Genomic DNA, 144,179 nt, shown 5'->3' on the forward strand with positions numbered 1-144,179 from the left:
GTATGTGTGGGACCCGTACCCCAGTGAGAGTCAGTGTGTGTGGGACCCGTACCCCAGTGAGAGTCAGTGTGTGTGGGACCCATACCCAGTGAGAGTCAGTGTGTGGGACCCGTACCTCCAGTGAGAGTCAGTGTGTGTGGGACCCGTACCCCAGTGAGAGTCAGTGCCTGTGGGACCCGTACCCCAGTGAGAGTCAGTGTGTGTGGGACCTGTACCCCAGTGAGAGTCAGTGTGTGTGGGACCTGTACCCCAGTGAGAGTCAGAGTGTGTGGGACCCATACCCCAGTGAGAGTCAGTGTGTGTGGTACCTGTACCCCAGTGAGAGTCAGTGTGTGTGGGACCCGTACCCCAGTGAGAGTCAGTGTGTGTGGGACCTGTATCCCAGTGAGAGTCAGTGTGTGTGGGACCCGTACCCCAGTGTGCGCTACAAGATAAACTGTATCCGAGATAGAATGAGCTCCTTCCAGTGTGGAGGAAAGGTTATTTCCAGCAAAAAAATCTCAAGTAAAGCCACACAGGTCCTGCAAATACAGAAAACATTTATTGCATATATAAAAAGATAATTTAGAACGCATTCAAGATATACAAAAACGCTTCCCGTACCATAGCTACACCAATATAGTGCTCATTGGAAATGCAGTCCTGAAACACAGCAGGAATTTCTGGCTGTATCTACATATTGGCATACAGTGTTAGAGTTTTATTTCACCCCATTTAACCCGCGTGAGTAAGGATTGCAACCAGGAGGAGAAATCAAAGGCAAATTTGACCACTGTAGTGTGACTAACTGTACGTTGATCAACATACAGAAATTAGTACAATTGCATCATAGAACACAAACTATTCACATTTGTTCAATTTTTGTTGCAAAATTAACATTCAGTTTTGTGCCCAGAAGGCACTAGCAGTAATTTCACAGAGTCTTGTGTAGTATATAGGTACAAAATAACATAAATGGCCTGTAACCCCATCGCTGTACGATTCGCTTGGAGTGAGACTCGTGCCCTCCAGCCCCTCATGCTGCTCCCAATCGCAAGTGTAACCCCCCCCTCTCCGAGGGTTAAACAGCTCCCCTCAGACCCCACCCGTGTTCAGAACAGGCTGCCATCTGTAACTGGTGCTTGTGGGGGGAGGGGGGGGGCAGGGAGATAATTCCTCCCCCAACACACAGGGCAAATTTACATTTTTACTGAGACGGAGACAGGAGATGATGTGGATACACTGGGCAAACCAGGTCAGAGAGAGAGAGGGGCAGAGAGAGGGAGGGGCAGAGAGAGAGAGAGGGGCAGAGAGAGACAGAGAGAGGGAGGGGCAGAGAGAGACAGAGAGAGGGAGGGGCAGAGAGAGACAGAGAGAGGGAGGGGCAGAGAGAGAGAGAGAGAGAGAGAGAGAGGCAGAGAGAGAGAGAGAGAGAGAGAGGGACAGAGAGAGACAGAGAGAGGGGCAGGGAGAGACAGAGAGAGGGAGGGGCAGGGAGAGACAGAGAGAGGGAGGGGCAGGGAGAGACAGAGAGAGGGAGGGGCAGAGAGAGAGAGAGAGAGAGAGAAAGAGAGGGGCAGAGAGAGGGAAAGAGAGAGGCAGTGTTTGATTAATAGCCCCCGTGAAGCGCTGTGGGACGTTGGAGGCGCTATATAAAGGCGGAGTTGCTGAGCATTAAATTCAGGGACCAAGGCGGCTTGTTGTTTACAGGAGCAACCAGCAGATGGCGACCTCACTCTACCCGAGTCAATGAGTGATTTCAAAGTTACTGAAAAGCTCGCACAATTGCAAGGATACTTGTATATACACTTGAAATGTGCCAATTAGTGAGTGTTCGGACAGGTTATTTTTCTGCTAAAGTGAACCTTAAGGGCCAAACATATTGCATTTTCTGCATTAGCTTGAGAAGTTATTCCTAACTGAGTGAGGGGGCATTACAATTTTGATAAACTCCCCATGGCATTTTCTGTCAATAGCAAGTCTGGGTGTCAGCCGTGGCTCCCTCACCTCAGAGTCAGAAGGTCGTAGGTTCAAGGCCCACTCCAGAGACTCGAGCCCCATAATCTAGGCTGACGCTCCCAGAACTGAGGGAGAGCCGCACTGTCGGAGGGGCAGTACTGAGGGAGAGCCGCACTGTCGGAGGGGCAGTACTGAGGGAGCGCCGCACTGTCGAAGGGGCAGTACTGAGGGAGCCCCGCAGTGTCGGAGGGGCAGTACTGAGGGAGCGCCGCACTGTCGGAGGGGCAGTACTGAGGGAGAGCCGCACTGTCGGAGGGGCAGTACTGAGGGAGCCCCGCACTGTCGGAGGGGCAGTACTGAGGGAGCGCCGCACTGTCGGAGGGGCAGTACTGAGGGAGCCCCGCACTGTCGGAGGGGCAGCACTGAGGGAGAGCCGCACTGTCGGAGGGGCAGTACTGAGGGAGCCCCGCACTGTCGGAGGGGCAGCACTGAGGGAGCGCCGCACTGTCGGAGGGGCAGCACTGAGGGAGAGCCGCACTGTCGGAGGGGCAGTACTGAGGGAGCCCCGCACTGTCGGAGGGGCAGCACTGAGGGAGCGCCGCACTGTCGGAGGGGCAGCACTGAGGGAGCACCGCACTGTCGGAGGGGCAGGTCTTTCAGACGAGACATTAAACCGAGGCCCCGTCTGCCCTCTCGAGTGGATGCAAAAGATCCCATGGACACTATTTGGAAGAAGAGCAGGGGGAGTTCTCCCTGGTGTCCTGGGGCCAATATTTATCCCTTTTCCAACATCACTTTAAAAAAAAAATACCTGATGATCTGGTCATTATCACATTTGTGGGAGCTTGCTGTGCACAAATTGGCTGCTGCATTTCCCACATAACAAGAGACTACACCCCAAAATGGTTATTCACTGGATGTAAAGCGCTTTGGGACGTCCCGCGGTTGTGAAAGGTGCTATATAAATGCAAGTCTTGCATCCTCCACCAACTCAACCAGCTGGAATGTTGAAAACAGTTTGGTTTTAAACCCCGCGGGGGACACAGTGTAAACCCAGGCTGCACTCCTGGCTTGTTGGCATCTTGACAGACTCGGTCACTGATTTCCACCATAGACACGGGCTTTCTGTTTTTTTTTTCATTTTAATCATTACTCTTCCGCTCGAGAGATCTTTGAATGTTTATCAATGGAACAATGACATCCCTGCAGGAGCAGGCAGGGGGAGGGGAGAGCCAATCGTGTGGTTACAGGGAAATCTGCCGTCACCCCGGGCAACCACTCGGGAGTTGTGTTCAACTCGTACACAGACACTAAGATGACAGCGTTTAAATCCGGTCTACTATCACGTGACGAGAATACATAAGGAGAAACTGTTCCCACTGGAGAGAGGGGTCGGTAACAAGAGGGCACAGATTCAAGGCAGGAACATTCGAGAGGAAGTCACGATCTTGGAGAGGGTGTGGAGATTGACCAGAATGGTTCCGGGGATACATAAGAAATGGGAGCCGGCCATTCGGTCCCTCGAGCCTGCCCCGCCATTCAATAAGATCATGGCTGATCCGATCATGGACTCAGGTCCACTTCCCCGCCCGCTCCCCATAACCCCTTATTCCCTTATCGCTGAGAGCATGCAGAAATCAAGTGCAGGCAAGGAAGGAAGGAAGGAACGTGCGGCAAACCAGTCCCACCCTCCCTTACCCTCAACTGGAGCTGAAGGTGTTCCCCTTAGAACAGAGACGGTTGAGGAGGAGATTGATCAGAACGGTCCCGGGATGAGGGACTTCAGTGACGTGTTCAAAACCATGAGGGGTCGAGACAGAAGAGAGAGAGAGAGAGAGAGAGAGAGAGAGAAAGAAACTGTTCCCCGGGGCAGGAGGGGGGGGTAACCAGAGGGACACAGATTGACGATAATCGGTAAAGAACCCGAGGGGGAGATGAGGAGAATGTTTGTACGCAGCGAGTTGTTGTGATCGGGAACGCGCTGCCTGAAAGCTCGGTCGGAGCAGGTTCAATAGTGACATTCAAACGGGGGAATTGGGTAAATACTGGAAGGGGGAAATGTGCCGGGGCTGTGGGGTAAGAGCAGGGGGGGAGTGGGACTGATTGGATCGCTCTGTCACAGAGCCGGCACAGCACGGGCTCGAGGGGCCCAGTGGGATCCTCCTGTGCTGTAAGATTTTATAAGAAGCTTTGTAGGTGGGAATATTAAAAATATTAAGACAATTCTGAATAAAAATTTAGCTGATGACTGATTTCCTATCGGTCCTATTTTTTTATAATTCTGGTCTACACATTCTAAACCGTGTACTGTTTTAAACAGAAGCTCGAAATCTTTTAATTCTGCTCCTTTTCGCAGAGAGCAAAGGGGGAAAACTTGGTTTTTATAATTAATAACCGGCTGACTGAATGGAAAGATTGGTGGGTTAATCTGGTGACAGCCACTGCAGTGAGCAAGTTGCCAAGCGTCAATCGAAGGGTTAAAGGACGCACAGGGGTGTAGCAGTTACCCAGCATGCACCAGAGACGCCCTCCCCCCCCCACACCACCCTCCCTCGCGGAGCTCGTCCTTTCAGTCCAGCCAATTCCCCCGGCTGTTTAAAGGCATCGAGCACAAAATAAAACCCCTCAGAAAATGAAATTCTGAAAAAAAAAATCAAATCCAATCAGATCTGAAAAAGCTGCAGTCAAACAGTAATGAAAATTAAATAGGATTATCCTCTCAGTTCCAGATCAGGAGATGGGCGATTCCACTGCTTTCATCCCAAGTGCTTTTTGAACTCGAGAATCCGCGTTATTACGCTCCCAGTTATTTTAGCGCTTTGCGCGACATAAAGGATTCATTTACTGCAATTTCCTGCAAGATGGGGGCTCCTCCCAGCTGCCCCGTGGTGCTGACAGGACCCGTACACAGGCTGCCTTGCTCAGACTCTGTGCCGTTAGCTGGGCCCAGCCCGAGAGCTGGCCGGGGAACCAGCCTCAGAGCCCGCGCGCGTCGGAAGGCGAGAAAATGAGGGACCGTGCACAGAACTCTAATGGGAATCGTGTGGGTGTGCGTGTGTGTGTTTTGTGTGTGTGTGTGTGTGTGTGTGTGTGTGTGTGTGTGTGTGTGTGTGTGTGTGTGTGTGTGTGTGTGTGTCTGTAGCTATGGGGACAGGACGGCATGGGGCTTGGTTGTGATGCACCCCATGGCCGGTCAGCCTATTGGCACCGGTGATTAATGGGTGCTGGAGGACGGCTTGTGCCCATCGCATATCCCACCCCCCCCCCCCCCCAGCAATGCCCCTCTCCCCCAATACCCCACTCCCCATCCAATGGCCCCTCCCACTCGTGTACCACAGCCGAGTGAATCAGCCTGGGCAGGAAGCCGTTTGTTGTCAGTGGACTGTGAGCAAATCTCCACAACCCTTCCCGACCCCCCCACCCCACCAGTAACCCCCCTCTATCCTTCCCCATTACATGGCCCAGCAGGAGTCAGGACCCCTGTGACTGAGTGTCATCCCCCCACCCTTTCTCCCCACGCCCTCCTTCTCTCCCCTCCCCCCAGCAGCCCCTCTCTCCCCCCCTCTTTCTGCCAATCCCTCGTTCCTGTCCAATTGGACCCAACCATCCGCACGCAGTGAGTGGCAATGGACACCCCCCCACTGGCATCTCACTCAGTGCCCTGGTCCAACACTGGGCGATGGTGGGGGGGGGGGGGGGGGAAAATCGGGAGAGGGAGCTAGGGAGGTAGTGTGACCCAGCGACCCCCTCTCCACCCCGCAGTGTGACCCACAACCCCCCTCCACCCCGCAGTGTGACCCCACGACCCCCTCTCCACCCCGCAGTGTGACCCCACGACCCCCTCTCCACCCCGCAGTGTGACCCCACGACCCCCTCTCCACCCCGCAGTGTGACCCAGCGACCCCCTCTCCACCCCGTAGTGTGACCCAGCGACCCCCTCTCCACCCCGTAGTGTGACCCCACGACCCCCTCTCCACCCCGTAGTGTGACCCAGCGACCCCCTCTCCACCCCGCAGTGTGACCCCACGACCCCCTCTCCACCCCGCAGTGTGACCCCACGACCCCCTCTCCACCCCGCAGTGTGACCCACGACCCCCTCTCCACCCCGTAGTGTGACCCCGCGACCCCCTCTCCACCCTGCAGTGTGACCCCACGACCCCCTCTCCACCCCGCAGTGACCCACAACCCCCTCTCCACCCCGTAGTGTGACCCCGCGACCCCCTCTCCACCCTGCAGTGTGACCCCACGACCCCCTCTCCACCCCGCAGTGACCCACAACCCCCTCTCCACCCCGCAGTGTGACCCACGACCCCCTCTCCACCCCGCAGTGTGACCCAGCGACCCCCTCTCCACCCCGCAGTGTGACCCCACGACCCCCTCTCCACCCCGCAGTGACCCACAACCCCCTCTCCACCCTGCAGTGTGACCCAGCGACCCCCTCTCCACCCCGTAGTGTGACCCCGCGACCCCCTCTCCACCCCGTAGTGTGACCCCGCGACCCCCTCTCCACCCCGCAGTGTGACCCACAACCCCCTCTCCACCCCGCAGTGTGACCCAGCAACCCCCTCTCCACCCCGCAGTGTGACCCCACGACCCCCTCTCCACCCCGCAGTGTGACCCCGCGACCCCCTCTCCACCCCGTATGACCCCGCGACCTCCTCTCCACTCCGTAGTGTGACCCCACGACCCCCTCTCCACCCCGCAGTGTGACCCACGACCCCCTCTCCACCCCGCAGTGTGACCCACGACCCCCTCTCCACCCCGCAGTGTGACCCACGACCCCCTCTCCACCCCGCAGTGTGACCCCACGACCCCCTCTCCACCCCGTAGTGTGACCCACGACCCCCTCTCCACCCCGTAGTGTGACCCCACGACCCCCTCTCCACCCCGTAGTGTGACCCCACGACCCCTTCTCCACCCCATAGTGTGATCCCACGACCCCCTCCCCTCCCCGCCCTGCAGTGTACAGTTCAGGACTAGGCCCCAGTCAGACTCTGTGGCCTAGTTTCTGCCAGTCGAGAGCCTCAAACTCAAGTGAGGTCGCAGGGCAATCGTGCTCCGCGGGAAGTTGGGGAAAGTGGGGGGGAGGCAGTGGTTCTGGTGCTTCTACCCCCCAAACCCCACCCCTGCACCTCACTACCCAAAGGGCCCATCGCGAGTTCCCACAGTGCCGAGAATATCCTGCGGCCACGTTGTGCGGGAAGAGGGGGCCAACACAGCGGTCAGTTAGTGTTAAGAGGAGTAAAGGTGTTTAGGGGAGCGGTGATGTGGCAGGGCTGGGGGAGCGGGGAGGCCCAAATCCTACACGTACATTCCCTTCGACACAAACTCCTGGCTCTGCCGGTGTTGGTCCTCCGGGGCGGAGAAGTCATTGTAAATGGGGTTCTCCTGCTCCAAGTACTCTCCGGGGGCGCTGTCGTTGGGGGACTTGAGGTCGGAGCCCGCCCCGGGCTCGTCGTAATACTGGGTGAGGGTCTGCGGAGAAAGGGAGAGAGAGATAAAGCAGAGCATCAATTGTGAGCAGTCCCACCTCTTCCCCACCGCATCCCCCCTCCCCCAAACTGACCACAACCTCTGAACCCCATCCCCACCCCCACTGACCGTGACCTCTGAACCCCTGACCCCAACCCGCCCCACTGACTGTGACCTCTGAACCCCCCCCACTGACCGTGACCTCTGAAGCCCCTCCCCACCCACACTGACTGTGACCTCTGAAGCCCCTCCCCTCCACCAACACCCCCACGACACAAGCCTAGATGGTGAGCACCCGCCTGATATTCAACCACACGCATCTCCCAACCTCCAATTGAACAATTCTCATCTTTGTGTTGAAATCCCTCCATGGCCTCCTCATACCCCTCTATCTCTGTAACCTCCTCCAGCCCCTACACTCCTCCCTATCTCTGTAACCTCCTCCAGCCCCTACACCCCTCCCTATCTCTGTAACCTCCTCCAGCCCCTACACCCCTCCCTATCTCTGTAACCTCCTCCAGCCCCTACACCCCTCCCTATCTCTGTAACCTCCTCCAGCCCCTACACCCCTCCCTATCTCTGTAACCTCCTCCAATTCTGGCCTCTTGCTCATATCCCCCCATTTCCATCACTCCACCAATGGCGGCTGTGCCTTCAGCTGCCTGGGCCCTGATTTCTGGAATTCCCTCCCTAAACCTCTCCGCCTCTCGCTCTCTTCTCCTTTAAGACGCTGCTTAAAACCCACCTCTTTGACCGAGCTTTTGGTCACCTGCTTGCCCCAAATCTCTCCTTCTGTGGCTCGGTGTCAAATTTTGTCTGAAAAAACGCTCCTGTTAAGCGCCTCGGGATGTTTTGCTATGTACAAGGTGCTATATGAATACAAGTTATTGCATTCAAATATGCTCCAAATCAGAGGCGTCTAAACAGTTGCCCGTGTGAACCTGCTCCGACCGACCTTTCAAGCAGCGCGTTCCAGATCACAACAACTCGCTGCGTACAAACATTCTCCTCATCTCCCCCTCGGGTTCTTGACCGATTATCGTCAATCTGTGTCCCTCTGGTTACCCACCCTCCTGCCCCGGGGAACAGTTCCTCCTGATTTACTCCGTCAAAACCCCCCTCGTGATTCTGAACACCTCGATCAAATCTCCTCTCGACCTTCTCTGCTCCGAGGAGAACAACCCCGGCTTCTCCAGTCTCTCCCCGTCACTGAAGTCCCACATCCCCCGGGACCATTCTGGTCAATCTCCCTCCGTACCCTCTCTCAGGCCTTCACATCCTTCCTAAAGTGTGGTGCCCAGATGGGGGCCTAACCAGTGCTGTGTAAAGGTTCAGCATAACTTCCTTATTTTTGTTCTCTATAAATAGAGGCAGAGAGACCAGAATCCTGTGTGCTGTTTTTAAAAGACAGCGTTCCCAACCTGCCCTGCCACCTTCAGCGATTTGTCCACACATCCCCCCCCCCCCCCCGCCAGATCTCTCTGTTCATGCACCCCCTTTAGTTTATATTGCCTCTCCTCGTTCTACCCACCAAAATTTATCACCGCGCATTTTTCTGCGTTAAATCCCTCGACAGAATGACTGTCCCAGCCTCTCTGACACTCACCATCCCATTATCATCCTCACCACTGGTTTCGAAGTAGGTCGTGTTGAGAGGAACGCTCTCCATTTTGTCGACTTCCGTTTTCTCAATCTAAGGAAGTGCAAAGTAAGCTTTAACCTTGCAGGTGATGACATCGGAACATTCTTTGCATCCAAGAAACTGCGGTGGTGGGCCATCATAACCAGGTGCCAGCCGTGGTTCAGTGGGTACACCTCTCGGCCCAGAGTCAGAGGGCCGTGGGTTCAAGCCCCACTCCAGGGACTTCCGCACAAAATCCAGGCCGACATTCCCAGGGCGGTACTGAGGGAGCGCCGCACTGTCGGAGGGGCGGTACTGAGGGAGCGCCGCACTGTCGGAGGGGCGGTACTGAGGGAGCGCCGCACTGTCGGAGGGGCGGTACTGAGGGAGCGCCGCACTGTCGGAGGGGCGGTACTGAGGGAGCGCCGCACTGTCGGAGGGGCAGTACTGAGGGAGCGCCGCACTGTCGGAGGGGCAGTACTGAGGGAGCACCGCACTGTCGGAGGGGCGGTACTGAGGGAGCGCCGCACTGTCGGAGGGGCAGTACTGAGGGAGCGCCGCACTGTCGGAGGGGCGGTACTGAGGGAGCGCCGCACTGTCGGAGGGGCGGTACTGAGGGAGCGCCGCACTGTCGGAGGGGCGGTACTTTCGGATGAGATGTTAAACCGAGGCCCCATCTGCTCCCTCAGGTGGATGTAAAAGATCCCACGGCCACCAGTGAAAGAAGAGCAGGGGGTGTTATTCCTGGGGCCAATATTTAACTCTTAACCAACATCACTAAAACAGATGATCTGGTCATTACCACATTGCTGTGTGTGGGAGCTTGCTGTGCGCAAGTTAACTGCCGCATTTCCCACAATACAACAGTGACTACACTCCAAAAGTACTTCATTGGCTGTGAGGCGCTTTGAGATGTCCTGAGGTGGTGAAAGGTGCTTTATAAATGCAAGTCTTTCTTTCTAAATAACTGGAGCACAAAATACCTTTGAGAGTTCGGTCGAGGTGGGTTTTGGAGGCGGAGGTTTGTAGTTTGGAGGCTCAAACCTGCAATAAAAACATATCGGTAGATATAAATAATGGGATCATTGTAAATGTTACATTTCTTCCCGAATATCTTTCAAAGACTTTTTTTTTTAAATAAAGAGGTATACTGTAATACAAGTGTAACAGGCCGGGGGTCTGTGTCTGAGATTCCTTCACCAGCTCAACCATGCACACTGAGCTCCCGATTCCAGCCACACATTAATATCCGCTTGCCACCTTCTTCAAGCACTGGTCGCTGGGGAGATACAACAGAGGGGTTTGCTCAGAGCGTAGTTAAAATCAACCACAGTGGTGTGTAGGACTGGAGTCACCTATAGGCCCAGACCGGGTAAGGACGCAGATTTCCTTCCCTAAAGCGCATCGGTGAACCAGTTGGGTCGATCAGACAGCTTCACGGGTCACTTTTGCCCAGACCGGCTTTTGAGAAACGGATTTCGAATAGTTGTGGTGGGGTTTGAACGCGTGTCCCGGGATTACTAGTCCTGGTAACATAACCAATGCACTGCCGCAGCCACGTTACAGTGCATGGCAGTATCGAGAGACAAGTTCAGGACTGGCCCTTTGGATGGGCAGCAAGCAGGGACAATTGTCCGACGCTGGATTCTCACATCCGGGGATTCCCAACTTGGGGTTTTCGCAGAACGGCACTGGAGTCGGGAACGCTGGATCGAGCACTCCTCCGGCAGATAGACCCTGCTGCAACCCTGTGTCTTAGTACAGCGTAGCACGGCTGCACTTCTGGCACTTCCTGACTTCCTGTCACCCCAATGGCGGCACTTCCCGTCACCCCAATGGCGGCACTTCCCGTCACCCCAATGGCGGCACTTCCCGTCACCCCAATGGCGGCACTTCCCGTCACCCCAATGGCGGCACTTCCCGTCACCCCAATGGCGGCACTTCCCGTCACCCCAATGGCGGCACTTCCCGTCACCCCAATGGCGGCACTTCCCGTCACCCCAATGGCGGCACTTCCCGTCACCCCAATGGCGGCACTTCCCGTCACCCCAATGGCGGCACTTCCCGTCACCCCAATGGCGGCACTTCCCGTCACCCCAATGGCGGCACTTCCCGTCACCCCAATGGCGGCACTTCCCGTCACCCCAATGGCGGCACTTCCCGTCACCCCAATGGCGGCACTTCCCGTCACCCCAATGGCGGCACTTCCCGTCACCCCAATGGCGGCACTTCCCGTCACCCCAATGGCGGCACTTCCCGTCACCCCAATGGCGGCACTTCCCGTCACCCCAATGGCGGCACTTCCCGTCACCCCAATGGCGGCACTTCCCGTCACCCCAATGGCGGCACTTCCCGTCACCCCAATGGCGGCACTTCCCGTCACCCCAATGGCGGCACTTCCCGTCACCCCAATGGCGGCACTTCCCGTCACCCCAATGGCGGCACTTCCCGTCACCCCAATGGCGGCACTTCCCGTCACCCCAATGGCGGCACTTCCCGTCACCCCAATGGCGGCACTTCCCGTCACCCCAATGGCGGCACTTCCCGTCACCCCAATGGCGGCACTTCCCGTCACCCCAATGGCGGCACTTCCCGTCACCCCAATGGCGGCACTTCCCGTCACCCCAATGGCGGCACTTCCCGTCACCCCAATGGCGGCACTTCCCGTCACCCCAATGGCGGCACTTCCCGTCACCCCAATGGCGGCACTTCCCGTCACCCCAATGGCAGCACTTCCCGTCACCCCAATGGCAGCACTTCCCGTCACCCCAATGGCGGCACTTCCCGTCACCCCAATGGCGGCACTTCCCGTCACCCCAATGGCGGCACTTCCCGTCACCCCAATGGCGGCAGCACTTCCTGTTACACACCGCCCCCCCCACCCCAATGGTGAGTAGGCCTGGTGGATATCCATCCCATCCCCCCAGGGCTGTGACTGAGCCTGGGGACTGAGGGGTGAAAGGTCGGAGGCCAAGCCACTGTGCCCCCACCTCTCCCCTCGTGACTGAAGTATCTGTCTGGTGAAGTGGGGAAAAGAAGTCAGTAAACTTTGAACACAGGCTCAGTAACTCACTCGTCATCCTCGGCGGTTACATTCTTCCGCTGATTCTTAAATATCAACACCGCCGTCACCAGCACAGTCAGGATGACAATGGCCGCAATGATCCCGCCCACAATGGCTCCAGTCGTTGAACCCGATTCCATTGGACTCTCTGAGATACGGAGAGCAAAGGAGAAACAGAATAAGTCATCGTACTGCCTCGACAGTGTCCCATCAAACACTCCCAGGGCAGGTACAGGTACAGCACAGGGTTAGATACAGAGTAAAGCTCCCTCTACACTGTCCCATCAAACACTCCCAGGACAGGTACAGGTACAGCATGGGGTTAGATACAGAGTAAAGCTCCCTCTACACTGTCCCATCAAACACTCCCAGGGCAGGTACAGGTACAGCATGGGGTTAGATACAGAGTAAAGCTCCCTCTACACTGTCCCATCAAACACTCCCAGGGCAGGTACAGGTACAGCACGGGGTTAGATACAGAGTAAAGCTCCCTCTACACTGTCCCATCAAACACCCCCAGGGCAGGTACAGGGGGTTAGATACAGAGTAAAGCCCCCTCTACATTGTCCCATCACACACTCCCAGGGCAGGTAACAGGGGGTTAGATACAGAGTAAAGCTCCCTCTACACTGTCCCATCAAACATTCCCAGGACAAGGTACTTTCAGAGGTGACATCTTTCGGATGAGACGTTAAACCGAGGCCCCGTCTGCCCCCTCAGGTGGATGTAAAAGATCACATGACACTATTGGAGGAAGAGCAGGGAGAGTTCTCCCCGGTGTCGGTGTCCTTGGGCCAATATTTATCCCTCAACCAAAATCACAAACAGATTATCTGGGTCATCATCACATTGCTGAGTGTGGGAGCTTGTTCTGCACAAATTGGTTGTCGCGTTGCTAACATTACAAGTGACCACACTTCAAAAAAATACTTACTTGGCTGTAAAGCGCTTTGGGACGTCCTGAGGTTGTGCAAGGTGCTATATAAATGCACGTTCCTTCTTTCACACCCTATCTCTCAATCCTCCTTTTCAGAAACACATCCATTTTTCGTGCCCCATTCAATCCCCATCCCTGGTGCCTTTTTTCTCAACTCGGCGGCCCATTGAGCCTCCAAACTCGCGGGCTCCGAACTCTTCCTCAAGTGGACAATGCTCCACCCTTCTGTCAGATTTTCAGTCACTTTCCTTAACCATTCAGTACAGCTGAAATTCAGAACACCTGGTACACTCACTCCTGCGTCCCCCAAACAGCCAATGTACCTTCCCAGCCTGCCTCCCATCTTCCACAATCTTGAGCTCACCCTGAACTCTGCTGTCCCGCTCACCCATCACCCCGTGTTCACTGACCTACATTAGTTGCTGGTCCGCAACACCTCCATTTTAAGATTCTCATCCTCCCTATCTCTAACCTCCTCCAGCCCCTACACCCCTCCCTATCTCTGTAACCTCCTCCAGCCCCAACACCTCTCCCTATCTCTGTAACCTCCTCCAGCCCCTACACCTCTCCCTATCTCTGTAACCTCCTCCAGCCCCTACACCCCTCCCTATCTCTGTAACCTCCTCCAGCCCCTACACCTCTCCCTATCTCTGTAACCTCCTCCAGCCCCAACACCTCTCCCTATCTCTGTAACCTCCTCCAGCCCCTACACCTCTCCCTATCTCTGTAACCTCCTCCAGCCCCTACACCCCTCCCTATCTCTGTAACCTCCTCCAGCCCCTACACCTCTCCCTATCTCTGTAACCTCCGCCAGCCCCTACACCCCTCCCTATCTCTGTAACCTCCTCCAGCCGCTACACCCCTCCCTATCTCTGTAACCTCCTCCAGCCCCTACACCCCTCCCTATCTCTGTAACCTCCTCCAGCCCCTACACCTCTCCCTATCGCTGTAACCTCCTCCAGCCCCAGAACTCTGCGCTCCTCCAATTCTGCCCTCTTGCAAATCCCGATTTCCATCGCTCCACCATCGGTGGCCGTGCCTTCAAGTGCCTGGGCCCCAAGCTCTGGAATTCCCTCCCTAAACCTCTCCGCCTTTTTAAGATGCTCCTTAAAACCGACATCTTTGACCAAACTGTTGGTCACCCGTCCCCTGATATCTCCCTATGTGGCTCAGTGTCAGATTTTGTCCGATAGGCGTTCCTGTGAAGCGCCTTCGGGGACCTTTTACTATGTTAAAGGCGCTATATAAATGCAAGTTCTCGCGGCTGTTCCAAGGGACCACGGTTGGTCAGCGACCTGTGTGGCCTCTGGAGATAATGCGGACACAGGTTCCTGGTTTAGCCACGCCGCCACACACACAGCGGATAAATGTATCAGCCCAATGTAACGTGACGTGTCGGGGCGTGGGGCACATTCCAACACACACACCGGATTCCTCGCCCTCGATACATTCGGATACAACATCACAACACGAGCACATCATGGACCCAATGCTATCTGAACTGGAACAGATAGCCTCAACTCAGCACCGTATTTTACCTAAAGATCGGGCACTGGAGGAAGTTACAGAGATACGGAGGGGTGTAGGGGCTGGAGGAGGTTAGAGAGATAGGGAGGGGTGTAGGGGCTGGAGGAGGTTAGAGAGATACGGAGGGGTGTAGGGGCTGGAGGAGGTTAGAGAGATAGGGAGGAGTGTAGGGGCTGGAGGAGGTTACAGAGATAGGGAGGGGTGTAGGGGCTGGAGGAGGTTACAGAGATAGGGAGGGGTGTAGGGGCTGGAGGAGGTTACAGAGATAGGGAGGGGTGTAGGGGCTGGAGGAGGTTACAGAGATAGGGATGGCTTCAGGGGCTGGAGGGGGTTACAGAGATAGGGAGGGGTGCAGGGACTGGAGGGGATTACAGAGATAGGGAGGGGTGCAGGGGCTGGAGGGGGTTACAGAGATAGGGAGGGGGCGAGGAAGGATTTGAAAACAAGGATGAGAATTTTGAAATAGAGGCGTTGCTTAACCAGGAGCCAATGTAGGTCAGCGAGCACAGGGGGTGATGGGTGAGTGGGACTGGGTGCGAGTTAGGACACGGGGCAGTGAGCACAGGGGGTGATGGGTGAGTGGGACTCAGTGCGAGTTAGGACACGGGGACAGTGAGCACAGGGGGTGATGAGTGAGCGGGACTGGGTGCGAGTTAGGATACGGGGACAGTGAGCACAGGGGGTGATGGGTGAGCGGGACTCAGTGCGAGTTAGGACACGGGGCAGTGAGCACAGGGGGTGATGGGTGAGTGGGACTCGGTGCGAGTTAGGACACAGGGCAGTGTGCACACGGGGTGATGAGTGAACGGGACTGGGTGCGAGTTAGGACACGGGGGCAGCTGAGTTTTGGATCACCTCTAGTTTACGTAGCGCAGAATGTGGGAGGCCAGCCAGGAGTGCATTGGAATAGTCGTCAATTTTCACATGTACGGCGACGACACCCAGTTCTACATCACTAACACTTCTCTCGACCCTTCCACGGTCCGACATCCAGTTCAGGATGAGCAGAAATTTTCCCCAATTGAATATTGGGAAGACCGAAGCATTGTTTTCGGTCCCCACCACAAACTGCGTTCCCTAGACACTGACTCCATCCCTCTCCCCAACTCCTGTCTGAGGCTGAACCAGACTGTTCGCAACCTCGGGGTCACATTTGACCCTGAAATGGGCTTCCGGCCACATATGCACAGCATAACTAAACCCGCCTGTTTCCACCTCTGCAACATCGCCCGTCTCCACCCCCTGCCTCAGCTCATCCGCTGCTGAAACCCTCATCCCTGCCTCCGTTACCTCCAGACTTGACTATTCCAACACATTCATAAGAACATAAGAATTAGGAACAGGAGTAGGCCATCTAGCCCCTCGAGCCTGCTCCGCCATTCAACAAGATCATGGCTGATCTGGTCGTGGACTCAGCTCCACTTACCCGCCCTCTCCCCGTAACCCTTAATTCCCTTATTGGTTAAAAATCTATCTATCTTTGACTTGAAAACTTTCAATGAGCTAGCCTCAACTGCTTCCTTGGGCAGAGAATTCCACAGATTCCCAACCCTCTGGGAGAAGAAATTCCTTCTCAACTCGGTTTTAAATTGGCTCCTCCGTATTTTGAGGCTGTGCCCCCTAGTTCTAGTCTCCCCGAACAGTGGAAACAACCTCCCCGCCTCTATCTTGTCTATCCCCTTCATAATCTTAAATGTTTCTATAAGATCATCCCCTCATTCTTCCGAACTCCAACGAGTAAAGACCCAGTCTACTCAATCTATCATCATAAGGTAACCCCCTCATCTCCGGAATCAGCCTAGTGAATCGTCTCTGTACCCCCTCCAAAGCCAGTATATCCTTCCTCAAGTAAGGCGACCAAAACTGCACGCAGTACTCCAGGTGCGGCCTCACCAATACCCTGTACAGTTGCAGCAGGACCTCCCTGCTTTTGTACTCCATCCCTCTCGCAATGAAGGCCAACATTCCATTCACCTTCCTGATTACCTGCTGCACCTGCAAACTAACTTTTTGGGATTCATGTACAAGGACCCCAGGTCCCTCTGCACCACAGCATGTTGTAATTTCTCCCCATTCAAATAATATTCCCTTTTACTGTTTTTTTTCCCCCAAGGTGGATGACCTCACACTTTCCGACATTGAATTCCATCTGCCAAACCTTAGCCCATTCGCTTAACCTATCCAAATCTCCTTGCAGCCTCTCTGAGTCCTCTACACAACCCGCTTTCCCACTAATAGTGTCATCTGCAAATTTTGTTGCACTACACTCTGTCCCCTCTTCCAGGTCATCTATATATATTGTAAACAGTTGTGGTCCCAGCACTGATCCCTGTGGCACACCACTAACCATTGATTTCCAACCGGAAAAGGACCCATTTATCCCGACTCTCTGCTTTCTGTTAGCCAGCCAATTCTCTATCCATGCTAATACATTTCCACTGACCCCGCGTACCTCTATCTTCTGCAGTAACCTTTTGTGTGGCACCTTATCGAATGCCTTTTGGAAATCTAAATACACCACATCCATCGGTACACCTCTATCCACCATGCTCGTTATATCCTCAAAGAATTACAGTAAGTTAGTTAAACATGATTTCCCCTTCATGAATCCATGCTGCATCTGCTTGATTGCACTATTCCTATCTAGATGTCCCGCTATTTCTTCCTTAAATGATAGTTTCAAGCATTTTCCCCACTACAGATGTTAAACTAACCGGCCTATAGTTACCTGCCTTTTGCCTGCCCCCTTTTTTAAACAGAGGCGTTACATTAGCTGCTTTCCAATCCGCTGGTACCTCCCCAGAGTCCAGAGAATTTTGGTAAATTATAACGAATGCATCTGCTATAACTTCCGCCATCTCTTTTAATACCCTGGGATGCATTTCATCAGGACCAGGGGACTTGTCTACCTTCAGTCCCATTAGCCTGTCCAGCACTACCCACCTAGTGATAGTGATTGTCTCAAGGTCCTCCATTCCCACATTCCTGTGGCCTGCAAATTTTGGCATGGTTTTTGTGTCTTCCACTGTGAAGACGGAAGCAAAATAATTGTTTACGGTCTCAGCCATTTCCACATTTCCCATTATTAAATCCCCCTTTTCATCTTCTAAAGGAACCAACATTTACTTTAGTCACTCTTTTCCATTTCATATATCTGTAAAAGCTTTTACTATCTGTTTTTGTTTTGCGCAAGTTTACCTTCGTAATCTATCTTCCCTTTCTTTATTGCCTTTTTAGTCATTCTTTGCTGTTGCTTAAAATTCCTGGCTGGCCTCCCACATTCTACCCGATGTAAACTAGAGGTGATCCAAAACTCGGCTGCCCCGTGTCCTAACCCGCACAGAGTCCCACTCACCCATCACCCCCTGTGCTCACTGACCCCGTGTCCTAACCCGCACCGAGTCCCACTCACCCATCACCCCCTGTGCTCACTGACCCCGTGTCCTAACCCGCACCGAGTCCCACTCACCCATCACCCCCTGTGCTCACTGCCCAGTGTCCTAACTCGCACCGAGTCCCACTCACCCATCACCCCGTGTCCTAACTCACACCGAGTCTCGCTCACCCATCACCCCCTTTGCTCACTGCCCAGTGTCCTAACTCGCACAGAGTCCCACTCACCCATCACCCCCTGTGCTCACTTCCCTGTGTCCTAACTTGCACCAAGTCCCAATCACCCGTAACATTAAAATTAGAGCCAGGCCGTTCAGGGGTGATGTCACCAAGCACTTCTTCACACAATGGGGTGTGGGAATCTGGAACTCTCTCCCCCAAAAGCTGTTGACTTGTAGTCAATTGAAAATGTCAAAACTGAGATAAATACAATTTTTGGGGGTTAAGGGTATCAAGGGAAACGGAACCAAGGCAGGTAAATGGGGTTAAGACACAGTTCAGCGACGATCTAATTGAATGGCGGAACAGGCTCGAGGGGCTGAATGGACCTCCTCCTGTTCCTGTGTAACAGGCTCGAGGGGCTGAATGGGCCTCCTCCTGTTCCTGTGTAACAGGCTCGAGGGGCTGAATGGGCCTCCTCCTGTTCCAATCAGAGAGGAGCCTACAAGCAGGCCAAGGCCCGCAAACCAGGAGTGAACCCGAGCAGGGGTGTCAAATAGAATTTGTAAAACTTTTGACGGCGTTGGCAATTTTTTTTACATCTGCGGCCGAGTTTATTCTGGGCAGTGTTGGTGGGAAGGGATGGGTTTCAATTCCGGTTATCTGCAGACATGTGCACAATATAAAAGAGCAGTTTCAAGAATAGAACACGAGTCATTCGTAAACAAGAAGGGCAGAGAGTAAACGCTACTGACGTGATACAACTTGCTAAATAAATGTGTCTGGTGGAGGGTGGAATCGTGCCAAGTAAGGCTTAAGGTTCCAGAAAGTCTGCCGGGTGTCTGGAGGCCAAGTATACAGGTGAGGGAGGTAACTCCAGTGTGTGTACAGGGGAGGCCGGGAGGGTAAAGTAGATCAAGTCGAAATGTCAGCAGTCTTTGACACAGTTGACCACTCTATCCTCCTCCAACTAGAGCTGATCCAAAACTCGGCTGTCTCATGTCCTAACTCGCACCAAGTCCCGCTCACCCATCACCCCCTGAGCTCATTGCCCCGTGTCCTAACTCACACCGAGTCCCGCTCACCCATCACCCACTGCCCCGTGTCCTAACTCGCACCGAGTCCCGCTCACCCATCACCCCCTGTGCTCACTGCCCCGTGTCCTAACTCACACCGAGTCCCACTCACCCATCACCCCCTGTGCTCACTGCCCCGTGTCCTAACTCACACCGAGTCCCACTCACCCATCACCCCCTGCGCTCACTGCCCCATGTCCTAACTCGCACCAAGTCCCGCTCACCCATCACCCGCTGTGCTCACTGACCTACAATGGCTCCCGGTTAAGCAACATCTCAATTTCAAAATTCTCATCCTTGTTTACAAATCCCTCCAGCCCTACAACCCCACAGATGTCTGCGCTCATCCAATTCTGGCCTCTTGCATGCCCCACCCGCGATTTCTATCGCTCCACCATCGGCGGCCGTGCATTCAGCTGCCTGGGTCCCAAGCTCTGGAACTCCCTTCCTAAACCTCTCCGCCTCTCTCCTCCTTTAAGATGCTCCTTAAAACTGACCTCTCTGACCCAGCTTTTGGTCACCTGCCCCAAATATCTCCTTCCTCAGTGACAAATTTTGTTTCGCTCCTGCGAAGCGCTGTGGCACTGTTTAAATGCAAATTGTTGTGTGTGTACAATGGTGAGGGGTCGGTCAGTCCGGTGTTTACGAGAAGTGTTATCCCAGCAGTACTGAGATAGCCGACAGGCTCACCCATGGTAGCTGGAGTTTCCCTGGGCAAACCGGTTCTGTTTGTTTTCAGCGCAATCGCAGACATGGAAACAATAACGAGGAAACACGAACAATAAGTTAGCTAGAAGCACCGAGAGTAGAGTTATTACTGCCAAGGCCCCGTCTGCCCTCTCGGGTGAATGTAAAATACCTCGCGGCCACTATTGCAAGAACCGCAGGGTTGGGAGAGCTCTCCAATGTCCTGGGACCCAGTATTTAGCCCTTAACCAACGTCACTAAAAGAGACGCGCGATCTGGTCGTTCACATTTGTGGGAGCTTGCTGTGCGCAAATTGGCTGCCGCGTTTCCCACACTGCAACAGTGAGCACATTTCAACAAACTGCTTCGTTGGCTGTAAAGCGCTTTGGGACGTCCGGAGATGAAAGGCGCTATATAAATGCAAGTCGAGTTTTCCTGAATTCTTCCAGCTACTTCCTGGTGATTCTGGAGGTGGAGGTGTGCGGGGCCGGGCTTATCAGACGAGTCACATACTAGGTAATCAGGAGAGTCATTCCAGAGACTGCCACACCCCAAAAAACACACAGACTGCAATCAGACACCACAGGCCGAAACTCTGACACAAACCCGGACTATCGGGAACAGTCAGCCGGAGTGTTTACAGGAAGCACAGCTCCATCGAGAGAAATCTGATCAGTAGCTTTCGGAATCGGATAACACAAGTAGACAGGCAGGCACCTCAACAACTTGCAGTTGCACAGCACCTTCAACATTGTAAAACATCCCAAGGCGCTTGACAGGAGCGATTATCAGAACAAAATTTGACACCGAGCCACTTAAGGAGATATTAGGGCAGGTGACCAAAAGCTGGGTCAAAGTGGTCGGTTTTAAAGAGCGTCTTAAAGGAGGAGAGAGAAGGGCAGACAGGTTTAGGGAGGGAGTTCCAGAGCTCGGGACCCAGACGGCTGAACGCACGGCCCCCAATGGTGGAGCGATTAAAATTAGGGATGCTCAAGAGGGCAGAATTAGAGGAGCGCAGAGATCGTCGAGGTTTGTGGGGCTGGAGGAGGTTACAGAGATAGGGAGGGGTGTAGGGGCTGGAGGAGGTTACAGAGATAGGGAGGGGTGTAAGGGCTGGAGGAGGTTACAGAGGCTCAATTGAGGAACAGTGGAGGACTTTTAAGGAGCTCTTTCATAGTGCTCAACAAAAATATATTCCAGTGAAAAAGAAGGGCGGTAAGAGAAGGGATAACCAGCCGTGGATAACCAAGGAAATAAAGGAGAGTATCAAATTAAAAACCAATGCGTATAAGGTGACCAAGGTTAGTGGGAAACTAGAAGATTGGGAAAATTTTAAACAACAGCAAAGAATGACTAAGAAAGCAATAAAGAAAGGAAAGATAGATTATGAAAGTAAACTTGCGCAAAACATAAAAACAGATCGTAAAAGCTTTTACAGATATATATAAAACGGAAAAGAGTGACTAAAGTAAATGTTGGTCCCTTACAAGATGAGAAGGGGGATTTAATAATGGGAAATGTGGAAATGGCTGAGACCGTAAACAATTATTTTGCTTCGGTCTTCACAGTGGAAGACACAAAAACCATGCCAAAAATTGCTGGTCACGGGAATGTGGGAAGGGAGGACCTTGAGACAATCACTAACACTAGTGGGGTAGTGCTGGACAGGCTAATGGGACTCAAGGTAGATAAGTCCCCTGGTCCTGATGAAATGCATCCCAGGGTATTAAAAGAGATGGCGGAAGTTATAGCAGATGCATTCGTTATAATCTACCAAAATTCTCTGGACTCTGGGGAGGTACCAGCGGATTGGAAAGCAGCTAATGTAACGCCTCGGTTTAAAAAAGGGGGCAGACAAAAGGCAGGTACCTATAGGCCGGTTAGTTTAACATCTGTAGTGGGGAAAATGCTTGAAGCTATCATTAAGGAAGAAATAGCAGGACATCTAGATAGGAATAGTGCAATCAAGCAGACGCAACATGAATTCATGAAGGGGAAATCATGTTTAACTAATTTACTGTAATTCTTTGAGGATATAACGAGCATGGTGGATAGAGGTGTACCGATGGATGTGGTGTATTTAGATTTCCAAAAGGCATTCGATAAGGTGCCACACAAAAGGTTACTGCAGAAGATAAAGGTACACGGAGTCAGAGGAAATGTATTAGCATGGATTGAGAATTGGCTGGCTAACAGAAAGCAGAGAGTCGGGATAAATGGGTCCTTTTCGGGTTGGAAATCGGTGGTTAGTGGTGTGCCACAGGGATCAGTGCTGGGACCACAACTGTTTACAATATACATAGATGACCTGGAAGAGGGGACAGAGTGTAGTGTAACAAAATTTGCAGATGACACAAAGATTAGTGGGAAATCGGGTTGTGTAGAGGACACAGAGAGTTTGCAAAGAGATTTAGAAAGGTTAAGCGAATGGGCTAAGGTTTGGCAGATGTAATACAATGTCGGAAAATGTGAGGTCATCCACCTTGGGGAAAAAAAAAACAGTAAAAGGGAATATTATTTGAATGGGGAGAAATTACAACACGCTGTGGTGCAGAGGGACCTGGGGGTCCTTGTGCATGAATCCCAAAAAGTTAGTTGGTGCAGCAGGTAATCAGGAAGGCGAATGGAATGTTGGCCTTCATTGCGAGAGGGATGGAGTACAAAAGCAGGGAGGTCCTGCTGCAACTGTACAGGATATTGGTGAGGCCGCACCTGGAGTACTGCGTGCAGTTTTGGTCACCTTACTCAAAGAAGGAAATACTCGTTTTGGAGGGGGTACAGAGACGATTCACTCGGCTGATTCCGGAGATGGGGGGGGGGGGGGTTACCTTATGATGATAGAATGAGTAGACTGGGTCTTTACTCGTTGGAGTTCAGAAGGATGAGGGGTGATCTTATAGAAACATTTAAAATAATGAAAGGGATAGACAAGATAGAGGCAGAGAGGTTGTTTCTACTGGTCGGGGAGACTAGAACTAGGGGGCACAGCCTCAAAATAAGGGGGAGCCAATTTAAAACCGAGTTGAGAAGGAATTTCTTCTCCCAGAGGGTTGTGAATCTGGAATTCTCTGCCCAAGGAAGCAGTTGAGGCTAGCTCATTGAATGTATTCAAATCACAGATAGATAGATTTTTAACCAATAAGGGAATTAAGGGTTATGGAGAGCGGGCGGGTAAGTGGAGCTGAGTCCACGGCCAGATCATCCATGATCTTGTTGAATGGCGGAGCAGGCTCGAGGGGCTAGATGGCCTACTCCTGTTCCTAATTCTTATGTTCTTATGTTCCGAGATAGGGAGGGGTGTAGGGGCTGGAGGGGGTTACAGAGATAGGGAGGGGCGAGGAGGCTAAGGAGAGATTTCAATACGAGGGTGAGAATATATATTTTTTTCTTAAATCGAGGCATTGTTGGGACTGGGAGCCAATGTAGGTCAGTGAGCACAGGGGGTGATGGGTGAGCGGGACTTGGTGCGAGTTAGGACACGGGGCAGTGAGCACAGGGGGTGATGGGCGAGCGGGACTCGGTGCGAGTTAGGACACGGGGCAGTGAGCACAGGGGGTGATGGGTGAGCGGGACTCGGTGCGAGTTAGGACACGGGGCAGTGAGCACAGGGGGTGATGGGTGAGCGGGACTCGGTGCGAGTTAGGACACGGGGCAGTGAGCACAGGGGGTGATGGGTGAGCGGGATAGTGTGAGTTAGGACACTGGGGCAGCCGAGTTTTGGATGAGCTGATAGTTACGGAGCGTGGAAGATGGGAGGCCGGACTGGGGGAGTGCTGGAATAGTCGAATCTTTTCTCTCCTTTTGGGAACGAGAACGTTCCAGATCTCCACCACCCTCTTTGTGGAAAAAATGCTTCCCGATTTCAATCCCGAACAGCTTAGCACAAATCTTAAGATTGTGAATTCGCCTCACCAAAGGATATAGTTTCTCTATCTACCCGATCGAATACCTTTATAAATGTAAACTCTTCGATCAGATCACCCCTCAACCTTCTTGACCGTGTCAGCTGTGGCTCAGTGGGCAGCACTCTCGCCTCTGAGTCAGAAGTTCGTGGGTTCAAGACCCGCTCCAGGGACTTGAGCACAAAAATCTAGCCTGAAACTCCCAGTACAGTGCCGAGGGAGCGCCGCACTGTCGGAGGGGCAGTACTGAGGGAGCGCCGCACTATCGGAGGGGCAGTACTGAGGGAGCGCCGCACAGTCGGAGGGGCAGTACTGAGGGAGCGCCGCACTATCGGAGGGGCAGTACTGAGGGAGCGCCGCACAGTCGGAGGGGCAGTACTGAGGGAGCGCCGCACAGTCGGAGGGGCAGTACTGAGTGTGTGCTGCACTGTCGGAGGGGCAGAGCTGAGGGAGCACCGCACTGTTAGAGATGCTGTCTTTTGGATGAGACATTAGACCAAGGCCGCAACTGCCCTCTCAGGTGGATGTAAAAGATCCCACGGCCACTATTTCGAAGAAGAGCAGGGTAATTATCCCCGATGTCGGGTCCAATATTTATCCCTCGATCAACATCAACAAAAACAGATGATCTGGGTCATTATCACATCGCTGTTTGTGGGAGCTTGCTGTGCGTAAATTGGCTGCTGCGTTTCCTACATTACAACAGTGACCGTACTCCAAAAAGGACTTCATTGGCTGTAAAGTGCTTTGAGATGTCTGGTGGTCGCGAAAGGCGCTATATAAATGCAAGTATTTCTTTAAACCTCAAACGGATACAGGCCAAGACTACGCAACCTGTCCATATAATTTCACCTTTATAGCCCCAGGTGTCATTCCAGATGGGGTCTGACCAGAGCTTTATACAGCTGTGACATACCATCCACCACTTAGTAGTCCAGCCCGAACACAAAGGCCAACGTTCCCTTCGACTTTGATTATTTTGTTGTACCTGTCCGCTAGATTTAGTGATGAGCGTACCTGGGCTTCTCAAATCTCTCTGCTCATTATTAAGGAAATAAATACAGCAGTACCACTAAAAATAAAACACAAACCATTGAGTCTAAAACCCGTGGTATTCCCCCGATTACACAAACCCTGAGATAGCGTGGGCAGATCGAGTGAAACTCTATCTCATCCTGCTGTGCGCCGCAATGTATCAGACTCAAGAAGTTATTTACTGTCAACTGCGAGGATTTATCCAAGGTGACGAGGGAAAAATTGCAGCAAATGTTTCTGTTTCATTCATTCCATTGATGTGGCAGTCGCTGGCATTTATTGCCCGAAGCCTCACTGTCCTGGTAAGCAATGGTGGGTTTATTCATAACAATTGGAAACGATGGAGTGGTTAACTGAACCCATTTCAGACTTAACTGTTACCCAGTGTGTGACAGACCTGTACCCACCAGTACTGTACCCTAGTGTTATACAGTGACAGACCTGTACCCACCAGTACTGTACCCCAGTGTTATACAGTGACAGACCTGTACCCCAGTGTTATACAGTGAGAGACCTGTACCCACCAGTACTGTACCCCAGTGTTATACAGTGACAGACCTGTACCCCAGTGTTATACAGTGAGAGACCTGTACCCACCAGTACTGTACCCCAGTGTTATATAGTGACAGACCTGTACCCACCAGTATTGTACCCCAGTGTTAGTGACAGACCTGTGCCCACCAGTACTGTACCCGTGTTATAGTGACAGACCTGTACCCACCAGTACTGTACCCCTATGTTATACAGTGACAGACCTGTACCCAGCAGTACTGTACCCCAGTGTTAGTGACAGACCTGTACCCACCAGTACTGCACCAGTGTTATACAGTGACAGACCTGTACCCATCAGTACTGTACCCCTATGTTATACAGTGACAGACCTGTACCCACCAGTACTGTACCCCAGTGTTATACAGTGACAGACCTGTACCCACCAGTACTGTACCCCAGTGTTAGTGACAGACCTGTACCCACCAGTACTGTACCCCAGTGTTATACAGTGACAGACCTGTACCCACCAGTACTGTACCCCAGTGTTATACAGTGACAGACCTGTACCCACCAGTACTCCTTCACATCTGGTCTCTGACAGTTCTTATCCTTGGCTCATGCCTAATTCTTATCTACCTTCCATAATTCACAGGCATGGAGTCAGCTTTCACCTGCACACTGATGGTACTCAACTCGACCTCTGCACCCTCCTCCCAAACCCCTCAACTGCCTCCATGCTTTTAGACTGCTAGGCCGATGACCACTCCCTCGAGCTGGACATCGAGAAGAGCAGAGGCTTTGGCCTGGAGTTTCCACTGGGCTTCAGTGCATTTTGCCAGAAAATCTGCCAACCCAGCACAAACGATCGAGGGATTAAGTGCAAATGGAGTTTCTACGATCGATTGCACTGGTTTACAAAACATTACACTGGAAGCCAGCTCCGCCCACAAAACTGGCCCTGCCCCAGGATGAAATTATCAACCTTGGAGCCTTTCCACTAATTGTGGGCCTTTGAGGAAGCTCTTAAAAATTAAGTATTTTTAAAGTTGTTCTCAGTTATTTAAAAATCAGGTTACTCACAAATGCGTGTTATTTTAGCGATTAAAACCATTTTCAGCTGTATTAATAAAACTGCACCAGGTTACCACTCTTCAATATATGGAGCAATATTTTTAAATGCAAAAAAAAAAATCAACCTCAACTCCTCCTTCGCCCAATCACCCAAGTCTCCAAAAATTTACCAACCTCAGCCTTGAATATACTCAACGACAGCCTCCACAGGCCTCTGGGGCAGAGAATTCCAAAGATTCACCCCCCTCTGAGTGAAGAAATTCCTCCTCATCTCAGTCCTCAATGGCCGACCCCTTATCCCGAGACTGTGTGACCCCTGGTTCTAGACTCCCCAGCCCGGGGGGGAAAACACCCTCCCTGTATCTACCCTGTCAATCCCTGTAAGAATGTTGTATGTTTCAATGAGATCACCTCTCATTCTTCCAAACTCTCGAGAATATCGGCCCGGTCTACTCAATCTCTCATCAGACAATCCCCCCATCCCAGGAATCAGTGACAATTTCACATAGGCAATCCCCGTTCTAAATGTTGAGAGCAGAATTCATAATGCAAACATAATAAAATGGGGTCTGAAATATGTCCGCCTTTCCTGTGCTGGTTATTCTCGGCCTTAAATCACCCTTTCAACTGGAGTCTGCACTCGGTTGCCATGGGAGACCGATGGGTACAAAATTAAATTAGCATAGCCTGTCACTATTGATGTGCCGTGGATTAACATTCGGTGTTTATTTAGGTCAACAATGATCGATTAATCCCTCTTGCGTGTTGCATTGTTAAGAAAAAAAAAAATCATAGGCCTCGGGAGGTGAATTAGGAATCTACCCGAACCCGATTGCAGGACTGGGCCGGAGGTGAAATTTAGGCTGGTGACAAGTGCGAGACCTAGGCCTCGTTTTCCCTTTGGCTGCAGATTAAGTAAAAATAGTGCAGCGATCTCTGCAAGTCACGTACATTCACAAGCTAATCGGCAGAGTCATCTTGGTCTCTTGAATTCACGTGCACTACCTGGAATTTCCCCACCCTGGGTTTTTTTTTGACATTTTAACCATCATTTCCCAGAGGTAATCCAGGGACTTCCCTACTCATTGACAAATATCAACACTTGGGTTAAAAGTGTATCCAGAAATTCTCCTCAAAAAACCGACAACGCTTTCATCCAAAAAAAAACATCCAGTGATTAATTGACGTTATTTTGTGGCTTTTTCTACCTCGTAACTGCGTAGTTTTGTTCTCCGTATTTAAGGAGGGATATACTTGCATTGGAGGCAGTTCAGAGAAGGTTCACCAGGTCAATTCCTGGTTGAAGGGGTTAACTTATGAGGAAAGGTTGAGCAGGTTGGGCCTCTACTCATTGGAGTTTAGAAGAATGAGAGGTGATCTTATTGAAACATTCAAGATTCTGAGGGGGCTGGACAGGGTAGATGCAGCGAGGATGTTTCCCCATTGTGGGGGAATCTGGAACTAGGGGGCATAGTCTCAGAATAAGGGGTCGCCCATTTAAAACTGAGATGAGGAGGAATTTCTTCTCTCAGAGGGTTGTAAATCTGCGGAATTCGCTGCCTCAGAGAGCTGCGGAGACTGGGCCATCGAATATATTTAAAGTGGAGTTAGATTTTTGAGCGATAAGGGAGTGAAGGGTCATGGGGAACAGGCAGGGAAGTGGAGTTGAGGCCAAGATCAGATCAGCCATGATCTTATTAAATGGCGGAGCAGGCTCAAGGGGCCATATGGCCTACTCCTGCTCCTATTTCTTATATTATCACCCTGCCCAATGCAGGAGGCCATAGTTTGAGGAGTCAGTGATGCAGGCAGAATTATGGCCAAGAGCTCGGACACTGAATCGGTTAATAGGGAGACCTGGTGGCTCAGTGCGTACCCCTGGGCCGCCTGGATCAGAGTTAGACTGGCTCCCTAGTCAGCATTGAGTTCGGCAATCTCAGCCCAGATGTTTGAAAATGAGACTCCGTACCAGGGCCAGAGAGAAAGCAATGGTCCTGCTCCTTCGGGAACCCTGTTGGCAAGTACATCGGCGAGGAGGGCAGGGGGGGGGGGGGAAATAGTCCCACTGACCCCTGCTCTTTCCCCATAGCCATGCAAATCTTTCCTTTTTCAAATAGTTATCCAATTCCCTTTCGAAAGTTACTGAACCCGCTTTCACCACCCTTTCAGGCAGCGCATTCCAGATCCTAGCCAGCTACGTTAAAAAAAGTTTCATGTTCCCTTCAGGTTCTTTTGCCAATTATCTTAAACCTGCCTCCTCTGCAATAGAAGAAGAACATAAGAAATAGGAGCAGGAGTCGGCCATACGGCCCCTCGAGCCTGCTCCGCCATTTAATACGATCATGGCTGATCCGATCATGGTCTCAGCTCCACTTCCCCGCCCGCTCCCCATAACCCCTTATCGGTTAAGAAACTGTCTATTTCTGTCTTAAATTTATTCAATGACCCAGCCTCCACAGCTCTCTGAGGCAGAGAATTCCACAGATTTACAACCCTGAGAGAAGAAATTTCTCATCTGTTTGAAATGGGCGGCCCCTTATTCTAAGACCATGCCCCCTAGTTCTAGTCTCCCCCATCAGTGGAAACATCCTCTCTGCATCCACCTTGTCAAGCCCCCTCATAATCTTATACATTTCGATAAGATCACCTCTCATTCTTCTGAACTCCAATGAGTAGAGGCCCAACCTACTCAACCTTTCCTCATAAGTCAGCCCCCTCATCCCCGGAATCAACCGAGTGAACCTTCTCTGAACTGCCTCCAAAGCAAGTATATCCTTTCGTAAATATGGAAAGCAAAACTGCACGCAGTATTCCAGGTGTGGCCTCACCGATATCTTTTATAGCTGTAGCAAGACTTCCCTGCTTTTATACTCCATCCCCTTTGCAATAAAGGCCAAGATACCATTGGCCTTCCTGATCACTTGCTGTACCTGCATACTATCCTTTTGTGTTTCATGCACAAGTACCCCCAGGTCCTGCTGTACTGCGGCACTTTGCAATCTTTCTCCATTTAAATAATAACTTTCTCTTTGATTTTTTCTGTCAAAGTGCATTACCCCACACTTTCCAACATTATACTTCATCCGTCAAATTTTTGCCCACTCACTTAGCCTGTCTATGTCCTTTTGCAGATTTTGTGTCCTCCTCACACATTGCTTTTCCTCCCATCTTTGTATCATCAGCAAACTTGGCTACGTTACACTCAGTCCCTTCTTCCAAGTCGTTTATATAGATTGTAAATAGTTGGGGTCCCAGCAGTGACTCTTCAGCACAACACTACTTAGTGGGGTATAAAAGCAGAGAAGTCCTGCTACAACTGTACAGGGTATTGGTGAGGCCACACCTGGAGTACTGCGTACAGTTTTGGTCTCCGTATTTAAGAAAGGATATACTTGCTTTGGAGGCTGTTCAGAGAAGGTTCACTCGGTCGATTCCGGCAATGAGGGGGTTGACTTATGAGGAAAGGTTGAGTAGGTTAGGCCTGTACACATTGGAGTTCAGAAGAATGAGAGGTGATCTTATCAAAACAAACAAGATGAGGAGGCTCGACAAGGTGGATGCAGAGAGGATAGTTCCATTCATTGGGGAAACGAAAACTAGGGGCATAGTCTCAGAATAAGGGGCCGCCCATTTAAAACTGAGATGAGGAGGAATTTCTTCTCAGAGGGTTGTAAATCTGTGGAATTCTCTGCCCCAGAGAGCTGTGGAGGCTGGGTCATTGAATATATTTAAGGCGGAGATAGACAGATTTTTGAGCGATAAGGGAGTGAAGGGTTATAGGGAGCGGGCTGGGAAGTGGAGCTGAGTCCACGATCGGATCAGCCATGATCGTATTAAATGGCGGAGCAGGCTCGAGGGGCCGATTGGCCGACTCGTGCTCCTATTTCTTATGTTCTTATAAGTGATTAGGATCTGAAATGCGCTGCCCGAGAGGGCGATGGAGGCAGACTCAAATCGTGGCTTTCGAAAGGGAGTTGGACAAGTCCCTGAAGGAGAGAGATTTGCAGGGCTCCGGGGAAAGGGCGGGGGGAGTGGGACTGGCCGAGGTGCTCCTGCAGAGAGCCGGCACGGGCTGGAGGGCGGAATGGGCTCCGTCTGTGCTGTGACCTCTCTATAATTCTGAGCACCTCAAATCTTCCCTTAACCTTCTCTGTTCGAAGGAGAACAATCTCTCGCCTCTCCACAATGCGGAGGGCCGCCATGGTACCATTCTGGTAAACTTCCTCTGCAGCCTCTCCAACACTGCTGATACTGAAAGGTGGCCATATATTTTAAAAATAAAACAACCATGCACGTATTGGACCAAGAAAAGACCAGAGAGAATTTGCTTTATCACGTCAAAAACATTCAAAGGAAGATTTTTAGGTCTGTGGTAAATACGCGAGTAAAAAGAAAGAAAGAAAGGACTTGCATTTCTTTCGTGCTTTTCACGACCACCGGACGTCTCCAACAAAGTACTTTGGGAGTGTGGTCACTGTTGTATTGTGGGAAACGCGGCAAGCAATTTGCGCACAGCAAGCTCCCACACACAACAATGTGATAGTGACCAGATAATCTGTTTTTATGTTATGTTGATTGAGGGATAAATATTGGCCCCAGGACACCGGGGAGAACTCCCCCTGCTCTTCTTCCAAATAGTGCCCTGGATCTTTTACATCCACCCGATTGCAGTTTTACGCCTCATCTGAAAGACAGCCCCTCCGACAGTACCGCCCCTCCGACAGTGCGGCGCTCCCTCAGTACTGCCCCTCCGACAGTGCGGCGCTCCCTCAGTACCGCCCCTCCGACAGTGCGGCGCTCCCTCAGTATCGCCCCTCCGACAGTGTGGCGCTCCCTCAGTACCGCCCCTCCGACACTCCCTCAGTACTGCCCCTCCGACAGTGCGGCGCTCCCTCAGTACCGCCCCTCCGACAGTGTGGCGCTCCCTCAGTACCGCCCCTCCGACAGTGCGGCGCTCCCTCAGTACTGCCCCTACAACAGGGCAGCACTCCCTCAGTACTGCCCCTACAACAGGGCAGCACTCCCTCAGCACTGCACTCGGAGTGTTAGCCGAGATTTGTGTTCTCAATTTCCTGGAGTAGGATTTGAACCCACAACCTTCGGACTCCGAGCCACAGCTGACACCTAATTTTTTTAATTCTTCCCTCAACGTTGTTTGGTTACTGGGAGTCGACAGTTCCCGAGGAGAAAAAAAAAGGTTTATTCATCGGAAAGAGATAATGGCCTATAATGCCTTGCTAGAGAGGCCTCCCTGTGGAATGCCGCCCCACATGAAATGATGGGAGGTACCTATACACAAGATTCTGATCTCGCACCATCCCATAACGGGTGGTCGCCAAGCCGAGACCATGTGATGAAACCTTCCGGGAATACAACCAACCAGTGCTGGTGGCCAGACGGGTGAAAGATTTGAGAATTCCGGAGCCCCAGTCATTTCCTGCTCTCCCAAGGGAATTCCCGCCTTGCTAGGCCAATGAGAAGATGATTGGGCGATTTTCCTCACCATCCCCGTCTTTGCAACACCAAATCTTTTCCCAGCGAAACGTATCAGATTATGAGGGGGCTGGACAAGGTGGATGCAGAGAGGATGTTTCCACTGATGGGGGAGACTAGAACTAGGGGGCATGGTCTTAGAATAAGGGCCCGCCCATTTAAAACTGAGACGAGGAGGAATTTCTTCTCCCAGAGGGTTGTAAATCTGTGGAATTCACTGCCTCAGAGAGCTGTGGAGGCTGGGACATTGAATATATTTAAATAGACAGAAAGAGACAGTTTCTTAACAGATAAGGAAATAAGGGGCAGGGAAGTGGAGTTGAGTCCATGATCGGATCAGCCATGATCTTGTTGAATGGCGGAGCAGGCTCGAGGGGCCGTATGGCCTACTCCTGCTCCTATTTCTTATGTTCTTAACGGTACAGGACTCATAGGAGCAGGACGAGACCATTCACCCCCTCGAGACTGTTCCACCATTCAATGACTCAACCCCATCTACCCACCTCGTCTCCGTGACCCTCAACACCCTGACCCACCACAAATCGATAGAGCTCAGTTTTCGAATTTTCAATTGACCCCTGGCCTTGACAGCTTTTTTTTTGGGGGGGGGGGGGGGGGGGGAGGGAGAAAAGAGAGGGTTCCAGATTCCCGCTGCCCTTTGTGTGAAGAAGTGTTTCCTGACATCACCCCTGAACGGCCTGGCTCTAATTTTAAGGTGACGCCCCCCCCCACCCTTGTTCTGGACTGCCCCCACCCGAGGCAACAGTTTCTCTCTCTAACCCAATCGAATCCTTTATTTCGTCTCAAACACCTTGATTAGATGGCCCCTTAATCTTCTACACTCGAGGGCACACAAGTCCAGTCTGTGTAACCCTTTTAGCCCCGTTATCACCCTGGTGGAGCAGTGGATCAGCACTTCAGCAGAACTGTGCAGGACCCACAGGAGGAGGCCATTCAGACCCTCGAGCTGGTTGCATCGGAGTTAGGTCGCTCACTCTCCTGGGGTAGAGAGAAAGCAGAGACCCGTACAAAAGTCAGACAAAAAAATAGATAAATTCTTTTTCGCTCATTTATTTAAAAAAAAACATTTAATACAACTACACAAAAAACAAAGTCGACATTTAAATGCGTACCACATGGATTGAAAAAGCATCTCCCTTTGTAAGCCCTGGGGTTGCCAGTTCTCCAGGAAGGCCCTGGTGCCTGCAGGAATTGAAAGATTCATCTCCAGAATGGGGCAATCCGAAAATAAAGCAGAGATGAGGGAGGGGACCTACTTGACAGCGTGAGCACGCGTGATGGAATCGGCAGAAATCCATCCAACCCGCGTTGGCAATTCTAGTCCGGCCGTAGATTTACCGTCTGCTTCTTCAGAAATCTCTGCGCGGGACAGACAAGCGGGGGATGGTCCCACAGCGGCACATCCCCACCCCCCCGCGATCCTCACACACTACCATGGCCCGCTGTTGATCATAGAACGGTCACGGCACAGGAGGCCATCATTCGGCCTGTCGAGCCCGTGCCGGCTGAGAGCACGTCAGCCAGTCCCACTCCCCCGCCCTGCAAATCTCCCCCCCTCCAAAAATCAGGTAGTTCTCAAACTCCCCTTTCGAAAGCCACGATTGATTCTCTGCCCCCACAAGCGTTACTCGAAGCGGCCGCTAACTTGAGAAAAATAAGGGGCCTGTTCTGAGGAATTATGGGATGTTGACCCGAGCACATGATTCCTTGTTGCCGAGCACCCAGATTTCAAATCGCACCACCACGGCCAATAGGATTGAAGACCCTGTCCCAAACCAAGTGCAAAGATACAGTAGGCCCCGTTGTTCCGTGTTAACAGGCCCCCCTCTTTCACTGGCTGGGTGGAAACCTTTGCCTCACATACCTTACGGTTGCCAACGCTCCAGGCCCAGCCCTGGAGTCTCCAGGGCTCTCCGTGATACCCCCCCCCCCCCCGAGAGTCTCGAGGAGTTGAAGATTAATCGCCAGGACACCGCTACACGCAGCCCAGGAGAAGCATCGACGGGTGGACATGTCAGACGACCAATGTCTGGGGTGCTGCTGCAGTTGGAGGCAGGTGATCATGTGACAGCCAGCTCGAGCAATAGCTCAAACCAGAGTTGGCAACCCTGCCCAGCCTCCCAGCTGCACTCCCTCAGGAAGCGAATGCTCGCTCACAGAGCAATAGCAAAATACAGGCCGAGGTACAAAGAGCAGTCGATGGCTTGAGCCGACAGGAGGGGGACTAACAACTTGCATTTATATACCGCCCTTCACATCCTCAGGACGTTGCAAAGCGCTTTACAGCCAATGAAGTACTTTCTGAAGTGTGGTCACTGTTGCACTGTGGGAAATGTCAATTTTGCACAAAGCAAGCTCCCACAAAACAGCAATGTGATAAATGACCAGATTACAGTTTTTACGGGATGTTGGTGGAGAGATAAATATTGGCCCCAGGATACGGGGGAGAACTCCCTGCTCTTCTTTGAAATAGTGGCCATGGGATCTTTTATGTCCACCTGAGGGACCTCTGTTTAACGTCTCATCCAAAGATGGCACCTCTGACAATACGGTGCTCCCTCTGTGCGGCCCCTCCGACTGTGCAGCCCCTCCGATTGTATTGGTCTGGGAACGTCGACCTTCATTGTGCGGATTAAGTCCCTGGAGTGGAGACTCAAACCCATGACAATGAGACACGGCTAACTCCTGATGTGCAGCGTCAGAAGTACCATAGTCCGAATAGACTGACCATTAGATAAAGGATGTTCCCACAAGCCTGGTTTAGGTACAACAGATCCTGGTAACGACTCATCGGGTTATAGCAAAGGGGCCAATCCTTACGCAGTCTCGTCACCAGAAAACAAACTCCTCGAACACATCGAGACATTTAGAAAAAGACCATGGTCGCTCAACCTCCCCAAACATACGAGAGCTCACCAACAGGGCTGTTGTCAAGAATGTTTAAGGGGAGATTTACGAGAATGAAGTCCCTCATCCCTGGGACCAGTGATCATAATGATGACTTTATCCTCATCCCTGCCTTTGTTACCTCCAGACTTGACTATTCAAACACACTCCTGGCTGGCCTCCCACATTCTACCCGACGTAAACTAGAGCTGATCCAAAACTCGGCTGCCCCCGTGTCCTAACTCGCACAGAGTCCCGCTCACCCATCACCCCCCGTGCTCACTGCCCAGTGTCCTAACTCGCACCGAGTCCCGCTCACCCATCACCCGCCGTGCTCACTGCCCCGTGTCCTAACTCGCACCGAGTCCCACTCATCCATCACCCCCTGCCCTGGGTCCCAACTTGCACCGAGTCCCACTCGCCCATCACCCCCCGTGCTCACTGCCCAGTGTCCTAACTCGCACCGAGTCCCACTCACCCATCACCCCCTGTGCTCACTGCCCCGTGTCCTAACTCGCACCGAGTCCCACTCACCCATCGCCCCCTGTGCTCACTGCCCCGTGTCCTAACTCGCACCGAGTCCCACTCACCCATCACCCCCTGTGCTCACTGCCCGTGTCCTAACTCGCACCGAGTCCCACTCACCCATCGCCCCGTGCTCACTGCCCCGTGTCCTAACTCACACCGATTGACGGTAATCGGTAAAGAACCAGAGGGGGAGATGGGGAGATGGGAAGAAGTCTTTATGGCTCAGTGAGTTGGCACACGCTGCCTTAAATGGTAGTTGAAGCGGACTCAATCGTAACTTTCAGAATGGGAATTGGATAAATCCTTGGAAAGGAAGAATTTTCAGGGCTGTGGGTAGAGCGAGAAGAAGAGAGCTCACAAGGCATGAGGGGCCAAATGGCCTCCTTCTGTGTTGTAAGATTCGATGATTTCACGGAGTTTTTGACTCTCTTCTGAAGCAACGCGAGCAGAGCCGTCAGATCCAACAATTCCAACGCAGGTCACTGCCTGCCAAGCTCGGTTTTAACAAAAGTAACTGGTGTCGGATTGTGTTACACAGCTGAATTTCAAACACAGCCACCATTGCCATGGAAACACACTAGTGTTTGGAACTACAGGGCTGTCGAAAGTCTAAAAAGAATTTGCATTTCTATAGCACCTTTCACAACCTCGTGACGTCAATGAAGCACTTTTTGAAGTGCTGTCGCTGTTGTGATGTGGGTAACGCGGCAGCCAACTTGCGCACAGCAAGCTCCCACACACAGCAAAGTGATCACGACCGAATAATCTGTTGTCAGTCATATTGGTTGAGGGAACAATATTGCCCCGAATGCTGGGGATAACTACCCCGCTCTTCAAAATAGTGTGGTGGTATCTTTTACGTCTATCAGAGAAGGCAGACAGGGCCTCGGTTTAACATCTCATCTGAAAGACAGTGCGGCATTCTTCCAGTGCTGCCCTCCCGACAGTGCGGCGCTCCCTCAGTGTTGTTCCTCCGACAGTGCAGCACTCCCTCAGTGTTGTTCCTCCGACAGTGCAGCACTCCCTCAGTGTTGTTCCTCCGACAGTGCGGCGCTCCCTCAGTGTTGTTCCTCCGACAGTGCGGCACTCCCTCAGTGTTGTTCCTCCGACAGTGCAGCACTCCCTCAGTGTTGTTCCTCCGACAGTGCGGCACTCCCTCAGTGTTGTTCCTCCGACAGTGCGGCACTCCCTCAGTGTTGTTCCTCCGACAGTGTGGCACTCCCTCAGTGTTGTTCCTCCGACAGTGCGGCACTCCCTCAGCGCTGGCAGTGGGAGTGCCAGCCTGGATTACAGGGTTGAGTTTCTGGAGTGGGACTTGAACCCATGACCTTTTGACTCAGGAGAGAGAGAGAGAGAGAGAGAGTGCTGCCCATTGAGCCTTGGCTGACACCGTGCGATCGATAAGTTCAGAAATTATTTTGTTAGGCAATGATATCAAGGGATATGGGTCAAAAGCCCCTACATTACAACAGCGATTACACTTCACAAGTTCTTAGAGATGCCAGAGGTCATGAAAGTCGCTATATAAATGCAAGTCTTCCTTTCTATCAAGGCTGGGTAAATGGGGTTAAGGTACAGATCAGCCATGATCAAACTGAATGGTGGAACAGGCCCGAGGGCCGAATGGCCTCCTCCTGTTAATGTTACCACGATATACTATCTCGCTGTCCTGACCAACATTTAAAGCCACTACAGTTCCAATTAATCATTTGTAGCATTGCCGTTTGTGGGAGCTTGCTGTGCGCAAATTGGCTGCCGCGTTTCCTACGTTACAACAGTGACCACACTTGAGACTCCATTGGCTGCAGTGCGTTTGGGAGGTTCAGAGGTCATGAAAGGCGCGATGTTAAAACTCGCGATTGATGCAAGAGACTACAGACAAGATTGAACCCATATCTCCCTGTAAGCCTCACCTCTCCCTCAGATAGAACAGTTTCTGGAGCGCAATAAATTGAAGGGAGCGTTGTCTCCATTGCTGACTGACTGCGTTGAGGTCACTTGACGAAGCCTGTTTCTTTCCGTGCGTGGTCCCTTTAAGTTTCTGCGCATGCGCGGTATTTTCAACGGAGGAGCCGGCGAGAGGCCTGTGCGGGACTTTCCCAGCAATGCGCAGCCGAGCGGGAGCACTGATCTGGAACTTACTTTGGGAAGGTGCGGAGAAGGAGGAAGAGGGGGATAGGAAAGGGAGACTTGCCCCAAAGGCAGGACAAATCTGTTCAATAAAACAACCAGGATCCCGGTCAGCATTAGTGAACAACTTTGGGTTAATAGGAACAGGGAGGCTCACTTGGTTATCATGGAGTCAATCGGACCGCAACTTCTGGAGTACGCACAGGCGCGTTAAACGCGGGAATCCGGAAGTTGCTGTCCGAGATAACCCGCTTCTCCACAGGGTGCACGGTCGCAGTTATCGCCGCTAGACTCGGAACAGAAATTAATGCAATGGCATGAACATGGGGCATTAGCTCATTAATTCCCCATGAAATAAATATTTTAAAATAAGTTAGGGCTAGTGCATTCAGTAAGTAAGTGAATTTTTTTTTTTTAAATGGCGCATTAATAAATAATTACTACCAAACAACTGGCCTTGAAATGTAATTTTACAAGTGTGCAGTCTCATTCTCTCAGAAGTTAATTCGTGTTGAAGATTTTTTTTTTAATTAAATGTGTTTTTACTTTTTCGATCTGACTCTTATCTGCCTGTCTCTCAATCTCATCGGTCTTTCCCAATCTCCATTCCGCTTTCTATACACGATTAAGGTCTAATTTATATTTCCTGCTTGAAACTTCCTGGTTTGGACTCTGCGTGTCTCAGTGAGGATTCTTCAAATTGAACGGTCAAAGAGCCACGCTGTTTCTTTCCCTTCTCACGTACGCCACAGATCCCCTGTAGAGGGCGCCGCACTGGTTCAGACCCAATTAGAGCAAATCACCACAAAATAAATTTCCTGGGTCATCACATTTACAAAAAAAAAAGTTAAGCCCGGTAATTATTTACAGAAGTAGGAAATCTGCCCAAATGGTGGGGGGGGGAAATAGAGCCAACACGACAAGGACACACTTCCACAAGAAGAAAAGACTTTTCAAACCCGCTCCCCCCAAAAAAAGGTTTCTACAACACTCGTAAAGAAATCAATGGTCCCAACTAGACTCCGTTAGTACATGGCTACCTAGGGTAGCTATTGAGACAGTGTGAGACAGAGAGACCACACAAATTAAAATGACATTTTCAACAATAGTTCAGGGTAAATGTAGGCTTGGCACTAGGGACAAGACTGCAAACATCCCAGGCCCCCCAGAGGAAGGGAAATACCACGGCCTTAAGACACGATTATTTCATGCCTCTATAGAGCAGAGAGTGAACAATCTAGCCCCGGTAATTACAGACCAAGTTAGTTTAAAGTCTTATGTCCTCTCTTTCTCCACCCCCCCCCCCCCTCACTCCTGCTCTGATGACCCCAATTCCAGCAACCTGCCTAGCTGACCACTATACGCAGTGACTGGGAGGCTATTCAACTACAGGGGCAGCACCACAACCCAACCTGATGTCCATACACACATGGGAGAGGGAGGGAGTGGGGCAAGATCCCCTCCAAGTGCCACTTATAGTCGATTGCTGATGCCCCATAAACAAAACTTCCTCCGTAATCTCCAGCTGGAGGCCCTGGATAGCGACCAGGAGCAGAAAGCTTTGGCTAACTTACCTCTCTCGTCCCCACTCCGTCGTAGTGCGCCAACCAGAGTCTCAATTCTCCACCCCCCCTTCTCCCCCCCACTGCACCAAGTCTCTCTTACTCTCTTCCAACCAGTCTCTCGCTCACTCTCTTCCCCCCACCCCCCCAGTCAGTCGCTCTTCTCCCCTTTCCCCCCCAGTCTCTCTTCCCCTATTCTCCCTGCCAGCCCCTCTCACGCTCTTCTCCCCCCACCCCACCCCACCCATCCACACACACAATCTTTTGCCTAGCATCTACACTCACCAACACACCCAGACATTTAATTCCATTCACTTCAATACTCTATTTACACATTGCATTTTAAAAAAAAGTTTGAGACCACCTCAGTTAGTCCTATAAAAAACAAAAAGACAGAACTTCACTTTCTCCTCCAAAAATATCTCTAGTCATTTTGCAATTGTGGTCACAAGAGCTGATCTAGTCGATGCTTATTATGTACAAACACATTTCACATTGGTGTATAATTAACAGTTAATTGTGTTACTCTCACGAGGTGCTATCGGTTACTGGGAACCAGACCCCACCCCATCAAAACGCACAGGGTCTTCGATCTTGCCCCGTGACACAGAAGGACACATGGGGCCAGTAAAATATAGTCAGTTAGTTCAGATTTGATACGCCGTTTTCAGTCAGGAAGAAGACGGTTCACGAATCGGGATTTTTACATGAGTCTTTTTTTTTTAAAAAAAGATACTGATGATGCAGCACGAGAATATTAACATCCGGCCCAGTTCTCGGGATTATTAACAGAAGCGGCAACACACTCAACTTCCTGAATGAACAGGGTCAGTGAACATGCTCTCAAGCAAGTGAACGGCCTGCCTCCATGTGAGCTCGCTGGTGTGCCACTACCCCTCTGCTCATCGAACCCTGTATTTGGATGGATGTTCAACGAATGGGAGGCCCACCGAGACCAGCGCCGTCCAAGAGAAAAATCGGCGACTAGCCTACAGCTGTTGCTACAGCAATGCAGTTTTAAGCCACAGGTGCTAATTTTAGTAGAAATCGCCTCAGCTACCCAACACAGGCAAGTGTAATTCACGTTCACCTGCATCTATTCACTTAAAACACCGACCAGATCCCAGAAACCAAGTAAACCACTCACTGCTTCTCATCTTATGCTCCGAAGAGATTAAAGTTCACATGGCTTGACCGTGGGAACACCAGTATTGAGATCACATGCCCAAGGATGGTGTCCATTAACCACTTTTTATTTGCCAATCAGACAATGCCATTAGCCACATCTGGGATTCCCAATTAGCCACAAGTGCCAAGCGGTTAAATTGTTGGACAACAATTAGATCAAGAACCTAAAATGCAGGCTGGTTGTAACAATCTCTTTCCCCACCCCCACTTACTAAACAATCGCTTTCCATTAAAATATTCAAGAGAGGTCACCCCACGTGAACAATTAAATCCCCTCTAATCTTTTCCCCCATCTTTCCTGAAGGGACTGACTGGTGTTTGGGCTGTGGGGGGGGGGGCAGAGTTTTGCTGGCAGTACCAGCCCTGAAGTTAGCTCACCAGCACGCCACTGCTCTGCACTCGGTGAGCCCACTCGGGCTGTTCGACCATGGGGAGCGCCGCCACTGCTACAGGACTCTGGAGCAGGAGCCCTGGCCGATCTATCCCCACTTTCCCTTGTCGTCGAGAGCGCGAGCCACTGACCTTGCTGCCACCTGCCAAACCAGAGGGCAGACCGGCTTGGGGCAGGGGGGAGTAGTTCAGCCTCAATCTTCCCTCTTCATATGGTCCCGTGTCACACACCGGTTCCCAGTCTGCCCAACACCTAGAATTTTAAAATTCTCATCCTCGTTTGCAAAACTCTCCACGGCCTCTCGCCTCCCCCACCCCCCCCGTCCCGTCCCCCCCCCCTCCCCCACCCCACCGTCCCCCCACCCCCATTTCTGTAACCTCCTCCAGCCCTACTACTCAGATTTATGCGCTCCTCCAATTCTGGCCTCTGGCCCATCCCTTACTTTCTTTGCCCCACCGTTGGTGGCTGTGCTCCAAGCTCTGGAACTCCCTCCCTAAACCTCTCCTCCTTAAAACCGACCTAGCTTTTGGTCTCCTGTCCCAAATATCTCCTTATGTGGGCTCGGTGTTAAATTCTTGCCCGATTTATGTGCTTGAGAAGCGCCTTGGGAGGTTTACTCCGTTGAAGACGTCATTGTAAACGCAAGTTGCTGTAGCAGGCATTAAGCTGGGAAGGAGGAATCCAATCTTAAACCGATGCCCCGGGACTATAAAACAATGGGATAAGTGAATGCTCAGAACAGGAACAAATATATGAAAGAAGAACCCAAAATCAGTCTGAATTTTTTTTTTATAGAATAAAAAATCCTTACGCACAAGTGGGGAGTTAAAAAAAAAATAAACTGGATTTTGAAGCAAAATGTTGAAAACAAGCTACAAAGACAAATCTGTTCAGTGCGCGGTAGCTCAATAACCCCCTTCCACGAGCAAACATCACAAGACAAGTCACACAGTGCTTCCCAATTATAGCCCTCTGGCCGAAATCGCCATTCCTCAGTCACATAAGATCCAGGTCCCTTCTTCGCACGCCAGCACGCAAACCCACGGCATATCACAGTTGTTTCTCTCACTCCAACCCCGAGGGAGGAGACATTATTAAAAACAAAGATCTCTTAACAGCAAATTTCTGCTTTAAATCGGTGTGGGGCAGGGGGGGGGGGGAGGGGGCGCGTAGATCTTAAAGCCGACTGGCTCCCTACTCTTAACCTTCCATCCCACCATCATTGACCCCTCATCGCAAAACGCTCGGGAATTACGGTAAGCTGCGCACCGATCACTTGATACAGGAGGACCAGCATGCACTGGGGTAAGCAAGCCAGGTTGAAAACGCCCTCCAGGATGGCCCTGGCGTCTGAGAAGTGAAGATTCATCTCCAGATGGCTGCAGCCAGCATCGCCCTGGACACAAATCTGTAGAGGCACCAACAAAAATGGTGCCTGCTTTTCTTCTCCTTTCCCCCCGCCCCCCCCTTCATTTCCTTTGAGCATTCGTAAAAGTATTGCAGACTGTGGGGGGTGGGGGAGGGAAACAAAGTCTCTTTTGACTGGCAGGTTGACAATTGTCCAATCCGGGTACCGAAGTATTTGTCGGTCGTCCAATGGCGAGAAGGCGGGGCCTCACGAGGATGGGTGTCACAATGGCGGGGAGGGTCAGGGCCGTTTCGATCACGTGACGAAATCTCCAGGAGCACATCCCAAACCAGAGTTGGCAACCCATAAGTAGTCGTCTGTTCAGCAGGACATAATTTCCCCCATCCCCACAAAAAAAGGAGAACACAAGAGCAGAGGTCAATTCAGATGCCGACCCCTGACCCCGCCGCCATTTTGTTAACATGCACTGCAGTTCATTGTTCAGTCGTTCTCTCCCCCCTCCCCGATTCAGTTTATTGGGAGGAAGGGGGAGGGTGGGGGGTGCGTGGTTTAGACACAAGGGAGATGATGTCACATTCAAGGGTGGGGATGGGGGGGGGGGAGGGCGCCTCAGAACTCAGACATAAACAGCCTTCTTGGAGATGATGGACCCGTCGTGCTGGGACTCCATGTCGTCCTCCATTTCCGGGTGGGTGCCGCGGCGGGCGAACACGGGCCCCTTCCCGCTGGCCGACTCCGCGTCCTCGGAATTGGCGTAGATGGGCGGCTGGATCTGCAGCAGGTTCTCGGCCTCGGCCGGCTGGTGGGCCTCGGCGGAAGCGGTGGTGGTGGCGGTAAGGCTGGGGCCCTTCTCGGAGTCAGAGTCCGGCCGGTAGGTGTAGTCAGGCTGCGGGGCGCCGTTGCGCTCCCCGAAGACGCGGGTCTTGGGGTCGTACGAGCTGGCGGCAGCGTCTCTCTGCCGCTTGTGCAGGAAGAACCCGACCAGGCAGGCAACGAGCAACAGGGCCAGGATGCCTCCGATCACGCCGCCCGCAATCGCTCCCGCGTTGCTCAGCTGTGACGCCTCTTGTTCTGGGATGAAATAAAAACACATTGGGTGGTTCCCGGTCATCCAGCTTCTCCTTAGCAACAAGCCCAAATATCCAGCCAAGAGTGCGTGATCGACAATTCTTCTCCCACCACCCCCGACCCCACCGCCCCCTCAAAAAAACCAATTGACCATTCTTTTCCTCGCGAGGCCTAGGCCAGATAAGCCCCAAAATGCCCTCGGAGAAATCCAGGAACAAGGGGACATAACCTTACAATTATTTGTCAGGGGTGATGTCAGGAAGCACTTCTTCATACAAAAGGGGAGTGGAAATCGGGAAAACTCTCCCCCTGCCATCTGGAAATTTCAAAAGCGGAGCTTTGTGTTGGGCAGATTAAAGGCTTCAGAGCCAAGGCGGGTAAATGGAGTCACGCTCCATAATATCAGCCACAATCTGATTGAACGGCGGAACAGGCTCGAGGGGCTGAAGGGAATGGCCTCCTCCTGTTCCCATTACCAGTCTATCGACAAGTCAGGAAAAAAAAAAGGAATTAAAGATGAGAATGCCGAATTATAAACTGATAATGTTCATTCCCGGGGACGTGAGGGTCGCTGGAAGAGCCGGTATTTAATGCCTGTCCCCAGTTGCCGAGAGGGGGCAGGTGGTGGTGAGATGCCTTCTCGAACCGCGGCAGGAGTGGCTGCAATGGGGACCACTTCAGGAGGGCTGTTGAAGAGCCAACACCGGCGGGGCGTCAGGGAGTGGAGTCACCTATAGGCCCAGACCGGGTAAAGACGGCAGATTTCCCGCCCTATTAAAAAGGGGCGTTAGTGAACCCGTTGGGTTTAAACGTCTGTCTGACGGTGACTCGTGGCGATGATCACCACGACCAGCTCCTCGCTGACAGTCGACAGAACGCCAACAGACTGGATTATGATCGCACACGACCAGTGTATTGATCCACAAACAAGTCACATCACACAGGGTTTGGAGAATTACAAATAATGGAAAGATCAATAGCCATCATTGACCAAAACAACAACTCCTCGTATTTATATAGCGCCTTTAACATGGTGGAGGCAGTTCATAAAAACCATAGAAAATCAGTGCAGGAGTAGGCCATTCGGCCCTTCTAGCCTGCACCACCATTCAATGAGTTCATGGCTGAACATGCAACTGCAGTACCCCATTCCTGCTTTCTCGCCATACCCCTTGATCCCCCGAGTAGTAAGGACCACATCTAACTCCTTTTTGAATATATTCAGAGAAGATTCACCAGGTTGATTCCTGGAATGAAGGGGTTGTCCCACGAGTGAAGGTTTGGTAAGTTGGGCCTGTACTCATTGGAGTTTAGAAGAATGAGAGGTGATCTTATTGAAACATAAGATTCTGAGGGGGCTGGACAGGGTAGATGCAGAGAGGATGTTTCCCCCTCGTGGGGGAATCTAGAACTAGGGGGCAGCGTTTCAGAATAAGGGGCCACCCATTTAAAACTGAGATGAGGAGGAATTTCTTTTCTCAGAGGGTTGTAAATCTGTGGAATTCTCTGCCCCAGAGAGCTGTGGAGGCTGGGTCATTGAATATATTTAAGGCGGAGATAGACAGATTTTTGAGCGATAAGGGAGTGAAGGGTTATGGGGAGCGGGCGGGGAAGTGGAGCTGAGTCCATGATCAGATCAGCCATGATCTTATTAAATGGCGGAGCAGACTAGAGGGGCCGAATGGCCGACTCCTGCTCCTATTTCTTATGAAACGGCCCAAGGCGCTTCTCAGGAGTATTATGAGATAAAAAATTTGACACCGAGCCACATAAGAAGAAATTAGTACAGATGACCAAAAGCTTGGTCACAGAGGTCGGTTTTAAGGAGCGTCTTGAAGGAGGAGAGGGGTCGAGAGGCGGAGAGGTTTAGGGAGGGAGTTCCAGAGCTCAGGGCCCAGGCAACAGAAGACACGGCCACCGATGGTGGAGCGATTATAATCAGGGATGGTCAGGAGGGCAGAATTAGAGGAGGGCAGACAATTTGGGAGTGGGGGAGGTTACAGAGATAGGGAGGGGGCGAGGACCATGGAGGGATTTGTAAACAAGGATGAGAATTTTGAAATCAAGGCTTTGCTTAACCGGAACCAATGTATGTCAGCGAGCACAGGGGGTGATGGGTGAGCGGGACTTGGTGCGAGTTAGGACACGAGGCAGCCGAGTTTACATAGAGTAGAAGATGATTAGAAATAGGAACACCTGGCCCCTCGAGCCTGCTCCGCCATTTAATAAGATCATGGACTCAGCTCCACTTCCCCACCCGCTCCCCATATCCCTTTATTCCCTTATCGCTCAAAAATCTGCCTATCTCTGCCTTAAATATAATGACCCAGCCTCCACAGCTCTCTGGGGCAGTGAATTCCACAGATTTACAACCCTCTGAGAGAAGAAATTCCTCCTCATCTCAGTTTTAAATGGGTGGCCCCTTATTCTGAGACTATGCCCCCTAATTCCAGTTCCCCCCCCTCCCCCAGTGGAAATATCCCCTCTGCATCCACCTTGTCGAGCACCCTCATTATCTTACATGTTTTGATAAGATCACCTCTCATTCTTCTGAACTCCAATGTGTATAGGCCCAACCTACTCAAACAATCTTCATAAGTCAACCCCCTCATCTCTGGAATCAGCCGAGTGAACCTTCTCTGAACGGTCTCCAATGCAAGTATATCCTTCCTTAAATACAGAGACCAAAAGTGCACGCAGTACTCCAGGTGTGGCCTCACCAATACCCTGTATAACTGTAGCAAGACTTCCCTGCTTTTATACTCCATCCCCTTTGCAATAAAGGCCCAAATTCCATTGGCCTTCCTGATCACTTGCTGTACCTGCAGACTATCCTTTTGTGTTTCATGCACAAGTACCCCCAGGTCCTGCTGTACTGCAGCACTTTGCAATCTTTCTCCATTTCAATCATAATTTGCCTTTCTATTATTTCTGCCAAAGTGGATAACCTCGCATTTTCCCACAGCTTGCTCCATCTACCAAATTTTTGCCCACTCACTTAGCCTGTCTATATCACTTTGCAGATTTTGTGTCCTCCTCACAATTTGCTCTCCCTCCCATCTTTGTATCAGCAGCAAACTTGACATGTGGAATAGTCAAGTCTAGAGGTAGAGAAGTCAGAAAAAGAAACAGGTTTAAGAGATCTCAACCAACCAGTGATAGACTGCATTAAAACCACCCCCTGAACTCTGGTGGGGGCAGGCGGAGGTCAGGTGCACGACTGGACAACGCACCACCACGCCACTTAAATCATCCCTTCTCCACAAGTGCCTCAGATACAGAACCACCACTGGGACCTCCAGCCAGGTATCCAATTGCTAAACACCTTGTCCTGCAATAACCGACTTGCTGAAGGAGGACCATACAGCGATGGGACTGTATGCTTGGCCCAAACATTCGGGCAACAATGGGATGCAGAGATCTCCGTCACCAACGGTAACAAAACTCTACATGCATTGCGCACGATGCGCTTCGCAGTCTGATTAGCGCAGAGTAACACAAAGTCCGGTTTGGGCGGTGACACGCATCAGCCTCCCCAAAATCCTGTGTCTTACAATGTCAAGGAGCAAGAGAGCCACACTGAGACTCAGGTTCCCCGATTACTGTTAGCTGTGCTTTACAATGTCAGGGAGCGGGACAGAGAGAGCGGGAGAGCGGGAGAGAGAGAGAGAGAGAGCGAAAGAAAACAGACAGAAGGAGAGAGAAAGAGAAAGATAAAAGAGAGAGAAAAAAAAAGACAGAGACAGAGACAACAAAGCCGGAAAATTCCGGAATGCACGGCAGCTCGCTCAGCATCTGAAAGAGAAAAAACACCCACAAACCAGGGGGGGGGGGGTGGGGTCCCCTCCCGTCACCCAGACCATTACCCTCCGTTCCTCCCCAGGTGCATTTCGGAGATCCTCCTCCCCGTTGGTAGGGCCAACTCGGATTGGCCATATTCCAGGAGGTTCTGTCACATGCCCTCTCCCGCCTCCAACCGCCCCTCCCCCGCCATTGGCCGCCCACCACGACCATCCTCGCCTTCCCTGCGCCAGCTGCAAAGCAAATAAACTGGACTGGCCAATCGGACGAGCCGAGACTGTTCGCCAATTGGACGGACCGAGAGTCAGTCAAACTGCCTTCATTCCCGTCTTGCCAATATTCTCATAGCCAATAAACAAACGGGGTTTAAGTCAGTAAAATAAACCATTTCTTTGAACGCCCCGACGATTTTACTCCTGGGTTAATCGCAGCAGTTTCTTGGGAACTCCAGGAAAATCCTGGATGATTGGAGACTCGACTCGACTTTTCCGCGGTGCAATGTTGGAAGAGTTCGGCCACCCGCTCTCGCGCATCAACGACAGAGCCGCAAAGCGGCCCTCGAAACCACAGCCTTCACGACGTCAAAGTACCAAGAGGGAAGGACCCACGAAAGAGAACAGCAAACCGGCCAGATATCTCCCTCCCCAACAATCACAGCATTCCAGCAAACAGTGCCTTTAAATGTAAAGCAGGAGTTTCCCCATCTGTCAATGATATCACAACTTGTTTGTTTGAACAGAGGGGCGGGCTGGTGTGGAGCTAAATTACTCATGCATCACTCATCGGTTTATTCCCGTCTCTACGCGCACCCGCATACAATTATCAGGGCTTTCAGGAACTTCCTGATTAGCAGGTTCCACAAAATATAACATGACCCATCTTACACCAGCTCAGTTCGACAAAGATTGCATAGCCAGTATTTCAAAGAACAAGGGAGTACGCCCCCTCTCTCCCAAGGATAATATTTAATCCCTCAATTAACATCGATTAAAAAGAAGATGATCTGCCCGTTTAGCTCAGTGATGTTTCTGGGAAGTTGCTGTGCCAAAATTGGCTGCCGCATTTCCGACACTGAGACAAAAAAGTACCCAATTGGCTGTAAAGCGCTTTGGGACGTCCAGAGGTTGTGAAGCACTTAGTCCCGTTCACCCATCACCCGCTGACCAAACTTTGGCTCCCCGTCCAGCAATGCTTACATTTTTTTTTAAATTCTCGTCCTGGTGTTCAAATCCCTCCATGACCTCCCCACCCCACTTCCCATCTCTGTAACCTCCTCCAGCCCCTATACCCCTCCCTATCTCTGTAACCTCCTCCAGCCCCTACACCCCTCCCTATCTCTGTAACCTCCTCCAGCCCCTACACCCCTCCCTATCTCTGTAACCTCCTCCAGCCCCTATACCCCTCCCTATCTCTAACCTCCTCCAGCACCTACACCCCTCCCTATCTCTAACCTCCTCCAACCCCTATACCCCTCCCTATCTCTAACCTCCTCCAGCCCCTACACCCCTCCCTATCTCTGTAACCTCCTCCAGCCCCTACACCCCTCCCTATCTCTGTAACCTCCTCCAGCCCCTACACCCCTCCCTATCTCTGTAACCTCCTCCAGCCCCTACACCCCTCCCTATCTCTGTAACCTCCTCCAGCCCCTACACCCCTCCCTATCTCTGTAACCTCCTCCAGCCCCTACACCCCTCCCTATCTCTGTAACCTCCTCCAGCCCCTACACCCCTCCCTATCTCTGTAACCTCCTCCAGCCCCTACACCCCTCCCTATCTCTGTAACCTCCTCCAGCCCCTACACCCCTCCCTATCTCTGTAACCTCCTCCAGCCCCTACACCCCTCCCTATCTCTGTAACCTCCTCCAGCCCCTACACCCCTCCCTATCTCTGTAACCTCCTCCAGCCCCTACACCCCTCTAATTCTCGCTTTGCGCATTCCCCGATTTCAATCACTCCACCATCGGCAGCTATGCCTTCAGCTGCCTGGGCTGAGCTCTGGAATGAACTCTCAGCCTCACCGCCTCTCCTCTAAGACGCTCCTTAGAACCGACCTCTTTGACCAAGCTTTTGGTCATCTGTCCTAAAATCTCATGTGGCTCGGTGTCAAATTAGTTTTGATAATGGCTCCCGTGAAGTGCCTTGGGACGTTTTACTAAGTTAAAGGCGCTATATAAATGCAGGGTCTTTTTTTTTTTTATATATAGACATCCTGAAACTTTCACCCAACCCTTTGCTCACCCCTCCTAAATTAATCGTGGTTTCTTTACCTCAACGCACAAATCTGAAGAAGCATTGTGCAAATGGCCTCCTTCTGTGCCGTAAACTTCTACAATTCCAAGTTCTCTACGTTGGAAAGCACGAGAGAAATGCAAGTCACGTTTGTCGATTGAAACCCGGTTCCCTCTGTGTGGGGTGGGACGGAGAATCGCAGACACAGCCCCTGCCCCAGCCCGAGTCTCTTCAGTTCATCGTGCAGCATTTCGGAGAGCGCCACTAAGCTTCATCAGCAGTCCAGCTCGCGTCCCGGTCTCTGGACTGCCTTCCACACAACCCGCTCCCCCCACAGGAGTTTCTTTCAACCATCATCAGCCATGGCTCAGTGGGCAGCACTCGCTCCTCAGTCAGAAGGTCCGCACCCCGGAGGGGCGGGACCGAGGGAGTGCCGCGCCGCGCGAGGGGCGGGACCGAGGGAGCGCCGCACGGCCGGAGGGGCTAAAACGCTTGTTCCAACAAAATTACTGGCAGCCAACTGGAGGAGATGAAACCAGGTGAGAAATACCAAGAGCCATTTAGAAAGGGGACAAGGACAATAGAAATAGGAGCAGGAGTGGGCAATTCGGCCCCTCGAGCCTGCTCCGCCATTCAATGAGATCACGGCTGATCTTCTACCTCAACTCCACTTTCCCGCCTGGTCCCCATATTCCTCGATTCCCCAAGTATCCAAAAATCTACCGATCTCAGCCTTGAATATACTCAACGACTGAGCTTCCACAGACCTCTGGGGCAGAGAATTCCAAAGATTCACCCCCCCTCTGAGTGAAGAAATTCCTCCTCATCTCAGTCCTCAATGGCCGACCCCTTATCCTGAGACTGTGACCTAGACTCCCCAGCCCGGGGGGGGAAAAACACCCTCCCCGCATCTACCCTGTCAATCCCCCTCAGAATCTGCTATGTTTCAATGAGATCGTCTCTCATTCTCCAGAGAGTATGGGCCCATTCTACACAATCGCTCATCATAAGGCAGCCCTCTCGTCCCAGGAATCAGTCTGGTGAACCTCCGTTGTACCATCTCCAAGGCAAGTATATCCTTCCTCAGATAAGGAGACCAGAACTGTGCGCAGTGCTCCAGGTGTGGTCTCACCGAGGCCCTGTACAGTTGTAGCCAGACTTGCTTACTGTTATACTCCAACCCCCTTGCAATAAAGGACAACATGCCATTTCCCTTCCTGATTGCTGGCTGGCTTTCTCGGTTTCTTGCACAAGGACACCCAAATCAACATTTAAAAAAAAAGTTTCCCACCATTTAAAATATAAAAGCTTAAATAAAAAAAAAAGTGTTAGTGGAGCAAGTTCCAGGCTGAAATGGTACAAAACCGATCTAATAACTGGTAAAGTTACCAGGCCCCCGCCCCAACATTTAATGTCGCAACCACAGTCCCAACACAGCACGTACGAGCTCGGGAGAGAAAGACTGGGAACCACCAACTTTGTTTAGTGCGCAGGAACAATCTTGCTAATCTAATGATTTGTTTCCATTCTCTCTCTCTGAGCACAATGAGCTGGCTCACGACAGCAAGGCCAGGAAATGCTCGGAGAACTTTCACTCCCACTGTATACTTGACCTCAGGCGTCGATTGTTCTAGGGATGTGGGCGCTGCTAGTCAGGCTGGCATTTATTGCCCGTCCCCAACCGTTCTGAAGGTGCTGGGTGTGAGCACCCTTGAACCGCTGCAGTCTGTGTGGTTATGTCCCAAGCAAACTTGTGCAATGGCAGCCTGATGGAGAGAGCGAGAAATGGAGAGCGAGAAATGGAGAGCGAGGGGAACGGGGGTGGGGGCAGAATGGCCTCCGCCCATTAACTACAGGCACCCAGGGAAATTTGGAATTAAAAAGCTCATTGTGAACAACCTTCCAAATATCGAGCTTGAACAATCGAGGGAGCAGAGAATTGGCCGACTCGAATAACAGTTCAGACAATTGAAATATATCGTTTTATCATCTCTGCCTCCAATCCATAAACAGGACATGCAAAGTCAATATATTAAAAGCACGTTGCACAACACAATTTAACAATAGCACGGCCTGCTGGGGGTGTACAGGATCCAGGCGAGGCCTTTGCCAGTTTGCTTGTAGGGTAGAACTCCCAGCTGACAGCCCCTCCTGGGAATCTGCCAGGAGAAACTCAATCGGCTTCCACAAAAGCCTTACAAGGGAAGCCCGATACATCGCTTAGAATTCTGAAGCTTCCAAGAATTCGTGCATATAAAAAAAAAAAATGTGTTCTCAAACAGCCCAGCCGCTGGGGAGTTTCAACAACTCAAAAAAAAACCAGGATGGGCATGTGAAAATGTAATGGGTCGACATATCACATGAGCAGGCATAAAGTCAGCAAGCGATTCTCAAATACTGCTCTTCCAAACTTGGGTTATCGGTGTCAATGGCACAACCCCCTTCCCCCCCCCACCGCGCACACATTATCCGCTCATTGTGGGAGCTTGCTGCGCTTTCATTGGCTGGAAAGCGCTTTGGGGCATCCACAGGACGTGAAAGGTGCCATTAGAAATGCAAGTGTTTCTTTCAAGCAGGGGCTTGGCTGCTAGCAATTCAAAATGGCCACCAGGTGGTCACCTGGCCAGAATGGAGATGATTGGAGCGCGCCCTGCGGACAGATTTCACGCACATGACCTGTATTATGCATCTATCCTCTACTCTATCCATGTGTTTGCAGGAGCTAGAATCCTGCCGTCATTGGGAGAGATTGCTGCAGTTCCAGGCACAAGTTTGGTCTGCTGTCGTTCGCCGAGACTCTGCTTGCTGCTAAACCTGCCACAAGTCCCGCCCCACCCTCAAGTACTTAGCTGGCAACGTGTGGTCAATAGACACTCTGCCTCAAAATAGATTCAGGCTAAGACAGCATGAACCAGGAGGCCCCAAAGCCTTCCCACCATCGACGAGGCACAAGTCAGGAGTGTGAGGGAACACTCCCCACTTGCCTGGATGAGCTGCAGCTCCAACAACACTCGAGAAGCTCGACACCATCCAGGACAAAGCAGGCCGCTCGATCGGAACGCTCCCCACCACCTCCAACACTCACTCCACCACCGGCACCCCTTGGCTGCGGTGTGCACCGTCTAAAAGATGCACCGCGGCAACTCGCCAAGGCTTCTTCGGCAGCACCTCACAAACCCGCGACCTCTAACCCCTAGAAGGACCAGGGCAGCAGGGGCCTGGGAACACCACCACCTCCACGTTCCCCTCCCAGTCACACACACACCATCCCTCGACTTGGGAATATATCGGCCGTTCCTTCATCGTGGCTGGGTCACAATCCTGGAACTCCCTCCCTAACAGCACTGTGGGAGCACCTTCACCACACGGACTGCAGCGGCTCACCACCACCTTCTCAAGGGGCGACGGGGGAAATGGGCAATAAATGCCGGCCTTGCCAGTGACGGCCACATCTCAGGAATGAATTTTAAAAGAATGAGTCCCTGCCCATCACACTATCCAAGCATTTAATGGATATCTGGGTTCCAATGCACTATCCCTCACAGAAACCCAGCCTCTATCGGTCATTCAAGTGGCTGAACTCCCTTACTTCAATCCTCAACTTGTTTTTCCCCAGTTGGAGCTTACGGTGCCACAAAGCACACTGTAGAACGTATTAGGCCTTAGCTGGAGTTGGCTCAGAGACATGGACCATGTACAGTAGACACCTCAAATCGCTGGAGAAATACCACCAACGATGTCTCTGCAAGATCCTGCAAATCCCCTGGGAGGACAGACGCACCAACGTCGGTGTTCTCGACCAGGCCAACATCCCCAGCATCGAAGCACTGACCACACACTCGACCAGCTCCGCTGGGCAGGGCCACATTGTCCGCATGCCCGACACGAGACTCCCAAAGCAGGCGCTCTACTCGGAACTCCTACACGGCAAGCAAGCCACGGGTGGGCAGAGGAAACGTTACAAGGTACACCCTCAAAGCCTCCCTGATAAAGTGCAACAACCTCACTGACACCTGGGAGTCCCTGGCCAAAGACCAGTCCGCCCCAAGTGGAGGAAGTGCATCCGGGAGGGCGCTGAGCACCTCAAGTCCCGTCGCCGAGAGCGTGCAGAAAACAAGCAAAGGCAGCGGAAGTAGTGTGCGGCAAACCAGTCCCACCCTCCCTTTCCCTCAACCACTGTCTGTCTCCACCTGTGACAGGGACTGTGAACAGTCCAATACGAGAACCAGTCACCTAAGGACTCAGTTTGAGAGTGGAAGCAAGTCTTCCTCGATTTCGAGGGACTGCCCATGGTGATGCCCAATTCTGGGCCCCGCACTTTAGGAAGGATGTGAAGGCCTGAGAGAGGGTACAGAGGGAGTTTGACCAGAATGGTCCCGGGGATGTGGGACTTCAGTGACGTAGAGACGGGAGAAGCTGGGGTCGTTCTCCTTGGAACAGAGAAGGTTGAGAGGAGATTTGATCGAGGTGTTCAGAATCACGAGGGGCTTTTGACGGAGTAAATCAGAAGAAACGGTTCGCCGGGGCAGGAGGGTGGGTAACCAGAGGGACACAGATTGACGATAATCGGTAAAGAACCCGCGGGGGAGATGGGGAGAGTGTTTGTACGCAGCGAGTTGTTGTGATCGGGAACGCGCTGCCTGAAAGCTCGGTCGGAGCAGGTTCAATAGTGACTTTCAAACAGGGGAATTGGGTAAATACTGGAAGGGGGAAATGTGCCGGGCTGTGGGGAAAGAGGGGGGGGGGGGGGGGGGAAGTGGGATTGATTGGATCGCTCTGTCACAGAGCCGGCACAGCATGGGCTCGAGGGGCCCAGTGGGATCCTCCTGTGCTATATGCTGTTATAGAGTAGAACGGGCCTATATTCTCTGGCGTTTGGACGAACGAGTGTGGATTTCATTGAAATATTTAGTATTCAAAGAGGGCCTCCCCACCCAAGACAGTAGTCAGGTCCCATGGAACCACATTGCAGTGTACGGAGATAAACCATTGGGGGAAGCGGGGGGGGGGGGGGGGGGGCGTGTGTGTAAACAGAGAAAATATGTAATGCAAGCAACTAAAGACTCTGCTCCAGAACCCGACCCTTCACCACCTGGCTCTCCGCCGTCCCAAGCAACGTTTCTGACCATGCAATGTACACTTGGGACTGCAACCTTTGGTGCCCCATTACTGCACACTGGTCATAGAATCAAATCCGTGGATCAAGCCTTCATTGTTCGTAGGTTTATATGTAACCTTCATAGAAACATAGAAAATAGGAGCAGGAGTAGGCCGTTCAGCCCTTCGAGCCTGCACCACCATTCAATAAGACCATGGCCGATCATGCAACTTCAGTACCCCATTCCTGCTTTCTCTCCATACCCCTTGATCCTGTTAGCCATAAGGGCTGCTGACCAAGGGCCGTGTGGCTCTTTGTCGGCCGGCGTGGACATGACAGGCCGAAATGGCCTCCTCCTGCGCTGTAAATGTTTGTGTTTCTAATCACAGAAATTTACAGCGTGGGAGGAGGCCATTTCGGCCCATTGTGTCTGTGCCGGCCGACCAAGAGCTACCCGGCCTAATCCCACTTTCCAGCTCTGGGTCCGTAGCCCTGCAGGTTACGGCACTTCAGGTGCACATCCAGGTACTGTTTAAATGTGGTGAGGGTTTCTGCCTCTACCACCCTTTCAGGCCGTGAGTTCCAGACCCCCACCACCCTCTGGGTGAAGACATTTCCCCTCAAATTTTACAATGTCCGGCACGCAGCTTACAAAAATACAAGGGGTGTGTAGAGCCACTCATTACCTCAGGATTCCAACCACTGGCGTTGGCAACAACCAAACAGAGTCCAAACCCACCCTGGTCAAGCCAAGTCGAGCTGGAGAGGGAGCTAAGTTACATCGATGCGAATGGGTCACAAACACCTCAAACTGGAGCAAATCGGGTCTTTCCATTATTTGCAAATCGAGCGGCTGGCGAACAAACATCTTTCACAAGAGAGGGGTATTTTCTGGTATCGCCATTCTCCGACCACCCTAGAAGTTTCCAAAAAAAAAAAAAAAAAAAAAAAAAATCGCCAACCAATTTAGCCGCAACTGAATCCGTGGATCAAGCCAGTATTGATTACGGGGTGTCCAGGACGAAGCCAAGCCAAGCCAAGCCAACCCGCCCTTGGAAATGAAAGGCCTCCCCCAGTTATCTCCCGGGGTGGGGATGTGGCCAACAAGCCACATCTACTGGTGGGAGGGACAGGCAAGCGGGACTTACCTCGAACGATGATGTCCATTTTGTCATGCCCCTCTCCGATGGAGTTGACAGCCTCGCAGGTAATGGTGCCGTTAAAGTCGTATGTCACCTCCGTCACGGTGAGCTGGTGTCCTTTTACCTCGACAGAGTCTGGGACTGGTCCACCGTTCCTAAACAGAGAGAGAGGTAAAGTAGAGTAAAGAGACGGGCGGTGTTCCCGATAAGCACCGAGTCTCAGCTTGCACAACTTCGGCAGAAAATAATTTCAATAATTTGCATTTATATAGCGCCTTTAACGTAGTAAAACGTCCCAAGGCGCTTCACCGAAGCGATTAACAAAATCCGACACAGAGTCACATAAGAAATAGGAGCAGGAGTCGGCCATTCGGCCCCTCGAGCCTGCTCCGCCATTCAATACGATCATGGCTGATCCGATCATGGACTCAGCTCCACTTCCCCGCCCGCTCCCCATAACCCTTCACTCCCTTATCGCTCAAACATCTGTCTATCTCCACCTTAAATATATTCAATGACCCAGCCTCCACAGCTCTCTGGGGCAGAGAATTCCACAGATTTACAACCCTCTGAGAAGAAATTCCTCCTCATCTCAGTTTTAAATGGGTGACCCCTTATTCTGAGACTATGTCCCCTAGTTTTAGTTTCCCCTATGGCAATATCCTCTCTTGTCAAGCTCCCTCATTATCTTGTACGTTTCGATAAGATCACCTCTCATTCTTCTGAACTCCAATGAGTAGAGTCCCAACCTATCCTCATAAGTCAACCCACTCATCTCCAGAATCAACCGAGTGAACCTTCTCTGAACAGCCTCCAATGCAAGTATATCCTTTCTTAAATAGAGACCAAAATGGCACGCAGTACTCCAGGTGTGGCCTCACCAATACCCTGTACAGTTGTAGCAGGGCTGCTCTGGAGACATTAGGACAGGTGACCAAAAAGCTCGGTCAAAGAGGTCGGTTTTAAGGAGCGTCTTAAAAAAAAGGAGGGAGAAGGGGAGAGGTTCAGGGAGGGACTCCTAGAGCTTTGGGGCCCAGGCAGCTGAAGGCACGGCCACCAATGGTGGAGCTGCAAGTTAACAAGTGCTCAGACTTTACAAGCAAGTTGTTGGGTAGACTGGAGGGATCATTATTCTGATCTGCAAGTGGCGTCGGTTGCAATTAAGAGAGTGGACAAAACAGTTTGAAATGGTGTTCAATGAGAGAAAGTGCAAGGTCACGCACAAGGAAAACCAAAAAGCAGGTCCTTGCTCAACAGAGAGAGAGAGACAAAGTACTGACAAGCAAAGAGATGAGACCTCCAGGTACACCAATCACTAAAAGTGCCAAATACTGCTCCTATTTTCTGTGTTTGTTTCTAGTGCACAGATACAAAACATAATCAAATGGAACTTTGGGCTCAATTTTGGCCATGACTTGCTCCAATTTTTTTTTGGAGTAAGTTGGTTTTTCTGGCGTAAATTAAAAAACACCACTTTTCCCAATCAACTTGCTCCAGAATTACACAGTTATGTACGAGTTTTTTTTTTCCGGTTCAGATTTTGTTTTCCTCCAAAAGGGGGTGTTCCCAGCCACTTATGCCAGTTTTGGCCATTTATGCCACTTTGGCCAGCTTAAAGTTACTCCACATCCACTTAGATCGGCGTATGTGGTCAGCTCTTGCGGGCAGTTAAGAAATCGGCGCAGGTAAGTAAGTAAGGACCTGCACCCAAGCACCAAACAACTCAATAAAAATAAAGAACTCAGGGAAACAAATAAAGTATTGTAGTAAATTCTACCTTGAATTGAACTGGGCCGGGGGAGGGAGCGGGCTGGCCTATACGGGAGGCCATTCGGCTTGGAAAAGGGGCGGAGGGCAAAGACACATCAGGAGGCGGAAGGGAAGGAGTGGATAGGTGAGGCTGGGCTGGTCTTGGCAGAAACACGACAAAGTATCGGGAGGCTGATACAAAACAGAAGACCCGCTGGATCTGATAAACAATGAGCTGCAATGTTTCTTTTTGATTCTGTCGGGGGGGCGGGGCAGCAATTGCTGTTGTGCTTACGGCTAAAGGGATCAAGGGGTATGGAGAGAAAGTAGGAATGGGGTACTGAAGTTGCATGTTCAGCCATGATCATATTGAATGGTGGTGCAGGCTCGAAGGGCCGAATGGCCTACTCCTGCACCTATTTTCTATGTTTCTCCCTTTTGATTATATCTAACAAACTGGCCTCAACAACTTTCTGTGGCAGAGAATTCCACAGGCTCACAATTCTCTGAGTGAAGAAGTTTCTCCTCATCTCGGTCCTAAATGGCTTACCCCTTATCCTTAGACTGTGACCCCTGGTTCTGGACTTCCCCAACATCGGGAACATTCTTCCTGCATCTAACCTGTCTAAACCCGTCAGAATTTTATATGTTTCTATGAGATCCCCTCTCATTCTTCTAAACTCCAGTGAATACAGGCCCAGTCGATCCAGTCACTCCTCATATGTCAGTCCTGCCATCCCGGAAATCAGTCTGGTGAACCTTCGCTGCACTCCCTCAATAGCAAGAATGACCTTCCTCAGATTAGGAGACCAAAACTGAACACAATATTCCAGGTGAGGCCTCACCAAGGCCCTGTACAACTGCAGTAAGACCTCCCTGCTCCTATACTCAAATCCCCTAGCTATGAAGGCCAACATGCCATTTGCTTTCTTCACCGCCTGCTGTACCTGCATGCCAACTTTCAATGACTGATGAACCATGACACCCAGGTCACGTCGCACCTCCCCTTTTCCTAATCTGTCACCATTCAGATAATATTCTGTCTTCCTGTTTTTTGCCACCAGTGGATAACCTCACACTTATCCACATTATACTGCATCTGCCATGCATTTGCCCACTCACCTAACCTGTCCAAGTCACCCTGCAGTCTCTTAGTATCCTCCTCACAGCTCACACTGCCACCCAGCTTGGTGTCATCTGCAAACTTGGAAATATTACACTCAATTCCTTCATCTAAATCATTGATGTATATTGTAAATAGCTGGGGTCCCAGCACTGAACCTTGCAGTACCCCACTAGTCAATGCCTGCCATTCTGAAAAAGACCCGTTTATTCCTACTCTTTGCTTCCTGTCTGCCAACCAGTTCTCTATCGATGTCAATACATTACCCCCAATACCATGTGCTTTAAATTTGCACACTAATCTCTTGTGTGGGACCTTGTCAAAAGTCTTTTGAAAGTCCAAATACACATCCACTGGTTCTCCCTTGTCCACTCTACCAGTTACATCCTCAAAAACATTCTAGAAGATTTGTCAAGCATGATTTCCCTTTCATAAATCCATGCTGACTTGGACCGATCCTGTCACTGCTTTCCAAATGCGCTGCTATTTCATCTTTAATAATTGACTCCAACATTTTCCCCACTACTGATCTCAAGCTAACCGGTCTATAATTACCAGTTTTCTCTCTCCTTCCTTTTTAAAAAAAAAGTGGTGTTACATTAGCTACCCTCCAGTCCATAGGAACTGATCCAGAGTCAATAGACTGTTGGAAAATGACCACCAATGCAGCCACTATTTCTAGGGCCACTTCCTTAAGTACTCTGGGAAGTAGACTATCAGCCTTCAATCCCATCAAATTCCCTAACACAATGTCCTGACTAATAAGGATTTCCTTCAGTTCCTCCTTCTCACTAGACCCTCGGTCCCCTAGTATTTCCAGAAGATTATTTGTGTCTTCCTTAGGTGAAGACAGATCCAAAGTATTTGTTCAATTGGTCTGCCAAAATCGGCCCGAAGATTTTTGGCACACTTTCATGTGTGGAAAACTGGCACACCTCGGGTAAGTACACCAGCAATCTCTAGTGGTCAAAATTGAGTCCAATATCTCGAGAGAGTTGGAAGTTATGTTCCAGCTGTACACAGCTCTGGTTAAAGCACATCTGGAGTAACTGCGTTCAGTTCTGGGCCCCGCTCCTCAGGAAGGGGATATCGGCCTCAGGAGGGAGAGCAGCACAGGTTCACCAGAATGATACCTGGGGCTCAAAAGGTTACATTATGAGGACAGGTCGCACAGACTGGGCTTGTGTCCCCTTTAGTATGGAAGATTAAGAGGTGATCTAATCACAGTGTTTAAAGATGATTAAAGAGAGAGAGAGAGAAAAAGGAGAGAGAGAGAGAGAGAAAGGAGAGAGAGAGAGAGAGAGAGAGAAAGGAGAGAGAGAGAGAGAGAGAGAAAGGAGAGAGAGAGAGAGAGAGAGAAAGGAGAGAGAGAGAGAGAGAGAAAGGAGAGAGAGAGAGAGAGAGAAAGGAGAGAGAGAGAGAGAGAGAAAGGAGAGAGAGAGAGAGAAAGGAGAGAGAGAGAGAGAGAGAGAGAGAGAGAGAAAGGAGAGAGAGAGAGAGAGAGAGAGAGAGAGAGAGAGAGAGAGAGAGAAAGGAGAGAGAGAGAGAGAGAGAGAGAGAGAAAGGAGAGAGAGAGAGAGAAAGGAGAGAGAGAGAGAGAGAGAGAGAGAGAGAGAGAAAGGAGAGAGAGAGAGAGAGAAAGGAGAGAGAGAGAAAAGGTTTCCTCTGGTGAGGGCAGGGCAGAGGGGGGCCAGGCCGTTTGGGGGTGATGTCAGGAAGCACTTCTTCACACAAAGGGCAGTGGGAATTTGGAACTCACTCCCCCAAAAAGCTGTTGGTCAAGTGAAAATTTCAAAATGGAGCTCAATAGATTTTTGACAGGCAAGCGTATCGAGGGATACGGAACAAAGGCAAGTAAATGGGGTTGAGGTACAGATCATCCACGATCTAATTGAATGACGGAACAGGCTTGAGGGGCTAAATGGCCTCCTCCTCTTCCTATGGAACAGGAAGGTGTTCCATCTCAGAGGTTCAACACCTCACACGAGACAAGGAAGAAAGCTTCTCAGATTTTTTTTTTTTTTTTTTTTTTTAAATGCAACAGCTTGTATTTATGTCGTGCCTTTAACAGTGAAACATCCCAAGGTGTATTAAGACAAAAGTTTGACACCAAGCCAGAGGGAGAAATTTGGGCAGATGATCAAAAGCTTGGTCAAAGAGGTGGGTTTTAAAGGAGCATCTTAAAAAGGAGGAGGGAGAGATTTAAAAAGGAGGCGGAGAGGTTTAGGGAGGGAGTTCCAGAGCTTGGGGCCCAGGCAACAGAAGGCACGGCCACCGATGGTGGAGCGATTATAATCAGGGATGGTCAAGGGGGCAGAATTAGAGGAGGGCAGAGATCTCGGGGGGTTGTGGGGCTAAAGGAGATTAGAGATAGGGAGGGGGGGGGGCGCGAGGGATTTGCAAACTAGGATGAGTATTTTGAAAGCGAGGCGTTGCTTAACCGGGAGCCAATGTAGGTCAGCGAGCACAGGGGGTGATGAGGCAACGTGACTGGTTGTAGAATCCTACAGCCACAGAATGCGGCCATTCGGCCCATCGAGCCTGTGCCGGTTCTTTGAAAGAGAGTGATCCAAATCAGACCCACTCTCCCCACCACTGCTCTTTCCCCGTAGCCCTACACATTTCGCCCCCCCCTTCAAGTATTTATCCAATTTTCTTTTGAAAGTTACGATTGAATCTGCTCCCCTTTCAGGCAGCGCGTTCCAGATCACAACAACTCGCTGCGTAAAAAAAAATATTCTCCTCATCGCCCCCTCAGGTAACAAATATAGAAACTAAAATGCTTCAGGCATCAACACTTACATCAACCACTTGTATTCTGTTGCAGCTGGATTTGCTTTAACGTTGCAAGTTAAGGATGCATGCTCCCTTTTCAAATACCAGTTACCATCATAACCCTCAATGGTCACTATCGGTGAATCTGGAAAAGGAGAGAGATATATTTAGGTCAACTGTGTGCATTGACTTGAACAAACCAGAGTTAAAATTCTCAGCCTCGTTTTCAAATCCCTCCATGGCCTTCTCGTCCCCTCCCCATCTCTGTAATCTCCTCTGGTCCCACAACCCTCCGAGATCTCTGCACTCCTCCAATTCTGGCCTCTTGAGCATTCACTGATTCCCATCGCCCCACCATCGGTGGCCGTGCCTTTAGCTGCCTGGGCCCCAAGCTCCGGAACTCCCTCCCCAAGTCTCTCCTCCTTCAAGACTCTCCTTCAAAGTCCACCTCTTTGACCAAGCTTTTGGTCGTCTGTCCCCAATATCTCCTTCTGGCGCTCGCCATCAAATTTCGGTTGATAAATTGCTCCTGTGAAGCACCGATTCACTATGTTGAGGCACTGTGTAAATGCAAGTTGCTTTTGAATGGCGGAACAGGCGCGAATGGCCTGCGCCTGTTCCTCTCTACTTGAACATTTAAGTGAAAGAGGTTAGATGGACAGCATGCACAAGTATCGTGAATTCAGAATGTGTTGCATTAGCAATATCTGCCAAGCCACAACTTGTTCACCAGAAGGCAAATATAAAATTCTGAGGGAAACGTCCAAGATTCTGAGGGGGCTGGACAGGGTAGATGCAGAGAGGATGTTTCCCCTCGTGGGGGAATCTCGAACTAGGGGGCATCGTCTCAGAATAAGGGGCATTTAAAGCGGCAAAGAGGAATTTCTTCTCGTGAATCTTTGGAATTCTCTACCCCAGAGAGCTGTGGAGGCTGGGTTATTGAATATATTTAAGGGGGAGATACACAGAGTTTTTTTGAACGATAGGAGAGTCCAGGGTTATGGGGAACGGGCAGGGAAGTGGAGTTGAGGCCAAGATCAGATCAGACATGATCTGATTGGATGATGGAGCAGGTTCGAGGGGCCGAATGTACTGATGTGTTCGGTGACTAACAGTTGTCACAAAGGGTCGATCGCAAATGCTACCCAAGAGGCAGAGGACGAGTCCTGCATGTCGGAGGGACCTCAAGTTCTAAATCTATCTGCGGGAACAATATTTGAGTGAGCGAGTGTCGATCTGTGGAACGGACTCCCTGGGAGCTACTTTGAAACGATAATGAAAGAAGATTTCTTTAATAAAAATAGCACTGCGTGACACATGGAGTAACTGGAGAATGAGGGGCAGTGAGTGACGGTTCCCAAAGGTCTCCACCACTAGGGGGTTTCCTCGTCTCGCGTCTGGGACTCATGTATTGGGAAGCCAGAAGCCATTGTTTTCAGACCCCGCCATAAACTCCATCCCCCTCCTTAGCATCTGTCTGAGGCTGAACCAGACTTTTCACAACACTGGCATCATATCGGACCCTGAAATGAGCTTCCGCCCACATATCCACGGCATAACTAAGACCACCTATTTCCATCTCCATAACATTGCCCGCCTCCGTCCCTGCCTCAGCTCATCCGCTGCTGAAACCCTCACCCATGCGTTTGTTACCTCCAGACTTGACCATTCCAACACACTCCTGGTCAGCCTCCCACGTTCCATCCTATGTAAACTAGAGGTGATCCAAAACTCCGCTGCCCCCGTGTCCTAACTCGCACCGAGTCCCACTCACCCATCACCCCCTGTGCTCACTGCCCCCGTGTCCTAACTCGCACTGAGTCCCACTCACCCATCACCCCCTGTGCTCACTGCCCCCGTGTCCTAACTCACACCAAGTCCCACTCACCCATCACCCCCTGTGCTCACTGCCCCATGTCCTAACTCGCACCAAGTCCCACTCATCCATCACCCCCTGTGCTCACTGCCCCATGTCCTAACTCGCACCGAGTCCCACTCACCCATCACCCCCTGTGCTCACTGCCCCCGTGTCCTAACTCGCACTGAGTCCCACTCACCCATCACCCCCTGTGCTCACTGCCCCCGTGTCCTAACTCACACCAAGTCCCACTCACCCATCACCCCCTGTGCTCACTGTCCCCATGTCCTAACTCACACCAAGTCCCACTCACCCATCACCCCCTGTGCTCACTGCCCCAGTGTCCTAACTCACACCGAGTCCTGCTCACCCATCACCCCCCTGTGCTCGCTGACCTACATTGGCTCCTGGTTAAGCAACACCTCGATTTCAAAATTCTCATCCTTGTTTACAAATCCCTCCATGGCCCTCACCCCTCCCTATCGCTAATGTTCTCCAGCCTTACAATCACACCACACACCCCCCCACCCCCAGATATTTGCGCTCCTCTAATTCTGCCCTCTTGACCATCCCTGATTATAATCGCACCACCATCAGTGGCCGTGCTTTCTGTTGCCTGGGCTCCAAGCTCTGGAACTCCCTCCCTAAACCTCTCCGCCTCTCTCTCTCCTCCTTTAAGACGCTCCTTAAAACCGACCTCCTTGGTCATCTGCCGTAATTTTTTCTTGTGTGGCACGGTGTCAAGTTTTTGTCTTGTAACACTCCTGTGAAGCGTCTTGGGACGTTTTGCTACGTAAACGGCGCTATATAAATATACAGTGTTGTTGTAGACTCATGAGATTGATTGCTATGACGAGATAAGAACTCCACAATCATTGTCTCGGGCCACTACCAGGCTGGTCGAAGGAGAACTAGCTGGACCCTGGGTCTTCTATCACCCAGAAACTACATTTACATAGAGCCTTTAACGTCCCAAATAAAAGTTTGACACCGAGCCACATAAGGAGATATTGCAACAGGAAACCAAAACCTTGGTCAGATAGGTTGGTTTTAAGGAATGTCTTAAAGGAGGAGAAGTGGAGAGGTTTAAGGAGAGAATTCCAGAGCTTGCAGCCCAGGCGGCTGTAAGAGAGAACGGACTTGTGCCTATTCCGATCATTGCCAATAATGAATACTTACATTGCACCGACAGTGCGATGGGAATGGAAGCTGCTTGCTCCAGAGTCCGTTGGGTCACTTCACAAGTCACGGTCTCCCCGTCAAGCATGCCGCTGGGGACCGCCGTGAAATGGCTCTTCACCGTGATGGTCCCGTCAGTGTTCTTGGTCTGGGTCGTGGAGACATTCCCTGCAACATCCCTTTTCCAGGTGATGGACGCCGCCGGCTTCCCATTGGCCGAAGTGCAGACCGCCAAGGGAACCTCAGCCGGCCCGGCCTTCACCAGCAACGCCTTGCCCGAATTTACAGGCTCGACTGAAAAACAGAAGATAAAATGGTCAAGACGGAGATCGGCTGTGGTCTCAGCGAGTATCCAAACAGCCTCGAGGGACTGAATGGGCCTCCTCCTGTTCCTGTGCAACAGGCTCCAGGGGCTGAATGGGCCTCCTCCTGTGCCTGTGTAACAGGCTCGAGGGGCTGAATGGGCCTCCTCCTGTGCCTGTGTAACAGGCTCGAGGGGCTGAATGGGCCTCCTCCTGTTCCCGTGTAACAGGCTCGAGGGGCTGAATGGGCCTCCTCCTGTTCCCGTGTAACAGGCTCGAGGGGCTGAATGGGCCTCCTCCTGTTCCTGTGACCATGTCACATGGGTCAACTCTGCTCTCTGGTTAGTTAATCCAACCGGTTCACTAATGTCCCTTGAGGAAAGGAAACCTGTTGCCTTTACCTGGTCTGGGCCTATATGTGACTCCAGTCCCAACTGCCCTTTGAAGTGGCCAAACAAGCCGCTCAGTTATTCAGTGGTTCAAGGGGGTAACGCACTACCACCGTCTCAGAGAAACCAGGGGAATAAATCTTCGGCAGCATCTCCCAATCCCACGACCTCTATCCCCTAGGAGGAGAAGGGCAGCAGGCGCATGGGAACACCACCACCTCCACGTTCCCCTCCCAGTCACATACACACCATCCCGACTTGGAAATATATCGACCGTTCATTCATCGTGGCTGGGTCACAATCCTGGAACTCCCTCCCTAACAGCACTGTGGGAGCACCTTCACCACACGGACTGCAGCGGTTCAAGGCGGCGGCTCACCACCACCTTCTCAAGGGGCGATTAGGGATGGCAATAAATGCCGGCCTTGCCAGCGATGCCCCCATCCCCACCTAACACGGTGCCGTACCCGAGCCACACAGGTCAAGATCCCCAGATGGTTCCAAAGCCGGAAGCCAGAGCCAGGAGGTCCGTGGTTCGAACCTCGCTCCAGACACAGTCCTGGTTAGTTGCCCTGAAACTGTTAGTTGGCTACGTCAGCAGAAGCCAGTTGGTCTTCCTACCTTCATGCCCTTCCCTTGGGAAAGTCGGGCAACGATTGGCGGTCTGGAACGTTCTGGGTCTTGGTAGAAGGATTTGCCGGCTGATCAACAGTCAGACAGGCAATACCGCTTCCGGGAGAGTGACCCGCTCAATCCCGGCCGATAGGGTGGGATGGCTGAGGGAGGGGGTAGTCCTACATGGCTGGGGGCTTTGAAGGGCTCCCACAACGAGAGAGGATCAGGGGGTGACCCACATCCAGCGGCCGCGAGCATCCGCCAATTGCGAGCCAGTGCTCCGGTCTGCACTCGCTGGGACGCTCCTGGAGCAGAGTTGGATCCCGCGACCTTCAGACCCAGGAGGCGTGAATGGCAACTACTGGGCCAAAGGCTGGCTCCAGCACCCCTGCCTTCAAGAGCCGGGAGAAAAGATACCTTGTGCCTTTTCTGCCATTAAAGAAACCTGGCTACTAGCAGCAAATCACGCGGGAACTTCTCCAAGGTCCAATCAGTCAACAATAACGTTAGAGAGCATGGAACAATGCAGGGCACATTAGAATCAATCCCCGGTCTGAATAGGAGGCCATTTGGCCCATCGGGCCTGTGCTGGCTCTTCGAAAGAGCTCTCCAGTCTGTCCCACTCCCCTCTGCACATTTGTCCCTTTCCCAATATTTATTCAATTCAATGCCCCTTTGAAAGTTCCCAATTCGGAGCAGATTTGATAGGTGCTCAAAATCAGGAGGGGTCCTAATAGAGTAGATAGGGAGAAACTGTTCCCAGGGGCAGGAGGGTCGGAGAGCGGAGAAATCACAGATTGACGATAATCGGTAAAGAACCCGAGGGGGAGATGAGGAGAATGTTTGTACGCAGCGAGTTGTTGTGATCAGGAACGCGCTGCCTGAAAGCTCGGTCGGAGCAGGTTCAATAGTGACTTTCAAACGGAGGGAATTGGGTAAATACTGGAAAAAGAAACAGTTGCCGGAAAGAGTGAGAGAGTGGGGGATTAATTGGATGAGGAGGAATTTCTCTCGGAGGATTATAAATCTGTGGAATTCTCGGCCTCAGAGAGCTGTGGAGGCTGGGACATTGAATATAGTTAAGGCGGAGACAGATTTTTGAGCGATATGGGAGTGAAGGGTTATGGGGAGCGGGCGGGGAAGTGGAGCCGAGTCCATGATCGGATCAGCCATGGGTTTATTGAATGACGGAGCAGGCTCAAGGGGCAAGATGGCCGACTCCTGCTCCTATTTCTTATTTTCGTATCAAGAGCTCTTTCAAAGAGCCGGCACAGACACGATGGGCCGAATGGCATCTGTCTGCACCACGAGATTCTAACCAGCGGCCTCCACTGCCTCGCTGGGAAGCGCAGAGGCTGAAATGGGTCTGCGCGCCACGATGCCCACCTCGGTCGAATAGTGCGCCGACGCTGCCCTGGGGGGGGGGGGGGGGGGGGGCGCGGTTGTCCATACCTAGGATTGTCAAGTTGGTGGCAGCCTCCTGGTTGCCGTCGGGGTAGGTGGCAAACTCGCAGCTGTAAATCCCGTCATCGCCCATCTCCAGCTGCCCAATGACCAGCGTGGCATCCCGCAGGGAAACCTGGCGGAACTGGATGCGCCCTTCGTAGGCCGGGGCGTAGTGGGTGCCGTACTCGGGGTTGTACACCGCCAGGTTGACCTTGGTGCCCGCGGAGTCCTTCATCCAGCTGACCTGCGTGACCTTGAGCGACTCGTCGGGGTCCACGAACTGGCATCGCAGGATGGCCTGGCTGCCCAAGAAGCCGGTCACTTCGAGCTCCACCTTGACGTGTTGGGCCTGGCACACTGCAAGGGGGGGGGGGGGGAAAGACAGGGTTAGCTTTCGATTAAGAACACAAGAATTAGGAGCAGGACACGCACGGTCCCTCGAGTCTGCTCCACCATTCAACAACATCATGGCTGACCCCTCAGACTTCAACTCCCCCGCCCTGCACCCCGTAACTACCCCGCCCCCCCACCCCCCCGCCCCCAATCCCTTGATCCTCCATTATGACAGTGACTACACTCCAAAAAAACAAACCAATTGGCTGCAAATCGACAGGGCCACGCTCCACTTGCAAGCTCCAAACACACACAATTAGACAGCCTCACGTGCTGAAGTCAAGCTCGAATCGCGGTCTCGCAACCCATTCCCTCAGGAGGACCTCAAGACAGCGGGCCTCCGCTGGACAATTGCGGTCGCCGGGGAGCTTACCACTAAAACTCCCGTTCCAACAAAAATTACTGTCGGCCAACCGGAGACGATGAAAGCAGGTGAGAAATACCATTTAGAAAAGGGCGCAAGAACATAATAGGAGCAGGAGTCGGCCATTCGGCCCCTCGAGCCTGCTCCGCCATTCAATACGATCATGGCTGATTTTCGACCTCAACTCCACCTTCCCGCCCGATCCCTCGATTGCCCTCGGCCCCAAAAATCTACCCATCTCAGCCTTCAATATACTCAGAGACTCAGCCTCCACAGCCCTCTGGGGCAGAGAATTCCAAAGATTCACCCCCCTCCGAGTGAAGAAATTCCTCCTCATCTCAGTCCTCAATGGCCGACCCCTTATCCTGAGACTGTGTGACCCCTGGTTCTAGACTCCCCAGCCCGGGGGGGGGGGAAACACCCTCCCTGCATCTACCCTGTCAATCCCCCCCAATATCTTACACATTTCAATGGGACCACCCCTCATTCTTCTAAACTGCTGGTCTGCTCAATACAATTATATGTCGTTGAATGAACAGGAAGAGGCCATTCAGCTGTTTGGGCCTGTTCACCGTTTGAAAGAAAATGTGCAGGGCTGCGGGGGGAAAGACTTGCGGGGGGAGAGAGAGCAGGGTGGAGTGGGACTAATTGGGAGCTGTGTCACAAATAGGTTAGCACAAGCCCGATGGGCTGAACGGCCTCCTTCGCTGTTGCACGATCCCATGAACAATAATGGCACTTGAAGGGGGAGGCGGGGGGCGGGGGAGGGGAGATGAATGAATTAGGGTGTGTTATACCTCCACACAGCTGCCAGAGATACCCGGGAGAAAAATCATAGGGGACATTTGGAAAAAAAAAACAAGTTTGCCATTTTGCCCAGATACTTGCTTATTAATGATAAAAATATTATTGATTTTAAAAAAGACTTGCATTTGTATAGTGCCTTTCACCACCCCAGGATGTCCCAAAGCCCTTTACAGCCAATAACTTTTTTCAAGTGCAGTCACTGTTGTAAAGTAGGAAACGCAGCAATCAACCTGCACACAAGCAGCTCCCACAAACAGCAATGTGATAATGGCCCAGATCAGGTGTTTCAATGTTGGCTGAGGGATAAATATTGGCCCAGAGAACGCCCCCTGCTCCTCTTCAAAATAGTGCCATGGGCTCTTTTACGTCCACCCGAGAGGGCAAGACGTGGCCTCGGTTGAACACTTCATCCGACAGTGCAACACTCCCTCAGTACCACGACCCCAGACAGTGCGGCGCTCCCTCAGTACCGCCCCTCCGACAGCGCAGTGCGGCACTCCCTCAGTACCGCCCCTCCGACAGCGCAGTGCGGCACTCCCTCAGTACCGCCCCTCCGACAGCGCAGTGCGGCACTCCCTCAGTACTGCCCCTCCGACAGTGTCCCTCCGACAGTGCATCGCTCTCTCAGTACTGCCCCTCCGACAGCGCAGTGCGGCACTCCCTCAGTACCGCCCCTCCGACAGTGCGGCGCTCCCTCAGTACTGCCCCTCCGACAGCGCAGTACAGCACTCCCTCAGTACCGCCCCTCCGACAGCGCAGTGCGGCACTCCCTCAGTACCGCCCCTCCGACAGCGCAGTGCGGCACTCCCTCAGTACCGCCCCTCCGACAGCGCAGTGCGGCACTCCCTCAGTACCGCCCCTCCGACAGAGCAAGATGCAAGGAGGAGGAAGAGAGAGAGTGCAGGATCTGTTTGGGGGGGGGGGGGGGGGGATGGTATAAAGAGATGGGACTTGCAGATTAGGAATGAACAGGAGGGGATGATTGTGGAGCGTTCCATGCAATGGCTGCACAGAGCAAGGAAACAATCGCTTTGCGTCTCAATAAATAGCTCCAGCAGCAAAACCCACCCTCAGTGGATAGAGGGCAGCTCTTATGAAAGAGCATGGAGAATATTTTTAAATAAACCCGTTGTGGCAGGCCCAGGAAGGCCTCAACTCAAACACTGCGATTCACAAGTGGGCCGATTACCCCGGCAACAGGAGCAGTTGGGAGAAAACACGCTGCACTGAAAGCCCAGCCACTTTGAGCTACCATTTTACCAAAACCTGGCTCGCTCTCTCGCCCCGTAGCTTTGCTACACTGGCAGATTGGCCACGGATTTGAAGCCTTAGTGAAGTGGTAAGGAAATGAAAGACTTGCATTTCTACAGCACCTTTCACAACCACTGGAAGTCTCAAAACACTTCACAGCCAATGAAGTACCTTTGGTGTAGTCACTGTTGTAATGTAGTGTTGGTGCTGTTTGACAGGGGTTGCGGGGGTGGGGGGAGAGGAGAGACAGAGATGGACACGGACACACACACAGAGACACACAGACAGACAGACAGACATACAGAGACACACACAGACACAGACACACACACAGACAGAGAGATACACAGACAGAGACAGAGAGATACACAGACAGAGACAGAGAGATACACAGACAGACACAGACAGACAGACACACACACAGACACACACACAGACACACACACAGACAGACAGAGACACACAGACAGACACACACACACAGACAGACAGAGACACACAGACAGACAGAGACACACAGACAGACACAGACAGAGACACACACACACACAGACAGAGACACACACACACACAGACAGAGACACACACACACACAGACAGAGACACACACACACAGAGACAGACGAGTCTACATTTTCAATCCTGGCACCAATTCCACATTAAGGAACACACACCTCCTGCCCGACACTCGATACTCGTGTCAACAAACTCCAGGCCCTGAAACAAACGGGCTTGTGGGTGGAGACCAACTGAATCGGACAGAGACACAGGTTCCCCCCTGGTCTGCTGAGGTTCTCTGACCTGCCCGCAGCAGGCTTGGACTGGAACCGATCGGGTTGGACCATGCTGGATGGCGACACTTGCTTTGACTGCACTTTGACCCCTTCCAGGCCCCTCTGACCCCCTGCTATTTGGACAGTTGGGTTTGGAAAGATTCAGCAGGTTTCACTCTGGCCCAATTACATGCTCTGCACTTCATGATCCCCAGCCCTGCTGGAACTTCCCAACATCAAAATCAATTGGTCTACAGGAGTTTTGTGCTGATGTGCTGGGGTTAGAGTAAAAGGGAGAAGGAATTGCATTTATATAGCGCCTTTTACGACATTACAACGTCCCAAAGTGCTTTAGTGCGGTCACTGTAGTAATGTGGGAAATGCCACAGCCAATTTGCACACAGCAAGCTCCTACACACAGCAATGTGATAATGACCTAGATCATCTGTTTGCCCCAGGACACCGGGGAGAACTCCCCCTGTTCTTCTTCCAAATAGCGCCATGGGATTTTTTACGTCCACCCGGGAGAGCAGACAGGCCTCGGTTTAATGTCTCATCTGTAAGACGGCCCATCCTACAGCGAGGCGCTCCCTCAGCACTGCCCCTCCTACAGCGAAGCGCTCCCTCAGCACTGTCCCTCCGACAGCGCGGCGCTCCCTCAGCACTGCCCCCTCCGACAGCGCGGCGCTCCCTCAGCACTGCCCCCTCCGACAGTGAGGCGCTCCCTGAGCACTGCGCCCTCCGACAGTGAGGCGCTCCCTCAGCACTGCCCCCTCCGACAGCGCGGCGCTCCCTCAGCACTGCCCCCTCCGACAGTGAGGTGCTCCCTCAGCACTGCCCCCTCCGACAGTGAGGCGCTCCCTCAGCACTGCCCCCTCCGACAGCGCGGCGCTCCCTCAGCACTGCCCCCTCCGACAGCGAGGCGCTCCCTCAGCACTGCCCCCTCCGACAGCGCGGCGCTCCCTCAGCACTGCCCCCTCCGACAGCGCGGCGCTCCCTCAGCACTGCCCCCTCCGACAGTGAGGTGCTCCCTCAGCACTGCCCCTCCTACAGCGCGGCGCTCCCTCAGCACTGCCCCTCCGACAGCGAGGCGCTCCCTCAGCACTGCCCCCTCCGACAGCGCGGCGCTCCCTCAGCACTGCCCCCTCCGACAGCGCGGCGCTCCCTCAGCACTGCCCCTCCGACAGCGCGGCGCTCCCTCAGCACTGCCCCCTCCGACAGTGAGGTGCTCCCTCAGCACTGCACTGGGAGGGTCAGCCTGGATTTCTGGGTCTCGAGTCCCTGGTGTGTGGACTCAAACCCACAACCTTCCTGACTCGGGAGAGGCACCAGAGGTGCAGCAATGCAGCAGAACGTCCCAAGGCGCTTCACGGGAGTGTAATCGGACAAAAGAATGGTCATTGGTGAACCAGCTGGGTTTTATTGATCGGCGATTGTTTAAAAAATACAGATTTTTGTACTTTTTAAATAAACGGAATTCAAAGCCTCAATTTGCACCGGTAGGATCTGAACTCGTGCCTGGATGGTTGGTGCGGTGATGTAACCGTTACAGGAGCGGGTCTACTTCAGGTCTGCTCGTCTCGCTCAGTGGGCAGCAGTGTCGGGAGATGGGAAGTCCCCCCGTCGAGTCAGCCACAGGCCACGAAGGGGAGGTTCCTGTCCAAAGCTCCAAACCGCCAGTGGGGAACCACTCCCTTTCCAGCCAGATCAGCAGTTTTCAGGGAAGAGGCGTTTGGAGAAATCCCCGGGCACTGTCCCCCAGCAATCAGCTGCAAAGGGAGGAAAGTACAGGGACTGTACAGGGCGACGAATCTTCACTTCCCACAGGAGGGGGTGGGGAATCTCCCTCAGAGAGCGAGGACTCAGGAGAGGGGGGCCGATTTCACCGGGTGCACCCCCACGTTCTCCTCCTTCCTCAACGCAGCAAGTTTTCCCGCTCATCCCCCCCCCCCACCACAGTGGTCTCCTCCAAGAACCCCCCCCCCCCCCCCAAAACAGTGGTCTCCCCAACCGCCCCCACCCCCCAAAAAGGTCAGTGGTCTCCAACTGCTCCCATCCCGTAAAACAGTCATCTCCTCTAAATCCCGCCCCCCAAAACACAGTGGTCTCCTCCAACACAAATAGTGCAAATATTGGTCACCTCCACCGACACCCCCCCCCCCCCCCCCCACAAATAGTGGTCTCCTCCAACACCCCCCCCCACAATGCACAATGGTCTCGTCCAAACCCCCCACCCCCCCCCCCACAATCCACAGTGGTCTCCTCCGTCCTCTATTCCCCCCCCACCAGCCCCCAAAACCATGGTCTCCTCCAACCCCAGCCCTCAGAACAATCTCGAATCCTAGAAAATCTACGGACACAGTCGTGGGGACCATTCGGCCCATCACGCCCGTTCCGCATCAGGAGGGTTCGGGACAATCAGGACGAGAGCATTTACAGATTCCTCACCGATTTCTTCTAATGGCCTGGGGGTGGAAACAGTCAGGTCCTGGGTCCTGTCTGCCCTTCACCCTTTGGTTTCTCCATCGCCATTTTTTTTTAAAAAAAGGTGAATTTACTCAGTCCCTTCTGTTGATTTACGACCAGTTTTTCCTCATAACTCCGGGACTTGATCCGTAACCTCCTTCGCGAAGGTCATTACAAACCAATTATTTAGCAAGTCTGCCATTTCCATCCGCCACCCCGATTCTCAATTACAATCCCTGCATCCGTCATTAAGGGGGCCCTCATTACCCTTAACCAGTCTCTTCCTCCTCGGCCTGCTATCTTAGCCTCCAGGGATATCTCTGCGGGATAACTTTCTTCGAACACTAAGTTCAACTGATTTAACATTTTTAAATACTCAACCTTAATGCCAGATAAACAACAAACATTATACATCAAACACTAAAAATTAGTGGGTGTAATTACATCAGAATTAGGAGCAGGAGTCGGCCATTTGGCCCCTCGAGCCTGCTCCGCCATTCAATAAGATCATGGCTGATCGCCCGATCCCCACATCCCTGGATTCCCCGAGGATCCAAAATTCTATCGATCTGTGTCTTGAATATTAAAAAAAAAACTTAGATTTATATAGTACCTTCCACGACCGTCGGACGCTTCACAGAATTATGTGCTTATCGAGTGTGGTCGCTGTTGTATTGTGGGAAACGCAGCAGCCAGCTTGTCACAAGCAAGCTCCCACAAACAGCAATGTGATAATGACGAGATAATCTCTTTTTTTGCTATATACTCAACGACTGAGCCTCCCCAGCCCTCTGATGGAGAATGCCAAAGATTCACCCCCCTCTGAGTGAAGAAATTCCTCCTCATCTCAGTCCTCAATGGCCGACCCCTTATCCTGAGACTGTGACCCCCCTGGTTCTAGACTCCCCAGCCCCGGGGAAACACCCTCCCTGCATCTACCCTGTCACTCCCCCTCAGAATCTGCTATGTTTCAATGAGTTCACTTCTCATTCTTCTAAACTCCAGAGAATATAGGCCTAGTCTACTCAATCTCTCAAACCAAAAACATTACACAGAGAACACACAGGAGACAAGCGGGTGTAATTACACTCTTATCTGGGTGCGTTTCGCTCCCTCAGGCCTACTCACTATTTCTATCTTTGTGGCCCAGAGGCTGACTGGGGCGGGGGAGGGGCTGGGAGGCGATTCAATCTCAAATTCCAACGAGGTGACGACATGAAAGGAAACTGAAATTCTCTTAGGAATGCAGAGCGAGAGAGAGATTCCACTGATACCAGTTCGCCCAACTGAAGGAAGTATGGGCATTAGACATCATCTCACAACAACTCCCTGCATCAATACAGCGCCTTTAAAATGTAGTAAAACGCCCCAAAGCGCTCCATAAGAGCGTAGATCAGACAGAATGCAACACCGAGCCACATAAGGAGAAATTGGGACAAGAGACCAAAAAGCTCGGTCAAAGAGGTTGGTTTTAAGGAGCGTCTTAAAAAGGAGGAGAGGGGCACGGAGAGGTTTAGGGAGGGAATTCCAGAGCTTGGGGCCCAGGCAGCTGAAGGCACGGCCACCGATGGTGGAGCGATTATAATCAGGGATGGTCAGGAGGGCAGAATTGGAAGAGCGCAGAGATCTTGGGGGGTTGTGGGGCTGGAGGAGGTTACAGAGATAGGGAGGAGTGTAGGGGCTGGAGGAGGTTACAGAGATAGGGAGGAGTGTAGGGGCTGGAGGAGGTTACAGAGATAGGGAAGGGTGTAGGGGCTGGAGGAGGTTACAGAGATAGGGAGGAGCGAGAAGGGATTTGAAAACAAGGACGAGAATTTTGAAATCGAGGCGTTGCCAGACAGGGAGCCAGCGAATGTGAATCAGTGAGCTCAGGGGGTGATGGGTGAGTGGGACTCGGTGCGAGTTAGGACACGGGGGCAGTGAGCACAGGGGGTGATGGGCGAGCGGGACTCGGTGCGAGTTAGGACACGGGGCAGTGAGCACAGGGGGTGATGGGCGAGCGGGACTCGGTGCGAGTTAGGACATGGGGCAGTGAGCACAGGGGGTGATGGGTGAGTGGGACTTGGTGCCAGTTAGGACACGGGGGCAGTGAGCACAGGGGGTGATGGGTGAGCGGGACTTGGTGCCAGTTAGGACATGGGGCAGTGAGCACAGGGGGTGATGGGTGAGCGGGACTCGGTGCGAGTTAGGACACAGGGCTAAGGACACGGGTTTGGGATGAGCTAAAGTTTCCGGAGGGTGCGAGGCGAGAGCGCGCTGCAATAGCTGAGTCTAGAGGTAACGAAGACATGGATATAACTGCATATGCACGCACACGTGTATATTTATTTATGATTATCGGAAATTAATCTGCTGTTAAGATACTGACCTGGGAAAAAATGTTTCCCCTGGTTACTTTATCAGAACTTCTCAATTCTGACCAGCACCGGATTTCCTCTTGTACTCTGTTCAAGAGCCCTAGTTTCTCGAGTCACTCCTCATAACTCACGTCTCACAACCGCTGGACTGATCCCAGTAAATCTCTCCTACACCCTCTCCCTGGTGTGGGCAATCTCTCTTCGAAAGCAAAACGTCCGCCAACCTCTTAACTGGGAGGTCGGCCAGGAAAGCGTGGGAATAGATCCAAGCATGTTATCTTAGAGAAAGGCATCTGCTTATTTCACAGGCTGGCTTAGCCAGTCAATCAGAAACAGGAGCATGAGTCGGCCATTCAGCCCCTCGAGCCTGCTCCGCCATTCAATAAGATCACGGCTGATCTGATCTTGGCCTCAAGTCCACTTCCCTGCCCGCTCCCCAAAACTATAATGAGACAGACAGCAGGGGAAAGACCCTTCTGTAGATGTCCAGTGAGTGCTTTGAGCAGAAGGCCCACCACCAGCTGCTCATGGACAACTCGGGCTGGGCAATAAGTCCCGACCTTTTGGTCCACCTCTCCAGAGGCGGCCGGGTCTCAAATATTGTCCCATTTGCTCTCAAAAGCACCTTGCGACGTTTTACTATGTTAAAGGTGCTATATAAATGCAGCAAAAGTCACAAACTTAGGCCTCAAATCTTTTTCATTCAAACTTATTTAACCTCATCCTGACACAGCATCAAGCAGGCCGTTCTCCCACGACAGGACTTTCCCTCAGATACCCAATGGTCATAGGATCCTACAGCACAGGAGACCATTCGGCCCATCGTGCCTGTGCCAGCTCTTTGCAAGTGCGATCCAATTAGTCCCACTCGCTCCTTGCCCGCCACCCCCCCCCATCCCATAAATCAGCTGCCCCATGTCCTAACTCGCACCGAGTCCCACTCACCCATCACCCCGTGCTCACTGCCCCGTGTCCTAACTCGCACCGAGTCCCACTCACCCATCACCCCCTGTGCTCACTGCCCCGTGTCCTAACTCACACCAAGTCCCACTCACCCATCACCCCCTGTGCTCACTGCCCTGTGTCCTAACTCGCACCGAGTCCCGCTCACCCATCACCCCCTGTGCTCACTGCCCCGTGTCCTAACTCGCACCGAGTCCCACTCACCCATCACCCGCTGTGCTCACTGCCCCGTGTCCTAACTCGCACCGAGTCCCACTCACCCATCACCCCGTGCTCACTGTCCCCATGTCCTAACTCACACCGAGTCCCACTCACCCATCACCCGCTGTGCTCACTGCCCCGTGTCCTAACTCGCACCGAGTCCCGCTCACCCATCACCCCCTGTGCTCACTGTCCCCATGTCCTAACTCACACCGAGTCCCACTCACCCATCACCCCCTGTGCTCACTGCCCCCGTGTCCTAACTCGCACCGAGTCCCACTCACCCATCACCCTCTGTGCTCACTGTCCCCATGTCCTAACTCGCACCGAGTCCCGCTCACCCATCACCCCCTGTGCTCGCTGCCCCGTGTCCTAACTCATACCGAGTCCCACTCACCCATCACCCCCTGTGCTCACTGCCCAGTGTCCTAACTCGCACCAAGTCCCACTCACCCATAGCCCCCCAAACCATGGTCTCCTCCAACCCCAGCCCTCAGAACAATCCTGAATCCTAGAAAATCTACGGACACAGGAGGGGGACCATTTGGCCCATCACGCCCGTTCCGAATCAGGAGAGTTTGGGACAATCAGGATGACAGCATTTACAATTTCCTCACCGATTTCTTCTAATGGTCTGGGGGTGGAAACTGTCGGGTCCTGGAAAGAATTATCTGCCTTTCCGCCCTTTAGTTTCTTCATTTATTTAAAAAACACTTGGTCAATTTACTCAGCCCCTTCTGTTGATTTACGACCAGTTTTTCTCATAACTCTGGGACTTGATCCATATCCTCCCTCGGGAAGGCCACTACAAACCAATTATTTAGCAAGTCTGCCATTCCCCCGATTCTCAATTACAATCCCTGCATCCGTCATTAAGGGCCCCTCATTACCCTTAACCAGCCTCTTCCTCCTTGGCCTGCTATCTTGGTCTCCAGGGTCTCTAAATTTGAGCACCAAATTAAAAAAAAACACTCAAACGGAAGGTGAAGATAGACAGATTTTTGAGCGATAAGGGAGTCAAGGATTATGGGGAGCAGGCGGGGAAGTGGAGCTGAGCCTATGATCAGATCAGCCATGATCTTATTGAACGGTGGAGCAGGCTGAGGGGCCGAATGGCCAACTCCTGCTCCTATTTCTGACGTTCTCATGTTCCTTTCTCCCTCAGGAGGAAAGTGCCAACTCTGTACCCAAGCCATCTCCTGTTTGAAGGCCTCCCCTTGGTTCATTTACTGCTCTCGCCTGCCAATTTTTAATTCCAAGCCACTTGGGGCCAGATCTCTCTTCAACTCACTGAAGTTAGCTCTCCTCCAGTTACGTATTGTTATACTTGATTGTACCATCTCCTTTTCCATAACTATTCCAAACTGCTGACGTGCTGATGGGGTGAGATAGAGAGGGGAGGGAGGGGGCTGGTGTGGAGCATAAACACCACACGGAGCGGTGGGGTCCAATGGCATGTTTACATGCTGGAAATCCTTTTGTGATGTGACGATCACAGCTTGCCCCAAATGCTCCGCCACTGAAACATGCCCCACTTCATTCCCCAGAACGGTTCTGTATAATATTCTGAAGGGGATTGACAGGGTCAATGCAGGGAGGGTGTTTCCCCCCCATGGGCTGGGGAGTCGAGAACCAGGGGGGTCACAGTCTCAGGATAAGGGGTCGGCCATTGAGGACTGAGATGAGGAGGAATTTCTTCACTCGGAGGGTGGTGAATCTTTGGAATTCTCTGCCCCAGAGGGCAGTGGAGGCTCAGTCGTTGAGTATATTCGAGGCTGGGATCGATAGTTATTTGGATTCTAGGGGAATTAAGGGATATGGGGATTGGGTGGGAAAGTGGAGTTGAGGTGGAAGATCAGCCCATGATCTTATTAAATGGCAGAGCAGGCTCGAGGGGCCGAATGGCCGACTCCTGCTCCTATTTCTTACGTTCCTTCCTCATTGAACTGCAAACACAATCAATCAATCATGTCACACTCGAGTCAGAAACCACCCAGTGTGCGGCACCTCACTGCAACCCAAGAATCACCCACTTCAAAACAGGCCCCACACTCTCGCTGCACAAAACCACCAGATCAGCCACATTTCTGTGGTGAGTGAATGGTTGGCTCTTCCGCTGCAAGATGAAGCGGATATTCAAACTGTTGCTGATGGTGGAGTTTGTTCACAGACAGCTGTCTGGCCAGACAGCGTTAGACAAACGGCTGAGCACAAGCACAGGTCTCGCTCGCACACCAACCCCCCGCCACCGAGAGCGGCCCCAGGACAGCAAGATCCCAGATTACAACTCGAGTCAGTGTGAAGTTAATCCATCTCTGCAGAGGTGACAGCAGCCCCCATGCGTTGGGGGGGGGGAAAGAGAAGGGGAAGGCAGAGTCGGAGGGGGGGGGGGGGGTTGGGAAGAGAAGGGGAAGGGGGAAAAGAGAGAGAAGGGGAAGGCAGAGTGGGGGGGGGTGGGAAGAGAAGGGGAAGGCAGAGTGGGGGGGGGGGGGGGAAAGAGAAGGGGAAGGCAGAGTTGGGGGGGAGAAAGAGAGAGAGAAGGGGAAGGAGGGAGGGGGAAAGTCAGCATACTTTAGTTATAATTCTGGACCGAGCTGCACGCCCTCCCCTCCCCCGCCGCCAGTCAAAGCAAATCATGAAAACCGAATTAAATTGGGTGTTGTGTTTAAAGATGCAATTATACCTCAGGAGCACAACAGAACAAACAGTTACCGCCCCTCCCATCCGGGCCCTGGGTTGTGCAGATAGCAACTGGGACCGGGGCCGTGTTAAATGGGATTGGTTCTGTCTGAAGGAGGAAGTGAGCTCCACAACGTTAGCAGAGGGACCTTATCAAGAACAACAATGTGCTCAACACTACCGTCACGTGAGCTTTGCTACTCGGAAGAGGATTGCACACCGAACATTTAAATCCACTCTCACCCACACCAACCTCCAGCACGTTCCCAATATTTGCTCTCTTCCCTCTCCCCATCAGTGGGCAGCAAGCTCAGCTCAGAGTTTGGTGGTCGTGGAGTTCGAGCCCCACTCCAGTGATTCGAGGTCAGCCAGGCCGACACTCCCAGTGCCAGCCGCCGAGGGAGCGCCGCACTGTCGGAGGGGGCAGCGCCTTCATTGGTGTCTTTATCTGTTTAGGCCCCAAGCTCTGGAGTTCCATCCCTTAAGCTCTACCTCTCACCGCTCCTTAAAACCTACCTCTTCGACCAAGCTTCTGATCACCTGGAAATAGCCCCTTGTGTGGTCTGCCTCAACTCTTATTGGAGAACTCTCCCATGAAGCGGCTTGGGACATTTTACTATTTTATTCATTCCTGGGATGTGGCCGTCGCTGGCAAGGCCGGCATTTATTGCCCATCCCTAATCGTCCTTTGAGAAAGTGGTGGTGAGCCGCCTTCTTGAACCGCTGCAGTCCATGTGGTGAAGGTGCTCCCACAGTGACTATCGTAGCGGTATGACACAACTGAATGGGTTGGGCCTGGGGTTACATGTGGGCCAGTCCGGGTAAGGACGGCAGATTTCCGTCCCTAACAGAAATTCGTGAACCAGTTGGGTTTTTTTTAACGACAATCCGGTAATTACATAGCCACCATTACTGGTGCTAGCTTTTTGTTTTTTTTTAAATTCCAGATTTATTTAATGAGTGTAATTTAATTTCACCCAGCTGCCCTGGTGGGATTTGAACTTGGGTCTCTACAGATCATTCGCCCAGGCCCCCGGATTACTCATCCAAAAACATGACCACTACGCTACTGTACTACATGAAAGGCATTGTTAAATGCAAGTTGCTGAGCCACAATCTGGAACATGTGCTGGACAATCTGGATTAGCAGACCACAGAGTCAAATGTGCATCGGCAAGTGAGACTGTCATCGCTAGCCATCACCTGCTACCTCTTTCTACCTTCAGCACTATGTCGGTTCCCCTGTTGTGAGCAACTGTCTCTGCTTCAGGCACCTGCTGTCCATCACCTCTGGCAGGAATGAATTGCCACAGAAAATCTCTCTCTCCACCCACCTCCCCTTCAGTCACAGGCTTACCGAGAGTGCCTGTGACTCCTCTCTCCTACACACACACACACACACACACACACACACACACACACACACACACACACACACACACACACACACACACACACACACACACACACACACACACACACACACACACACACAATTCCCCGCACTCTCTCCCCTCCATGGATCAAGCTTCACAGGAACAGGAGGAGGCCCATTCGGCCCCTCGAGCCTGGTACACAGGAACAGGAGGAGGCCCATTCAGCCCCTCGAGCCTGTTACACAGGAAGGAGGCCCATTCAGCCCCTCGAGCCTGGTACACAGGAACAGGAGGAGGCCCATTCAGCCGCCTCGAGCCTGTTACACCATTTAATGAGACCTTGGTCACCTAGCCGCCTTGGTTCCATATCCCTCAATACCGCTGCATAACAAATCTATCAGTTTTGAAATTTCCAATTGACCCCCAAGCCTCACAGCTTTTTTTTTTGGTGGTGTGGTGGTGGGGGAAGGAGAAAAAAAAAAAGAGTTGCAGATTCTCACGGCCCTGTGTGTGAAGAAGTGCTTCCTGACATCACTCCTGAACAGCCTGGCTCAAATTTGAAGGTGACGCCATCTTGTTCTGGATTCTTTCGAAATAGTTTATCTCTCCTCGACCCGATCAACTCCTTTAATCATTTTAAACACCTCAATTAGATCACTCCTTAATCTTCTAAACTTAAGGGATTACAAGCAGAGTCTGTGCGACCTGTCCTCGGGATTTAACCCTTTGAGCCCCGGGTATCATTCTGGTGAATCTGCGACACTCTCCCTCCCAGGCGGATATATCCTTCCTGAGGGTCTAGAACTGAACACAGTTACTCCAGGGGTCTGACCAGAGCTCTGTACAGATTGATAGCCCAGCTTCCCACTTCTCCATCTGCCCCACCTTCCCACACACTGCTTCCAACGTTGGTGGCATACTGCGGGTGTGGAACATCTCAGTGATGTTGATGACAGCTTTCACGGCCGGTATTATTCAGTACCGAGAGATCGGCAGCAAGATCCACATTGGAGCATTCAATCGCACAGCACAGGAGGCCACTGGGCCCATCGAGCCCGTGCTGTGCCGGCTCTGTGAGAGAACAACCCAATCAGTCCCACTCCCCTGTCTTTCCCCCTCAGCCTTGCAAATGTTTCTATTCATTTATTTATCCAATTCCCCCATTTTAAGGTCACTATTGAATCTGCTCCGACCGACCTTTCAGGCAGCACATTCCAAATCACAACAACTCGCTGTGTACAAACATTCTCATCTCCCCCTCGGGTTCTTTTGCCAATTATCGGATATGGTAGTGGTTACGTCACCGGACCAGTAATCCAGACACCTGCACTAATGATCCGGAGACAAGAGTTCAAATCCCACCACGGCAGCTGGGGAATTTAAATTCAGTTAATTAAATAAATCTGGAATATAAAGCTCGTGTCAGTGATGGGGACCATGGAACGACCGGATTGTCGTAAAAACCCATCTGGTTCACTAATGTCCTTTAGGGAAGGAAATCAGCCGTCTTTACCCAATCTAGCCTATATGTGACTCCAGATCCCACAGCAATGTGGTTGATTCTTAACCATCCTCTGAAATGGCCCAGCGAGACACTCAGTTGTAGAAGGTGGCTCTCCACCACTTTCAAGGGCAATTAGGGATGGGCAATAAATGCTGGTAACTCCCACATCCCATGAAGGAATAAATAACATTTAAAAAGTGTGTGTGTGTGTGTCCTCTGGTTACCTATCCACCTGCCAGTGGAAACCGTTTCTCTCCATCAAATCCCCTCAGAACACCCTCTATCGAATCTCCCCTTACCTTCTCTGCTCCAAGGAGAACAACCCCAGCTTCTCCACGTCACTGAATTCCCTCAGCCCTGGAACCATTCTGGTCAATCTCCCTCTGCACCCCTTCAAGGCCTCGACACCCTGTCTGCACACTACCAAGTAAGGATATGGAAGCAGTGGGGACGGTGTGTAAAAGATTTTACGAGGATATTACCAGAATTGAGAGGGTGCAACTACTAGGGCAGATTGAGCAGGTCACCTCTGGAAATGGAGAACAGAGGAGATCGGATTAGGTGTCCTTAAAATTATGAAAAAGAAAGAGAGTTCAATAAAAAGGTAGAAAGAAAAATCTTGGATTTATATAGCGCCTTTCACGACCACCGGATGTCTCAAAGTGCTTTACAGCCAATGAAGCACTTTTTGGAGTGTGGTCACTGTTGTAATGTGGGAAACGCAGCAGCCAATTTGTGCACAGCAAGCTCCCACACACAGCAATGTGATAATGACCCAGATCATCTGTTTTTGTTATGTTGATTGAGGGATAAATATTGGCCCCAGGACACCGGGGAGAACTCCCCTGCTCTTCTTCCAAATAGTGGTCTTGGGATCTATTATGTCCACCTGAGGGAGCAAACGGGGTCTCGGTTTAACGTCTCATCCGAAAGACGGGTGTGGAAATACTGTTTCCACATGTGGGGCAGTAATACAAGGTAGTCACCCATAGGTCAATAGTCACCAACGGGTCACACAAAGAATGTGGGAGGAATGTCTTTACAGAGAGAGTGAAGAAGATATGGAACTCGCTGCCACATGGAATGGCTGAACCAGACGGTGTTGACACATTGAAGGGGAGGCTTGACACAGACATGATGAGCAAATTGGCTGCCGCGTTTCAACAGTGGCTACACTTCAAAAAGTACTTCATTGGCTGTAAAGCACTTTTGAAGAGATGTACCTTCTATGGAACGAGCGAGCGAATCTCATCCAGAGCGGTGGGGACTGTCTCACCTCCCGACTCCCCAAAGCCTTCCCACCATCGACAAGGCACAAGTCAGGAGTGTGAGGGAACACTCCCCACTTGCCTGGACGAGCTGCAGCTCCAGCAACACTCGAGAAGCTCGACATCATCCAGGACAAAGCCGGCCGCTCGATCGGCACGCTCCCCACCACCTCCAACACTCACTCCCTCCACCACCTCCAACACTCACTCCCTCCACCACCGGCGCACCGTGGCTGCGGTGTGCACCGTCTACAGGATGCACTGCAGCAACTCGCCAAGGCTTCTTCGGCAGCACCTCCCAAACCCGCGACCTCTAACCCCGAGAAGGACAAGGGCAGCAGGGGCCTGGGAACACCACCACCTCCACGTTCCCCTCCCAGTCACACACACACCATCCCTCGACTTGGGAATATATCGGCCGTTCCTTCATCGTCGCTGGGTCACAATCCTGGAACTCCCTCCCTAACAGCACTGTGGGAGCACCTTCACCACACGGACTGCAGCGGTTCAAGGCGGCAGCTCACCACCACCTTCTCAAGTGGCGACGAGGGAATGGGCAATAAATGCCGGCCTTGCCAGCGACCGCCCACATCCCAGGAATGAATGCTACGAGCCTGCACCACCATTCAATAAGATCATGGCGGATCATTCACCTCAGTACCCCTTTCCTGCTTTCTCTCCATACCCCTTGATCCCTTAAGCCATAAAGGCCACATCTAACTCCCTTTTTATATATCTAACGAACTGGCCTCCACAATTTTCTTTGTTAGAGAATTCCACGGGTTCACAATTCTGAGTGAAGAAGTTTCTCCTCATCTCAATCCTAAATGGCTTACCCCTTTATCCTTAGACTGTGACCCCTGGTTCTAGACTTGCCCAACATCAGGAACATTCTTCCTGCATCTAACCTGTCCAATCCCGTCGGAATTTTATATGTTTCTATGAGATCCCCTCTCATTTTTCTAAATTCCAGTGAATATAAGCCGAGTCGATCCAGTCTTTCTTCATAGGTCAGTCCTGCCATCCCGGGAATCAGTCTGGTGAACCTTCTCTGCACTCCCTCAATAGCAAGACACCCAAGCGGATGGGAAGAGGGAACCAGAAGTAGAGCGGTTCAAAGTGGAAAGGTTAGACTGCAGCCAGCAAACATCGGGGTGTTCTCACAGGAATTGCTGCTCTGTTCATTCGCGGGATGTGAGCAAGCCCAGCATTAATTGCTCACCTCCTAGCTGCTCCTTCGGAAGTTGGTGGAGTTTTACTTGGTGCTGGTGTACTTGGTCACCGCCTTTGTGGCTTACAACACGGCGTGCTTGGCCAACTCCCGGGCAGCAGCAGGCGCACGGCAGTCTGGATCTCCCGGGAGCTGATGGTGCGGCGCTTGTAGTAACGGGCCAGGCGGGAAGCCTCATCCGCGACGCGCTCGAAAATATCGTTCACAAACGAGTTCATGATGCCCATGGCCTTGGAAGAGATGCCGGTGTCGGGGTGAATCTACTTCATCACTTTGTAGATGTAGATGCAGTAACTCTCCTTCCTCGACTTCCTGCGCATCTTGCCGCCCTTCGCCGAGGGTTTAGTGATGGCTTTCTTGGTGCCCTTCTTCGGAGCTGGTTTCTTCTCCTCAGGCATCGTCTTGTTCAGTCAGGCACAGAGGTGGCGATATCCGGACTCGGAATGATACCCGCCCTCCAAGGGTTAAGTTACGAGGCGAGATTACACAAACTCGGGATGTATTCGCTGGGATTTAGAAGGTTCAGGGGATCTGATGGACGTTTTCAGGATATTAAAGGGGAACAGATAGGGTAGAGCGAGAGCAACTATTTCCGCTGATTGTGGAGTCGAGGACGATGGGGTGGGGGGGGGGGGGGGGGGGGCAGAAAAAAAAAAAAAAAAGAGTCTAAACGTTAGAGCCAGAGCTTTCAGGAGTGAAATCAGGAAACACTTCTATACACAAAGGGTGGTAAAAGTTTAGAACTCTCTCCCGCAAACGGCAATTGATGCTGGATCAATTGTTAATATTAAATCGGTGATCGATAGATTTTTGTTAACCAAAGTTATTGAAGGATGTGGGGCGAAGACGGGTAGATGGAGTTTGGTCACAGATCAGCCATGACCTCATTGAATGGCGGAGCAGGCTCGAGGGGCTGAATGGGCCTCCTCCTGTCCCTGTGTAACAGGCTCGAGGGGCTGAACGGGCCTCCTCCTGTTCCTGTGTAACAGGCTCGAGGGGCTGAATGGGCCTCCTCCTGTTCCTGTGTAACAGGCTCGAGGGGCTGAATGGGCCTCCTCCTGTTCCTGTGCTCCTATGGTGGGCCACCTCCTTGAACTGCTGGTAGCCAGTTTCGATATAACTGAGTGGCCACTTCAGAGGGCAGTTGAGAGTCATCGACATCGATGTGGGTCGGGAGTCACATATGGGCCCAGGGGGTAAGGACAACTTCATGGTCACTTTTAGAGACACCAAATTCCTATAATACTCAATTGAAATTCTTCCATGGTGGGATTTGAACACTTATTCTTTGGATTACTAACCCAATAACTGACTACTGCACATTTCGAACTACACTCAAAAGAATTGCATTTATATTGCATCCTTCATGACCTCAGGATATCCCAAAACGCTTTACAGCTAATTAAGTACTTTTTACCAAGTATGGTTACTCTTGTATTGTCCAAAAGGAGACAGCCAATTTGCGCACAGCAAACTCCCGCAAAACAGCAATGGGATAATCAGGTTATTTTATAGTGGGGGAAATAGTGGGCCCCAGGCCACATCTGGTCCAGGAAACAAAAATTGCAACAAAGGGGGCAGAAGAATCTGATAAAATAAAGTTGTGATCGAATCAACTGCAGGAACAGAAACAGAAAGTGTCAAGTTTACATCATTGATTATTGCAGTCATGGTCATGTGAGGTCATCAGGGAACCCCCCCCACACACCAACAAACTCCTTCTCGCCCCTTATATGGAGGAGGGGGATTCCCTCACTGATGGGGAAAAATGAAACAAAGATTCCCTTTGAGAGAACGAAAGATATGTACAGCCCCACCGACGCGAGCATGTCGATTGGCTGCTTTCTAAAAAAGTCAGCCACATGCTGAATTTGACCTGGGTCTGACTTGCATTTATATAGTGCCACTCACCACCTCAGGACATCCCAAAATGTTTTGCAGCCAATGAGATACTTTTGAAGTGCGGTCACTGTTGTACTGTCGGATAGGCGGCAGCCAATTTGTGCACAGCAAGCTCCCACACAAAGCAATGATGTTGGTTGAGGCATAAATAGTGGGCCCCAGGACACCGGGGAGAACTGTCCTGCTCTTCTCCCAATAGTGGCCGTGGCATCTTTTACGTCCACCCGAGGGGGCAGGCGGAAGGCTCGGTTTAACACCTCATCCGACTGATGCCACCTCTGACATGCATGATCCCTCAGCACCGCCCCTCCGACAGCGCGGAGCTCCCTCAGCACCGCCCCTCCGACAGCGCGGAGCTCCCTCAGCACCGCCCCTCCGACAGCGCGGCGCTCCCTCAGCACCGCCCCTCCGACAGCGCGGAGCTCCCTCAGCACCGCCCCTCCGACAGCGCGGAGCTCCCTCAGCACCGCCCCTCTCCGACAGCGCGGAGCTCCCTCGGCTCTGGCACTGGGAGGTCGGTTTGGATTTTGTGCTCGAGTCTCTGCAGTATGATTCGAGCCCATGACCTTCCAACCTGGAAGCAGTGTGGCTGAAACCCAACACATTAAAAGCAGCTGTTTTATAATTATGAAAAAAAACACGTGTGCAATATCTTGCTGCCTCCTTCCCCCATGACCAAGTTTGACTGCTTTATAGGAATGTGCAAAACCACTGATCAATTGTTAACTTAATCTCTCCATCTCCGGATCAAATGCCCGATTGGTTTTCAGGGGAGGATAGCGCAAGAGAGAAGGTGCAAGTTACATAAATTTATTGCAGATAACATTTTCTAATTCAAATGACTCACAGATTGTGACTTTGGACCTATGATTCTCAAAGCCCTGGGGCATTTCGTCACCTCATGTTTGGGTCTATCGTGGACTAAATCGAGAAATATTGTCGGCTATAAATTTCCAGTATCATTGCATCATGTGACTACCAGGATGATAGAAGGAAAACTCGATATACCGTGGGTCTTCATTGAGCAATTCCTATTGACGTCACAGCACAGGTGTCATTTGACCCGCCTGTCTTAGATCTTTGGCCTTCTCTTTGAAACCGCTCTCCCCGAACACCGTTTTCCCCTGTTCCTTTTAGAGAGGTTGAAATATTTATCGATTTCCTTTTTAAAAGCCATTATAGATTCTGCTCGCATCATTCCAGGTCAGCAACGACTTGTATTTATAAAACACCCTTAATGAAGTAAAACATCCCAAGGTGTTTCACAGGGGCATGATCAAACAAAATTTGACACCGAGCCCATATAAGGAGATATCAGGATGGGTGACCAAAAGCTTGGTGAAAGATGACGATTTTAAGGAGCATGTTAAAAAGGAGGAGAGGGGGCTGGTTTCAGGAGGGAGTTCCAGAGATTCGGGCCCAGGCAGCTGAAGGCATGGCCACTGATGATGGGGCGATGGAAATTGAGAGGATGCGCAAGAGGCCAGAGTTGAAAGAGCGCCAAGATCTCAGAGGGTTAAGGGGTTGGAGGACATTACTGAGATTGGGGGGGGGGGGGCACGGGGAGAAAGAGGGCCATGGAGGATTAGAATTTGAACTAAATCGAGGCGTTGCTGGACTGGGAGCTAGTATAGGTCAGCGAGCACAGGGAGCGACGGTTGACCGGGACTTGGTGCAAGTTAGGACATGGGGCAGCCAAGTTTTTGGATGAGCCCAAGTTTACATAGGGTAGGATATGTGGGAGGCCAGCCAGGAGAAAAAACATCAAAGAGCAAGCTATTATTTAAATAGAGAAAGATTGCAAAGTGCTGCAGTACAGCAGGACCTGGGGGTACTTGTACATGAAACACAAAAAGGATAGTGTGCAGGTACAGCAAGTGGTCAGGAAGGCCAATGGTATCTCAGCCTTTATTGGAATATAAAAGCAGGGAAGTCTTGCTACAGTTATACAGGGTATTGGTGAGGCCACACCTGGAGTACTGCATGCAGTTTTGGTTTCCATATTTACAAAAGGATACACTTGCTTTGGAGGCAGTTCAGAGAAGGTTCACTCGGTTGATTCCGGAGATGAGGGAACTTATGAGGAAAGGTTGAGTAGGTTGGGCCTCTACTCAGTGGAATTCAGAAGAATGAGAGGTGATCATATCGAAACGTGTAAAATTGAGGGGGCTCGACAAGGTGGATGCAGAGAGGATGTTTCCACTGATGGGGGAGACTAGAACTAGGGGGCACGGTCTTAGAATAAGGGGCCGCCCATTTAAAACTGAGATGAGGAGAAATTTCTTCTCAGAGGGTTGTAAATCTGTGGATGCTGGGACATTGAATAAATTTGAGAGAGAAATAGACAGTTTCTTTAAATGATAAGGGGATAAGGGGTTATGGGAAGTGTGCGGGGAAATGAAGCTGAGTCCATGATCAGATCAGCCATGAACGGTGGAGCAGGCTCGAGGGGCCGCAAGGCCGACTCCTGCTCCTATTTCTTGTGTTCTTAATGAGTGCGTTAGAATAGTCAAGTCTAGAGGTAACAAAGGCATGGATATCACTCAGTATGTATGGTATTTATTTATGAAGCCCTTGAATTAAATGTTAAATTACCAACCAAGGGAAATAATTCTTCCCTAGTTACTGTATTAGAACAACTTAATTCTGACTACCAGCAAATCTGTTCTGTTCTGTTCTGATCTAATGGGGATGCCCAGTTTCTCCAGCCACTCCTCATAACTCAAGTCTCCCAAATGGCCAGACTGATCCCAGTAAATCTCTCCTACACCCGCTCCCTGATGCAGACAACCGCTCAACAGGAATACGCCCCAAAACTGGACACTATTCAACTGGCAACCGGTCATAAGAAACATAATTAGGAGCAAGAGTAGGCCATACAGACCCCTTGAGCCTGCTTTGCCATTCAATAAGATCATGGCTGATCATTGACTTCAACTCCACTTTCCCGCCCGATCCCTATATCCCTCGATTCCCCGAGACCCCAAAATCTATCGATCTCAGCCTTGAATATACTCAGAGATTCAGCATCTATAATCCTCTGGGGCAGAGAATTCCAAAGATTCACCCACCCACCCAAATGAAGAAATTCCTCCTCATCTCAGTCCTCAATGGCCGACCCCTTATCCTGAGACTGTGACACCCCTGGCTCTAGACTCCCCAGCCCGGGGGGAAACACCCTCCCTGTATCTACCCTGTCAATCCCCCTCAGAATCTGGTATGTTGCAATCAGATCACCTCCCATTCTTCTAAACTCCAGAGAGTATAGGCCCAGTCTAGACAATCTCATCATAATCCAATGCTCAGTTGATTCAATGCTAGGTTTTTTTTTACGTTTTAAAAAAATCGTTTGTAGTACTATGTATTTCCTTCAATGGAGATTACTCGAAAACAAATGTGCGACAGATTCTATTGAAAAGAGGCAGAGCAAACTCTGAACAATGACCCTCCCACCCCGAGAGAGAAAGGGTCACTTTAGAAACTGGATACGCTCAACAAAGCAAACGCCCTTTTTCTCTCTGTCTGTCTCTCTCTCACACACACGCTTTTTTCCTTGTTTGCAAGGGGAAAACACATTGAAAAGTTGAGAGATTTATCTTGCTTTTTTTTAAAAAAATGGAGGGGAATCGGGCTGGATTTTCGTTTCAAATGGATTTAGTGCCAGTCTCCTTTTATACACACACACACAGCCAGCCAGCCCTTCCCCGGGATAATCTGATCTCACCAAGTCCATGAAACTTTAGCCCTGGCTCTCCAATGACCTGTATTTTTAAATAAAGAACAACTTCATGGCGTCCACAAGATCTGTAAGACACACACACACACACACAGACAGCAAGAGGGACATGGTGTTAAATTGGACACCCTCCTCTAAAATCAATTTTAAAAAGGGGGAAATAAGCATACCCACCACCTGTGTTAAGCCACACCTAATAATGGCGAATTGTAATCGCTCTCAAAAGGGAGCGAGAGCGTCAGGGAGAAAGAGGGGGTAGAGGGAAGACATGTTTCCAGTGTTACCAGCCAGTGTTGCTGGAAGTTACAATGTTCTTTCAATGTAGCAGCTTTCAGTTACAAAGCAAGTCCTACCTGCCAAGATATGAAGACAAATGAAGGCGAGGTTGAGGTTCAATGTAGCCATGCTGAAATTCACCGCCAATTGATCAGTTTCACTGCAGTCACCGAGGAGCTGGTCCTGAATTTTGTCTCTGCTCCCTGCTCTGGGCAATCCCAATTTAAATGAACTGCCTTTCCTTCGCTCTCTTGACTCGAAACTGGAAATAAAAACCCGTTCCACAGTATCGGCCAGATCATTTGCTCCGCCCCTTAAAGAGGAGCGTCTCTTTCTGGCGAACTGATATATTTTTGGGTGAATCATTAATTGTCTTGAGACTGCAAGTGGACAATTAAAAGGGGCATGCTGCACCGAGATTAGCATCTGCGAAGAAATAGAGAATTTGAGGTCTTGGTGCCTTCAATCGGTCACTGCCACTATACTGGTGCTGAAAATGCAACCTGTTTTTTCTTCTGTGTATTCTCAGTATTTTATTTCCCAATTTCCCAGTGTGTATGCCGACATTCCCGGTGCCAGTGCTGAGGGAGCGCCGCACTGTCGGAGGGACGGTACTGAGGGAGCGCTGCACTGTCGGAGGGGCAGTACTGAGGGAGCGCCGCACTGTCGGAGGGCAGTACTGAGGGAGCGCCGCACTGTCGGAGGGGCAGTACCGAGGGAGCGCCGCACTGTCGGAGGGGCAGTATTGAGGGAGCGCCACACTGCCGGAGGGGCAGTACTGAGGGAGTGCGGCACTGTCGGAGGGGCAGTACTGAGGGAGCGCCACACTGCCGGAGGGGCAGTACTGAGGGAGCGCCGCACTGTCGGAGGGCAGTACTGAGGGAGCGCCGCACTGTCGGAGGGGCAGTACTGAGGGAGCGCCGCACTGTTGAGGGGCAGTACTGAGGGAGTGCCGCACTGTCGGAGGGGCAGTACTGAGGGAGCGCCGCACTGTAGGAGGGGCAGTACTGAGGGAGTGCCGCACTGTCGGAGGGGCAGTACTGAGGGAGCGCCGCACTGTCGGAGGGGCAGTACTGAGGGAGCGCCGCACTGTCGGAGGGCAGTACTGAGGGAACGCCGCACTGTCGGAGGGGCAGTACTAAGGGAGTGCCGCACTGTCGGAGGGGCAGAACTGAGGGAGCGCCACACTGTCAGAGGGGAAGTACTGAAGGAGCGCCGCACTGTCGGAGGGGCAGAACTGAGGGAGCGCTGCACTGTCGGAGGGGCAGTACTGAGGGAGTGCTGCACTGTCGGAGGGGCAGTACTGAGGGAGCGCTGAACTGTCGGAGATGTCGTCTTTCGGATGAGACGTTAAACCAAGGCCCTGTCTGCTCTCTCGGATGTTTTCAAATCCTTCCATGATCTCGCCCCCTCCCTCCCTACCTCTGTTACCTCCTTCAGCCCTACAGCCAAAAAACTTTAATTATACAGCACCTTTAATGTAGTGAAATGTCCCAAGGAGCTTCACAGGAGGCCAAGATCAGATCAGCCATGATCTTGTTCGATGGCGGAGCAGGCTCGAGGGGCCCAATGGCCGAGTCCTGCTCCTATTTCTTATGAAACGTCCCAAGGTGCTTCAGAGGAGCATTATGAGATAAAAAAAAATTGACACCAAGCCACATAATTAGAAATTACGGCAGGTGACCAAAAAGCTTGGTCAAAGAGGTAGGTTTTAAGAAGCGTCTAGAAGGAAGAAAGAGAGGTAGAGAGGCAGAGAGGTTTAGGGAGGGAGTTCCAGAGCTTGGGGCCCAGGTTGCAGAAGGCACGGCCACCGATGGTGGAGTGATTATAATCAGTGTTATGTATCTGGACTTGTGCATATACTCTGTACAGCCACCAGAGGGCTCATTCCCCGGAGTCCCAAGGGATCTCATAATCCCTTGCACAGTATTTAAGGAGGCTTCACAGGTTGGAGAGGTACTCTGGAGACCTGCAATAAAAGACTACGGTCACACTTTACTTTGAGCTCATAGTGTTCAGTCTGACTCTTTCTCCATACACTATAACTGGCGACGAGATACAGATAGCGAACCCAAAGATGCAGAGAACAGTGGGCACCCTGGAGAAGTTCTCGGAGGGAGATGATTGGGAAATTTTTGTGGAGCGACTCGACCAATACTTCATGGCCAACGAGCTAGATGGGGAAGAGAGCGCTGCCAAACATAGAGTGATCCTCCTCACCGTCTGTGGGGCACCAACGTATGGCCTCATGAAGAATCTGCTCACTCCAGCGAAACCCACGGAGAAATCATACGACGATTTGTGCACACTGGTCCGAGAGCATTTGAACCCGAAGGAAATCGTTCTGATGGTGAGGTACCGGTTCTACACCTACAAAAGATCTGAAGGCCAGGAAGTGGCGAGTTATGTCGCCGGGCTAAGACGCCTTGCAGGACATTGTGAATTTGAAGGACATTTGGAGCACATGCTCAGAGACTTTTTCGTACTTGGCATTGGCCACGAAACCATACTTCGCAAACTTTTGACTGTAGAGACCCCAACCTTGAGTAAGGCCATAGCGATAGCCCAGGCGTTCATTGCCACCAGTGACAATACGAAGCAAATCTCTCAGCACACAAGTGCTGCTACAAGTACTGTGAACAAAGTGATGTTGTTTTCGAATCGTAACGTACAGGGCAGGTCACACATACCTGCAGCTACACATCCACAGATGTCTCAGAGTCCACCATCAAGGGTGATGAATGCAAGGCCATTAACACCTTGTTGGCGCTGCGGGGGTGATCATCGTTTCCATTCATGCCGATTCAAAGGATATATTTGCAAGGGCTGTGGAACAATGGGACACCTCCAACGAGTGTGCAGGCGAGCTGCTAGGCCTGCCATACCTGCAAACCACCACGTTGCAGGGAAGGACAGATCCACGGAGGATCACGACAAAACAGAACCTCTGATGGAGGAGTCAGAGGTACATGGGATGCACACATTCACCACGAATTGTCCCCCGATAATGCTGAAGGTTGAACTAAATGGACTCCTGGTGTCAATGGGCAAAAAGACTTTCAAAAGGTTGTGGTGCAACAAGGCCTCAAGGCCAGTCTTAACTCCAATTCGCACGAAACTAAGGACTTACACAAAAGAACTGATTCCTGTAATTGGCAGTCTACCGTAAAGGTTTCCTACGATAGAGCGGTGCACAAGCTACCAATCTGGGTGGTACCGGGCGATGGTCCCACGCTGCTCAGCAGGAGCTGGCTGGGAAAGATACGCTAGAACTGGGACGACATCCGAGCGCTATCGCCCGCTGACGACACTTCGTGTGCCCAGGTCTTAAACAAATTTCCTTCGATCCAGGCATCGGAAAATTCCAAGGAGCAAAAGTGCAGATCCACCTAATTCCATCCATCACAAGGCGAGAGCAGTACCGTACATGATGAGAGAAAGGATAGAGATCGAGCTAGACTGGCTACAAAGAGAGGGCATCATCTCACCGATCGAGTTCAGTGAGTGGGCCAGTCCTATTATCCCATTCCTCAAAGGAGATGGCACCGTCAGAATCTGTGGCGATTACAAAGTAACTACCAATCGTTTCTCCCTGCAGGACTAATACCCACTACCAAAAGCCAACGGCCTCTTTGCAACGCTGGTGGGAGGAAAGACGTTCACAAAGCTGGATCTGACTTCAGCCTACATGCGCAGGAACTGGAGGAATCATCGAAGGCCCTCACCTGCATTAACATGCACAAAGGTCTTTTTGTTTATAACAGATGCCCATTTGGAATCCGCTCAGCAGCGGCAATATTCCAGAGAAACATGGAAAGCTTACTGAAGTCGGTCCCGCACACCGTGGTCTTTCAGGACAACATCTTGGTCTCAGGTCGGAACACAGTCGAGCACCTGCAGAACCTGGAAGAGGTTCTTAGTCGACTCAACCGCATGGGGTTCAGGTTAAAATGCTCAAAGTGCGTTTTCCTGGTGCCTGAAGTGGAGTTCCTAGGAAGGAGGATTGCAGCGGATGGCATCAGGCCCACCAACGCGAAGACGGAGGCAATCGAAACGCACCGAGGCCACAGAACGTGACGGAGCTGCGGTCGTTTCTGGGACTCTTGAACTACTTTGGTAACTTCTTACCGGGTCTCAGCACCCTGCTAGAACCACGACATGTCTTACTACAAAAAGGGGGCGAATGGGTTTGGGGCAAAAGCCAAGAAAATGCCTTTGTAAAAGCGAGAAAATTGTTATGCTCAAACAAATTGCTTGTGTTGTATGATCCATGTAAGGGTTTGGTACTAGCATGTGATGCGTCGTCATATGGCGTCGGGTGTGTATTGCAACAAGCTAATGATTTCGGGAAACTGCAACCGTTTGCTTATGCATCCAGGAGTCTGTCTAAGGCTGAGAGAGCCTGCATGATTGAAAAAGAAGCATTAGCGTGTGTCTATGGGGTAAAGAAAATGCATCAATATCTGTTTGGGCTAAAATTCGAATTGGAAACTGACCATAAGCCACTTATATCCCTGTTTTCCGAGAGCAAAGGGGTAATACCAACGCATCAGCTCGCATCCAGAGATGGGCGCTCACGTTGTTCGCATACAACAACACCATCCTCCACAGGCCAGGCACAGAAAACTGCGCCGATGCTCTCAGTAGGCTGCCATTGCCCACCACGGGGGTGGAAATGGCACAGCCCGCAGATCTGCCATAGTTATGGAAGCATTTGAGAGTGAGCAATCACCCATCACTGCCCGGCAGATCAAAACTTGGACAAGCCAGGACCCCTTATTATCTCTAGTCAAAAGCTATGTGCTTCACGGGAGCTGGTCCAGTGTCCCAGTGGAAATGCAGGAAGAGATAAAGCCGTTCCAACGGCGCAAAGATGAAGGCAATCGAGTAGTGGTCCCCGAGAAGGGCAGAGACACCTTCATCAATGACCTCCACAGTACCCACCCAGGCATCGTAATGATGAAAGCGATAGCCAGATCCCATGTGCGGTGGCCCGGCATCGATGCGGACTTAAGAGTCCTGCGTTCACAAATGTAATACATGCTCGCAGTTAAGCAATGTACCCACGGAAGCGTCGCTAAGTTTATGGTCTTGGCCCTCCAAATCGTGATCTAGGGTACACGTCGACTATGCAGGCCCGTTCTTGGGTAAAATGCTCCTTGTGGTTGTAGACGCGTACTCCAAATGGATTGAATGTGAGATAATGTCGGCCAGCACATCCGCTGCCGTCACTGAAAGCCTGCGGGCTATGTTTGCCGCACATGGCTTACCCAATGTCCTGGTGAGCGACAACGGGTCATGTTTTACCAGTGCTGAGTTCAAAGAATTCATGACCTGTAACAGGATCAAACATGTCACATCTGCCCCGTTTAAACCAGCATCCAATGGTCAGGCAGAGAGAGCAGTGCAAACCAAAAAGCAAGGCTTGAAGAGGGTAACTGAAGGCCCACTGCAGACTCGCCTATCCCGAGTCCTGCTTAGCTACCGCATGAGATCCCACTCACTCACTGGGATCCCTCCTGCTGAACTGCTCATGAAAAGAGCACTTAAAACAAGGCTCTCGTTAGTTCACCCTGATCTACATGAACAGGTAGAGAGCAGGCAGCTTCAACGAAGTGCATACCATGATAGCGCAAATGTGTCACGTGAGATTGAAGTCAATGATCCTGTATTTGTATTAAATTATGGGCAAGGTCCCAAGTGGCTTCCCGGCACCGTCATGGCCAAAGAGGGGAGCAGGGTGTTTTGGATCAAACTTTCAAATGGACTCACCGGAAACACTTGGACCAAATCAAACTCAGATTCACGGACTACCCTGAGCAACCCACCTTGGACCCCACCTTTTTTGATCCCCCAACACACACACCAGTGGCAACCGACACCACGGTTGACCACGAAACAGAACCCATCATCCACAGCAGCCCAGCAGGGCCCCACACACCAGGCAGCCCAGCAAGGCCAGCTACACAGCAGCCCAGCGAGGGCCCAACAAATGACTCAACAACACCAGCTTTCATACCGAGACAATCAACCAGGGCAAGGAGCGCCCCAGATCGACTCACATTGTAAATAGTTACACTATTGACTTTGGGGGGAATGTTGTTATATATGTGAACTTGTATTTACTCTGTATAGCCACCAGAGGGCTCATCCCCTGGAGTCCCAAGGGATCCCACAATCCCTTGGGAGCATAGGTATTTAAGGAGGCTTCTCAGGTTGGAGAGGCACTATGGAGACCTGCAATAAAAGACTAAGGTCACACTTTACTTTGAGCTCACAGTGTTCAGTCTGACTCTTTCTCCATACACTACAATCAGGGATGGTCATGAGGGCAGAATTAGAGGAGTGCAGAGTTCTCGGGGGAGTTGTGGTGCTGGAGGAGATTACAAAGATAGAGAGGGGTGACGCCTTGGAGGGATTTGAAAATAAGGATGAGAATTTTGAAATTGAGGCGTTGCTTAACCAGGAGCCAATGTAGGTCAGCGAGCACAGTGGGTGATGGGTGAGCGGGACTCGGTGCGAGTTAGGACACGGGACAGTGAGCACAGGGGGTGATGGGTGAGCGGGACTCGGTGTGAGATAGGACACAGGGCAGTGAGCACAGGGGGTGATGGGTGAGCGAGACTCGGTGCGAGTTAGGACACGGGGCAGCGAGCACAGGGGGTGATGGGTGAGTGGGACTCGGTGCGAGTTAGGACACGGGGCAATGAGCACAGGGGGTGATGGGTGAGTGGGACTCGGTGCGAGTTAGGACACGGGGCAGTGAGCACAGGGGATGATGGGTGAGCGGAACTTGGTGCGAGTTAGGACACGGGCAACCCATCTGAGATCGCTGCGCTCCTCCAATTCTGGCCTCTTGCCCATTCCCCGATTTCCATCGCTCCACCATTGGTGGCCGTGCCTTCAGCTGCCTGGGCCCCAAGCTCTGGAATTCCTTCTCTAAACCTCTCCGCCTCTCTCTCCTCCTTTAAGACACTCCTTAAAAGTGATCTCTTTGACCAAGCTTTTGGTCTCCTGTCCTAATATCTCGGTGACAAATGTTGTTTGATAATTGCTCTCGTGAAGTGCCTTGGACCCATCGTTCCCTTTGAGCCATGTGGCTCTGTGGCGCTCTGAAGGTTCCGTGCAGCCAGTGAACCTTTTTTAAATAGAAAACCATGCTTTTGCAGAATTTTGAATGGCCTGCGTGGCTTGTTGAAGGGGCTGCTCGGGCCAAAAGAATTCGAGGGAACATTGCTTGGGACATTTTACTACATTAACTGCAAGTTCGAGTTGATATTGCTGTGGGCCCCACTCTCATTGCCACTTTAAGAATATATTATTTGTGTTCAAAGGAGGAATGGCCTTGAAACTGAGATGTGCGATCGTATTTATTTAAAGGCGCTGTATAAATGCAAGTTGTTATTGTTGGATCTTGCCACGTTTAAAGATGGCGGCACGTGTAATGTGGGAATAGGGTCCTGTTGGGAAGTGAGCAGCATGCGTGCATTGAATGTGGACTGTGTTTGGGCCTGGCTGTGACGTCCTCCCTCAGTTGAATAGCCAGCACTCACTGAAGACTGCTTGACACTGTTGAATTTGAATCTGTGCACATAATGATCCGTGGCTTTATCCTTCCAATCAGCTTGTTTAATTATGCATAGGCATATTTCATTATGAGCTATCTTTATATCTATACGCTATTAAAAGTCCAGTTTCCCACCAACCTCACTTCCTGCTATCATGGATTTTTACCCACACTTTACTTGAACTGATACAGCACAGAAGGAGGCCATTCGGCCCATCGTGCCAAAGCCAACTCTTTGAAAGAGCGATCCAATTATAGGTAGAACCTCCCTTATCCAGAACCCTCAGGACCTGGCCTGTTCTGGATAAGGGATTTTTCCGGACAAGGGGTGGTCATGTTAAATTGGATAGTACAGGGACTGAGCAAGGGGATATCAGGGCTGGCTGGCTGGGGCTGGGAGTGCGGCAGAGAGATCATGGGGGAGGGGCGGGGGGCGGTGGATCGCGGGGCCAGGCGGTGGATTGTGGGAGTTGACAGCGAGGAAGGACTTCAATTTGTTCATGTCGGAGTTCTGCGCATAAGAACGTAAGAAATAGGAACAGGAGTAGGTGATACGGCTCCTCGAGCCTGCTCCGCCATTCAATACGATCATGGCTGATCTGATCATGGACTCAGGTCCGCTTCCCCGCCCGCTCCCCATAATCCCTTATCCTCTTATCGTTTAAGAAACTGTCTATTTCTGTCTTAAATATATTCAATGTCCCGGCTTCCACAGCTCTTTGAAGCAGCGAATTCTACAGATTTACAGCCCTCTGAGAGAAGAAATTCCTCCTCATCTCTGTTTTAAATGGGCGGCCCCTTATTCTAAGACCATGCCCCCTAGTTCTAGTCTCCCCCATCAGTGGAAACATCCTCTCTGCATCCACCTTGTCAAGCCCCCTCATAATCTTATACGTTTTGATAAGATCACCTCTCATTCTTCTGAACTCCAATGAGTAGAAGCCCAACCTCCTCAACCTTTCCTCAGAAGTCAACCCCCTCATCCCCGGAATCAACCGAGTGAACCTTCTCTGAACTGCCTCCAAAGTAAGTATCCTTTCGTAAATATAGAGACCAAAACTGCACGCAGTATTCCAGGTGTGGCCTCACCAATACCTTATATAGCTGCAGCAAGACTTCTCTGCTTTTATACTCCATCCCCTTTGCAATAAAGGCCAAGATTCCATTTTACTTCCTGATCACTTGCTGTACCTGCATACTATCCTTTTGTGTTTCATGCACAAGTACCCCCAGGTCCTGCTGTACTGCAGCATTTTGCAATCTTTCTCCATTTAAATAATAACTTGCTCTTTGATTTTTTTCTGCCAAAGTGCATGACCTCACACTTTCCAACATTATACTCCATCTGCCAAATGTTTGCCCACTCACTTAGCCTGTCTATGTCCTTTTGTAGATTTTTTGTGTCCTCCTCACACATTGCTTTGCATGTGCCACCCGGTGACCAGGAATGGTTCTGGACGAGGGGTGGTTCCGGATAAGCGAGTTCTGGACAAGGGAGGTTCAATCTGTAGTCCCACTCCCTCCTGCTCTTTTCCCATAGTCCTGCAAATTTCTCCATTTCAATTATTTGCCAAATTCCCTCTTGAAAATTCCTGCTCCCACCTCCCTTTCAGGCAGCGCGTTACAGATCACAACAACGCGCTGGTTCTTTTGCCGATGATCTTAAATCTGTGTCCTCTGGTTACCGACCCTCCTGCCAGTGGAAATGCCTGTCAAAACCCCAGAAGATGGATTTTGGGGACCTTGTACTATGGAATAAGCCAAGGTTTTGCTAATTCATCAAGAGGGGCTGTTCTTATCCAATAAGCTGCACAAAAAAAACCAGCCCTCTTAATAAAATAAATGGTTAATCTCTCGTGGGGCGATTCCAGCTCCCTTGTGAAAGTATGGTTCTGTTTATGATCTTGCCTGTGTCCTTCTGCTTCTGTATATTTATAAATCAATTCAATACAATCCACATTGTCAGACTGCTCGTCCAACACCAGTTCTGAATGAGCAGAAATTTTCTCCAATTGAATATTGGGATGGGATGGACTTTCGGCTTTTCCGATTTCGGGGGGTTAATCGCGCCGGGGCGTAAAGATACCGCCTGAAAAAATGTCTGTGCTCTCAGCTGGGAAATTCGGCAAAAAATGTGGATCCATGATCGGGGGCGTTAAATCAGATGTTAAATTGGACTTTGTGCGCCCAAGCCGAAAATCATGGCGTTAAAAAAGTTGCATTGTTGTTTAGTGCCCTGCCATATAACGTTGTGTATTATATGGTTTTATTTTGGTGGGGGAGTTTTTGTGACTTTGTTACAGTAAAATTTATGACTCATCATTTGCCATTGGTCTCTTGAGCATCATTCCAACATTCACCGCAGCTGTGCTTTTATGGGGGCATATAGCGTGTCCAGTATTAGCTCCATCCCTCAGCTTCCTCCATTTAGGAGAGCCAGTTCATTACGAACTGGCAACGTGTGACTCTTAGTCCAGCAGTATCTCCACGCTGCCTCCACCGTGGACGGTGTGGCTATCTGATGGGGACCTCGCCAGGCTACTCTTTGTCGTCCTCCTCCTCCTGAGATGGGCATGCAATCCCCACTGGCAATGCCTAGCCCCTCATGATGGCCAAGTTCTGTAGTATGCAGCACATCACAATGAATTTGTATACCTGTTGATGGGAAGTATTGAAGGCTGCCTCCAGAGCGGTCCAGGCATCCATCTGTCTGTAGGAGATGGCATATCTCTGTCAGCACTTCCTTTCGGAAGCGCAGACTTCTCACACAATGCTCCTCAGAGAGCTGGAGGTATGAGCGTTGGTGCCTGTAAGCCCTCCTCCCCAGATATCTTTGGTCTCTCCTCATCCATGGGCCGACATGGCCAAGAGCCCTTCTTCTATCTTGCTGCCGCCTGGCAACAGCATGGAGCATGATATGCTGGCGAACCAGTAATGCCCCCATTAAATTCTCTCACTCGCCTTGTAAGGATACTGTAATGGCAGATAAAAGTGCCATTTGCAAGTCGGAGCTTCACGCGGCATGCTGTGCCCAACCGTTGCAGTCAATGTGACCTGTGATGTAGGATCCTCGTCCCTCCATTTAAAATATTAACGCCTGCTGCACCCTGGGAACACCTGGTTATTCAGACGTTTCCTGGGGCGGGCATTTAATGAGGCGTTGGGGCCGAATTTTGCATCCGGGGCGCTAGCGGAGCATTGCACGACGATTGACGTCATGATCTCAGTGAAACTAGAGGGCGGGGCGGTAAGTTTTTGCACTGCTGCAAACCATGAGCCGAATTTAGCAGCCGGGCGCTAAAAGCCGGACGCCCAGCGTAACGCCCAAAAGCAACATTTATCGCCGCACCAAGTCATGAAAGAGCTGAAAATCCAGCCCCTTGTTTTTGGTCCCCGCCACAAACTCCATTCCCTCGCCACTGACCCCATCCCTCTCCTCCCCAACTCCTGTCTGAGGCTGAGCCAGACTGTTCGTAACCTTGGTGTCATTTGACCCTGAAATGAACTTCCGGCCACGTATCCGCAGCATAACTAAAACTGCCTATTTCCACATCCGTAACATCGCCCGTCTCCACCCTTTGCCTCAGCTCATCCGCTGCTGAAGCCCTCATCCATGCTGTTGTTACCTCTACATTTGACTATTCCAACTTGGCTGGCCTCCCACATTCTAAACTAGAGATGATCCAAAACTCGGCTGCCCCCATGTCCTAACTCGCACTAATTCCCGCTCACCCATCACCCCCTGTGCTAGCTGACCTACATTGGTTCCCGCTTAAGCAATGCCTCCAATTCAAAACTCTCATTCTTGTTTTCAAATCCCTCTGTGGCCTCACCCCTCCCTATCTCTGTAATCTCCTCCAGCCCTACAACCCCCCCGAGATGTCTGCACTCCTCCAATTCTGCCCTCTTCAGCATCCCTGATTATAATCGCTCCACCATCGGTGGCCGTGCCTTCTGTTGCCTGGGCCCCAAGCTCTGGAACTCCCTCCCTAAACCTCTCCGCCTCTCTACACCTCTCTCTCCTCCTTCAAGACGCTCCTTAAAACCCACCTCTTTGACCAAGCTTTTGGTCACCTGCGTTATTTTCTCCTTACGCAGCTCGGGGTCAAATTTTTTATCTCATAATATTCCTGTGAAGCTCCTTGGGATATTTCACTGTGTTAAAGGGGCTATATAAATACAGGTTGCTTCTTTGTTGTTGTAGGGGCATAGAAGAAAAGGAGGAGGCCATTCAGCCCCTCGAGCCTGTTCCGCCATTCAATTAAACGACGGCTGATCTGTATCTTAACTGCATTTACCTGCCTTGGTTCTGTAATCCACAATACCCTTACCCAACAGAAATTCCACCCACCCAGAGGAAATAGTTCTTCGCTATCTGCCCTGTCAAATCCTGTAATCATTTTAAAAACCTTAATTAAATCACCCCTTAATCGTCAATGCTCAAGGGAATACCAGTCTAGCCTATGCAACCTGTCCTCATAATTTAACCCTTTTAGCCTGTATACCATGGATTAACCTGTGCCACATGAACCCAAATGGAGCACAGCATAACAACTTGTATTTATATAGCACCTTTAACGTAGTAAAACATCCCATGATGCTTGACAGGATCGATTATCAAACAAAATTTGACACCGAGTCACAGAAGGAGATGTTAGGGCAGATGACCAAAAGCTTGGTCAAAGAGATCAGTTTTAAGGAGCATCTTAAAAGGAGGAGAGGGAGGTGGTGCGGTTTAGGGAGGGAGTTCTAGAGCTTGGGGCCCAGGCAGCTGAAGGCACGGCCACCGATAATGGAGCGATGGAAATCAGGGGGATGGGCAAGAAGCCAGAATTGGAAGAGTGCAGAGATCTCGGGGGGGGGGGGGGGGGTTGTGGGACTGGAGGAGATTACAGAGATAGGAAGTGGGATGAGGAGGGATTGGAAAACAAGGGTGAGAATTTTAAAATCGAGTTGTTGCTCAACCAGAAGCCAATGTAGGTCAGCAAGCACAGGGGGTGATGGGTGAGCGGGACTCGGTGCGAGTTAGGACACGGGGCAGTGAGCACAGGGGGTGATGGGTGAGTGGGACTCGGTGCGAGTTAGGACACGGGGCAGTGAGCACAGGGGGTGATGGGTGAGTGGGACTCGGTGCGAGTTAGGACACGGGGCAGTGAGCACAGGGAGTGATGGGTGAGTGGGACTCGGTGTGAGTTAGGACACAGGGCAGTGAGCACAGGGAGTGATGGGTGAGTGGGACTCGGTGCGAGTTAGGACACGGGGCAGTGAGCACAGGGGGTGATGGGTGAGCGGGACTCGGTGTGAGTTAGGACACGGGGCAGTGAGCACAGGGGGTGATGGGTGAGTGGGACTTGGTGCGAGTTAGGACACGGGGCAGTGAGCACAGGGGGTGATGGGTGAGCAGGACTCGGTGCGAGTTAGGACACGGGGCAGTGAGCACATGGGGTGATGGGTGAGTGGGACTCGGTGCGAGTTAGGACACAGGGGTAGCAGTTGTTGTAAAATGACCATATTGGTATTAGCAATGCAGAGATAGAGAGAGAGAGAGAGGGACTAGAGACGAGGTGCTTGAATTGCCTATCAGACACAAAGCTTTCTCTTGTATCAAATCCAGACCATAAATGCTATTAAAACAAGGGCTCGGAATCAATAAGCAACCTTCAGGCAACAATGCAGACTGAATGAGTTATTCTGGTCTCTGCTAATTGTTTCCTAAATGATCCATTTGCTGCTGAAATGTTATTCCAAGCAGGGATAATGTGGGATGTAATGAGTAGATAGATGCACGGGGAGATTTGCTCCATATACACTTGGCAGGCAGGGAGACCCATTACAGAACCTTTGCATGGGGCGGGGTGGGGAGAAGATGAAATGGGTCTCATGGTCTACAGAGCAGTGGTGATACCCGCCCTCCTATATGCTTCAGAGACATGGGGCTAGAACTTCCACTTTTTTTGCATGCTTAACACCCACAACGCCCATTTAACCGCTGAAATGACGTATAAAGCCCATATATCGCCCATTCTGGCACAAAATGGAAACTGACGGGCTTTTTTAGGCGACCTATCGGCGAGCGTTATTTTCCCATGGGCTTATTGCCGAGAAAAAATATCACGGCCCGCCCACTTTTTTTGGGTGGAATCAGCAGAATGGGTGAATTCAATGCCCATAATATCGCCCAGCGTTACTTTCCACATGGACTTAACGCCGAGATTCAATATTAACGCCCGGCGACTGTTTTTTGTCGTAAAGAGCATATTTACCCAAACTAGCAGCTATGGAGATCGGCCATCTTCAATTTCACCACCTCGCACACATATCGCCCAGAATATCGCTCGCTCAAAAAACCGCCCACAAAAAGTGGAACTAACTGGAATGGACACCAGCGGTGTGGCTGGCATTTGTTAAATCCCACGCTTACGTGAGGAGCTGCTATCGGAAAGATTTGACTGAATTGCGCTGATGTGAGTGACAACGCTGACACACTGCTGTGTGTGTGCAGCTCAAATATCAATGGTGCCCATCATCTTGGTGCCAGTTAAAGTTTACGTTGATTGATAAGTTATATTTAACCCTTTCATGGTAAGGAATCACCAGTGTTTCACAGTCCAGCTATCTGAGACAATGTGCAACAGGTTATGTTCAATAACAAAAGTTTAATACCAACATTGGTCTGAAATCATAAGTATCACAGCCAATAACACCCAACCCCCGCCCATATCCCACTTTTTCCACCACTGACATCAATCACATGTTCAACATGTCCAACAACACAAAATACAAAGGCAAAGCAGGAGCGTGGTCCCCAGCCCCTATACATTGCAACAAACTGCATACACCCAGATGGAGATATAACACAGCCATCACCCGCACACATGCACATCACTTTCCTTCCCCCCTCTCCTTCTCCCCACCTCTACCCCTTCCCCTCCTCGCTCCACGGCACCTGGCCGAGGAGCTCCTCAGGCGGTGCCTCATTGGGGGGGATGAAGGCAGATGCGGTGGTTGACGGGTACGGGAGTGTGGGGTGCTGAGGGGGCAACATTCTCTGATGCAGAAACAGGATCTTGGTCCTTGCTCTCATCTGTCGTTCGCAGTGGTGGTGCGGAACCTAGGGGTGGAGTCCCGCGCTCTGGGACCACTGGGAGGGCTATGACAGCAGTGTTCCTCACTATCGCATCCAGGGACTCCGCCGTGCGCGGAATGTACTCGGTCATGGTGGGCAGCTGTTGGGATATGCCCCCCAAAGCTTCGATGAGCTGGTCACCAATATCTACAGTCCTCCTGGACAACTGTACCATCTCTCCGCTGTCAGGTCGCGCTCGTGGAACAGACTTGCCACATCCACAAGACCTCTGCGGGGTCGGCGCCGTCCTGGGGACAAATGGGGTGCCCAGTGGAGAGGTGCTTGGAGCCGGTACCTCCATTGTGGAGGCGGGAATGACCGGAGGACCAATAGATGGCCTTGGGGTGGAATGGGTTCTGGAACGTGACGATGCAGGTTCTTCGAAGTCCATGCTCTCATCCGTCGAGACAGACCCAGCAGATTGACGGGCGACAATCGGAGCTCCTCAGCACCAGATGTAGTAGGATCATCTGCTGACTCCTGCCCCGTGCCCCCACCTTCTGGCCTCTGGCCTTGCCTGGGGCCGCGCTGCTAGCTGAGCTGCAAGACACGAATGAGGTTGTTAGAGTAGAAGGGGGGTGCTCGGGTGACAAGGTGAGCCCAGCGCTACACACAGCGTTTGCATGACAAAAGGACCACAGCTCTCAAAATCATCGCAGAGATCACATTTCATGACCATCAACACATTGTGCATTGTAATGATTTTCATTAAGCCAGCATTATTTTTATGACACTTTTAGAAATCATCTATCATATATGATTGGTCGGATATGAGTTGGTGTGGCATCTATTGATTTAGGTATAAGGTTATTCACATGGCATCATTTCAGGGTGTGCAGATGCATCCGTGGCTGTCCGGGGGCTGCTTCCCCTCGAGTGCGAGCACTCACTCCTCCATCTCAGTGATGTCACTGGTGACCCCCCACCCGTTCGCCTCTGCATGGACCTCATTGTCGATAGCTTCTTCTGTTAAAGGTGACAGGACGACATGGCATGAGATCATTGCGTGATATCATTGCTAGGTACTGTCACAGAGACTGATACAATAGTTAGGAAAGACATTAGCTTGGATGATGTGGAATCTATATGGGTAGAGCTGCAGAACACCAAAGGGCAAAAAATGTTAGTGGGAGTTGTGTACAGACCTCCTAACAGTAGTAGTGATGTTAGGGAGGGTATCAAACAGGAAATTAGGGGTGCATGCAATAAAGGTGCAGCAGTTATAATGTGTGACTTTAATATGCACATAGATTGGGCGAGCCAAACTGGAAGCAATACGGTGGAGGAGGATTTCCTGGAGTGCATAAGGGATGGTTTTCTAGACCAATATGTCGAGGAACCAACTAGGGGGGGAGGCCATCTTAGACTGGGTGTTGTGTAATGAGAGAGGATTAATTAGCAATCTCGTTGTGCGAGGCCCCTTGGGGAAGAGTGACCATAATATGGTGGAATTCTGCATTAGGATGGAGAATGAAACAGTTAATTCAGAGACCATGGTCCAGAACTTAAAGAAGGGTAACTTTGAAGGTATGAGGCATGAATTGGCTAGGATAGATTGGCGAATGATACTTAAGGGGTTGACTGTGGATGAGCAATGGCAGACATTTAGAGACCACATGGATGAACTACAACAATTGTACATTCCTGTCTGGCGTAAAAATAAAAAAGGGAAGGTGGCTCAACCGTGGCTATCAAGGGAAATCAGGAATAGTATTAAAGCCAAGGAAGTGGCATACAAATTGGCCAGAAATAGCAGCGAACCCGGGGACTGGGAGAAATTTAGAACTCAGCAGAGGAGGACAAAGGGTTTGATTAGGGCAGGGAAAATGGAGTACGAGAAGAAGCTTGCAGGGAACATTAAGGCGGATTGCAAAAGTTTCTATAGGTATGTAAAGAGAAAAAGGTTAGTAAAGACAAACGGAGGTCCACTGCAGTCAGAATCAGGGGAAGTCATAACGGGGAACAAAGAAATGGCAGACCAATTGAACAAGTACTTTGGTTCGGTATTCACTAAGGAGGACAACAACAACCTTCCGGATATAAAAGGGGTCAGAGGGTCTAGTAAGGAGGAGGAACTGAGGGAAATCTTTATTAGTCGGGAAATTGTGTTGGGGAAATTGATGGGACTGAAGGCCGATAAATCTCCAGGGCCTAATGAACTGCATCCCAGAGTAATTAAGGAGGTGGCCTTGGAAATAGCAGATGCATTGACAGTCATTTTCCAACATTCCATTGACTCTGGATCAGTTCCTATCGAGTGGAGGGTAGCCAATGTAACTCCACTTTTTAAAAAAGGAGGGAGAGAAAACAGGGAATTATAGACCAGTCAGCCTGACCTCAGTAGTGGGTAAAATGATGGAATCAATTATTAAGGATGTCATAGCAGTGCATTTGGAAAATGGTGACATGATAGGTCCAAGTCAGCATGGATTTGTGAAAGGGAAATCATGCTTGACAAATCTTCTGGAATTTTTTGAGGATGTTTCCAGTAGAGTGGACAAGGGAGAACCAGTTGATGTGGTATATTTGGACTTTCAGAAGGCTTTCGACAAGGTCCCACACAAGAGATTAATGTGCAAAGTTAAAGCACATGGGATTTGGGGTAGTGTGCTGACGTGGATTGAGAACTGGTTGTCAGACAGGAAGCAAAGAGTAGGAGTAAATGGGGACTTTTCAGAATGGCAGGCAGTGACTAGTGGGGTACCGCAAGGTTCTGTGCTGGGGCCCCAGCTGTTTACATTGTACATTAATGATTTAGACGAGGGGATTAAATGTAGTATCTCCAAATTTGCGGATGACACTAAGTTGGGTGGCAGTGTGAGCTGCGAGGAGGATGCTATGAGGCTGCAGAGTGACTTGGATAGGTTAGGTGAGTGGGCAAATGCATGGCAGATGAAGTATAATGTGGATAAATGTGAGGTTATCCACTTTGATGGTAAAAACAGAGCGACAGACTATTATCTGAATGGTGACAGATTAGGAAAAGGGGAGGTGCAACGAGACCTGGGTGTCATGGTACATCAGTCATTGAAGGTTGGCATGCAGGTACAGCAGGCGGTTAAGAAAGCAAATGGCATGTTGGCCTTCATAGCGAGGGGATTTGAGTACAGGGGCAGGGAGGTGTTGCTACAGTTGTACAGGGCCTTGGTGAGGCCACACCTGGAGTATTGTGTACAGGTTTGGTCTCCTAACTTGAGGAAGGACATTCTTGCTATTGAGGGAGTGCAGCGAAGATTCACCAGACTGATTCCCGGGATGGTGGGACTGACCTATCAAGAAAGACTGGATCAACTGGGCTTGTATTCACTGGAGTTCAGAAGAATGAGAGGGGACCTCATAGAAACGTTTAAAATTCTGACGGGTTTAGACAGGTTAGATGCAGGAAGAATGTTCCCGATGTTGGGGAAGTCCAGAACCAGGGGTCACAGTCTAAGGATAAGGGGTAAGCCATTTAGGACCGAGATGAGGAGAAACTTCTTCACCCAGAGAGTGGTGAACCTGTGGAATTCTCTACCACAGAAAGTAGTTGAGGCCAATTCACTAAATATATTCAAAAAGGAGTTAGATGAAGTCCTTACTACTAGGGGGATCAAGGGATATGGCGAGAAAGCAGGAAGGGGGTACTGAAGTTGCATGTTCAGCCATGAACTCATTGAATGGCAGTGCAGGCTAGAAGGGCTGAATGACCTACTCCTGCACCTATTTTCTATGTTTCTATGTTTCTATAACCGACAGATGTAATCATGATTACGAAGGAAGACACGAATAACCTTCCGGAAATACTAGGGGACAGAGGATCTGGCAAGAAGGAAGAATTGAAGGAAATCCTTATTCGTCAGGAAATTGTGTTAGGGAAATTGATGGGATTGAAGGCCGATAAATCCCCAGGGCCTGATAGTCTGCATCCCAGAGTACTTAAGGAAGTGGCCCTAGAAATAGTGGATGCATTGGTGATCATTTTCCAACATTCTATTGACTCTGGATCAGTTCCTATGGACTGGAGGGTAGCTAATGTAACACCACTTTTTAAAAAAGGAGGGAGAGAGAAAACAGGAAATTATAGACCAGTTAGCCTGACATCGATAGTGGGAAAAATGTTGGAATCAATTATTAAAGATGTAATAGCAGCGCATTTGGAAAGCAGTGACAGGATCGGTCCAAGTCAGCATGGATTTATGAAAGGGAAATCATGCTTGACAAATCCTCTAGAATTTTTTGAGGATGTAACTAGTAGAATGGACAAGGGAGAACCAGTGGATGTGGTGTATTTGGACTTTCAAAAAGCTTTTGACAAGGCCCCACACAAGAGATTGTTGTGCCAAATTAAAGCACATGGTATTGGGTGGATCGAGAACTGATTGGCAGACAGGAAGCAGAGAGTCGAGATAAACGGGTCCTTTTCAGAATGGCAGCCAGTGACTAGTGGCCTGCAGCAGGGCTCAGTGCCGGGACCCCAGCTCTTTACAATATACATCAATGATTTAGATTAAGTAATTGAGTGTAATATCTCCAAGTTTGCAGATGACACTAAGCTGGGTGGCAGTGTAAGAGGCTGCAGGGTGACTTGGACAGGTTAGGTGAGTGGGCAAATGCATGGCAGATGCAGTATAATGTGGATAAATGTGAGGTTATCCACTTTGGGGGCAAAAACACAAAGGCATAATATTATCTGAATGGTGACAGATTAGGAAAAGGGGAGGTGCAATGAGACCTGGGTGTCATGGTACATCAGTCATTGAAAGTTGGCATGCAGGTACAGCAGGCGGTGAAGAAGGCAAATGGCATGTTGGCCTTCATAGCTAGGGGATTTGAGTATATGAGCAAGGAGGTCTTACTGCAGTTGTTCAGGGCCTTGGTGAGGCCTCACCTGGAATATTGTGTTCTCCTAATCTGAGGAAGGACGTTCTTGCTATTGGGGGAGTGCAGTGAAGGTTCACCAGACTGATTCCTGGGATGGCAGGACTGACATATGAGGAGAGACTGGATCGACTGGGCCTTTATTCACTGGAGTTTAGAAGAATGAGAGGGGAGCTCATAGAAACATATAAAATTCTGATGGGACTGAACAGGTTAGATGCTGGAAGAATGTTCGCGATGTTGGGGAAATCCAGAACCAGGGGTCACAGTCTAAGGATAAGGGGTAAGCCATTTAGGACCGAGATGAGGAGAAACTTCTTCACTCACAGAGTTGTTAATCTGTAGAATTCTGTACCGCAGATAGTTGTTGATGCCAGTTCGTTAGATATATTCAAGAGGGAGTTAGATATGGCCCTTATGGCTAAAGGGATCAAGGGGTATGGAGAGAAAGCAGGAAAGGGGTATTAAGGTCAATGATCAGCCATGACCTTATTGAATGGTGGTGCAGGCTCGAAGGGCCGAATGGCCTACTCCTGCACATATTTTCTGTGTTTCTATTTTGCTATGATGATTATTATCATTCTTTACCTAAAGACGTACACTGTGACCGCAGGCTTTGAATAAAACATTCTCAGTAAACATGCAAGACCTCATAGTCACTCATGACTGTTACAAATCAAATTATATAAATACATGTAGATGTAAATCAATGTAATACTTACTCTTGCGGATCCCACAAGGTCGTTCCATCATTTGCAGCATTGGTTGCCCTCACGCACCTCGTTGGTCGCCGACGAGATCACCTCTGCTATCTCGGTCCATATCCTCTGGTAGGCCTTTGGGGTGGGCTTCCCATGCCCTCCCTGTGTCAAATCACCCCAGCGTGACTCGACCTCCTGCAAGAGGGAGGCATTTGCCTCGTCCGAGAACCTCCTGGCTCTTTTGCGGCCTCCAATGTGCTCCTCTCCCAGCTCACTGTTCTCTCCAGCGTCATGCTCAGGTAAGGATCACGGCCGGCATGTCATCGTGGAGCAGGCGGAGGATGGTGACAATCTTTTGGGGGCATCCGAAACGGAGGAGGACGCTCCATAGACCCTCGCGGTTGACAGTGTCAAAGGCCTTTGTAAGGTCGAAGAAGGTCATGTATAAGGGCTGGCAATGCACCCTTCATTTTTGCTGCAGCTGTTGCGCTGCAAAAATCATGTCCGATGTGCCCCGTAGGGTCAATTATAGGCCGTTCGATTAGTAAATGGCTGTTGGGAGATTTGCCAGCTTTTTGTGGCTTCTTCTGATTGGGGTCGATGGACGGTACACAGGTGCCTTGGCTTTAGATGCCAGCCTGGCTCAGTGGGTAGTGCTCCACAGAAGGTCGAGGGTTCGAGCCCCATTCCCTTGATCCAGGCCGACAATCCCCGGTGCCTGTACTGAACGAGATGCCGTCTTTCGGATGAGACGTTAAACTGAAGTCCCGTCTACTCTCTCGGGTGGATGCCAAAGATCCCACGGCTATTATTTGAAGAAGAATAGGGGGAGTTCTTCTCTGTTATCCTGGGCCCAATATTTATTGCTCAATATTTATTCCATTGGTAGCAGTCGCCTCCTTTTTAGAATATGGAGATCAGAACTGTTCACAGTACTCCAAGTCTGTAACCGTAACTGTGCAATAAATCCTATTTCTGTAGTCCAATTTAAAAGTTGCAACGAAAGAATCCATTATCGAACTGTCCTGGGGCCAATATTTATCCCTCAATCATCGTAACAAAAAAAGATGATCTGGTCATTATCACATTGCTGTGTGTGGGAGCTTGCTGTGCGCAAATTGGGTGACGCGTTTCCCACATTACAACAGTGACGACAGTCCAAAAGTACTTCATTGGCTGTAAAGCGCTTTGAGACGTCTGGTGGTCGTGAAAGGTGCTATATAAATGCAAGTCTTTCTTTTCAACCAACTTCACAAAAACATTTTTATCTGGGTCATTATCACATTGTTATTTGCGTGAGCTTGCTGTGCGCAAATTGGCTGCTGAAGGATTGCAAAATTCGTGAGAAACCCCCCCCCCCCCCAGTGTTTGGACTCATTGGAAAGGAAATTTAATTTGGAACTATCTACTAGAAAGTTTGAGATCCTAAAGTGCACATGGAAGAAACTACGAACTTTAATCGAATTTTGGGATTTTACAAGGTCGAATGGGTCTATGTGGGCAGGGTTAAGAACTAAAGGAACTATCCTTGAAAGAAACCAGTTTTGAGTATTGAAGCTGTCTGGGTATTGAAGCTGAAACAAATTATCTGGAGAATTGTGTATACTCGAAAACCCTTCTCCCCAGGAGACATTAGCATAGCAACAATTAACCCAGAGATAGCTAACTGGAAAACCATTCCAGCACATACATAATAACAATGGCCCATCCAGCCCGCGTGAAAACCCCAAGCACAGGCAGACATTGCAAATACCAAAGTTAATATTTCCATCAAGAAACAGATTTAAAAGATCGATACATCCGAGACAGGTTAACTTAAATGGGCCCGCCAAAATATGACAAAGAAATATCCAGCCTGCCAAAATTAAACAAAGAATCCGGGCTGATTTGGCGCGAAGATTAGAACAGCTCCAAGGGTATAACTGGGCCCTGCTTTAACAAAGGGATTGGTGCTTATGCTAGGCAATGCTATGCTATGCTATGCATCAGATCAAGAAGGGAGAAAGACCACCGCAGCAGTTTTAACTAGCTTCTCCAGCCTCAACGTCCTGAAATCGGAAAGGAAGAACATCACCTTCGCGGCAGCAACCGACCACAGCCAATGTGGTACCACCAAAAACACCGCGATCGACCAACTTCGAAACAAAACTCCGCAAGGAAGAAACCGAAGAATCGGAAGTTTCCACTCTATAACCTAGGCCTGACCACCAACAGGTGAAAACATTACCTAAAGAGACTTTGAACCTATTTTTAACTAAAGAAAGTGGGTACTTACCCCATAAGTCCAATACGCGCCTTACCGCATCAGCGGACACCACCCAACTGAAGACTACGCAGTGAGAAGTCTTCTATGACGTTTGGGGTATGGCAAGCAGAACCTACAGAGTCTAGCGAACCCCGAAATCAAAAACCACCGCCAACTACCAGTAAAGGATCGGTGAGCATTGTCCCTGTTTGCCCTGGAGTTTAATCTAGTCAGTGTTAGGCATTGAGAGGTGGGAGGTGTATTATTCACTGTAACCCCTTTAAATGTGTGATGTACTGTTCTTTACTTGAGCAATTATAAGTTTGACATTGTATTTTCTTGTCTTTAATAAAATTGAAGTTCTTTTGCATCAAACCAGTTGTCTTTTGCACTTTATCACGCCCCCCCAAATAAATCCAGAGTCTAGAACCCAAGGGAGTGAGAGTGATTCGAACCGCTCAGAAGGTCAGAGGTGAGCCTGGCCCCACACGCCACCCCCTACACTGCTGCGTTTGGTACTTTACTTCAAAAAAGTACTTAACTGATTGTAAAGCATTTTGGGATGTCCTGAGGACGTGAAAGGCGCTATATAAATGCAAGGTTTTACTTTGTTGCCAGAGAGGGAATCGAAAATCTGTGCAAATAAATATCCTTCGAGCAACTGATACGGTGGTTGGGAGCTGTCTTCAACACAGAATCACCCAGCCTTGCAATAATCCTGTTTTGCAATGGTTATAATAACTGGGTTGGCGGTCTAAGTTGATTATAATGTTCAGAATGCAATGCACAGAGGTCGGTGGCTGCTCCAGGTTAATATTACAAAATCTAACCCCGCATTTTCTCCAGTTCTCTCTCGCCGTCCCCTATTGAGGTTCGTTACCCGTCGCTCGTAGCTGGGCTCCAGCACAGCCGTCACTCCCCGCAACCTCAGACAAACGGGGCTTTGTCTCCGTACGTGAGTCTAGACTTGCACGAGCAAGACGTCCAGGCCTTGGAGAGGGTGCAGAGGAGGTTCACCACAACGGTCCCAGGGGTGAGGGAACTTCAGTGATGTGGACAGACTGGAGAAGCTGGGCTTGTTCTCCTTAGAGCACAGAAGGTTAACGGAAGGTGTTGAAAATGAACAACTGTTCCCCGGGGCAGGAGGTTGGGTAACCAGAGGACACAGATTGACGATAATCGGTAAAGAACCAGAGGGAGAGATGGGGAGAATGTTTGTACGCAGCGAGTTGTTGTCATCGGGAACGCGCTGTCTGAAAGGCCGGTGGAAGCAGTAACTTTCGAAATGCAATTGGATAAATACTCGAAAAGGAGAAATGTGCGGGACTGTGGGGAAAGAGCAGGGGGGACTCAGACTAATCGGGTCGCTCTCTCACAGAGCCGGCACAGCACGGGCTCGATGGGCTCAGTGGGATCCTCCTGTGCTCGGTCATTCTATGATTCTACTTAATTGCCCTCATCCCTTTGTTACCTCCAGACTTGACTATTCCAACGCACTCCTGGCTGGCCTCCCACGTTCTACCCGACGTAAACTAGAGGTGATCCAAAACTCAGTTGCCCATGTCCTAACTCGCACCGAGTCCCGCTCACCCATCACCCCCTGTGCTCGCTGCCCTCATGTCCTAACTGTTAAGTCCTGACTCTAATGTACTGACTTACACGAGACACATGCTGAAGTCAAGGTGACTCAGGACCTGCACCTTTAATTCCAGCTCTCCAGTGCTGCACTTGCCTGAGACCTCCCATTATATACCTCAGTGGGCCAGGTATGGAGTGTCTCCTGCAAGTGCACCCCTGGTGGTAAAGTATGCTTATTGTTACATAGACATAGAAACATAGAAAATAGGTGCAGGAGTAGGCCATTGGGCCCTTCTAGCCTGCACCGCCATTCAATGAGTTCATGGCTGAACATTCAACTTCAGTACCCCATTCCTGCTTTCTCGCCATACCCCTTGATCCCCCTAGTAGTAAGGACCTCATCTAACTCCTTTTTGAATATATTTAGTGAATTGGCCTCAACAACTTTCTGTGGTAGAGAATTCCACAGGTTCACCACTCTCTGGGTGAAGAAGTTCCTCCGCATCTCGGTCCTAAATGGCTTACCCCTTATCCTTAGACTGTGACCTCTGGTTCTGGACTTCCCCAACACTGGGAACATTCTTCCTGCATCTAACCTGTCTAAACCCGTCAGAATTTTAAATGTTTCTATGAGGTCCCCTCTCATTCTTCTGAACTCCAGTGAATACAAGCCCAGTTGATCCAGTCTTTCTTGATAGGTCAGTCCCGCCATCCCGGGAATCAGTCTGGTGAACCTTCGCTGCACTCCCTCAATAGCAAGAATGTCCTTCCTCAGGTTAGGAGACCAAAACTGTACACAATACTCCAGGTGTGGCCTCACCAATGCCCTGTACAACTGTAGCAACACCTCCATGCCCCTGTACTCAAATCCCCTTGCTATGAAGGCCAACATGCCATTTGCTTTCTTAACCGCCTGCTGCACCTGCATGCCAACCTTCAATGACTGATGTACCATGACACCCAGGTCTCTTTGCACCTCCCCTTTTCCTAATCTGTCACCATTCAGATAATAGTCTGTCTCTCTGTTTTTACCACCAAAGTGGATAACCTCACATTTATCCACATTATACTTCATCTGCCATGCATTTGCCCACTCACCTAACCTATCCAAGTCGCTCTGCAGCCTCACAGCATCCTCCTCGCAGCTCACACTGCCACCCAACTTAGTGTCATCCGCAAATTTGGAGATACTACATTTAATCCCCTCATCTAAATCATTACTGTACAGTGTAAACAGCTGGGGCCCCAGCACAGAACCTTGCGGTACCCCACTAGTCACTGCCTGCCATTCTGAAAAGTACCCATTTACTCCTACTCTTTGTTTCCTGTCTGACAACCAGTTCTCAATCCATGTCAGCACACTACCCCCAATCCCATGTGCTCTAACTTTGCACATCAATCTCTTGTGTGGGACCTTGTCGAACGCCTTCTGAAAGTCCAAATATACCACATCAACTGGTTCTCCCTTATCCACTCTACTGGAAACATCCTCAAAAAATTCCAGAAGATTTGTCAAGCATGATTTCCCTTTCACAAATCCATGCTGACTTGGACCTATCATGTCACCTCTTTCCAAATGCACTGCTATGACATCCTTAATAATTGATTCCATCATTTTACCCACTACCGATGTCAGGCTGACCGGTCTATAATTCCCTGTTTTCTCTCTCCCTCCTTTTTTAAAAAGTGGGGTTACATTGGCTACCCTCCACTCCATAGGAACTGATCCAGAGTCAATGGAATGTTGGAAAATGACTGTCAACGCATCCACTATTTCCAAGGCCACCTCCTTAAGTACTCTGGGATGCAGTCCATCAGGCCCTGGGGATTTATCGGCCTTCAATCCCATCAATTTCCCCAACACAATTTCCCGGCTAATAAGGATTTCCCTCAGTTCCTCCTCCTTACTAGACCCCCCGACCCCTTTTATAACCGGAAAGTTGTTCGTGTCCTCCTTCATGAATACCGAACCAAAGTACTTGTTCAATTGGTCCGCCATTTCTTTGTTCCCCGTTATGACTTCCCCTGATTCTGACTGCAGGGGACCTACGTTTGTCTTTACTAACCTTTTTCTCTTTACATATCTATAGAAACTTTTGCAATCCGTCTTAATGTTCCCTGCAAGCTTCTTCTCATACTCCATTTTCCCTGCCCTAATCAAACCCTTTGTCCTCCTCTGCTGAGTTCTAAATTTCTCCCAGTCCCCAGGTTCGCTGCTATTTCTGGCCAATTTGTATGCCACTTCCTTGGCTTTAATACTATCCCTGATTTCCCTTGATAGCCACGGTTGAGCCACCTTCCCTTTTTTATTTTTATGCCAGACAGGAATGTACAATTGTTGTAATTCATCCATGCGGTCTCTAAATGTCTGCCATTGCCCATCCACAGTCAACCCCTTAAGTATCATTCGCCAATCCATCCCAGCCAATTCACGCCTCATACCTTCAAAGTTAGCCTTCTTTAAGTTCTGGACCATGGTCTCTGAATTAACTGTTTCATTCTCCCACCCAATGCAGAATTCCACCATATTATGGTCACTCTTCCCCAAGGGGCCTCGCACAACGAGATTGCTAATTAATCCTCTCTCATTACATAACAGGTCATATCCAGTTACAGTCATGTATAGCATGGTAAGATACAGTTATATACAGTAATGTGAGATACATGACACTAACTCGCACCAAGTCCCGCTCACCCATCACCCCCTGTGCTCGCTGCCCCCGTGTCCTAACTCGCACCAAGTCCCGCTCACCCATCACCCCGTGTTCGCTGACCTACATTGGATCCTGGTTAAGCAACGCCTCGATTTCAAAATTCTCATCCTTGTTTTCAAATCCATCCATGGCCTCCTCGCCCCTCCCTTTCACTGTAACCTTTCCAGCCCCTACACCCCTCCCTATCTCTGTAACCCCCTCCACCCCTCCACCCCTCCATATCTCTGTAACCTCCTCCAGCCCCTACACCCCTCCCTATCTCTGTAACCTCCTCCAGCCCCTACACCCCTCCCTATCTCTGTAATCTCCTCCAGCCCCTACACCCCTCCCTATCTCTGTAACCTCTTCCAGCCCCTACACCCTTCCCTATCTCTGTAACCTCCTCCAGCCCCTACACCCCTCCCTATCTCTGTAACCTCCTCCAGCCCCTACACCCCTCCCTTTCACTGTAACCTTTCCAGCCCCTACACCCCTCCCTATCTCTGTAACCCCCTCCACCCCTACACCCCTCCCTATCTCTGTAACCTCCTCCAGCCCCTACACCCCTCCCTATCTCTGTAACCTCCTCCAGCCCCTACACCCCTCCCTATCTCTGTAATCTCCTCCAGCCCCTACACCCCTCCCTATCTCTGTAACCTCTTCCAGCCCCTACACCCTTCCCTAGCTCTGTAACCTCCTCCAGCCCCTGCACCCCTCCCTATCTCTGTAACCTTCTCCAGCCCCTACACCCCTCCCTATCTCTGTAACCCTCCTCCAGCCCCACAAACCATTCCCCCTGCCCACCACCCGAGATCTCTGCGCCCCTCCAATTCTGCCCTCTTGTGCATCCTCCGATTTCCATCGCTCCACCATCGGTGGCCGTGCCTTCAGCTGCCTGGGCCCCAAGCTCTGGAACTCCCTCCCTAAATCTCTCCGCCTCTCTCTCCTCCTTTAAGACGCTCATTAAAAACGACCTCTTTGACCCAGCTTTTAGTCACCTATCCTAATATCTCATGTCTCCTGGTGCCAAATTCTTGTCTAATAATTGCTCCTTGGGACATTTTCCCACATTAAAGGCGCTGTATAAATGTTGTTCACTAAGGTGCTCACTGGCTTCTCCACTGTAAACAGCGCACAGGCACAGAAATCTAAAGGGACCACGCAGCAAAAGGAAAAGGCTGCGCAGAACAAAAAAAGAAAGACTTGCATTCATATAGCGCCTTTCACGACCGCCGGACGTCACAAAGCGCTTTACAGCCAATGAAGTACTTTTGGAGTGTGGTCACTGTTGTATTGTGGGAAACGCGGCAGGCAATTTGCGCACAGCAAGCTCCCACACACAGCAATGTGATAATGACCCAGATCATGTGTTTTTGTTATGTTGATTGAGGGATAAATATTGGCCCCAGGACACCAGGGAGAACTACCCCTGCTCTTCTTCCAAATAGTGCCATGGGAACTTTTTGGTCCACTTGAGGGAGCAGATGGGACCTCAATTTAAACTCTCTGGAAGACTGCCCCTCCGACAGTGCGGCGCTCCCTCAGTACCGCCCCTCCGACAGTGCGGCACTCCCTCAGTACTGCCGCTCCGATAGTGCGGCACTCCCTCAGTACTGCCCCTCCGACAGTACGGCGCTCCCTCAGTACTGCCCCTCCGACAGTGCAGCACTCCCTCAGTACTGCCCCTCCGACAGTGCGGTGCTCCCTCAGTACTGCCCCTCCGACAGTGCAGCACTCCCTCAGTACGGCCCCTCCGACAGTGCGGCGCTCCCTCAGTACTGCCCCTCCCTCAGTACTGCCCCTCCGACAGTGCGTTGCTCCCTCAGTATTACCATTCCGACAGTGGGGCGCTCCATCAGTAGTGCCCCTCCGACAGTGCGGCACTCCCTCAGTACTGTCCCTCTGACAGTGCGGCGCTCCCTCAGTACTGCCCCTCTGACAGTGTGGCACTCCCTCAGTACCGCCCTTCCAACAGTGCGGCACTCCCTCAGTACTGCCCCTTCAACAGTGCGGCGCTCCCTCAGTACTGCCCCCCCGACAGTGCGGTGCTCCCTCAGTACTGCCCCTCCGACAGTGCAGCACTCCCTCAGTACGGCCCCTCCGACAGTGCGGCGCTCCCTCAGTACTGCCCCTCCCTCAGTACTGCCCCTCCGACAGTGCGGCACTCCCTCAGTACTGCCCCTCCGACAGTACGTTGCTCCCTCAGTATTACCCCTCCAACAGTGGAGCGCTCCATCAGTACTACCCCTCCGACAGTGTGGCGCTCCCTCAGTACTGCCCCTCTGACAGTGCGGCGCTCCCTCAGTACTGCCCCTCTGACAGTGTGGCACTCCCTCAGTACCACCCTTCCGACAGTGCGGCACTCCCTCAGTAATGCCCCTCCGACAGTGTGGCACTCCCTCAGTACTGCCCCTCCGACAGTGTGGCGCTCCCTCAGCACTGCACTGGAGTGTCAGACTAGAATTGTTGTGCTCAAGTCCCTGGAGTGGGAGTTGTACCGACAACCTTCTGATTCAGAGGCCAGTGTGCTACCCACTGAGTCATGCCAGATACTTAGCAAAGCACAGCCAACAGGGAACATTGCTCAAAGCTGCTACCACAGGACGCCCCCTGCACGCAGTAAATTTAAAGGAACCCTAGTGGAAAAACAAAGTTTCGAGGGAAGACAGGTTGTTCCCTCTGTGGCTTGCTGCTGGCTGAGACCACGATATTGGCTCATGTACTGTGCTGCTCGCAGGTGAAGTCGGAGCGAGTTTCACCCGCTGGGTGTCACCAGTACGTGGATTTTATTTGCTGCGAGGCCAGCCAGTTTTCCCCAAGGCCAGGCTTTCTGCCCAAACACGATCAGGAGAGATGTGGGTTTCAATTCAGTGAGAAAAAGGCAACCGAGATATGTTACGAGAAAGAAAAGGAATGTTTTAGGGGTGTTTCAGATCCAGTGAGTCATTAAGAGACTGAAACATAAATTCCGTATTTCATCGCACACACACACACAATGACCACGACAGTTACACACACATACAAAAATCATCATATTTAGAAATCTCCTCACGAGAAAGAATATATCCTTTTATGTCAGTGGTGACTGACTGGGTAGTGCTCTTGCCTCTGAGTCAGAAGGTTCGAGTCCCATTCCAGGGAGCACAAAAATAAAGGGCAATACTCCCAGTGCAGTACTGAAGGAGTGCCGCGCTGTTGGAGGGGCAGTACTGAGGGAGCGCCGCACTGTCAGAGGGGCAGTACTGAGGGAGTGCCGCGCTGTCGGAGGGGCAGTACTGAGGGAGCGCCGCACTGTCGGAGGGGCAGTACTGAGGGAGCGCCGCACTGTCAGAGGGGCAGTACTGAGGGAGCACCGCACTGTCGGAGGGGCAGTACTGAGGGAGCACCACACTGTCGGAGGGGCAGTACTGAGGGAGCACCGCACTGTCGGAGGGGCAGTACTGAGGGAGCGCCGCACTGTTGGAGGGGCAGTACTGAGGGAGAGCCGCACTGTCGGAGGGGCAATACTGAGGGAGCGCCGCACTGTCAGAGGGGCAATACTGAGGGAGCGCCGCACTGTCGGATGTGCCGTCTTTCGGATGAGACGTTAAACCGAGACTCCGTCTGCTCTCTCAGGCGGACGTAAAAGATTCCACGGCCACTAGTTCAAAGTAGAGCAGGGGGAGTTCACCCCGGAGTGCTGGGGCCAATATTAGTCAACCAACATCTAAAAAACAGGTTATCTGTTCAGATCAATTTGTTGTTTGTGGGAGCTTGCTGTGCGCAAATTGGCTGCTGCGTTTCCTACAACACAACAGTGACTGCACTTCAAAAAAAGTACTTAATTGGCTGTGAAGCGCTTTGGGATGCCCTGAGACGGTGAAAGGCGCAATGGAAATGCAAGTTCTTTCTTTTGTTAATGCTACGTAAACAGTGACTGCTGCTGGAGCGATGTCAGGAACATAAAAGAAATCCAAATAAAACAAAGCTGGAGTGATTGCTGCTGGAGTATCAGTCAAGCGAGGTCCCCTAAAAGGATGCAAAGTTTTTTTGAGTTGGTCAGGTATTTTTTTTGTTTTTTTTTCCTGCGCATGCGCGTCGTCATTTTTTTTTACGCATGCGCATTTCGGTGGCTTTTTTTTTGAAGAGCATGCACTTGTGCGTTTCAGGCGCATGCTCAAAGCCCCGACCTGCCAGATGGAATCGGATAGCGCCAGCGCCAGAAGATGCGTAGGATTAAGAAAACTTGGGATTTTTATTTTCAGCGCCTGTGGGGGCCTAAAGAAAACGGGCATCCAGGTGAGTGAGCGCCATTTTTTTTATTTTGGGAAACTTGGGCCCTGAGTCTGGTGGAGCGGCGATTAACTTAATGTTGAGTGTTGGCCAGATTCATGATGGTTCAATGACGAGATGCTCTGGTGTGAGAGAGAGAGCATTTGTGGATTTATTATTTGGAACAGAATTTAAGGCTGGCATTTTTTGACTAGATTTTGAAGTTCAATAGATTAATAATATATGTCATGGGAGACAAATGTAACTTTAATTTCTGAAGCTAATAAATGGTAAAGTACATTATAACAGGATGATGTTGAAGTCTTTCATGATGACTTTAATTTCTGTAGCTCAAAACTGTGCGGTACAGGACAATGATCACGATGTTGTAAATGTGATAAATGTTGAAATAGCTCCTGTTAATGGAAGCCACATGGTTCAGGGTGGAGCAAACTTGTCTTGTGATACAACACTGCCATCTGGTGCTGAACAACATCATTACATGTCAAGCAAGAGCTTGCGTTAATTATACAGCGCCTTTCACAGGGCGTCCCAAAGCATTGCACTGCCAGTGAGTGTTGCTATGTGGGCAAATGCAGCAGCTAAATTGCGCAAAGCAAGATCCCACAAGAAGCACTGAGATTACATACAACACTGATTCGGCCTTAACTGGGGCATTGTGCCCAATTCTGGGCACCGCACTTTAGGAAGGATGAGAAGGCCTTAGCGAGGGTACAGGAAAGATTTACGAGAATGGTTCCAGGGATGAGGGACTTCAGTGACGGGGAGAGACTGGAGAAGCTGGGGTTGTTCTCCTTGGAGCAGAGAAGGCTGAGAGGAGATTTGATCGAGGTGTTCAGAATCATGAGGGGGGGTGGATCGAGAGAAACTGTTCCCATTGGTGGAAGGGTGCAGAACCAGACGGACACAGATTGAAGGCGATTGGCAGAAAGGCAACACGAGGATAAACCTTTTTACGCAGCGAGTGGTTAGGATCAGGGACGCGCTGCCCGAGAGGGCGATGGAGGCAGACTCAATCGTGGCTTTCAAAAGGGAGTTGGATAAGTCCCTGAAGGAGAGAGATTTGCAGGGCTCCGGGGAAAGGGCAGGGGAATGGGACTGGCTGAGGTGCTCTTGCAGAGAGCCGGCATGGGCTGGAGGGGCCGAATGGCCTCCTTCCATTCTGTAACTGTTCTGTGATACTATGAGATGAATGAGCACTTTAACTCTTTTGGTAGCGGGATGAGACATTAAAATGAGGTCCCATCTGTTCTCAGGTGGACGTAAAAGATCCCACGGTCACTACTGGAACAAGAGCGGGGTAGTTCTCCCTAGTGTCCTGGGGCCAATATTTATCCCTCAACCAACATCACTATAAAACAGATGATCTGGGTCATTATCACGTTTCCGTTTGTGGAAGCTTGCTGTGTGCAAATTGGTTGCCGTGTTTCCTACAACAGTGACTACACTCCAAAAAGTACTTCATTGGCTGCGAAGCACTTTGGGGCGTCCTTAAGTTGTGAAAGGCGCTACATAAATGCAAGTCTTCCTTTACCTGGAATAAGAAGCTGAGGAAGACCAAGGAAGCGCTGGATAGACAATGGGCTGGATTTTGCTCTGAATGGCTTTACTTTGGGAGTGTGGTCACGGTTGTAACGTAGGAAACGCGGCAACCAATTTGCACACAGCAAGCTCCCATAAACAGCAACGTGCTAATGATCAGATAATCTTTTTTTTTGTTATGTAATTGAGGGATAAATATTGGGCAGGACACCACAGATAACTCCCCTGCTCTTCTTTGAAATAGTGCCATGGGATCTTTTACGTCCACTTGAGAGAGCAGACGGGCCGCCAGTTTAACATGTGATCCGAAAGACGGCACCTCCGACACTGGAGCACTCCCTCAGTAATGCCCCTCCAACAGTGAGGCATTCCCTCAATATTGCCCCTCTGACAGTGCAGTGCTCTGTCAGCACTGCCCCTCCGACAGTGTGGTGCTCCCTCAGCACTGCCCCTCCGACAGTGTGGTGCTCCCTCAGTACTGCCCCTCCGAAAGTGCGGCGCTCCCTCAGCACTGCCCCTCTGACATTGCGGCGCTCCCTCAGCACTGCCCCTCCGACAGTGCGGCGCTCCCTCAGCACTGCCCCTCTGACATTGCGGCGCTCCCTCAGTACTGCCCCTCCGACAGTGCGGCGCTCCCTCAGTACTGCCCCTCCGACATTGCGGCGCTCCCTCAGCACTGCCCCTCCGACAGTGCGGCGCTCCCTCAGTACTGCACTGGGAGAGCCAGCCTAGATTTTTTGTGCTTGTGTCCCTGGAGTTGGACTTGAACCCACAACTTTCTGACTCAGAGGCGAGTGTGCTACCCACTGAGCCACAGCTGTTAGATCTGCACTTGCCCACACACTTTCGTGGCAAGATACTGTAAGTTAGAGATCCAAACAGCACAATACCCTCTACAGGGCACCTGGGACCTGTGTGAACAGAGCAAGCAGCTCTGCAGCCCCTTAACCAATCAGATTGAAGAATCGTTGACGAGCCACGCAGAGTCTGAACCAGGAAGTGTCAGTGAGAATAATTAATTCAACGTCACATCAGTAGCAGAAAGCAAAATAAAGAGAGGGAGATAAAGAATGGAGTAAAAGGGAGAGACAAAAGACACTGAAGGAAAAAGTAATAAAATAAAAAGCTGAAGGTATGAGGCTCCACATTGGTAAAAGCTAATTTTCCAGTGCCTTGAGGCGTTGTTTGGCAGTAATGAAGACATTTTTCTTATTTGTTCCTGGGATGTAGGCCTCGCTGGCAAGGCTGGCATATATTGCCCATCCCTAATCGCCCCTGAGAGGTGGTGGTGAGCCACCTTCTTGAGCTGCTTCGGTCCGTGTGGTGAAGGTGCTCCCACAGTGTTGTTAGGGAGTTCCAGGATTTCGACCCAGCGACACAAAAGCTGCCGGTACCGCCACGGCCCGAGATTAACAGACTGAAATGTTGATGTTGGGTACCAATTATCATTAGCCCAGCGCTAGACTCACAGTGTTTAACACCATTCAGGTAGCCTTGGTCTCGACGGCGGGCCCCAATGTGGTGTCCAGAATTGGCGTTGCAGCTTCGAACAACCTCCGGGAGCGAGGCTGTGATTTTGCAAAGCACATGTGGGCTTCTGAAATGGGCAATGCATTGTCGTTTTCTTAAAAAAGGGCTTCCGAAATGATCAATATAAAAATGTTATAACAATAGGCAGTTTTCAGCCCTTACGGCTCAATTGCCTTCTTCAAAAAAAATTAACCTTAAAAAGAATTCCTGAATGGAAACCTTCAGCTCTTGAAGCTGAATGCTTTCCGCATCTAAAGAAAATGGGAAAGGTGCTTCAGCACGAACACAAGTGGCTCAGCAAGCCAGGGAGAGGGCACCCAGCATCTCGCATTCAGCACTCCAGCTTTGTGCAGGAGATCAGCACTGCAAGACAGGCCCTCTACCCACAGGAGCCAGGAGGCCCTCCAGCAAGAACGATGTGGGACCACATCAATGAGGCCATCACTGCCAGCAGTGTCACCCGCCCCCCACCCCCCCCACCACATGACTCCAGTGCCCAAAGAAACTTCATGACCTCAGGCCATTGGTCAAGGTCAGTGAATGCATCTTCAAAAGCTGTCTCCTACCAACTACAACACAAGTCTCACACACTGCTCAATGCACGACCCCCACACCCCCAATCACTCACCCACCAACAATCTGTAACCAACACAAGACACACCTCCCATTCCTAGTTTCACCTCACCCCCTTGAAGGAGACGATGCTTGCCATTCTTGGCAGGGGCATGGCTGAGCTGTAGGCCAGTGGTGGGACTCAAAGGATACAAGATGCTGGAATCCTCATACGTTATCCTCCTTCTCACATGCACCTCTTGCTTTCCCACGCTCCCCTCATCACAACTCTACCCTTGTGCCTTCCACATTTCACACACCCAAGAAATGCAGCCTGCCCAGCCAGTGGTTGACCAATGAGAGGGAGAGGAGAGTACAGAAGAAGAAACACCATCACATGATTTTACACTGCCACCTATCAGCTCCTCATTGTCAACCAGCAAGGCCATTTGCAGTAACCCCCACTGATAGTCAGCAGCCTTCCACCAGCCTTGCTGCAGCAACTGGGGTAGCACTGTGTGACATCAGTAGGATAGGCAAAGGCACAACGAGACACCCACACAGAGCATGTATAATGGTGATGAGTTAATTTCTTGATGTCATATTGGATGGTAAGATAAATAAAGTTGGACTGGATAGTTTGTTTTGTGGTGGTTTTTATTTCAGCACTGTGGCCAAGAAGACAATGTGATGGTCAGTAACAGGGAAGGTAAGGTGTGGGAGAAATATTGAAGTGAATTGGGGTTGTGGTCACTGGTACCACAGGTGGATGATTCCATCCCGGATAACCCGGCCAGAAAGGGACTGTCTGGGATGCATCCTAACTTCTGCTTCTTCCTCTTCCCTCCGCGAGTGGATGCTGTAAATCTGAAATGAAAGCATAAAATAGTGTAAATAGCCAGAAGGTCAGGCAGCATCTCGTCCTGAGATGTGAGTTCTGTTTCTCTCTCCATGGACCTTGCCTAACCTGCTGAATATTCCCAGCATTTTCTGTCTTCTCAGAGGCCTTCCTTTACCAAAAAAACAAATCAGCTGTATTGCACCAAGCCACTAATTCAATGAAATAAAAAAAAATCTAGTTCAAAAGTTTAAATGCAAACTTCCCTGAAAGATGTATGTGTCCATTTTAAGAGGTGCCGACAGCATTCTCTGTCAGTCTGCTGAACGCTGGGTTTTCATGGTGAGCTTCGGACCCAGCGCTGAGCTCAGCGCGAATGTCCAAGTTTGCTGCGGTGACGTTAAGTCGACGTGTGGTCACACGCTCTCCATTTGCATCTCCAAGGCCAGCACTGCTATCGGCAGCACGAAGGCCCTCACCAAAATGGCGGCCGCTAAACTCCGCATCAGAGAAGGGCGCGAGAGTGGAGGCCGCCATTTTTTGACCGGATCACAGCAGGAACTTGTGGCGGTGAGTGGACCAATTTCTAGGCCAAAGACGTGAAAGATGGGGTAGAGAAGTTAGAAGCAGACTTTTTCCAGTAGTTACAGGGTCAAGAACAAGGGGCCATTGATAAAAGATTAAATGTAAGGGCTTTACAACTAATGAAGTACTTCTGAAGTGTGGTCACTTGTGTAATGTAGCAAACGCAGCAGCCAACAGCAAGCTCACACAAACAGCAATGAGATAAATAACCTAATAATCTGTTTTAGTGATGTTGATTGGGGATAGATATTGGCCAGACACTGGGGAGAAGTCCCTGATCTCCTTCGAAATGGTGCAGTGGGATCTTTTACGACCACCTGAGATAGCAAACGGGGCCTCGGTTTAACATCTCATCCGAAAGACCGAGCCAAAGCTGAAAATAAGTCTTACACATTTTGCCGTGCAACTGTAAACAGCTGAAATCAGTTAAAGGGCATTCGTAAAGGGTTTATATTTAAGATCGTTTAGCGTCCAAAGAAACATGTGCGGGACCATGTCAGATATAGACTTCTTAACCTCTAGAGTATAGAGAAATTAAAATAGCTGAAATCGGCAAAGGGATATAGACAGACTAAGTGAGTGGGCAAAAATTTGGCAGATGGAATATAATGTGGGAAAATGTGAGGTTATCCACTTTGGTCGGAAGAATAAAAAAACAAATTATTAGTTAAATGGAGAGACTACAAAATGCTCTGGTACAGAGGGATCTGGGGGTCCTTGTACATGAAACACAAAAAGTTAGTATGCAGGTACAGCAAGTAATCAGGAAGGCAAATGAAATGTTGGCCTTTATTGCCAGGGGGATAGAGTATAAAAGTAGGGAAGTCCTGCTGCAACTGTACAGGGTATTAGTGAGGCCACACCTGGAGTACTGTGTACAGTTTTGGTCTCCGTATTTAAGGAGGGATATACTTGCATTGGAGGCAGTTAGAGAAGGCTCACTAGATTGATTCCTGAGATGGAGGGGCTGTCTTATGAAGAAAGGTTGAGCAGGTTGGGCCTAAACTCATTGGAGTTTAGAAGCATGAGAGATGATCTTATTGGAATATATAAGATTCTGAGGGGGCTTGACAGGTAGTAACATATAGAAAGGTCACACAGGGACAGAGTAATAAAAAGATAAATGCACTAAGGAAATGAAACAGAGAAAAATACAGAAAGGGGAGAGGAACAGACACAGCTGGAGTTTCAGAGAGAGAGGCGGGTTGGGGGGGGGGGGGGGTGGGGGAGACCCTTACTTACACCGAAACCGGAGACTGAGATCGGGGACCCCAGTAGGATCTCAATAGGATTGGTGAATGAGATGCATGGACCTTGTCTGATGGGATTAGGAACCCCTCCAGTCACCATTCACCATAGTGCTGAGTAGATGTAAACATTGTGCCGTTGGTAGCTTTTCGTATAACCCATTCACTTTTCTCTAACTTAGTTGCAGAAATTCAATTCCCATTCGGAAGATGCCAAGTATCCAGTCATTCCGGAAAATGTAATTCATGGAGTCGCATTCGTTGTTAACATCTGCACCATGGACAACATCTGTACGGATTTGATGATGAAGTCTCTGGAACTACAAACCATTGTGCCACAGAGATGTAAGTCTCTGTTTTTGTTAACGTAACCTTTGTCGCCATTCAGTCTTATGTTTAACATTCATATTTTTATCAAATGGCTCTTTTCAGATGTTTACAGGATTGTGATTGGGACCAATATTGACCAATTAGAAATATCAGAGAAAGACTATCGTCACATTTATGAATACAAACCACTACAGGAGAAGGTAATGAGAGTGTTTTAATTTGTAGAATCGGGTGCATTGATATTAATATAATTTTAAAATAAATTGTTCTCAGGATGTGGACATCGCTGGCAAGGCCGGCATTTATTGCCCATCCCTAATTGCCCCTTGAGAAGGTGGTGGTGAGCCGCCTTCTTGAACCGCTGCAGTCCGTGTGGTGAAGGTGCTCCCACAGTGCTATTAGTTCCAGGATTTTGACCCAGCGACGATGAAGGAACGTCCGATATATTTCCAAGTCAGGATGACTTAGAGGGGAACTTAGAGGTAATGGTGCTCCCACGTGCCTTGGACCATGGTCCTTTGAGATGGTAGAGTTAAAGGTTTGCGAGGTGCTGTCGAAGAAGCCTGGGCAAGTTACTGCAATGCATCCTGTGGTGGAGTGAATGTGTAATAAGTTCGATGGGGTGCCAATCAAGATGACTGTTTTTACCTGGATGGTGTCGAGCTTGAATGTTGCTGGAGCTGCACTCATCCAGGCAAGTGGAAAGTATTCCATACTGCACCTGACTTGTGTCTTGTAGAGTTAAGACAGTCACCGCAGAATACCCAGCCTCTGACCCGCTCTTGCTGCCACAGTATTTATGTGGCTGGTCCAGTTAGGTTTCTGGTCAATGGTGACCCCAGGATGTTGATGGTGGGGGGTTCGACAATAGTAATGCCGTTGAATGTCAGTGGGAAGTGGTTAGACACTCTCTTGCTGGAGATGGTCATTGCCTGGCACTTTTGTAGCGCGAATGTTACTTGCCACTCATCAGCCACGCCACGATGTTGTCCAGGTCTTGTTGCATGGACATGGACTGCTTCATTATCCGAGGAATTGCCAATGGAACTGCAATCACCAGCGAACATCCCCACTTCGGACCTTATGCTGAAGGGAAGATCGTTGATGAAGCAGCTGAAGATGGTTGGGCCTCGACACTGTCCTGAGGAACTCCTGCAGCGATGTCCTGGGATGAAATTATTTGGCCTCCGACCACCACAATCATCTTCCTTTGTGCTAGCTCTGATTCCAGCCAGTTCAGAGTTTTCCCCCTCGATTCCCATTTCCTTCAGTTTTCCTTTGTGCCACACTCGGTCAGATGCTGCCTTGATGTCAAGGGCAGTCACTCTTACCTCATCTCTGGAATTCAGCTCTTGTCCATGTTTGGACCAAGGCTGTAATAGGGTCTGGAGCCAAGTGGTCCTGATGGAACCCAAACTGAGCATCGGTGAGCAGGTTATTGGTGAGTAAGTGCCGCTTAATACCACTGTCGATGACACCTTGCATCACTTTGCTGATGATTGAGAGTAAGCTGATGGGGCAGTAATTGGCTGGATTGGATAGGTCCTGTTTTTTATGGACATAAGAACATAAGAACATAAGAATTAGGAACAGGAGTAGGCCATCTAGCCCCTCGAGCCTGGTCCGCCATTCAACAAGATCATGGCTGGTCTGGCCGTGGACTCAGCTCCACTTACCCGCCCGCTCCTCATAACCCTTAATTCCCTTAGTGGTTAAAAATCTATCTATCTGTGACTTGAATACATTCAATGAGCTAGCCTCAACTGCTTCCTTGGGCAGAGAATTCCACAGATTCACAACCCTCTTGGAGAAGAAATTCCTTCTCAACTCGGTTTTAAATTGGCTCCCCCATATTTTGAGGCTGTGACCCCTAGTTCTAGTCTCCCCAACTAGTGGAAACAACCTCTCTGCCTCTATTTTGTCTATCCCTTTCATTATTTTAAATGTTTCTATAAGATCACCCCTCATCCTTCTGAACTCCAACGAGTAAAGACCCAGTCTACTCAATCTATCATCATAAGGTAACCCCCTCATCTCCGGAATCAGCCTAGTGAATCGTCTCTGTACCCACTCCAAAGCCAGTATATCCTTCCTTAAGTAAGGTGACCAAAACTGCACGCAGTACTCCAGGTGCGGCCTCACCAATACTATGGACAGCACATACTTGGGCAATTTTCCACATTGTCGGGTAGATGCAAATGCTGTAGCTGTACTGGAACAGCTTGGCTAGAGGCGCGGATCATTGTGTTAGCTGCTTTCAGTCACAGTACATGTGGGATTAAAAACAAGGTTCGCTCACTGAAAATAGTTGTATTGATACAGTAAGCCCCAAAGTATAGACATTGGCCAAGGCTTTCTTCCCCTCCCCAAGTTGATTGGCTGCGCATCTCCGGGGAGGGGGAGGGCAGTACTGAAGGGTCACTGAAATGCATGCAATACAGGAGGCTAGGTTTAGCTGTGAGACCTGTCACAGTGAGGTAACGCAGGCAGCCAACACGACATGCATGGCCTTCTCAAGGGTGTCACCCATGGCTCAGTGGGTAGCACTCTCACCTCTGAGTCGGAAGGTTGGGGGTTAATAGTCCCACCCTAGAGACTTGAGCTGAAAATCCAGCCTGCCACTCCAGTACCTGTACTGAGAAGGTGCTGCACTGTCCGAGGTGCTGTCTTTCAGATGAGATATAAAACTCTGCCCTCTCAGGTTTTGTAAAAGATCCCATGGTACTTAATTGGAGAAGAGCAAGGAGTTCTCCAGGTGTCCTGGTCAACATTTATCCATCAATTAACACCTAAAAGTAGATTATTGGGTGATGTATTTCATTGCTGCTTGTGGGAGCTTGCTGTGCACAAATTGGCTGCCACGTATTTGTATAGACTGGTCTTTATATAACGCCTTTCACCACCTCAGATTGTCCCAAAGCGCTTCACAGCCAATGAAGTGTAGTCACTGTTATAATATAGGACACGCGGCAGCCAATTTTATGCACAGCAAGATCCCACAAACAGCCATGAAATAAACAACCAGATAATCTGTTTTTTTTGTGAATGTTAATTTGGATTTGTGATGTAGAACATATAATCATCTTAACCAGTTTATAATTACTTTTTAAAAACTTGTCTCTCTCCTTTTTCTTTCAGTTTGTAAAGTTATCAGAAGATTGCAGGATGGAAAAGCGCATCATGTTTGCGATTTCAAATCAGTGGAACGGTGATACGATAGAGCAGACAAAATGCATTCTCGCTTTGTATGCACTGGAAAATGTGGTCAGAAACATTGACCAAAGTGACACAGTAATGGGCAAACCTAACCTTGTACAGAACTGTGTGACAAATTCCACTTCTCCATCATAGTGACTGAGCTCGTCCACTTTAAAAGTCCCGACATGAAAATCCTCTAATTTGTGTTTTAGCAGGCAATCAGCTTCGGGGTGGGTGGTATATGAGGGTCCGAGGTATTTACTGTTTTATGCACTTTTATGGCAGATGTAGTTATATTATTATAGAGCACAGAGGGAGACCATTCGGCCCCTCTAGCCTGGACCGGCCCTTTGAAAGAATGATCCAATTAGTCCCACTCTCCGCACTTCCCCCACAGCCATGCAATGTTTTTCCTTTTCAAGTATTTATCCAATCCCCTTTTGAATGTTACTATTGAATCTGCTTCTACCGCCCTTTCCAGCAGTGCGTTCCAGATCATAACAGACATTGTGAGCTCAGTACTGCAGAAAGCCTAAAAGAGTGTAGAAAGTACAGGGGTGAAATTAAGGAGGAAATTAGAAAAGCAAAAAGAGGGCATGAAAAAATACTGGCAAATGGAATCAAAGAAAACCCAAAGATGTTTTACAATTACATAAAGAGCAAGAGGATAACTAAGGAAAGATTAAGGCCTATTCGGGACCAAAATGGTGATCTATGTGTGGAGGCGGAGGATGTGGGGAAGGTACTTAATGAATACTTTGCGGTTGTCTTCACAAAAGAGGAGGACGATGCCGACGTTGAAGTTCAGGAGGAAGATTGTGAAATATTGGACGGTATAAACCTATTAAGAGAGGAAGTTTTAATGAGTTTAGCATCTTTGAAAGCAGTTAAATCACCAGGACTGGATGAAATATATCCAAGGCTATTAACAGAAGCAAGGGAGGAAATTGCGGAGGCTCTGACCATCATTTTCCAATCCTCCCTGCCTACTGGAGGTGTGGCAGAGGATTGGAGAACTGCTAATGTTGTACCATTGTTTAAAAAGGGATGAAGGGATAGACCAAATAATTACAGGACAGTTAGTTTATCCTTGGTGGCGGGAAAATTATTGGAATCAATTCTGAGGGATGGTATAATTCATTTAGAAAGCCACAGAATAACCAAGGTCAGGCAGTATGGATTTGTTAAGGGAAGGTCGTGTCTGACCAAGTTGATTGAGTTCTTTGAGGAGGTAACAAGGAGAGTCGATGAGGGCAGTGTGTTTGATGTGGTCTACATGGATTTTAGCAAGGCTTTTGACAAGGTCCCACATGGTAGGCTGTTCAAAAAAGTAAAAGCCCATGGGATCCAAGGGAGAGTGGCAAATTGGATCCAAAATTGGCTCAGTGGCAGGAAGCAAAGGATAATGGTTGATGGGAGCTTTTGTGACTGGAAGGCTGTTTCCAATGGGGTTCCACAGGGCTCAGCACTCAATCCCTTTTTGTCGTATATATTAATGATTTAGACTTTAATGTTGGGGGCATGGCAATCGCCCCATCCCAGGAATCAGTCTGGTGAACCTTTGTTGCACTCCCTCTACGGCAAGTATATCCGTCCTTAGGTAAGGAGACAAAAACTGTACACAATACTCCAGGTGCGGTCTCACCAGGGCCCTATATAATTACAGTAAAACGTCTTTATCTTATATTCAAATCCTCTTCTAATAAAGGCGAACATAATTACTTGCTGTATCTGCATGTTAACTTTCAGTGATTCATGTACAAGGACACCCAGGTCTCACTGAATACCAACATTTCCCAATCTCTCACCATTTTGAAAAATACTCTGTTTTTCTATTTTTCCAACCAAAGTGGATAACTTCATATTATATTCCATTTGCCATGGTCTTGCCCACTCACTTAGCCTGTCTAGATCCCCTTGAAGGCTCTTTGCATCCTCCTCACAACTTACAGAAGGCATCCAGAAGGCATTTGACAAGGTGCCACATAAAAGGTTACTGCACAAGATAAAAGTTCATGGGGTTAGGGATAATATATTAGCATGGATAGAGGATTGGCTAACTAACAGAGAACAGAGAGTCAGGATAAATGGTTCATTCTCTGGTTGGCAACAGATAACTAGTGGGATGTCGCAGGAATCAGTGCTGGGATCCCAACTATTTACAATCTATATTAACGACTTGGAAGAAGGGACTGAGTGTAACGTAGCCAAGTTTGCTGATGATACAAAGATGGGAGGAAAAGCAATGTCTGAGGAGGACACAAAAAATCTGCAAAAGGACATAGACAGGCTAAGTGAGTGGGCAAAAATTTGGCAGATGGAGTATAATGTTGAAAAGTGTGAGGTCATGCACTTTGGCAGAAAAAAATCAAAGAGTAAGTTATTATTTAATTGGAGAAAGGTTGCAAAGTGCCGCAGTACAGTGGGACCTGGGGGTACTTGTACATGAAACGCAAAAGGATAGTATGCAGGTACAGCAAGTAATCAGGAAGGCCATTGGTATCTTGGCCTTTATTGCAAAGAGGATGGAGCATAAAAGTAGGGAAGTCTTGCTACAGCTATACAAGGTATTGGTGAGGCCACACCTGGAATACTGCGTGCAGTTTTGGTTTCCACATCTACTAAAGGATATACTTGCTTTGAAGGCAGTTCAGAGAAGGTTCACTAGGTTGATTCTGGGTATTGATTTATGAGGAAAGGATGGACCTCTACTCATTGGAATTCAGAAGAATGAGAGGTGATCTTAGCGAAACGCATCAGATTATGAGGGGGCTTGACAAGGTGGAAGCAGAGAGGATGTTTCCACTGATGGGGGAGACTAGAACAAAGGGCATGATCTTAGAATAAGGGGCCGCCCATTTAAAACAGAGATGAGGAGGAATTTCTTCTCTCAGAGGGTTGTAAATCTGGAATTCGCTGCCTCAGAGCTGTGGAAGCTGGGACATTGAATAAATTTAAGACAGAAATAGACAGTTTCTTAAATGATAAGGGGATAAGGGGTTATGGGGAGCGGGCGGGGAAGTGGAGCTGAGTCCATGATCAGATCAGCCATGATCTTACTGAATGGCGGAGCAGGCTTGAGGGGCCATATGGCCCACTCCTGTTCCTATTTCTTATGTTCTTATGTTCACCTAGCTTTGTATCATCAGCAAACTTGGATATATTACATTTGGTCCCTTCATCCAAATCATTGATATAGATTGTGAATAGTTGGGGCCCAAGCAGTGATCCTTGTGGTACCTCATTAGTTATAGTTTAGATAATGATAGGCTGAGTGAGACAGCTCTGACATAGGCCTCCCGATTAAGAGGGTACAAGCCCAGGCCTTGAGAGACAAGCTGAATTCCAATGGAGGAACCTTCAGAAAGTATAAACAGGAAAGGCATATGAAGGGGAGGGTTTTTCATCTGAGAGTTGAGACAAAGAATTTGACATATCATTGGTTACCCTGATTTGGAATAGCCCTTACAGGTTAGATAGCCCTGTCCATGTTTTAGCCCAGGCCCACCCCTAGAAAGAGAGCTTTTTTTTTAAGCACAGATGGTGAAAGGAGAGTGCCATACAAGAGTGGGGCTGGTTGAACGCTCCTCCGAGAGTGAACCCATGCTGACCTAAGTTAACACTCTTGGAGGTGCTAGACGAGAGCAAGAGAGGTTGTAAGCCAGAGAACTGTTTGTACCTCCAGCCGTCTGTCCGATCAGGACCGGTACCAGCTGCTTGTCAGGGTCGTATGTTTTTGCTGTATTACTAGTGTGTTATATTCCATCTTAAACTCCGATTAAACACAGTATACCCATCATAGTGGTTTGCAGTCGATCCTGATTATTTAAAAGACCAGAGATAAGCTAGTATCAACAAATTGGCTCAACAGCAGGTGAAGGGCCAAGGCTCATAATGCCAGTCAGCATCAAGGTGAAAAGGACATCAAGATTTTGATGATAGAAAGATATTGCATTTATATAGCCCCTTGCATGACCTCAGTACGTCCCAAAGTGCTTTACAAAGCCAATTAAGTACTTTTGAAGTGTAGTCACTGAAGTACATTTGAAGTGTAGTCACTGTTGTAATGTGGGAAATGCGTCAACCAATTTGCACACAGCAAGCTCCCACCAAGAGCAATGTGATAATGACAAGCTAACCTGATTTAGGTGTTGCTTGAGGGACGCCGGGGCAGAACTCCCGTGCTCTTCTTCAAATAGTGCCGTGGGATCTTTTATGTCCATCTGAGAGGGCAGACATCCATTGACTGTCTCACCTGAAAGACGGCACCTCTGACAGTGCAACACTGACGTGCTAAGTCCTGGAGCGGGACCTGAACCCACTACCTTCTGATTCAGCATCAAGTGAGCTGCCCATTGAGTCCAGGCTGACACTTTACAAGGTTGAGGTGAAGCTTTTGTTTTGAAGACTATAAAAAGCACGAGGAAGGGGAGACTGAGGGAGATAAGGAGTTCCACAGTTCTGAAGTTTGGAATGAGTTGGAGTACATTGCAGTGCAGTGAGCCCTAATTTCAACAAAATGCAGTTGTAAGGAAGAGGACAACTTCTGGGACACCCAGCTCTACCTCACCACCACCGTTTTCAATCCCACCACTGTCTCTAATATTGCTTAACCGACATCCTGGATGAGTACTGAATGAGCAGAAATTTCCTCCAACTATAAACTGGGAAGACCGAAGCCATCGTCTTGGGTCCCTGCCACAAACTCAGTTTCCGAGCCACTGACTCAATAACTATCCCTGCCAACTGTCTGAGTCTGAACCAGACTGTTTGTAACCGTGGTATCGTACTTGACCCCGAGAAGAGCTTCCGACCACTTATCCGCTCCATCACCAATACTGTTTGCGTCCATCTCCGTAACATCGCCTTACTCCGTCCCTGCCTCAGCTCATCTGCTGCCGAAACCCTCATCCATGCCTTTGTTACTTCTAGACTTGACTATTTTAATGCTCCCATGGCTGGCCTCCCATTTTCCATCCTCTATAAACTTAATCTCATCCAAAACTCTGCTGCCCGTGTCCTAATTCGCACCAAATCCCATTCACCAATCAGCCCCTGTGCTCGCTGACCTACATTGGCTCCTGGTTGAGCAACACCTTGATCATCCTTGATTTCAAATCCCTCCATGGCCTCCTCGCCCACCCCCCACCCCACCCCACCACCTTCCTATCTCCGTAACCTCCTCCAGCCCTACAACCCTCCGAGATCGCTGCGCTCCTCCAATTCTGGCCTATGGAGCATCCCCTGATTATAATCGCACCACAATTGGTGGCCGTGTCTTTAGCTGCCTCGGCCCCGAGTTCTGAATTTTCCTCCCTAAACCTTTCCGCCTCTCTACCTCTTTTTCCTCCTTTAAGATGCTCCGTAAAACCTACCTAAGTCTCCCCGAATATCGCCTTATGTGGCTCGGTATAAAATTTTGTCTGGTAATGCTCCTGTGAAGCGCCTTGATGCAACGGAACCCCCAGCTCCTGGTCACAGCTACAGAAAAGGTTGTCAATCTCTCCAGTGATAGGTTATAGGGAATTCTAGTCCATGCCTTTAGTCAGCGCTCCCTCTTCAACCCCCTGGTAAACACTTGTTCTTTGGTGTTGTTCGTGATTTCCCTCCTAAGTCAGTATTAAGCTGACAGCTAAAACGCAAAGACAGAATATTATCTGAATGGTGGCAGATTAGGAAAAGAGGAGGTGCAACGAGACCTGGGTGTCATGGTTCATCAGTCATTGAAAGTTGGCATGCAGGTGCAGCAGGAGGTGAAGAAGGCAAATGGTATGTTGGCCTTCATAGCTAGGGAATTTGAGTATAGGAGCAGGGAGGTCTTACTGCAGTTGTACAGGGCCTTGATGTGGCCTCACCTGGAATATTGTGTTCAGTTTTGGTCTCCTAATCTGAGGAAGGACGTTCTTGCTATTGAGGGAGTGCGGCGAAGGTTCACCAGACTGATTCCAGGGATGACAGGACTGACATATGAGGAGAGACTGGATCAACTGGGCCTTTATACATTGGAGTTTAGAAGGATGAGAGGGGATCTCATAGAAACATACAAGATTCTGACGGGACTGGACAGGTTAGATGCGGATAGATTGTTCCGATGTTGGGGAAGCCCAGAACCAGGGGACACAGTCTTAGGATAAGGGGTAGGCCATTTAGGACTGAGATGAGGAGAAACTTCTTCACTCAGAGAGTTGTTAACCTGTGGAATTCCCTGCCGCAGAGAGTTGTTGATGGCAGTTCATTGGATATATTCAGGAGGGAGTTAAATATGGCCCTTACGGCTAAAGGGATCAAGGGGTATGGAGAGAAAGCAGGAAAGGAGTACTGAGGGAATGATCAGCCATGATCTTATTGAATGGCGGTGCAGGCTCGAAGGGCCGAATGGTCTACTCCTGCACCTATTTTCTATGTTTCTATTACAGATATCCCACACTGGATATCAAACACCGTTTGACCCCCCAGGAGTTTCCTACATTTCCAGAGCCCTTCTTCCCTCCCAGCAAATGATCACCTGTTTCTCTTCTTCTGTCTCTCTATTCATCCCTAGCTCTTGCTGCTGTCGGCAGGTGTGGTTTTTTGACCTACTCGAGCTGTCAGTTAGAGACTCACCCAAAGGTTTTGCTGATGGTAGCTGCAGCGTTCCCAGGGGTTGGAGCCACTTGCTCAGCAAACAGGCCTTTCCCCAGCCTGTAAGCAGGCAGACTGTGGCAAGAGGTGCCGAGTTAAGAAAAGGCAACTTAGCAGACAAAAGATGGCAGTGCAGTAAACAGGAAACCATAAAAGGAAGAGTTGCAACAGCGAACAGCTGCAAATACTGGCAGATGGAGGCGAACAATATCAAGAGCTTGTGAGGCTTATGTTTGGGTTACGTGTGGAAACTGACCGACTGGGTGTACAGCTCTGTGACGTCCCTCATGCCTTTAACTTCCAGCTGCCGCATTAAACGTGCCCCTGCTATTGCATGTGAAAACTTTTACCCAACTGGGAAGAGGCATATTGTGCGTAGCAGGGCAGTCATTATCTGTCATGTATCCTGTTATATATGTGAACTTGTATATACCTTATACAGCCACCAGAGGGCTCATCCCCTGGAGTCCCAAGGGATCCCACAATCCCATGGGAGCACAGGTATTTAAAGAGGCCTCACAGGTTGGACAGGCACACTGGAGACCTGCAATAACAGTCTAAAGTCACACTTAACTTTGAGCTCACAGTATCCAGTCTGACTCTTTATTCATACATAACAACTGGCTACGAGATACAGATGACAAACTCAACGATGCAGAGAACAGTGGGCATCCTGGAGAAATTCTCGGAGGGAGATGATTGGGAAACCTTCGTGGAGCGACTCGACCAATACTTCGTGGCCAACGAGCTGGAAAGGGAAGCGAACGCTGCCAAACGAAGGGCGATTTTCCTCACTGTCTGCGGGGCACCAACGCATGGCCTCACGGAAAGTCTGCTTGCTCCAGCGAAACCCACAGAGAAATCGTATGATGACTTGTGCACACTGGTCCGGGAGTATCTGAACCCGAAGGAAAGCGTTCTGATAGCGAGCGATCGGTTCTACACCTCCAAAAGGTCTGAAGGCCAGGAAGTGGCTGTTATATATGTAAACTTCTATATACTCTGTACAGCCACCAGAGGGCTCATCCCCTGGAATCCCAAGGGATCCCATAATCTCTTGGGAGCACAGGTATTTAAGGAGGCCTCACAGGTTGGAGAGGCATTCTGAAGACCTGCAATAAAAGACTAAGGTCACACGTTACTTTGAACTCACAGTATTCAGTCTGACTCTTTCTTCATACATAACAACTGGCGACGAGATACAGATAGCGAACCCAAAGATGCAGAGAACAGTGGGCATTCTGGAGAAATTCTCGGAGGGAGATGATTGGGAAACCTTTGTGGAGTGACTCGACCGATACATCATAGCCAACGAGCTGGATGGAGAAGAGAACGCGGCCAAACGAAGGGCGATCCTCCTCACCGTCTGTGGGGCACCAACGTATGGCCTCATGAAAAATCTGCTCACTCCAGTGAAACCCATGGAGAAATCGTATGATGATTTGTGCACTGGTCCAAGAGCACTTGAACCTGAAGAAAAGCGTTCTGATGGCAAGGTACTGGTTCTACACCTATAAAAGATCTGAAGGCCAGGAAGTGCCGAGTTATATCGCTGAGCTAAGACGCCTTGCAGGACATTGTAAATTTGAAGGACATTTGGAGCACATGCTCAGAGAATATTTCGTACTTGGCATTGGCCATGAAATGATACTTCGCAAACCTTTGACTGTAGAGACCCCAACCTTGAGTAAGGCCATAGCGATAACCTAGGTGTTCATTGCCACCAGTGACAATACGAAGCAAATTTCTCAGCACACAAGTGCTGCTACAAGTACTGTGAACAAAGTGATGTTGTTTTCAAATCGCAACGTACAGGGCAGGTCACACATACCTGCAGCTGCACGTTCGCAGATGTCTCAGAGTCCACCATCAAGGGTGATAAATGCCAAGCCATTAACACCTTGTTGGCGCTGTGGGGATGATCATCATATCCATTCATGCTGCTTCAAAGGGTACGTTTGCAAGGGCTGTGGAACAATGGGACACCTCCAATGTATGTGCAGGCGAGCTGCAAATCCTATTAATCCTGCAAACCACCATGTTGCAGAGGAGGACAGATCCATGGCGGATCACAACGAACCAGAGCCTCAGACTGAGGAGGCAGAGGTACATGGGGTGCACACATTTACCACTAAGTGTCCCCCGCTAATGCTGAATGTTGAATTAAATGGACTCCCGGTGTCAATGGAGCTGGACACGAGCGCGAGCCAGTCCATCATGAGCAAATAGATTTTCGAAAAATTGTGTTGCAGCAAGGCCTCAAGGCCAGTCTTAACTCCTATTCGCACAAAACTAAGAACTTACACAAAGGAACTGATTCCCGTAATCGGCAGTGCTACCGTAAAGGTCTCCTACGATGGAGCGGTGCACAAGCTACCACTCTGGAAGGTACCGGGCGATGTTCCCACGCTGCTCGGCAGGAGCTGGCTGGGAAAGATACGCTGGAACTGGGACGACGTCCGAGTGCTATTGCCCGCTGACGACACTTTGTGTGCCCAGGTCTTAAACAAGTTCCCTTCGCTGTTCGAACCAGGCATCAGGAAATTCCAAGGAGCAAAAGTGCAGATCCACCTAATTCCAGGGGCGCGACCTATTCATCAGAAGGCGAGAGCAGTTCCGTACATGATGAGAAAAAGGGTAGAGATCAAGCTAGACCGGCTGCAAAGAGAGGGCATCATTTCACCGATCGAATTCAACGAGTGGGCCAGTCCTCAGGGAGATGGCACCGTCAGAATCTGTGGCGATTACAAAGGAACTATCAATCGTTTCTCCCTGCAGGACCAATACCCACTACCAAAGGCCGACAACCTCTTTGCAATGCTGGCGGGAGGAAAGATGTTAACAAAGCTGGATTTGACTTCAGCCTACATGACACAGGAGCTGGAGGAATCATCGAAGGACCTCATGTGCATCAACACACACAAAGGTCTCTTCATTTATAACAGATGCCCATTTGGAATTCGACCAGTGGCGGCGATATTCCAGAGAAACACAGAAAGCTTACTGAAGTCGGTCCCGCACACCGTGGTCTTCCAGGACGACATCTTGGTTACAGGTTGTGACACAGTTGAGCATCTACAGAACAACTGTGTGGGGCTCAGGTTAAAATGCTTGAAATGTGTTTTCCTGGTGCCTGAAGTGGAGTTCCTGGGGAGGAGGATCGCGGTGGACGGCATCAGGCCCACCGATGCAAAGACTGAGGTGTTTGAGAACGCACCAAGGCCACAGAACGTGACGGAGCTGCGGTCGTTTCTAGGACTCCTGAACTACTTTGGTAACTTCTTACCGGGTCTCAGCACACTGTTAGAACCACTGCTCACTTTATTGTGTAAAGGGGACGAATGGGTATGGGGCAAAAGCCAAGAAAATGCCTTTGTAAAAGCTAGAAAATTGTTATGCTCAAACAAATTGCTTGTGTTGTATGATCCATGTAAGCGTTTGGTACTAGCATGTGATGCGTCGTCATATGGCATCGGGTGTGTATTGCAACAAGCTAATGATTTTGGGAAATTGCAACTGGTTGCTTATGCATCCAGAAGTCTGTCTAAGGCTGAGAAAGCCTACAGCATGATTGAAAAAGAAGCATTAGCGTGTGTCGATGGGATAAAGAAAATGCATCGGTATCTCTTTGGGCTAACATTTGAATTGGAAACTGACCATAAGCCACGAATATCCCTGTTTTCCGAGATTAAAGGGATAAATACCAACGCATCGGCCCTCATCCAGAGATGGGTGCTCACGTTGTTCGCCTACATACTACGCCATCCGCCACAGGCCAGGCACAGAAAACTGCGCCGATGCTCTCAGTAGGCTGCCATTGCCCACCACGGGGGAGGAAATGGCGCAGCCCGCAGATTTAGTCATTGTTATGGAAGCATTTGAGAGTGAGCAATCATCTGTCACAGCCCGACAAATTAGAACCTGGACAAGCCAGCACCCCTTATTATCTCTAGTCAAAAGCTGTGTGCTTCACGGGAGCTGGTCCAGTGTCCCAGTGGAAATACAGGAAGAGATAAAGCCGTTCCAACGGCGCAAAGATAAAATGTCTATACAGGCAGACTGCCTTCTGTGGGGCAATCGAGTAGTGGTCCCCAAGAAGGGCAGACACTCCTTCACCAGTGACCTCCACAGTACCCACCCAGGCATCGTAATGATGAAAGCGATAGCCAGATCTCACATGTGGTGGCCCGGTATTGATGCGGACTTAGAGTCCTGCATGCAGGGATGTAACACATGCTCGCAGTTAAGCAATGCACCCAGGGAGGCGCCACTAAGTTTATGGTCTTGGCCCTCCAAACCATGGTCGACTACGCAGGCCCGTTCTTGGGTAAAATGTTCCTTGTGGTTGTAGATGAGTACTCCAAATGGATTGAATGTGAGATAATGTCGACAAGCACGTCTGCTGCCACCACTGAAAGCTTGTGGGCCATGTTTGCCACGCACGGAATACCTGATGTCATTGTGAGAGACAATGGGCCATGTTTTACCAGTGCCAAGTTCAAAGAATTCATGACCGTAATGGGATCAAACATGTTACATCTGCCCCGTTCAAACCAGCATCCAATGGTCAGGCAGAGAGAGCAGTGCAAACCATCAAGCAAGGCTTGAAGAGGGTAACTGAAGGCTTACTGCAGATACTCCTATCACGAGTCCTGCTTAGTTACCGCATGAGACCCTACTCACTCACTGGGATCCCACCTGCTGAACTGCTCATGAAAAGGGCACTTAAGACAAGGCTCTCGTAAGTTCACCCTGATCTACATGAACAGGTAGAGAGCAGGCGCCTTCATCAAAGTACATATCATGATAACGCAAATGTGTCATGCGAAATTGAAATCAATGATCCTGTATTTGTATTGAATTATGGACAAGGTCCCAAGTGGCTTCCCGGCACTGTTGTGGCCAAAGAGGGGAGCAGTGTGTTTTGGGTCAAACTTTCAAATGGACTCATTCACCGGAAACACTTGGACCAAATCAAACTCAGATTCACGGACTATCCTAAGCAACCCACCTTGGACCCTACCTTCTTTGATCCCCCAACATACACACCACTGGCAACCGACACCACGGTTGGACACGAAGCAGAACCCATCATCCACAGCAGCCCAGCAGGACTCACCACACCAGGCAGCCCAGCAAGGCCAGCTGCAGATTCACCAAAACCAGCATTTGCACCAAGACGATCAACCAGGGCAAGAAGGGCCCCAGATCGACTCACCTTGTTAATAGTTACACTGTTGCCTTTGGGGGGGATTTTTGTTATATATGTGAACTTGTATTGCTACCAGAGGGCTCATCCCCTGGAGTCCCAAGAGATCCCGCAATCCCTTGGGAGCACAGGTACTTAAGGAGGCTGCACAGGCTAGAGAGGCACTCTGGAGACCTGCAATAAAAGACTAAGGTCACACTTTACTTTGAGCTCACAGTATCCAGTCTGACTTTTTATTCATACATAACATATCCTACATGTTTACTGCTGGTACCATTACATATGATGTACCACCAGAGGGCATTGCAGTGGGAGACTTGTAAGTTACCTGTACAGGTGTGCCTGGCCTAGTATAAAAGGCAGGCCACCAGGTGTGATCCTCACTCTGGAGTTACCAATAAAGGACTAAGGTCACTACAGTTCAAGTACAACACATTGCCTCGTGGAGTCATTATCAGAGCATCGAAAGACATAACAATTGGTGATGAGATTACAGATCTTCACTCAAAAATGACTAACGTTGGTATGTTGCAGCAGTTCGCCGATGGTGATGATTGGGAGGCCTTTGTGGAGAGGCTTGACCATTTCTTCACAGCAAATGACCTGACAGGCGATAATCCAGCCACACTGGCTGATAAGCGTAGAGCTACCCTGCTAACCATGCAATAAAGGTGCAGCAGTTATCATGGGTGACTTTAATATGCATAAAGATTGGGCTAACCAAACTGGAAGCAATATGGTGGAGGAGGATTTCCTGGAGTGCATAAGGGATGGTTTTCTAGACCAATATGTCGAGGAACCAACTAGGGGAGAGGCCATCTTAGACTGGGTGTTGTGTAATGAGAGAGGATTAATTAGCAATCTCGTTGTGCAAGGCCCCTTGGGGAAGAGTGACCATAATATGGTGGAATTCTACATTAGGATGGAGAATGAAACAGTTAATTCAGAGACCATGGTCCAGAACTTAAAGAAGGGTGACTTTGAAGGTATGAAGGTGAATTGGCTAGGATAGATTGGCGAATGATACTTAAGGGGTTGACTGTGGATGGGCAAAGGCAGACATTTAGAGACCGCATGGATGAACTACAACAGTTGTACATCCCTGTCTGGTGTAAAAATAAAAAAGAGAAGGTGGCTCAACTGTGGCTATCAAGGGAAATCAGGGATAGTATTAAAGCCAAGGAAGTGGCATACAAATTGGCCAGATATAGCAGTGAACCTGGGGA

General features: G+C 50.4%; 1 protein-coding gene across 2 annotated transcripts; it reads right to left on the reverse strand.

The window, feature by feature from the left end:
- Window positions 1-6,906: 6,906 nt before the first annotated feature.
- Window positions 6,907-90,537, reverse strand: LOC139240381 (nectin-2-like). 2 transcript variants are annotated; one of them, XM_070868866.1, is made up of 9 exons: window positions 90,340-90,536; window positions 66,722-67,072; window positions 63,964-64,257; window positions 60,954-61,071; window positions 55,286-55,434; window positions 12,105-12,243; window positions 10,015-10,075; window positions 9,017-9,103; window positions 6,907-7,413 (listed from the first exon to the last, which is right to left on the reverse strand). In XM_070868866.1, the coding sequence occupies exons 1-9, from the start codon at window positions 90,389-90,391 to the stop codon at window positions 7,240-7,242; spliced, it is 1,425 nt and encodes a 474-aa protein (XP_070724967.1). In that variant the 5' UTR covers window positions 90,392-90,536; the 3' UTR covers window positions 6,907-7,239. The 2 variants fall into 2 exon arrangements, with proteins under 2 accessions (XP_070724967.1, XP_070724968.1); XM_070868867.1 differs by lacking the exons at window positions 6,907-7,413; window positions 9,017-9,103; window positions 10,015-10,075; window positions 12,105-12,243 and adding an exon at window positions 40,960-43,013 and having other exon boundaries at window positions 90,340-90,537.
- Between the last annotated feature and the right edge of the window lie 53,642 nt (window positions 90,538-144,179).

This window comes from Pristiophorus japonicus, chromosome 31 (genome assembly GCF_044704955.1).
Source record: "Pristiophorus japonicus isolate sPriJap1 chromosome 31, sPriJap1.hap1, whole genome shotgun sequence".
NCBI lineage: Eukaryota > Metazoa > Chordata > Chondrichthyes > Pristiophoridae > Pristiophorus > Pristiophorus japonicus.

Excerpts from the sequence above, each read along its gene's own strand:
- LOC139240381 (XM_070868866.1), bottom strand. The coding sequence starts at position 90,391 with ATGGCTACATTGAACCTCAACCTCGCCTTCATTTGTCTTCATATCTTG. Across the intron at positions 64,258-66,721 it reads CACCAACTTGACAATCCTAG|TCGAGCCTGTAAATTCGGGC; the intron begins GTATGGACAACC and ends TCTGTTTTTCAG. Across the intron at positions 12,244-55,285 it reads AATGGACATCATCGTTCGAG|AGAGTCCAATGGAATCGGGT; the intron begins GTAAGTCCCGCT and ends TCCGTATCTCAG.